Genomic DNA, 140,105 nt, shown 5'->3' with positions numbered 1-140,105 from the left:
AAGGGATCCAACCTTGGCCAGGTGCAGTGGCTCACACCTGTAATCCCAGCACTTTGGGAGGTCGAGGCAGGCAGATTACCTGAGATCGGAGTTCAAGACCAGCCTGGCCAAGCTGGTGAAACCTGGCCTCTACTAAAAATACAAAAATTAGCCGGGTGTGGTGGTGAGCCCCTGTAATTCCAGCTACTCGGAGGCTGAAGCGTGAGAATTGCTTGAACCTGGGAGGCAGAGTTTGCAGTGAGCCAATATCGCGCCACTGAACTCCAGCCTGGGTGACAGAGCGAGACTCTCTCATAAAACAAAAACCAAAAAAAAAACCCAAAGGGATCTGCCCTGACCTTCTCCCCAGATTGTTTCCTTTGGGACCACAACTGACAACCTCCTGAATGCTTATGCAACTGGAAGAAGGGCTTGGGATTCAGCAGAGAACACAGACACCGCCTTTTGCCTGACGTGGCTCGGTTTTTATCTTTCCATTTATACAATCTGCTCACAAGGAAGACATTTGACAGTTGTTTACCTTCCGCTTACTTCCCGTTAACATCATGTTGGGAACGTGACTGAGGTCTGTTGGTTCTCTAAGAAGCAAAACACCTAGTCCAGCCCCAATGGGAACAGAGGGATCTTTAGTCACAAGGCCCCTGTGTCTGTATGCAGACAGGACAGAGTTCCTTTCAGATCTGCGGGGGCCAGCATGCTGACTTAGAAAAACAGGTAAGAGGCCGGGCGCGGTGGCTCATGCCTGTAATCCCAGCACTTTGGGAGGCTGAGATGGGCAGATCACGAGGTCAGGAGATGGAGACCATCCTGGCTAACACGGTGAAACCCCATCTCTACTGAAACTACAAAAAATTAGCCAGGTGTGGTGATGGGCGCCTGTGGTCCCAGCTACATGGGAGGCTGAGGCGGGAGAATGGTGTGAACCCGGGAAGTGGAGCTTGCAGTGAGCCGAGATCGTGCCACTGCACTCCAGCCTGGGCGACAGAGCGAGACTCCGTTTCAAAAAAAAAAGAAAATCCTGGGACATATTAATAATGGTTAATTATTAAGGCTGCCTGTGTGCCAGACACAATTCTAACTGCTTTTCAGATCTTAATGCAATAACTTGTAACTGGCTTATGAAATAAACACTATTGTACTATTATTTATCCACCAGTATCAGAGAGGATGGGCTGGAGCAGTGGTTCTCAAAGTGTGATCCCTGGACCCCCCAGCATGGACTTTCCCTGGGAACTTGTTAGAAATGTGAATTCTGGACGGGCACGGTGGCTCACACCTGTAATTCCAGCACTTTGGGAGGCCGAGGTGGGCAGATCACTTGAGGTCAGGAGTTCAAGACCAGCCTGGCCAACGTGGCGACACCCCATCTCTACTAAAAATACAAAAATTAACTGGGCGTGGTGGCAGGTGCCTGTAATCCCAGCTACTCGAGAGGTTGAGGCAAGAGATTCTCTTGAACCTGGGAAGCGGAGGTGGCAGTGAGCCGAAATCATGCCATTGCACTCCAGCCTGGGTAACAAAGCAAGACTCTGTCCCTCCCACCAAAAAAGAATAAAGCCAGAAATGTGAATTCTTAGACACCAACCCAGATCTGCTGAATCAGAAACTCTTGGAGTAGGGCCCAATTTTCACAAGGCTTCTGGATGTTTCCAATGAATGCTCAAGTTTGAGAAGCACTGAGCTAGATTTGCTGTCATAACGAAAACTCTCCTCTTAGGGGCTTAACACAGCAAAGAAATAGTTCCTCATGCTTCTTGTCCACCGGGGGCGGGAAGCTCACCACAGCCAGACACCCTCTGGAAATGGTCCTAAAGGCATTTCAAAAGATGAATAAACATTTATTCAACAAATCTACTCAAATTTAATGAGAACAGTGAGAGTCTGTGGTATTGAAATTAAGACCTGCTCCCCACCCCTTGAGCTCAAAAAGATGGAAATTCCATTCCAGACTAAAGGTCCCCTCCCTCCGGCTCCCAGTAGGAAAGATTTCTTCCCAGGAGGGACAGGAAATCAGAATTTCTCACCTTGTCCCCAGCTACTGGTTGGTGAAGCACTGTTCTGGGCAAGTATGCCTGTAACCGCCCCAGGGGTTCACCTTGCCCGCTGCGTAGACAGAGCCGATTTACTGAGACAGGGGAATTACAATGGAGAAAGAGTAATTCATGCAGAGCCAGCTGTATGGGAGACTGGAGTTGTATTAATTACTCAAATCGGTCTCCGCGACCATTCAGGGAGCAGAGTTTTTAAGGACAGCCTGGTGGGTGGGGGGAAGCCAGTGAACCGGGAGTGCTGATTGGTTAGGGATGAAATCATAGAGAGTCGGAGCTGTCTTCTTGTGCTGAGTCAGTTCCTGGATGGGGGCCACAAGATTAGATGAGCCAGTTTATCCAACTAGATGGTGCCAGCTGCTCCATCAAGCGTAGGGTCTGCAAAATATCTCAAGCACTGATCTCAGGAGCAGTTTAGAGAGGGATCAGAATCTTGTAGCCTCCAGCGGCATGACTCCTAAACCATAATTTCTCATCTTGTAGCTCGTGTTAGTCCTATAAGGGCAATCTAGTCCCCAGACAAGAAGGAGGTCTGCCTTGGGAAAGGGCTGTTACTGTCTTTGTTTTAAACTGTAAACTAAGTTTCTCCCAAAGCTAGTTCAGCCTACGCCCGGGAATGAACAAGGACAGCTTGGAGGTTAGAAGCAAGATGGAGTCAATTAAGTTAGATCCCTTTCACTGTCTCAGTCATAACTTTGCAAAGGCAGTTTCATGTCCAAGAGGTGAGGCCTCCCACCTTCCACCCAGCCCCCGCTCTGCTGTGAGCATGGCACCACTGAGGCTCCTGGGGTCCTCAGCCTCTTTGTTCTGGCTCATAAGACAGAAGTCCCTTGGCTGGATGTGGTGGCTCACGCCTGTAATCTCAGCACTTTGGGAGGCCGAGGCCGGCGGATCACCTGAGGTCGGGAGTTCGAGACCAGCCGAGTCAACGTGGTGAAACCTTGTCTGCACTAAAAATACAAAAATTAGCCAGGCCTAGCGGCGGGTGCCTGTAGTCCCAGCTACTTGGGAGGCTGAGGCAGAAGAATTGCTTGAACCCAGGAGGCAGAGGTTGCAGTGAGCCAAGATTGTGCCACCGTACTCCAGCCTGGGCAACAGAGCAAGACTCCCTGTCAAAAAAATAAATAAATAAAATAAAATAAAAGACAGAGTTTCTATGGTGGGAGAAGCAAGCCAAAAAGACCTGAGGCTACTTTTCCTCCACTGAGTGCTCAGCCCCTAAAGCAGGAGTGTCATTCAGAGAGAAGCATGGGTTATCCCACCCCTAGCTATATAGCAATGGCATAGAGATTTCGCCCGGAAGGTGAGGCAGGCTGCAGCACAGAGAATTCCAAATCTCTTCCCAATAGAACTGACTTCATCGGCAACTGAATGTGGAAAGGTTGAAGCCTAAGGGTGCTCTCAAAAACAGTAGAGGTTGTGGTGAAAGATAATTGGAAAGAGATGGGTAGATTCATTAGAGATGTAGGCTAAACTTTAGGCTGGCTAGTTTTCTGGAAAGAACCAGGGAAGGAGACCACTGAGAGGTGTCCTTCTGGGATCAGAACAAATCTCAAACACTGACCTTGGGACCTACCTCTTGGAAAATGAGCCTGAATTTGATTGGATTAGTCTGATTGGGACAATTTATGCCCCAGGGGAATATTGGGAACAATAGAGCTCTATCAGGTATAGGTTTTATTTAAAAAAAAAAAAAAAAAAAAGAGAGAGAGAGACAGCGTGAAAAACACAGCAATCAACTAACAATTAGTAGAGCTTAACAAATGGGTGTGGTCAGGGAAAAAGATGGTCAAATAGAGACCTTCCCAAACCACCGTCATCTCAGGGTGTCTGTGAGCATATCCAAGGCTGCATCCCCTAAGAAGCAACATCAGAGGCCACTTGCTTAGGAGGGGAAGAGGGTGGAATAGATTATGCTAAAATAATCCATCCAGGCCAGGTGTGGTTGTTCATGCCTGTAATCCCAGCACTTTGGGAGGCTGAGGCGGAGGATCTGCTTAAGCTCAGGAGTTTGAGATCAGCCTGGGTAACACGAAGAGACCTTGTCTCTATAGAGAAAAAAAAAGGAAAGTAAAAAGGTTAGCCAGGTGTGGTGGTACATGCCTGTGGTTCCAGCTACTTGGGAGGATCACTTGAGCCAGGGAGGTTGAGGCCGATATGAGCTATGATTACACCACTGCACTCAAGCCTGAGCAACAGAGTGAGACCCTTTCTCAAAAGGAAAAAAAATCCATCAAGTCATTAAACAAATAACCAAATAACAAAGGTAACCCTGGGAAGTGGATGACCAGTACTGCGCTGCTACACCATATTATCTAAAGTGTTTAGTTTCCGACAAAAATATATGAGACATGCAAAGAAACAGGTGAATATGACCCATACACCAGGAAAAAAAGCAGGTAACAGAAACTGCCTGTGAGAGTGACCAGATGTCAGATTTAACAAAGACCTCAAAAAAGCTGTTAAAAATGTGTTAAAAGAACTGTTAGATATGAGTTCTAAATTTCTCTTCAAAGAATCAATATGTCAGTATGTTCAATTCTTTGCCTTCTACTTTTAAACTTAAATTCCTCGTAAAGCAACCTTTTCCAATTACCTGCTCCACCCTGACTCATTCTGATTACCTACTCCACCCTGAATCATTCCAATTACTTGCTCATTCTCCACCCTGACTCATTCTAATTTCCTTCTCTGCCATAACCATTTTTCCTGCTGTACCACTCACCCTGTCGCTCTCTTTAAAGTAGCCAAACGGAATTTGTTTAGTCTGTGTGGTCTAATCCTAGCCAATAAGGGAATGACACAGCAGCAGGGGCCACATGCGTCAGAGGTAAGAACCCCTTCCCCTCCCTTGTCCAAGTGTGTGCTTACCATTGCCCCATCTGTAAGGGCGCACCCTTCTATAGAAGTACATTGCCTTGCTGAGAATTAAAAAGAAAATTCTAGGCCGGGCGCAGTGGCTCATGCCTACAATCCCAGCACTTTGGGAGGCCGAGGTGGGCAGATCACAAGGTCAGGAGATGGAGACCATCCTGGCTAACACGGGGAAACCCTGTCTCTACTAAAAATACAAAGAATTAGCCAGGCGTGGTGGAGGACGCCTGTAGTCCCAGCTACTCGGGAGGCTGAGGCAGGAGAATGGCGTGAACCCAGGAGGCGGAGCTTGCAGTGAGCCAAGATCGTGCCACTGTACTCCAGCCTGGGTGACAGAGCGAGACTCCACCTCAAAAAAAAAAAAAAAAAAAAGAGAAAATTTTATATTCAAGTGCTATTTCTTTTGTGGCTCTGAAACTTTATTTATAACAAGAACTAAAGAAAACCATGATTAAAGAAGTAAGGGAAGGTATGATGACAAAGTTGCATGAAGTACAGAATATCAATAATGAGATAGAAATTATAAAAAAATGGAAATACTAGAATTGGAAATACAACAACCAAACTGAAAAATACACTAGAAGTACAGCAGTAGATTTAAACTGGCAGAAGGAACAATTAGTAAACTTGAAGAAAGATTAATAAAGATTGTGCAATCTGAAGAACAAAGATTTTTTAAAATTGTGATGAGAAATGAACAGAACCTCAGAGAAATATGTGGCATCATTGAACACAATGGGAGTACCAGAAAGAGAGGAGAGGGAGGAAGGAGCAAAACAAAATATTTAAAGAAAGGGCTGGGCACAGTGGCTCATGCCTGTAATCCCAGCACTTTGGGAAGCTGAGGTGGGTGGATCACTTGAGGTCAGGATTTTGAAACCAGCCTGGCCAACATGGTGAAACCCCGTCTCTACTAAAATATACAAAAATTAGCCGGGCATGGTGGCAGGCAAGTTAATCCTAGCTACTTGGGAGGCAGAGGCAGAAGAATCGCTTGAACCCAGGAGGCGGAGGTTGCAGTGAGCTGACATTGAGCCATTGTCCTCAAATCTGGGGGATAAGAGTGACACTTCTCTCAAAAAAAAAAAAAAAAAAAAAATTTAAAGAAAGAATGACTGAAAACCTCCAAAATTTATTGAAAAACATTAATTTACATCTTTAGGAAGTTTAACAAACTCCAAACAGGATAAAGAGATCCACAAATAGGCACATTGTAGTGAAAATATTGAAAGCCGGCCGGGCGCGGTGGCTCAAGCCTGTAATCCCAGCACTTTGGGAGGCCGAGACGGGCGGATCACGAGGTCAGGAGATCGAGACCATCCTGGCTAATATGGTGAAACCCCGTCTCTACTAAAAATACAAAAAACTAGCCGGGCGAGGTGGTGGGCGCCTGTAGTCCCAGCTACTCGGGAGGCTGAGGCAGGAGAATGGCGTAAACCCGGGAGGCGGAGCTTGCAGTGAGCTGAGATCCGGCCACTGCACGCCAGCCTGGGTGACAAAGCGAGACTCCGTCTCAAAAAAAAAAAAAGAAAATATTGAAAGCCAAAGCCAATGAGAAAATCTTGAAGACAGGAAGAGGAAAACAACTGATCACTTACAAATGACAGCTAGGCCAGGTATGGTGGCTCATGCCTATAATCTCAGCACTTTGGAGGACTTGAGGCCAGGAGTTCAAAACCAGCTTGGTCAGCATAGCAAGACTGTATATCTACAAAAGAAAAATAAAAAAATTGGCTGGGCATGGTAGCACAAGCCTGTAGTTGTAGTTACTCAAGAGGCTGAGGTGGAGGATTGCTTGAACCCAGAAGTTCAAGGCTGCAGTGAGCCATGATTATGACACTGCACTCAGGCCTGGGTGACAGAGTGAGACTCTGTCACAAACACTCTGTCACAAACAAACAAACAAAAAGAATGAAGGCCAAAAGGCACTGAGATAGATACGAAATATTCAAAATGCTCTAGGGGGAAAAAAAATCTATCAACCAAGAATCCTATATCCAGCAAGGGCTATTGTTAGAAAATCAAAGCAAAATAAAGACATTCCCAAATAAACAAAAAACTGGGATAGTTAGTTGTTAGCAAGCCTTCCTTATAAGAAATACTAAATAGGGCTGGGCACGGTGGCTCATGCCTGTAATCCCAGCACTTTGGGAGGCCAAGGAGGGCGGATCATGAAGTCAGGAGATTGAGACCATTGTGGCTAACGCAGTGAAGCCCCGTCTCTACTAAAAATACAAAAAATTAGCTGGGCGTGGTGGCAGGTGCCTGTAGTCCCAGCTACTTGGGAGTCTGAGGCAGGAGAATGGCATAAACCCGGGAGGCGGAGCTTGCAGTGAGCTGAGATCACGCCACTGCACTCCAGCCTGGGTGACAGAGTGAGACCCCATCTCAAAAAACAAAAAAACAGAAATACTAAATAAAGTTCTTCAGGCTGAAAGCAAGTGACCTCAGACAGTGAATCACATAAAAAACAAACAAACAAAAAAAACAATAAAGACAATTATATAATTATAAAAGTCAGTATAAAGTCATATTTGGCCGTGTGCAGTGGCTTATGCCTGTAATCCCAGCATTTTAGGAGGCCAAGGCAGGCAGATCACCTGGGTCAGGAGTTTGAGATCAGCCTGGTCAACATGGTGAAACACCTAGTGTCTACTCAAAATACAAAAAAATTAGCCAGGTATGGTAATATGTGCCTATGTAATCCCAACTATTTTGGAGGCTGAGGCAGGAGATTCGCTTGAACATGGGAGACGGAGGTTGCAGGGAGCCAAGACCATGCCATTGCACTCCAGCCTGGGCAACAAAACAAAAGTTCATCTCAAAATAAATAAATAAATAAAAATATATACAAATAAAGTCATATTCCTTCTTCTTTCTTCTCTTAACTGTTTTAAAAAGCAAAAGTATAAAACAATCTGTATAATACGTATTGTTTGGCCTATGACATATGGAAATGTAATGTATTTGCCAATAACAACACAAAGGAGATGAATGTGAGGAAAGCTGTATTGAGTGAAGAAAATGACTCAAGATAGTAACTTTATTATTATTATTATTATTATTTTGAGCAGAGTCCCACTCTTTCGCCTAGACTGGAGCGCAGTGACATGACCTTGGCTCACTGCAACCTCTGCCTCCCGGGTTCAAGCGATTCTGCTCCCTCAGTCTCCCCAGTAGCTGGGACTACAGGCACCCACAACCATGCCCAGCTAATTTTCATATTTTTAGTAGAGATGAGGTTTTGCCATGTTTACCAGGCTGCTCTTGAATTCCTGACCTCTAGTGATCTGCACACTTCAGCCTCCCAGAGTGCTGGGATTACAGGTGTGAGTCACCATGCCTGGCCTTAATCTGATTTTTACCTTTGCTGTTCAGTAGTAATTTAGTTAAATAAATAATTCTAAGCTCATTATTATTTTCTCTTAGCACTTTAAAGATAATTCTTCAAGATAGTCTTTTTTTTTTTTTAAATATATATATATATATTTTTTTTGAGACAAGTCTTGCTCTGTCTCCCAGGCTGGAGTCCAGTGGCACAATCTTGGCTCACTGCAACCTCTGCCTCCCGGGTTCAAGCAATTCTCTGCCTCAGTCTCCTGAGTAGCTGGGACTACAGGTGTCTGCCACCACGCCCGGCTAATTTTTTGTATTTTTAGTAGAGATGGGGTTTCACCATCTTGGCCGGGCTGGTCTTAAACTCCCGACCTCAGGTGATCCACCTGCCTCGGCCTCCCAAAGAGCTGGGATTACAGGCATGAGCCACCGTGCCTGGCCAAGTTTTTTTTTTTTTTTTTTTTTTTTTTTTGAGACGGAGTCTCGCTCTGCCGCCCAGGCTGGAGTACAGTGGCCGGATCTCAGCTCACTGCAAGCTCCGCCTCCCGGGTTCACGCCATTCTCCTGCCTCAGCCTCCCGAGTAGCTGGGACTACAGGCGCCCACCACCTCGCCCAGCTAGTTTTTTGTATTTTTTAGTAGAGACGGGGTTTCACTGTGTTAGCCAGGATGGTCTCGATCTCCTGACCTCGTGATCCACCCGTCTCGGCCTCCCAAAGTGCTGGGATTACAGGCTTGAGCCACCGCGCCCGGCCCTGGCCAAGTTTTTAAAAAAGTTTTATAGAAGGAATGAAAGGAAGTACACTTGGAAGAGGGCCAAGTGGGTGACTTGAGAGATTCAAGTGTTCCGTCCAACCCTTGACTTAGGTTTTGTTTTTAGGAGACAGGGTCTTGCTATTATGCTCTGTGGCTATTTACAGGTGCAGTCATTGTGCACTCCAGCCTCAAACTCCTGGGGTCAAGGAATCTTTCTGCCTCAGCCTCCCATGTAGCTGAGACTATAGGTGCATGCCAGTGGCTATGCATTTATTTGTAATTGACAAATAAAATTGTCTATATTTATAGTGTACAACATGATTTGAAATATACACACATTGTGAAATATCTAAATGAAGTTAATAGCAAATGCTTTGCCTCACATATCATTTTCTTGTGGTAATACTTCAAACGTATGCTCTTAGCAACTTTCAAGTATACAATACATTGTTATTAACTAAAGTCACAGCTGACTGTTGTGGCTCCTATCTGTAACCCTGGCACTGTGGAAGGCTGAGTGGGGAGGACTGCTTGAGCCCAGGAGTTCGAGACCAGCCTGGGCAACATAACGAGACTCCCATCTCTATAAAAAGTAAAAAAAAAAAAAAAAAAAGTCAGTTGTGGTAGAGTGTGACTGTAGTCTCAGCTACTTGGGAGGCTGAGGCAGAAGGATTGCTTGAGCCTGGGAGGCTGAGGCTGCCATGAGCTATGATTGCGCCACTGCACTCCAGCCTGGGCAACAGAGCGAGACTCTGTCTCAAAATAAAATAAAAATAGTTATTATGTTGAACAATATATTTCTTGAATTTATTCCTTTTGTCCACTTGAAATTTTGTATCCTTTGACCAACATCTCCCCAGTCCTTTCCCACAGCCTGTGGTAACCACCATTCTACTCTCTGTTTCTGAGGCTGCTTTTTAAAATTTCACATATAAGGGAGATCATGGCCGGGCGCGGTGGCTCATGCCTGTAATCCCAGCACTTTGGGAGGCCGAAACGGAAGAATCACGAGGTCAGGAAATCAAGACCATCCTGGCTAACACAGTGAAACCCCGTCTCTACTAAAAAATACAAAAAACTAGCCAGGCAAGGTGGCGGGTGCCTGTAGTCCCAGCTACTCGGGAGGCTGAGGCAGGAGAATGGCGTAAACCCGGGAGGCGGAGCTTGCAGTGAGCCGAGATCCGGCCACTGCACTCCAGCCTGGGCGACAGAGCGAGACTCCGTCTCAAAAAACAAAAAACAAAAAACAAAAAACAAGGGAGATCATGTGTCATGTGGTATTTACTTTTCTGTGCTTCGTTTATTTCACTTAATATAATACCCTCCAGGTTTACCCATGTAGTCACAAATGACAGGATTTCCTTTTATTCATTTTATTTATTTTTATTTATTTTTTTTGAGACAGGGCCTTGCTCTTGTTGCCCAGGCTAGAGTGCAATGGCGCGATCTTGGCTCACCGCAACCTCTGCCTCCTGGGTTCAAGCTATTCTCCTGCTTCAGCCTCCCAAGTAGCTGGGATTACAGGCATGTGCCACCATGGCTGGCTAATTTTATATTTTTAGTAGAGATGGGGTTTCTCCATGTTGGTCAGGCTGGTCTCAAATTCCCAATCTTAGGCGATCTGCCCACCTAGGCCTTCCAAAGTGCTAGGATTATAGGCATGAGCCACTGCACCTGGCCGAGAGTCTTTTGACTTCCAATGTTGCTACTGATGAATCTACTGGCAGAATGGTTGTCATTTCTTTGAAGGCAATCTTTCTTTTCTTTTCTTTTTTTTTTAAATAGAGACAGGGTCTTGCTATGTTGGCCAGGCTGGCCTCAAACACCTGACCTCAAGTTATCCTCCCACCTCAGCCTCCCAAAGTGCCGGAATTACAGGCGTGAGCCACTTCTCCTGGCCAGTCTTTTACTTTACTTTTCTTTCTCTCTGTTGCTCTCTCTCTCTCTCTTTTTTTTTTTTTTTTTTTTTTTTTTGAGACGGAGTCTTGCTCTGTTTCCAGGCTGGAGTGCAGTGACATGATCTCAGCTCACTGCAACCTCCACCTCCCGAGTTCAAGCAATTCTCCTGCCTCAGCCTCCTGAGTAGCTGGGATTACAGGTATGCCCCACCACGCCCAGCTAATTTTGTATTTTTAGTAGAGACAGGATTTCTCCATGTTGGTCAGGCTGGTCTCGAACTCCCCACCTCCAGTGATCCACCAGCCTCGGCCTCTCAAAGTGCTGTCATTACAGGTGTGAGCCACCGTGCCCGGCCTGTCTTTTCTTTCTGATTGCCTTTTAGATCTTTATGGTGTTTGGCAGTTTCATAGTGATGTGTCTAGGTGTGGATTTATTTATATTCATCATACCTAGAACCAGTACTTTTTGAAACTGAGGACTGATATTTTTCACAGAAGCTGGGACTTGGTAGACATCATCTCGTTGGATATGTCCTCTCCATCATTTGCCTCTTCTTTCTTCTATGGAACTCCGGAACTCCTTGTAGATAGATGTATGTTGGACCTTCTCATTCTATTTATGTCTTTTATTCTCTCTGCATCAGAAAGCTTTTACTGTGTAACAAATCATCCAACATTTACAAGATTAAAATAACAACTGTTTGTTTAGCTCATGATTCTGTGGATCATTGATTTGGACTAGACTCAGCTGGGTGGTTCTTCTGTTCTTGGCTGGTTGGCTGGAGTCACTTGTGCATACACAGGCAGTTGCCAGGTCAGCTGGGAGCTGGCTGGTCTAGGATGGCCTCAGTTGGAATTTTCTTTGCTTCACATAGTCTCTCATGCTCCAACGGGCTTGTCTCAATGACTCACTAAGGGTTTCAAGAGAGTAAGCAGAGTTGTGCAAAGCTTCTTGCAGCCAAGGCTCAGAAACCAACATCACTTCTGTTTTTTGTTTTTGTTTTTGTTTTTTTCCATTTTTTGAGACAGGGTCTCACTTTGTCACCCAGGCTGGAGTATAGTAACTTGAACACAGCTCACTGCAGCCTCAACCTCCTGGGTTCAAGAGGTCCTCCTGCCTCAGCATCTCCTGCTGCTGGGACCACAGGCATGTGTCGCCACATCTAGCTAATCTTTTTATTTAAATTAATTAATTAATTAATTAGACAACGTCTTGCTCTATTGCTCAGGCTGGAGTGCATTGGTGTGATCACAGCTCGCTGCAGCATCGAACCCCTGGGCTCAGGTGATTCTCCCACCTCAGCCTCTTGAGTAGCTGGGACTACAGGCACACGCCAGCATGCCCAGCTAATTTTTGTATTTTTTGTAAAGAGCGTTTTTGCCATGTTGCCCAGGCTGGTCTCAAACTCCTGGTCTCAAGTGATCCTTCTGCCTCAGCCTCCCAAAGTGCTGGGATTACAGACGTGAGACGTGCGTCATCATGCCCAGCATTACTTCTGTCACTTTCATTGGTCAAACAAGTTGCAAAGTGGTGGAGGAAAAGACTCTATTTCTAGATGTTAGAAGCATTAAAATGACATGGTGGAAAACTGAATTTTATAAAATAAGAAAGTGACATTTATTACACCTTTGTGTTGGTGGCCTATATGTGCCAGTGGTTTAGATCATAAACTCTGGGATCAGGCTGGGCATGGTGGCTCACAACTATAATCCCAGCACTTTGGGAGGCCAAGGTGGGCGGATCACCTGAGGTCAGGAGTTTGAGACCAACCTGGCCAACATGGCAAAACCCCATGTCTACTAAGTATACAAAAAATTAGCCAGGTGTGGTGGCAGGCGCCTGTAATCCCAGCTACTCAGGAGGCTGCTGAGACAGGAGAATTGCTTGAACCTGAGAATTGGAGGTTGCAGTGAGCCAAGATTGTGCCACTGCACTCCAGCCTGAGTAACACAGCAAGACTCCATCTCAAATAAATAAAATAAAATAAATAAACAAACAAACTCTGGGATCAGAGTGGAATTTTGGCCATTTTTGCATGCAATCTACCATACTCTCTGTCATGGGTACTTTTTTTTTTTTTAACTCTGTACTTCCTTGTGGAGAAATCACCTCATATCTGTCTTCTAGTTCACTAAATCTCTCTTCAGCTACAGCCAATGTGGTGTTTAACCATGCACTTGAATGTTTAATTTCAATTACTATAGTATTCATTTCTAGAAGTTCCATTTGATTTTTCTCAAATCTATTCTTTTTTCTTTTCTTTTTTTTCCCCTCGGGATGGGGTCTCACTCTGTTGCCCAGGCTGGAGTGCAGTGGTGCGATTTCAGCTCACTGCAACCTCTGCCTCCCAGGTTCAAGCGATTCTCCTGCCTCAGCCACCCAAGTAGCTGAGACTACAGGCATGTGCCATCATGCCCAGTTAATTTCTATATTTTTTGTAGAGACGGGGTTTCACCATGCTGCCCAGGCCGAGTTGAACTCCTGAGCTCAAGCAATCCTCCTGCCTTGGCCTCCCAAAGTGCTGGGATTACAAGCATGAGCCACCGTGCTCGGCCAAATCCATTCTTCTTTCATAGTGTTAGTTCTCTTGTGTTTTTGACTTCTTTGATCAGTTCATCGTCTCTATGAGATTGTTCTGGGATCTTTATTCTGCTGTTTGTGTACCTCCCGAGTTTTCATCATGCCTGTTTCCTTCTGTCCACATCAACAGGGCTTTATCAGTGGGAGCTCTACACAGATATCGTTAGTCTAGGATCAATATTTATGTTGATCTCTGAGTTTTAGGATGAAAAGGGTGGAGTTCATTTGAATCTGAAACGTGTGAGCACTGGCCCATAGTAACAAATCCATAGGAGCGATATTTTTCTTTTTTAACATGGGAGAGGTTTTTCTTTTCTTTTGTTTTGTTTGTGTGTGTGTGTGTGTGTTTGTTTTTGTTTTTTTTTAGATGGTGTCTCGTCCTGTCACCCAGGCTGGAGTGCAGTGGCGCGATCTTGGTTCACTGCAGCCTCCGCCTCCCGGGTTCAAACGATTCTCCTGTCTCAGCCTCTTGAGTAACTGGGATTATAGGCTCCTACAATCATGCCTGGCTAATTTTTGTAGTTTTAGTAGAGACGGGGTTTCACCATGTTGGCCAGGCTGGTCTCGAACTCCTGACCTCAAGTGATCCACTTGCCTCGGCCTCCCAAAGTGCTGGGATTACAGGCGTAAGTCACTGTGCCCAGCCTTTTATGGGAGAGTTTTTAAAAAAATTCCACCAAGGCCGGGCGCGGTGGCTCAAGCCTGTAATCCCAGCACTTTGGGAGGCCGAGACAGGCGGATCACAAGGTCAGGAGATCGAGACCATCCTGGCTAACACAGTGAAACCCCGTCTCTACTAAAAATACAAAAAACTTAGCCGGGCGAGGTGGCAGGCGCCTGTAGTCCCAGCTACTGGGGAGGCTGAAGCAGGAGAATGGCGTAAACCCAGGAGGCGGAGCTTGCGGTGAGCTGAGATCCGGCCACTGTACTCCAGCCTGGGTGACAGAGCGAGACTCCGTCTCAAAAAAAAAAAAAAAAAGAAAAAAAAAAAAATATTCCACCAGCTCAGGTTGAGACAGGCAAATTTCTTTCTTATCTCTCTGTGCCTAAAAATCTTCTTTCTCAAGCATTTGTTTCGCTGAGGGGATAGCTTGGACAGCCTCATTTTAGTTGGCGACACTGTTTCAATCCCTACTTTAGTTTTTGTTTGTTTGTTTGTTTGCTTGTGTGTTTTTTTGAGACAAGGTCTCGCTCTGTCACCCAGGCTGTAGTACAGTGGTGCGATCTTGGCTCACTGCAACCTCCGCCTCCTGTATTCAAGTGATTCTCCTGCCTCAGCCTCCCAAGTAGCTGGGACTGCAGGTTTGCACCACCATGCCTGGCTAATTTTTGTATTTTTAGTAGAAACAGGGTTTCACCATGTTGGCCAGGCTGGTCTCGAACTGCTGACCTCAAATGATCTGCTCGCCTCGGCCTCCCAAAGTGTTGGGATTATGAGCGTGAGCCACCGTGCTCAGCCTCTTAATTCTTTTTGAGATAGAGGTCTCATTCTATTGCCCAGGTTGGAACGCAGTTTTTTTTTTCAAAAAAAAAAAAAAAAAGTTTGAGACCAGCCTGGGTAATAGAGCAAGACCCCAACTCTGGAATTAAAAAAGAAATACAAAAAACAGTGTGGTTGGTGTTTTGTAACCAGGATGTTTACAGCAGCATGGTTTTTTTTTTTTTTTTTTTTTTTTTTTGAGACGGAGTCTCGCTCTGTAGCCCAGGCTGGAGTGCAGTGGCCGGATCTCAGCTCACTGCAAGCTCCGCCTCGCGGGTTCACGCCATTCTCCGGCCTCAGCCTCCCGAGTAGCTGGGACTACAGGCGCTGCCACCTCGCCCGGCTATTTTTTGTATTTCTTAGTAGAGACGGGGTTTCACCGTGTTAGCCAGGATGGTCTCGATCTCCTGACCTCGTGATCCGCCCATCTCGGCCTCCCAAAGTGCTGGGATTACAGGCTTGAGCCACCGCGCCCGGCCAGCAGCATAGTTTTCAAGTTATCTAATTTACTACTATACTGCTCAAACCAGGAGTCCAAATACACACACAAATTAAATATATTTTTTTGAGATGGAGTCTCGCTTTGTCACCCAGGATGGAGTGCAGTGGCACAATCATAGCTCACTGCCTCCTCCAATTCCTGGGCCCAAGGGATCCTCTTGCTTCAATCTCCTGAGTAGCTGGGACTATAGGTATGTGCCACCATGGCCATGCCCAGTTATTATTATTATTTTTTAATTAAAGAATTTTTTTTTCTTTTCCTGAGACCGAGTCTTACTCTGTTACCCAGACTGCTGTGCCGATCTCGGCTCACTGAAACCTCCTCTTCTGAGGTTCAGCGATTCTCCTGCCTCAGATTCCTGAGTAGTTGTGGTTACAGGCGTGTGCCACCACACCAGGCTCATTTTTGTATTTTTAATAGAGATAGGGTTTCACCATGTTGGCCAGGCTGGTCTCAAACTCCTGACCTCAGGTGATCTGCCCGCCTCAGCCTCCCAAAGTGCCGGCATTACAGGTGTGAGCCACCACACCCGGCAGAAGGTTACTTTTGTAGACGGGGTCTCACTATGTTGCCAGGCTGGTCTCAAACTCCTGGGCTTGAGCAGTCCTCCCATCTGGACCTCATGAAGTGCTGGGATTACCAGCACGAGTGACTGCCTGGCATATATATATATACACACACACACATATATACACACACAATATAAATATATTGTGTGATTCTAAATAATTAGAATCATACATTTCCAGGACCCACAATATGAACAGAAGCTCTGCAGAAAACAGTTTGAAAACCAGGCATCCAGCAGGGAGAATCTGGGCTTGCCGTCACCTGCTTTTTCATTCCCACCCTAGCACCCTCATGCTTCACAACTTGGGGACAAGTTAGTTGTCTTCCGTGAGCCTTCTTTTTCCCTTCTGCAGCGATAAACATACCTGACTTCCCTGGCCACAAGAGGCTTGCCTGGGAACATGCATGGAAAGCTCTGCGATGAGCCCTGTGATGTTTGAAGTGAGAACTCTCCAAACAGCCACTGTGGGTATAATCTGGAAAATTCCCTCAGGTGTAAAGACCCTCTGCCGGGCAAGTGAACAAAGGACTGACTGGTGACAGTTTCCAGACACTGTGGCAGGCTGTTTAAGCCCACAAGCAAGCATCAGTACTGTGTAGGGTCTAGGGCAGGGCACGGTGGCTCATGCCTGTAATCCCAGCACTTTAGGAGGCCAAGGCAGGAGAATTGCTTAAGGCCAGGAGTTCAAGACCAGTCTGGGCAACATAGCGAGACCCCCACCTCTAAAAAAAAAAAACAAAAAATCAAAACATTAGCTGGGCGTGGTAGCAATGCCTGCAGTCCTAGTTACTCGGGAGGCTGGGGCAGGAGGATCACCTGAGCTCAGGAGGTAGAGGTTGCAGTGAGCTATGATTGCACCACTGCACTCCAGCCTGGGTGACAGACCAAGACCCTATTTCAGAGAAAAAAATAAAAATAAAAAAGAGTAGGGTCTTTCCCAGCAGGACTGGTGTCCTGTCTCACTTCCTACCCGCTCTGGGAGGACAGCCCCAGCTGGCCACACCTGGTGACACCACTCTCTGACCGGCTCCAGGGAGGGACCCCTGGAGGAGGTGCCCACCCCCTCCCTGCTGACTCTGATTTCCAAACAACCCGTTCATTCATCCCCGGGTTGGGGTTGTGGGGGTGGTCGGAGGAGGACCCCCATCATGTCCTGCACCCCCGGGGGGGCGCAGGATGGGGAACCCCTAGCGGTGGCGGCGACCCCGAGGAGGCCCAGGTACAGGAAGAAAGAAAGACATTTCTGTCTCCCTCCTTCTCCGCCTCGGGTTTCGCCCTTCCCTTCCCGGGGACAATCCCGACCTTCACCATGAAGGCCTTTTGCAAACACACACGCACGCACATGTATTTTTGGAAGAAGGGGAAAAATTCCAAGAGAACCTCTGCTGGGTTAAAAATGAAGTGAAGATTATATTAAGAGTGAAAGGCGAGCGGGGCGGCTGGGGCGCAGACAGAGGCCCCTTTCATGCTCCCGGCCGCGCGCCGCGGGCTGCTGCCAACACAAACGCGGGCGGAACCGAACCCGCGGAGCGCCGGCCGCGCTGCCAGGCCCCATCCAGCCCGCCCCGGCTGGCGCCGCTCCGCGTTTCCGCTCTGCTGACGCGCAGGAATCGCGGGGCTGCCGGACGGGGGGCGGGGACCCCTGTGCACCCCGAGCCCCCGGGTGGGGGCCGCACCCCTGCCCGTCTCCCCTCCCTCTGCTCCTGCGCCACCCGTTTTCTTCCAGGCCCTGGCGGATCGCGGGTGCCCAGGCGCTTGGAGGCCGCCTCCTCCGGGAAGCCCACCCAGGTTCTGCTGCACTCGCACAGGCAATACCGCTGGGCCTTCCTGGCTGCCCCTGTTGGCCCCAATCCCCCCACCCCCTGCAAGGTCTGTGCCTCTCCTGCAGCCCCGCCACCAACTAGGGCGAGAGGAGCTCGCCCCCACCCAAACGTATTGGTGTGATGAAGGAAGGGCCCGTGGTTCTGCCACTCGCCCTGGACACCTAGCGCTGGCTCCCCGTGGAAGTCCCCCTGGACTGAGTAGAGGCTGGGTTGCCTAGTGGTTTGCGACCTGGGGCCTCTGACTTCTATCATGTTGGAAAAGTCATTGAACCTCACTGGTGAAACGGGCACAGTGAAGTCATTTCCCCGAAGTCTCAGGACTCTGTGTAAGGCTCCGGACAGGGGCTGTGGGGTCCTAAGGGCACCTTGGGAACTGCAGGAGCCCATCCTGCCTCCACAAGACACTCACTCCTGGCAGGGTCCCCTCTCCGGGCAGAGCCCAGATTCGCCACCATCATCCCTCTCCATCAGTGGCTCCGTGCCCCTCACAGAGGATTCATCACTCTGTTCAGAATCCCCAGGACTCCCTGGAGGAGGAGGTCCTAGCCCTGCCTCCCCAGTTCCAGGACCTCCTCACGTGGCTCCTACCTACCAGTGCAGAAGGGGCACTAACCCCGGTGGTCAATCAGGGAGCACCACCAAGCTTCTCATTGGTCCAAGGATGAGCAGCGATGCCTCAAGCTAAGCCAATCAAAGCCTTCCCTGGGATTTTCTCAGGAAGTCCGCAGTGAGATTCTGGGTCTCAGTACTGGGAAAGGGTGAGGCTGAGGCTGCCTGCTGTCTTGGGGGCCTCACCCTGCTACCAACAGGAAGCCACACACGGGGAAGCAGAAATGAGACGGAGCCAGTGAGGGCAGGGGACAAAGGTGAGATCCCAGAGAGACAGATGCTGGGACATCATCCTTGGGTACTGGATGCAACAGTGCCTGCAGACAGAGCCGCCCTCGGACAGTCCACAATAGCAGCCAATCCATTCTGTGCGTGTCTGAGCTACTTTAAGTCGGGTTTTTGACTGTTGGAATGAGAGTCCCATCTTGGCTAGGCACCATGGCACAACCAGCTGGGGAGGTGGAGGTAGGAAGATCGCTTGAGGCCAAAAGTCCCAGAGCAGCCTGGGCAACCTATCAAGACGCTGTCTTTACAAAAAGAAAAAACAAAAACAAAAACAAAACTAGCTAGATGTGGTGGTGTGTGCCTGTGGCCCCAGCAACTGGGGAGGCTAAGGTGGGAGGATCGCTTGAGCCCAGGAGGTGGAGGCTGCAGTGAACTACGATGGCACCTCTGTAGTCCAGCCTGGGTGACAGAGCAAGACCCTATCTCAAAAAAAAAAAAAAAAAAGTCCTACCGATAAGGAAACTGAGGCTTCAGTATGAAGTACTGTACCCCATGTCACGCAGGTAGTGGGGGATGCGAATGAACTTGAGCCTGTCATCTGACTCCACCCCCTGCTCTCACCTTCACTCCCCTGCTCTCCCACCTCCCCTGACGACTGACTGTTCCTAACCCGGCACTTGGGCGTCTTCACCATGCAGCGTGACTCAAATGCTTCCTTCTCCTCTCTGCTGATTCAGACCAGCTCAGTGTGTGCCACCTCCCTTAGGTGCTTTCTGCATAAGCCCCTCTCCTGCCCTGGTCCTGCACCTGCCTCAGGTGTTGACGCCTGAGCTCCCGATGCTTAGGGCTGGGTGGCTGCCACCCATCTTGTTACCCAGTGTGCAGAATTGGGTGCTGGAGGCACGAGCCTGCTCTATACCTCTTTTTTAAAGATTTTAAATTATTATTATTGTCCTCCTGAGTAGCTGCGATTGCAGACATGTGCCACCATGCCTGGCTAATTTAGTATTTTTTAGTAGAGACAGGGTTTCTCTATGTTGGTCAGGCTGCTCTCGAACTCCTGACTTCAGGTGATCTGCCCTCCTTGGCCTCCCAAAGTGCTGGGATTACAGGCGTGAGCCACTGCTCCTGGCCAATTACTATTATTTTTTGGGGCGGAGTCTCGGTCTGTTGCCTAGGCTGGAATGCAGTGGCACAGTCTCGGCTCACTTCAACCTCCGCCTCCTGGGTTCAAGCAATTCTCCCTGCCGCAGCCTCCCGAGTAGCTGGGACTACAGGAACCCACCACCACACCCAGCTAATTTTTGTATTTTTTAGTAGAGATGGGGTGTCACCATGTTGGCCAGGTTAATCTTGAACTCCTGACCTCGGTGATCCATCCAGCTTGTCCTCCCAAAGTGCTGGGATTACAGGTGTGAGCCACCACACCAGACCTCTTTTTAGATCTGCTTTTTTTTTTTTTTTTTTTTTAAACAGGATCTTGCTCTGTTGCCCAGACTGGAGTGAAGTGGCACAACTATAGCTCACAGCAGCCTTGAACTCCAGGCTCAAGTGATCCTTCCGCTTCAGCCTCTCCAGTAGCTGAAACTACAGGCACACACCACCACGCCCAGCTAATTTTTATTTTTTTTATTTTTTTGTAGAGACAGGGTTTCACTATGTTGCCCTGGCTGGTCTAAAATTCCTGGCCTCCAGTGATCCTCTTGCCTCCGCCTCCTGAAGTGCTGGGATTATAGGCTTGATGGGGTCTATAATCAAGATGGGGTCTTCTTGATTATTATTATAATAGAGATGGGGTCTTCACCATGTTGGCCGGGCTGGCCTCGAACTCCTGACCTCAGGCGGTCCACCCACCTCAGCCTCCCAAAGTACTGGGATTACAGGTGTGAGCCACCACGCCTGACCTGAAAATAGGTGTTTAAATAAAAACAGACACAAATGTTCATAGGAGCTTTATAAAAGGCAAAAAGTGGAAACACACCAAATGTTCATCAACAAATGAACAGATAAACAAAAGATGTTGAGTAGTGCCATATAATGCAACATTATTCAGCCATAAAGAGGAATGACAGGCTGGGCGTGGTGGCTCACACCTGTAATTCTAACACTTTGGGAGGCTGAGGCGAGCAGATTGTTTGAGCCCAGGAGTTTGAGAGCAGCCTGGGCAACATCGGGAGACCCTGTCTCTACAAAAAATACAAAAATTAGCCTGGCCTGGTGGCACGTGCCTGTGGTCCCAGCAACTTGGGGGGCTGAGGCAGGAAGATGGCTTGAGTATGGGAAGTCGAGGCTGGAGTCTGCTATGATTGCATCATTGCACTCCAGCCGGGGTGACAGAGCGAGACCCTCTTTTAAAAAAAAGGGGAGGCGCCGGACGTGGTGGCTTATGCCTGCAATCCCAGCACTTTGGGAGGCCAAGGCAGGTGGATCACAAGGCCAGGAGTTTGAGACCAACCTGGCCAGCATGGCAAAACCTTGTCTCTACTAAAAATACAAAAAATTAGCTGGGCGTGGTGGTGGGTGCCTGCAGTCCCAACTACTCGGGAGGCTGAGGCAGGAGAATTGCTTGAACATGGGAGGCGGAGGTTGCAGTGAGCCGAGATCATGCCACTGCGCTCCAGCCTGGATGACAGAGTGAGGCTCTGTCTCAAAAAAAAAGGAATGACAGAATGACATATGGACATGGATGAACCTGGACAGTATTGCGCTAAGTGAAAGAAGCCAGACACAAAAGTCTATGTATTTTATGATTCAATTTTTTTTTTTTTGAAACGGAGTCTGGCTCTGTCAGCCAGGCTAGAGTGCCGTGGTGCAATCTTGGCTCACTGCAATCTTGTCCTCTGGGTTCAAGCGATTCACATGCCTCAACTCCTTGTGCCCTGCCTCAAGGTAGCTGGGATTACGGGCACCCAACACCACACCCAGCTAATTTTTGTATTTTCAGTAGAGACGGGGTTTCACCATGTCGGTCATGCTGGTCTCGAACTCCTGACCTCAGGTGATCCACCTGCCTTGGCCTTCCAAAGTGGTGGGATTACAGGCATGAGAGTCTGCATCTGGCCAAATATGATTCCATTTCTATGAACTATAGAAAAGGCAAATCTTGGCCGGGCGCAGTGGCTCATGACTGTAATCCCAACACTTTGTGAGGCAGAGGAGGGAGGATCATTTGAGTTCAGAAGTTCGAGACCACCCTGGCCAACATGATAAAAACCCCATCTATGCTGGGCGCAGTGGCTCACGCCTGTAATCCCAGCATTTTGGGAGGCTGGGGCAGGCAGATCACGAGGTCAGGAGATCAAGACCATCCTGGCTAACACGGTGAAACCCCGTCTCTACTAAAAATACAAAAAAATTACCCGGGCGTGGTGGTGGGCGCCTGTAGTCCCAGCTACTTGGGGGGCTGAGGCAGGAGAATGGCTTGAACCCGGGAGGCGGAGCTTGCAGTGAACCGAGATCGCACCACTGCACTCCAGCCTGGGCGACAGAGTGAGACTCTGTATCAAAACAACAACAACAACAACAACATCAACAACAACAACAACAACAAAAACAACAGACAAATCTGGAGTCAGAAGTGGGGAGTGACTGTTGTGGGGCTCGGGTTTCTTTTTGAGGTGATGAAAATATTCTGGAAGGCCGGGCGCGGTGGCTCAAGCCTGTAATCCCAGCACTTTGGGAGGCCGAGACGGGCGGATCACGAGGTCAGGAGATCGAGACTATCCTGGCTAACACGGTGAAACCCCCGTCTCTACTAAAAATACAAAAAATTAGCCAGGCGCGGTGGCTGGCGCCTGTAGTCCCAGCTACTCGGGAGGCTGAGGCTGGAGAATGGCATGAACCCGGGAGGCGGAGCTTGCAGTGAGCCGAGATCGCGCCACTGCACTCCAGCCTGGGCGACAGAGCGAGACTCTGTCTCAAAAAAAAAAAAAAAAAAAGAAAATATTCTGGAATTAGATAGGGTGATAACTGCACTATGCTTAAAAACACATCCCCTGAATTGTATACCTTAAAAGAGTAAAATTCAGGGTATGTGGATATCTCATTTTATTTTTTTATTTGAAACAGAATCTTGCTCTGTTGACCAGGCTAGAATGCAGTGGTGCAAACATGGCTCACTGCAGCCTTAAACTCCTGGTCTCAAATGATCCTCCTGCTTTGGCCTCCCAAAGTGCCAGGATGACAGGTGTGAGCCACTGTGCCCAGCCAGCCAATATCTCAATTAAAAAAAATAGGGAAGAATATATATATATAAAATATTTAAAGATATCATCATGTAAAAATTGCTCACCCTCAGCTGGGCGCAGTGGCTCACGCCTGTAATCCTGGCATTTTGGGAGGCTGAGGCAGGAGGACTGCTTGAGGCCAAAAGTTCGAGACCAGCCTGGACAATGTAGCAAGACCTTGTCTCTCCAAAAAGTAAAATAAAATAAATTAGCCTAGTGTGGTGGTGCACATCTCTAGTCCCAGCTACTTGGAAGACTGAGGTGGGAGGATCACTTGAGCCTGGGAGTTTGAGGCTGCAGTGAGCTGTGATGGCACCACTGCACTTCGGCCTGGGCAACAGAACTAGACTCATTAAAAAAAAAAAACAGTTGGTTGGGCGCGGTGGTTCACACCTGTAATCCCAGCACTTTGTGAGGCTGAGGCGGGTGGATCACCTGAGGTGGGGAGTTCGAGACCAGCTTGAGAGAAACTCCATCTCCACTAAAAGTACAAAATAATTAGCCAGGCGTGGTGGTGCATGCCTGTATTCCAGCTACTCAGGAAGCTAAGGCAGGAGAATCGCTTAAACCCGGGAGGTGGAGGTTGCGGCGAGCTGAGATCATGCCATTGCACTCCAGCCTGGGCAACAAGAATGAAACTCCGTCTCAAAAAAAAAAAAAAAAGTCACTCACTTTCCTCGAGGCATGACTAAGAAAATGCTAACAGTGAGAAGGGCCTAGAGTGGGTGAGACACAAGGATGGATGGCAGGGCACTTGTCGAACCTCAGTTTTGAATTGTGTGAATGGATTATATTTTCAAGACATAAGTAAGTGGGTAAAAGGAATGGATCTGGCTCTGGGTGAGAGGAGGAGGCAGGCTTGGAGCACTGTCACATTTGGAAGGAGGCACGGGGCTGTGCTTGGAGGTAGAAGATGGTCATGGAGCCCGTGGGGCCAGTGTCACTGGCACAGAGGAAGAGACATGTCTGCCCCCAAGGACCCAGAGGAGGCAGTGAGGGTGGGTGAGGATTCAGGAGTAGGAGGAGGTGTGAGGGAAGGGGTCTTTGGCCCGTGGGAGGGCTTATTTCCTGCCTGGTGGCTTTTATTTTCTCTGGGCCTGGAGAGAGGTGTGGGGGTGCCTGGAAGGGAAGAGGGATCTGGGCGTCAAGGGGGAAGCTGGGAAGGGCATCCTTGCAGAATCAAAAAGGAGCCAGTGACGCAGGAAAGGGCTGCTGAGTAATTCTGAGGTTGGAAACGCACGTCGGTGACTTTCACGTCTATTACATGGAGCCGGAGTGAGGCTCCTTGTGCACCTCCATGGAACACTGTGCTATTGATGGCTGTGAGCTATCGGCTGTGTCCACACTGGAGTCGCCCATCTAGGCGCCTGCCTTATAGCCCAAATGCCAAGTGGGGTGGGGCAAGTGGACCTTCCAGTGCCCTTTGAGGAGCGGCTGCCAGGAGGCAGGGCCACGTGTGTGTGTGAAGAGGGGATGGAGGTACCTGGCCCAGGCAGAGGTGCACAGTGTCCATGAGGGCCAGGGGTGCCCCCTGTGATGGCTCCTTCTCTAAACTGGGTTGGGGGCTGGGTGCGGTGGCTCATGCCTGTAATCCCAGCAGTTTGGGAGGCCGAGGCAGGTGGATCACCTGAGGTCAGCCTGGGCAACTTGGTGAAACTGCATCTTTACTTAAAATATAAAAATTGGCCGGGCGTGGTGGCGGGCACCTGTAATCCCAGCTACTCAGGAGGCTGAGGCATGAGAATAGCTTGAACCCGGGAGGCAGAGGTTGCAGTTAGCAGAGATCCTGTCACTGAACTCCAGCCTGGGCGACAGAGCGAGATCCTGTCTCCAAAACAAAAAAATCCAACCTGGGTTGGGGACCCAAATTGGTTAGGGGATGTAGAAGAGGTAGGTGACATGGCTTAGGGTTTCAATTCTTCCAGTCAACTGTGATTTTTCTTTTTTTTAAGACAGGGTCTGGTTCTGTCACCCAGGCTGGAGTGCAATGGTGCAATCTTGGCTCACTGCAACCTCCGCCTCCCAGGTTCAAGCAATTCTCTTGCCTCAGCCTCCCGAGTAGCTGGGACTACAGGTGTGCACCACCAAGCCTGGCTGATTTTTGTATTTTTAGTAGAGACAGGGTTTCACCATGTTGGCCAGGCTGGTCTTGAACTCCTGACCTCAAGTGATCCGCCCGCCTTGGCCTCCCAAAGTACTGGGATTACAGGTGTGAGCCATCGTGCCTGGCCTCAACTGTGGTTTTTCAGTTTTCAGCAAAAACTGTGGTTTTTCTGACAATTATTCACAGCTATGTTTCAAAACCTCCCTGCATTTCTAGCCAACGGGTTGCTTTCGGAAGCCCTGGGGCTCTCCCGACACCCGCACTGTGTGTCTGGCAATGTGCAGGTTCACCTGAGGATGTCATCGAATCTGAGGGTCACAAACAGCATGAACGGAGGGAGCCCCATTGCCCCAGGTGTAGAAAAGCCACAGAGCACAACTTTGTTCACTCCATGTGTCCCCTGGCACTTCCCTGTGTTGGTGACTGTCCTCAGAACTGCAGTCTGCAGGTCTGCCTGGGGTCCTGTGGCAGGAGAGTAACCCAGCACACTCTAGGGGCTACCACCTACCTGGGTCGTGGTCAGGGAAGGCTACCTGGAGGAGGAAGTGAAGCTTCAGCTGTTTTTTTCTGTCCAGGTGTGTGTGTGCGTGTGTGTGTGTGTGTGTGTGTCAGAGTTTCGCTCTTGTTGCCTAGGCTGGAGTGCAGTGGCGTGATCTTGGCTCACTGCAACCTCCGCCTCCTGGGTTCAAGCGATTCTACTGTCTCAGCCTCCCGACTAGCTGGGATTACAGGTGCATGCCACCATGCTGGCTAATTTTTGTATTTTTAGTAGAGATGGGGTGTCATCATATTGATCAGGTTGGTCTCGAACTCCTGACCTCAGGTGATCTTCCATCCCTCAGCCTCCCAGAGTGCTGGGATTACAGGAATGAGCCACCGTGGCGGGCCTATGCATGTATTTTTAACTACCTTCTATGCGTGGTTTTTGTATAAGGAAATGAAAATGTTTCTTTGAAAACATGAGAAAGGAATATTTTAATACCAGGCAAAGAGGAGAGTTCCTGTAGTTTTATTTGGATGGGGAAAGAGTTCACTCCTGCGCTGAGGGGCCCCTTTTCCACGGCTGCTGGGTCAATGGTGCCTGGACTCCTGGGTCCTGCGCCCTGAGGTTGGTGAGCCATGGGGCCTTTGCTGTTTTAGAAAGGCACAGGGATGCAGTCCAGGCAGAGCGAGCTGCATGCGGGAAGGCATGGGGTGGGGGTGGCTGCTGTGGACATTCAGGACCCGCAGTGGTTCAGTGCGGCTGGAAGGCAGAGAGCAGCTGTTGTGGCGGGTAGCGGGATGGGCTTCTGTGCTAAATAGAGAGTTTGAACTTGGTTTCAAAGGCTTCTGGGGCGACTGAAGGACTTCCAGCCAGGGCGAGGCAGGGCTGGCAGGTGGAGAGGGGAGGCTGTGGGGACAGTGTGGCAGTAATCGATCTAGGTGAGAAGTGTTAGCATCCCATCCGGGCAGGGCAGAGAGATGGAGAGGAGGAGTGGGTATCCAAAGCCACAAAGCCCAAGGCCTCAGAGACCAGTCGGATGGGGCTGCGGGGAGGAGAGGCAGCAGGACAGTGTCTGGCTCAGGGGCTGGGCAACAGGTGGCAATAAATGACATTTTTTGTGTGTGTGTGTGAGCCAGGGTCTCGGTCTGTCACCCAGGCTGGAGTACAGTGGCATGATCATAGCTCACGGCAACCTCAACCACCCTGGCTCAAGTGATCCTCCCGTCTCAGTCTCCCGAGTACCCAGACCACAGGCACACGCCACGACCCCTGGCTAATTAATTTTTTTTTTTTTTTTTTAATAGAGACAGGGTCTTCCTATATTGCTCAGGCTGGTCTCAAACTCCTGGGCTCAAGTGATCCTCCCGCCTTGGCCTCCCAAAGGTCTGGGATTACAGGTGTGAACCACCATGCCCGGCAGATAAGTGACTCTCCCATACCTTGTGTGGAGGGTACTGAGGTCCACACTGTGTGTGTGGCGGTCTCTCGACCTGTGTAGGAAGCGTTTTGGAAAAAAACAACCCACCCAAGTTTGGCGAGCCTGTTCAGGAACAGACTGCGACTCCAGCCACCCCTGAGACTTCTCCATCTCATCGTCTACTTCAGTGTGAGAGCCCACGTGAAGGTCAGCGTCAGCGACTTCACACTCCACTGGCACTCCTCGAGCACCCACAGCGCGCCCAGCACAGAGTGACAGAAGCTCCCTTGGCACAGGCCTCACGGGCGTGTGATGCTGGGGCTGTCACCTGGCAGGAGTAAGTTCGGGGCTCTTTCTGGGATGCCATATGGCCCCTTTTCCACAAACTACCTTTTCCACAGTACTTGTTTTCCAGAGACTGGCCTCCTGGGGCTGCTCCTGTCTTTCTCCAAAAGCAGCTACCAAATCCCCAGCACCCCCAAGCTCTTTCCTTTTTCGGTGGCGATTGTCTGGGTCTGAATGGTTCTACCTGGAGGGCCTTTCTGCTTTGACCTGAGCCAGTGGGATAAGCTCAGCAGGAGCGAGGGGGAAGAGGGGCAGGACAGGGGACAATGGAGATCTGACTCAAGCCCCCTCCACTGCCACTCCCTAGCACATTTACATTTTTATTAATTCCTTCCCCCCCCCGTCCCCCAGGATGGAGTTTTGCTCTGTCACCCAGGCTAGAGAGCAGTAGTGCGATCTTGGCTCACTGCAACCTCCGCCTCCTGGATTCAAGCGATTCCCCTGCCTCAGCTTCCTGAGTAGGTGGGATTACAGGCACCCGCCACTACACCCAGCTAATTTTTGTATTTTTAGTAGAAACGGGGTTTTACCATGTTGGCCAGTCTGGTCTTGAACTCTTGACCTCGTGGCCTTCATTTTTATTTTTAACAATATTTTCTGGCTGGGCGCGGTGGCTTACACCTGTAATCCCTGCATTTTGGGAGCCTGAGGCGGGTGGATCACTTGAGGTCACAAGTTCAAGACCAGCCTGGCCAAAATGGTGAAACCCCATCTCTACCAAACACACACACACACACAAATTAGCTGGGTGTGGTGACGCATGCCTGAGGCTGAGGTGGGAGAATCGCTTGAACCCAGGAGGTGGAGGCTGCAGTGAGCTGACATCGCACCTCTGCACTCCAGCCAGGGCCATAGAATGAGACCTTGTTTCAAAACAAAAAACAAAAATATTTTTTGTTATTTAAAAAATATAGAGAGATGAGGTCTCACTCTGTGGCCCAGGCTGGTCTCAAACTCCCGGGCTCAAGCAATCCTCCCGTCTTGGCCTCCCAAAGTGCTGGGATTACAGGCGTGAGCCACCGTGCCCAGCCCCAGCTGCACTTTTAGTTTGAATGGTTGGGAGTGAAAGAATATCACATATATAAGATGAAACACTTTTCATTACAATATTTATATTATATATTGTTATTTGCTGACATTTCTGTCTCTTTCTAGAGTGTTTGCCTCCTGGATGGACACACACACACACACACACACACACACACACACACACACACTGGCTTAGCAGTCACCGTGGGTGAAGTCCCTCTGCGCCCTTATCACAGCTGAGTTGGCCAGAACTGTCAGAGTGCTCAAGGGAAGCTTCTTCACCTGCCAGGAGAGAGCACGTGCCAGAAAAGCAGCTCTGCCTCTTCCCCGCACCAGCCCAGTTCTTGAGCCCGTAAAAGAAGGGGCCTCTAGCCCCTTCTTTTCCCCGGGGGCTCAGGGTCCCCTAGGGCTCCCCTCTGCAGACAAGAGGGGCTGGCTGCCATCATTTCCAGGCTCCTGCCGCTGTGCCTGGAGGACTGCCCGTGGCCGTGCCCACCACCTTTCCTCCTCTTGGAGGGCAAGGGTGGTGTCTGTGTCAGCCCCAATGCCCTTTCCTGGGGACTGTGTCTAGCATTCGGGTGGCAGAGAGAGGCCAAGTACCCTTCTCAGCAGCTGCCCTGGCACCCAGGCTCAGGCCATGGGCAGGAGGCTGAGGTGGGTGACCAAGTTCCCTCGGGGCCACCAGGCTCGCCCAGAAAGCAAGGAGTGGGTTATGTCGCCACCTATTGCCAGATCTGCTGAGCAAACATCAGCCTGGCCTGAGCCCAAATCCTCTCTTCAAAAGAAAGACCCAGGTTCGGGGAAAAGCCTGCGTGCGGCTCCAGGCTGCAACTGGGGTCTCCCTCAGCTCTGCCTGTCCCCCAGGGCAAATCCTTCTGCCCAGGGTCTCATGACCTTCCCTCTGAAATGACCCTGGAGATTCCACTGTAGGGAGAAGTGGGGCGTGACAAGGCAGGCCCCCAGGGCGGACCCAGCCCACCGTGCCTCAAGTGAGGCCAGAAAGGCAGCCCCCGATGCTGGGATATGACAAGCAGCGGGGCTCTGGGAAGTCTCTGGACCCCTCTGAGCCAGCCTCCTCCGTCCTTGCAAAGTGCAGACACTTCAGTGGTCTCCAGTGTTGCTGGGAGAGTGAAGGGAAGCCCCCTGCAGAGGCGCTGTCACTCCTCCACCACACCATCCCACAGGCTACTGGGAGGCTGGCTTCAGGACACCCATGGCAGACATGTTTTGCAAGAACACTCAAATACAAAGATGTACATGAAGCACGTGGGCACGGCTGTCCATAGGAGAGTGTACAGGACTAGAATAATGAGGGTGTCGCAGATGGGTGTGGTGCCGTGCATGACTGAGGGGTGTTGTCAACTCCATGCTGTGCATCTGAGCTTATAAAGGGGGCACTCAACCCCCAAATCCACTTCAGGGGAAAGATTGAGAACTGTGATGCGCTGGACAAGGTCAGTTTCACCTGGCGGCCACTTTAGTGCCACGTCCTGCCCACTCGCCTGCGTGGGGGCCTCTTCCGCAGCTGGTCTATGGACCTCCAGTGTGGAATTTGGTTTCCATGTGCTTCAGGGACCATGTTTCTCCTTGGCAGACACAGGGTACACCACCATGCCACTGACCTCCTGTGCGATGGGTTAGGGGCACCCAGCTTGCCTTCCTCCTTGGTGCTCCCTGCACGTGCCTCCAGCACGAGGCCCGGGTGAGCCATAGCAGAAGGACCCCACCGCACTCCTGCGCTCCCCAGCTCCAACCCCACAGTCCACGCAGCAGGCAAGTCGCGTTCCTTCTCATTTCTAAAGTGCACTAATAATACATGGATGCGTCTCAAATTGTATAGAAGCACCCAGGAGAAAACGGGACCTCCTTCCCCTCCCCGTGCTGTGCTTGCCATAGTGACAGGGCGTTTGAGCCTGTGCCCTCTGGTGCTGTGCACACACAGGTCTCCATGCTGTTTTTTTTTTTTTTGAGACCGGGTATTGCTCTGTCACCCAGGCTGGAGTGAAGTGGTGCAATCACAGCTCACGCAGCCTCCAACTCTTGGGCTCAAGTGATCCTCCCGAGTGCTCAACCCCCTGAGTAGTGGGACCACAGGCACACACCACCGTGCCTGGCTAATTTTCTAAAATATTTTCTGTAGACACAGGGTCTCTTTATGTTGCCCAGGCTGGTCTCAAACTCCTGGCCTCAAGGGATCCTCCTGCATCATATTTTTTTTGTTGTTGTTGAGACAGAGTCTGTCTCTGTTGCCCAGGCTGGAGTGCAGTGGCGTGATCTCAGCTCACTGCAGCCTCCATTTCCCGGTTTCAAGTGATTCTCCCGCCTGGGCCTCCCGAGTAGCTGGGATTACAGGCGCCAGCCATCACGCCTGGCTAATTTTTTGTATTTTTAGCGGAGACGGGTTTTCGCCATGTTGGCCAGGCTGGTCTCGAACTCCTGACCTGGTGATCCTCCCGCCTCAGCCTCCCAAAGTGCTGGATTACGGCCTCTTGTTATTTTTTAAATGCAACATACTAACTTTATTTAACAAAGGTAACAGTTAAAGTAACAGGTAAGTCCCAGGTAAAGCACTTATCATGAGAGAAGCACTGACTGGAAGAAATGTTTGGAACACCATGCAGCTTCATCTTCCTGGGTGCTGGGGCTGCCAAAAGCTCAGCTCAGCACAGGGCTAGGGGGTCTGTACCTTCCTCAAGCGCTCACCGAATACCCCCCTTATATACATGTGTGTTAAATTTGAAAAAGATGTAATGGGGGCCGGGCGCGGTGGCTCACACCTGTAATGCCAGCAATTTGGGAGGCTGAGGCAGGTGGATCACCTGAGGTCAGGAGTTTGAGACCAACCTGGCCAATGTGGCGAAACCTCGTCTCTACTAAAAATACAAAAATTAGCTGGGCGTGGTGGCTTACACCTGTAGTCCCAGCTAGTCGGGAGGCTGAGGCAGGAGAATCACTTGAACCTGGGAGGTGGAGGTTGTAGTGAGCCAAGATCGGACCACTGCACTCCAGCCTGGGCGACAGAGTAAGACTCTGTCTCAAAAAAAAAATTGAAAAAGATGTAATGGGTAGTCCTCAGATAGACCTTACTTTGTTAATCTTTTGGAATAGGTGGTCTAAAAGGATCATGCAGTCTGGCTCATGGATCACGTCGTGAACCCAGCCTAGACTCTGTTGGATGCCAGGTGGGTTTTGGGTGCCTGTCCAGAGAGTTATCTGGGTAACGTGACATGCTGGGACTCCCAGTGCTCATCACAGGACCCGTCTGGGTAGCAGATGTGCTGTGGGCCCTCCTGCCAGGGCACAGAGAGCCAGGGGATGGTGTGAGGGCAAGGAGCACGTCTCTTTGGCCAAAGCATGGCTGCGACTGTGACCTCTTACTTTTTAAAAGCCACAGAGTCCTCCTCAGGCAGCTGTGCTGGAGTTTCTTTCACCAGTCCCTCTGAAGGCCTCACAGCGGCCTCCAATTTTACCACCTCATCAGCAATGGTGCAATGAATGAACATGCTTTTAGTCCACAAGTGTGCATGTCTTTGAAGGCAGAGTCCTACCAGCAGAAGTGCTGCGTGCAGTGCATTCTTTCATTTTTAATATTCTCAAGTTAGAAGAGTGATTTCCTGAAACACCCATCTCTTCACGGCACTTCTGTGCTGAAGCCCTTCCAAAATCCCTCTTCCAAAGAAAAGCCTAGAAAGGAGGCTGGACAGGGGGCGGGCAGTGACCAGTCAGCTCCCACCACTGCACGCCACAGGGGGCATGCCTGTGCTGTGGGACAGGAGGCTGGGCTGGGGACAGGGAGCCAGGCCACAAGAAATGAGGCAGAGGAGGTCCAGGAAGGTAACCACAGCGCCATTTAGAGATGATGGGGCCCATCTTTAGAAAGACCATTCTGGGCCGGGCGCGGTGGCGCAAGCCTGTAATCCCAGCACTTTGGGAGGCCGAGACGGGTGGATCACGAGGTCAGGAGATCGAGACCATCCTGGCTAACACGGTGAAACCCCGTCTCTACTAAAAATACAAAAAATTAGCCGGGCGTGGTGGCGGCGCCTGTAGTCCCAGCTACTCAGGAGGCTGAGGCAGGAGAATGGCGTAAACCCGGGAGGCGGAGCTTGCAGTGAGCTGAGATCCGGCCACTGCACTCCAGCCTGGGCGACAGAGCGAGACTCCGACTCAAAAAAAAAAAAAAAAAAGAAAGACCATTCTGGGGGCCAGGCGTGGTGACTCATGCTGATAATCCCAGCACTCGGGGAGGCCGAGGTGGGAGGATCGCTTGAGTCCAGGAGTTCGAGACCAGCCTGGGCAACATGGTGAAACCCCATCTCTACTAAAAATATTTTTTAAAAAATCAGTTGGGCACAGTGGTGTGCACCTGTAGTTCCAGCTACTCAGGAGGCGGAGACAGGAGAATCACTCGAACCCAGGAGGTGGAAATTGCAGTGAGCCGAGATTGCAGCACTGCACTCCAGTCTAGGCAACAGAGCGAGACTCCATCAAACACAAAGCAAGCAAGCAAACAAACTTTTAAAAAGACTGTTCTGGCTATATGGGCATGTTAGAGAAGGCTGAAAAGAGATAGCTGGGCAGGTAACAGTGCTGGTGACTGACGCAGGGCTCAGCAGCAGGCTGGGCGGAGTGTGGTGTGGGGTCTGGGCCTTCCTGAATTGGGAGGGACTAAGGGACGTCTCATGCCAGATGAAGCCAGACCATGGTCATGAGGTCTGGAGGTGCAGATGCGGGAAACATCACCAAGTTCCTCGTGACCTCTGAGAAAGCCACTCTTCCGGAGCCACCACTCCAGCAACGCGGGCTGAAGGGAGCACGGGGGGAGGGCAGGCACCTCCAGGGGAGGCCTCTTGATAGCCTGGTCCCCTGGTGGCATCACCCAGCCTCCTCCTCCACAAAGAGAGGCAGTGGAGCCTGCTCCCCCAGGACTTGGTTTCTGCTCTCTAAGCCGATTCTGTCAGGTGAGGCCCTGGAAGGCGGGGGCATGGGCCAGGGACCTCCTAGGCCAGGCAGTACACCCAGCCCTCAAGAATGACCCATGGCCTGGATGGGTCCCTTTCCCAGCCCTGGATTACATCTGAAATGCTGGATTACATCTGAAATGCTCTAAAGTGTTTTGGGGGTGGTGGGAGGCAGGCAGTGGGGAGAGTACAACCAATGGGCAGCCTTCCCAAAAGAGAAGCCAGGAAATTCCGGAGCTGGAAGCCTGGAAATACAAGGAAATTCAAGCCTGGAAATTCAAGTGTCTTGGGGAGGAGGAAGTTTCAGAGTAGCAAAGTCTGGTCCAATCGGTACAAAGAAATGCCTGCTGGATCCGATGGCCCAAGCAGGTCAGCAGCAAAATGGGACAGCAGCAGGGCAAGGAGTCGCTGGCTGAGAGTGGAGAAGCCAGTGTAGACGGCACCCTTGAGGAAGGAAGGCCCGGGAGGGTGACCAAGGTCAGGGAGGGTGATGAGAGGGGACACGGGGCCAGGAAAGGCTCCAAGGATGGTGTGGGCACTGTGGGGGAGACCTGGAGGCACAGCTGTGGGTACCCGCGGAGGCTGAGAGGTGGGGCAGAACAGGCGAGGGGAGCCTCCTGCCTCAGCCCCACGAGGGAGCGTGGGACCCTGGGACAGGCGCAGAGAGGCCTGTGTGCAGCAGGGAGCCCTGGGTTTCGGGGTGCAGGAGGGTGAGATAGCCTCAGGCCTGTGTGGGGCAGGGAGCCCTGGGTTTTGGGGTGCAGGAGGATGAGGTAGCCTCAGGCCTGTGTGGGGCAGGGAGCCCTGGGTTTCGGGGTGCAGGAGGGTGAGGTGGCCTCAGGTCTGTGTGGGGCAGGGAGCCCGGGGTGTCGGGGTACAGGAGGGTGAAGTGGCTTCAACTTTCTGTTAAGTTGCTGGCATCAGCTCCTGACACTGGGAGCGGGCTGTAGGGAACCCCAAACCTGGGGTGCAGCGTTTCACTATCAGGTGAATCAGAACCGCTGGCTCCAGAGCTTGAGCCCCAGCCCCACTGGCAAATGGCCTCCCCCACCCGTCTGCAGACTCTGGAAGCTCAGCTGAGTCCCCGCAATTCACTTATACTGGATCTTGCAAGGACAAGGAAGTGTTTTATTTATTGACAACAAAAACATTTGTAACATAATTCTCTCTTCAAAACAGAGAACCCTACAAAATACACAAAGCAATCTCTATTGGTGTCGACCCGGGGACACTCGCAGCCGGAAGTGGGGCTGGGACTGGGAGGGAAGCCAAAGACTAATTCCGTCTAAAAAAACAAGAAACTGCCTTAAAAAAGTAGCAGTGTTCTACTTGTCAGTAGCTACGCTCTCCCCTCCTGTGTTATGAACACGGAAAACAGAAAACAGCACCTGTGAAAACACATTTCAGCCGCGTCTGTCAGAGATGCGGCCACGGGGCATTCCAAGCCCTGCTCCAGGAAGGTGGCTGCCACGGTGGCACTGGGGAGCTCCCTTCCACTCCCCCAACGATGCAGAACCACAGCTCTCTCCCCTCGCTGGTAGGTGAAGAACCTGGGAATCAAACACAGCCATTAAAAACATCTCAGGACTCAGCAGCTGCCACACAAAGTCACAGTCACATGTGCTGGGGGCCAGCGGCTGAGGTCAGAGAAGGGCATGGCCGGTGACCAGACAGGAGCCAAGAGACAGACGCTGTCACGGTGTGGCCCTACTAGATGGACTCTGGGAAACTTTTTTTTTTTTTTTTGAGACAGAGTCTTACTCTGTCACCCAGCTGGAGTGCAGTGGCACAGTCTCCATTCACTGCAACCTCTTCCTCCCGTGTTCAAGTGATTCTCCTGCCTCGGCCTCCCGTAGCTGGGATTATAGGCATGCACCACCATGCCCGGCTCAATTTCTTGCATTTTTAGTAGAGATGGGATTTTGCCATGTTGGCCAGGCTGGTCTCGAACTCCTGACCTCAAGTGATCTGCCTGCCTTGGCCTCTCAAAGTGCTGGGATTATAGGCATGAGCTACCCTTTCCCTTCTCTTTCCTCCCTACCCCAACACAACCAAAGGAGCCAGCACCTAAGAGAGGGAAGAGGAGGTGGGGTGTAAAGAACAGACCCCTTTCCAGTCAGACTTCCAGAACCGCAGGCAATGGGAGAGAAGTAAGTAAGGACAGGTGGTGGCCATGTGCAGTGGCTCACACCTGTAATCCCAGCAGTTTGGGAGGCCAAGGCGGGCGGATCACTTGACATCAGTAGTTTGAGACCAGCCTGGCCAACACGATGAAACCCCATCTCTACTAAAACTACAAAAATTAGCCAGGCATGGAGGTGGGTGCCTGTAATCCCAGCTACTTGGGAGGCTAAGGCAGGGAGAATTGCTTATACCCAGGAGGCAGAAGTTGCAGTGAGCCGAGATTGTGCCACTGCACTCCTGCCTGAGTGACAGAGACTCCATCCCAAAAACAAAAAACCAAACCAAACAAAAAACCAAACCAAACAAAAAACCAAACCAAACAAAAAAACCAAACAAACATTTCTGTAACATGATAAGAAAAAAATACAGTTCAGCCAAAGCCAGCATGGTGTTTAATGGTGGAGCCAGCAGCAGCTCCATTACACTCATGAGGCACGTTTGTCGCTACTAACCCTGTTCTTGAAGCATGCACCCCCCCCCCCATCAGACAGGCTCTGAATAAGACACGAGAGGAGGGCCAGGTGTGGTGGCTCACTCCTGTAATCCCAGCGCTTTGGGAAGTAAAACTGGGGGGATCACCTGAGGTCAGGAGTTCAAAACCAACCTGGCCAACATGGCGAAACCTTGTTTCTACTAAAAATACAAAAATTAGCCGAGCATGGTGGCGGGCACCTGTAATCCAAGCTACTTAGGAGGCTGAGGCAGGGAGAATTGCTTATACCTGGGAGGCAGAGGTTGCAGTGAGCTGAGATCGCACCACTGCACTCCAGCCTCAGCGACAAGAGCGAAACTCTGTCTTGCAGTGGAGGAAACAACAACAACAAAAAATACAAGAGGAGAAGACAAAATGACCATTACCTACATATGGTATCACATGGCTGGTGCATGCAGTGAAGCTGCTGATAGAACTCACAGAACTAATGACAGAGTTATCAAAAATAACTAAAAAACGTCGGAAAGGTGTTTGATTACAGAGAAACAAATAGGCAATTTACAGAAAGGCCACCTCAGTCTGGAAACATGTGAACAGAGACCTGGTCAGGGATGTGCTAATGCTAGAAATGAGATCCTATTTGAGATACACCAACCTGGCAAATATTAAAAAGTCTGGCAATCCAAATGATGACAAAGTGACGGAATGGAACCTCTCAGACACTACCAAGGGCAAACTGGTACAGCCACTGGAGACGTCAGTTTAGCACTACCTAGTTCAGGCAAAGACACACCCATCACAACCAGTGACAGGACTTTGACTGTCACAAGAAAAGTCAGGCGTGAGGATAACTCCACGACCATGTTTCTGTCTATTTAATCTCTATCTACCTACCTACCTGGTAATCACTGTTAAAACTATTTCCATATCCTGACAGGATGGAATGCTATCCAGCCACTTCTTCTTTTTCTTTTTTTTTTTTTGAGACATGTCTCACTCTGTCGCCCAGGCTGGAGTGCAGTGGCGCGATCTCGGCTCACTGCAAGCTCCGCCTCCCGGGTTCACGTCATTCTCCTGCCTCAGCCTCCTGAGTAGTTGGGACTACAGGCACCCGCCACCATGCCCAGCTAATTTCTTTTTGTATTTTTAGTAGAGACGGGGTTTCACCGTGTTAGCCAGGATGGTCTCGATCTCCTGACCTCAAGTGATCTACACGCCTCGGCCTCCCAAAGTGCTGGGATTACAGGCTTGAGCTACCGTGCCTGGCCTGCCACTTCTTAAAAAGTAACACAAAAAGGTAGCTCTTTTTGTGTTAACTTAGAAAACACCCAAAATGTAATAAAAATATATTCTAGTACAAAATGTGTAATTCTTTTTGTGGGCAAGTTACGTATACACTCATATTCTTTTTTTTTTTTTTTTTTTGAGATGGGGTCTCACTCTGTCACCCAGGCTAGAGTGCAGTGGCATGATCTCGGTTCACTGCAAGCTCTGCCTCCTGGGTTCAAGCCACTCCACTGCCTCAGCTTCCTGAGCAACTGGGACTACAGGCACTCGCCACCACACCTGGCTAATTTTTTGTATTTTTAGTAGAGATGGGGTTTCACTGTGTTAGCCAGGATGGTCTCGATCTCCTGACCTTGTGATCTGCCTGCCTCGGCCTCCCAAAGTGCTGGGATTATAGGCATGAGCCACTGTGCCCGGCCAGCATGTGGCATTTTTGTAATTCAAAATTAAGTACTACCAAAAAATTGGAGGGTGGGTACAGGAACAGCAGAAAGATGTTCATTGTCAAGCCTGGGTAATGATACATGGGTAGTGATCATGTTATTTTTATGTTTATTTTTATTTTTTACCTTTGGAGACATTTGAAAATGTCCATAATGACAAGTTTAATAATAATCAAGTGAAAAAAGAAAGTTTCAATCTAGGGTGTGTCCCATGAAATGACTTTAGGAATAAACCCTAAAATCAATATTCTCTGGGCATGAATGCAGATGGGTGGAGATAAACTTCAAGCTCCCTTCAGACAAAGGGATCCCACGAGGTTCTGGTAGTTGAATTTTCAAATCGGAGCCAATAAAAAGTAACACTTTAGCATAAACGAGAATGCACCAACATAGGAAAGCTCAGCTTACATTTCATTTTGAAAACCCAATATATGTAGCACACAGAGGTGCAAACTCAGAAAAAAGCTGTATCCGTGGCTCAAGGAGAAACAAGCCCGGAGATTGACAAAGACAATGGCAGTCAGGCTGAGGCAGGGAACACAGACAAAGGTCCACAGCCGACTCCAGCTGAATCTATTCCTATGAACCAGGCTGCTTCCAGGGCAGGCGGGCCCCAGGCCTCGGGAAAAGGCACAGGGACCGTGAACTAGAAACCCAAGCAGCAATGCCAGTGGTGTCCACTATAATTGTACAACATAATGAGCAGTAATCAAAGAAGGGTGTGAAATGTAACAGAGAAGACAGAAGAGTGATGTAATCACGGAGGCTGCAGAGCCCAGGATGTTTCTGTCGGAAATCTGAGGACAAAGAGCTGAGGATCAAGGCTCAGCAGGTTCCGTTCCCACGGTGGCGGTGGGTGTCACATGCCAGCCCTGCCTCGCAGCCCCAGCCTCAAGCACTTCCCTGTACTCTGCAAAGAGGAACTAGAGTCAACTCAGCCATGAACATCATTGGGTGAGAAGACTCTGGAACCTTGCATGGGTCACTCAGCCCTTCAAAAACACTGATCAAAGTTATGGCTGCCTCTTCAAAATCCCAGCAGATGAACCAAGGCTGTACGTAGTAAACGTGGAGATTGAAAGACCTTCCTGAAACTACTCAACTGGTTCCCCTTCACAAAATGCATTACTCAGCCAATCTGGATATCTCCAAAAATTCCAACTTAGGGGAAAACTTTTTTAAGGAGTCCTCGTCCCTTGGGACTCTGGTGTGACACTCTGGCCAGCCCACAAGGCGGCAGTCCTCTGGCCTGCTGGGCCCTCCACCTGCCCCTTCCAGTCCCTCCAGGCAGCTGCTCAGAGCCGACCCTCGCTGCGAGGCCTCCCCGACTTGCTTCTCCCCACCCACCCTGGGGCCCTGGCTCTCTGGCGGCCACTCCATGCTGACTGCTGCACTTCCCACAGTTGCCCTCGTGGTCCTCCAGGCTAGCTCTCTGCTCCTCCCTTGGCCACATCCCTCTGCAGGGAGTGTGATTACTTCCCCACTGTCACAGCTGGCCACCTAGTCCCATGAGAATATGCATGGAGCTGAGTGGTCTGGAGCCCACCCCTTCCAGGCTGACATGGAGTGACAACGCTTGCAGGTGCCTCCCGGATTTGGGGGTGGGCCAGGCCTCACAGCGTGGCTCTGCTGCACTTCCTCCAACAACTGCAGCTCACCACCACCAGCTGCCACCGTGCTGTGATACATGGTCAAAGAAGGGTCAAAGTGCCACCTCAACTGCTACCCTTGTTTAAAAACAAGGTTTAGGGAGGCCAAGGCAGGAGGATCTAGGCCAGGAGTCTGACACCAGCCTGGCCAACATGGTAAAACCTTGTCTCTACTAAAAATAACAAAAATAACCTGGGCGTGGTGGCACGCACCTGTAATCCTAGCTACTGGGGAGGCTGAGGCAGGAGAATTGCTTGAACCTGGGAGGCAGAAGTTGCAGTAAGCCGAGGTCGTGCCACTGTGCTCCAGCCTGGGCAATAGAGTGAGACCATGTCTCAAAAAAAAAAAAAAAAAAAAAGGAAAAAAAAAAAAAAAAACCGTGATAATTACCAAAATGTAAATCAGAGAAATAAATTCAGCATATGCTGTTGGAAAAATGGCACCAATGGACTTGCTTGATGTGGGGTGTAGCAAACCTAGCATTTGTTAACAATGTAAACAATGCAGCAACCCTCAAGTGCAGTAAGCAAACAGCAGAAAGATGAGGTGAGCTGTGTCCATCCGGCCCCAGCCACCAGAAGTGAGCACGAGAAAGGAAACATTCTGAAAGACGGCTGTCAGGATGATCTCATCTGGGACGGAAAGGATTAAGCCGAGAATGCTGAGGATGCAGAGTGCTGAGTTATCTCTACATTGGCAAGATGTGTAGTCCCCTGCACATGCTGATCTGTAAGAGGGTATGAGAGATGGGAAAATGGCCCCCAAGATGTCCTTGTTCCAATTCCTGGAACCCATGAATACATTACCATACATGGCAGAAGGGATTCTGGGGTTAAATGAAGGATCTTGAGCTGGGCAATTATCTTGGTCAGCCCGGTGTAATCAGATTCTCGTTAAGAGGGAGGCAGGAGGGTCAGAAAAAGAGGAGGAGACAAAATGACAGGAAGCAGAGGGGAAAGAGGGGCTGAGAGAATGAGATTCACAGAGGGGGTGAGAGAGGGAGAGACAGAGAAATACTGGAAGATATCATGCTGCTGTCTTTGAAGATAGAGGAAGGGGCCACTAGCCAAGAAACGCAGGCAGCCTCACTAGGCCATTTCTTGGAGAAGCAAAAGGAAGTTAGCGCAGATTTGCTCACATTCATCGCCATGATACTCAGCTCACCAAAAAAATGAAGCTCTATGACCTCAGGATGCAAAACATTCTGGAGATGCCCCTCGGTCTGCCTCTTGCTGTCTTTTCTGTTTGGGCTGATGCTGACAATGACTGTTGTGGGTGCTCTCACAGGGACAGGCAGACCACATCCTTCTCACCTTGTGAATGTCTGAGCAACCTCTGAGCTAGAGAGAACTTTTGCTCATAGCTCTTTACTTCTTTTATCCATTAGATTTGAAAACACTTCTCTGGGTTCTTGAACCTCTGAGGCTCACCCCAGTTCATCTCAGCTTCACCCTGCGTCTGTGGCTGCTTGGGAGCGTAGGGGAGCATCAAAAGTATGACAGTCAGTAACAGCTACAACTGAAGGTCCTGAGAGCATGATCAGCACCCGCAGAACAGGGGTCAGCCAGCAAAGCTGACGGGGACTCATGCTCTTCCTAGAAGGTACAAGGCACTGGCTGCATGTCAATTCCGTATTGCTTAGGCTCACTTCTTTCACTCACTGCCTGTACACTTAATTATCCAGGTTGGTGTTTCAGATTATGTATGCTTGGAGGCTGGGCTTATGCACCTAATGAACCCGAGAAATTAAAAACAGACTAAGCCAATATCTGACGGTCTTAATGAAGCATAAACAACTCCACAGTGACCTTAAAGATGTGCCTGCTCCATGGCTGGGCGCGGTGGCTCATGCCTATAATCCCAGCACTCTGGGAGGCCGAGGCAGGAGGATCACGTGAGGCCAGGAGTTCGAGATCAGCCTAGTTAACATAATGAGACCCCATCTTACAAAATAAAACAAAAATCAGCAGGGCCTGCTGGCACATGCTTGTAGTCCCAGCTATGCAAGATGCTGAGGTAGGAGGACTGCCTGAGCCCAGGAGGCTTCAGCGAGCTATAACTGCACCACTGCACTCTAGCCTGGGTAACATAGGAGACCTTGTTTCTCTCTTAAAATAAAAAAGTGATTCAGCTTCACCCTACAGACAATGAAATCAAGGCCCAGAGACGTAAAATGACTTGGCTAATGTCATAGCAAGAGATAAAACTGAGGATCCAAACGTTCTGTCTTTCAGCCCCATCATGAATCATAAAGGGCACGTCCATGATTGTGGACGATCAGCGAAAGGAGCCCGTTATCTCCAGGAGTTTAACTTAGCAGCTCTCATTCATACCTCATCCGCAAAGAACACAGAATCCACAACAGTAAATCTTAGCAGGAAGCAGGGTTTAGGCCCATCTCAGCTGCCAAGAGAGGATGTGGAGAGGGAACGAAGGGCCAAAGCAACCCTTCCATGGGAAATGCCTTCCCAGGAAGGGGTATGATGAAAAGGCAGCCACCGAAGTCGAGGTATTTATAGCCACACAACAAAGGGATGACTTCAGGGACACCTCCAGAGCTGGGAGAAAAGGCATTTCACAGATACGCAGAAGATCAAGAGCCCAGGTCACACAGTTTGCCTGGAACACGGCACGGCCTTCATCTGACAACAAGAGAATGCCTTCTTGGCCCAGATGCCCTGCAGAAAATGCAACGCCATTTTGAGGAGGAAAAAAAAAAAGTAGAGGCATAGGGAAAAAATTAATTACAAAAATCACCAGGTGCAGTGACTCACACCTGTAATCCCACCACTTTGGGAGGCTGAGGCCGATGAATCACCTGAGGTTAGGAGTTCGAGACCAGCCTGGCCAATATAGTGAAACCCTGTCTCTACTAAAACTACAAAAATTAGCTGGGTGTGGTGGTGCATGCCTGTGGCGAAGGTTGCAGTGAGCTGAGGTCATGCCACTGTACTCCAGCCCGGGTGACAGAGCGAGACTCCATCAAAAAAAAAAAAAAAAAAAAAAAAAAAAAGGAAAAAAGAAAAAGAAAAAATTAATTATAAAAATATATTTAAACAAGTCTTTATTCAGGACTCAGAAGTGTCTCACTGGATGCACGAAGTAACTCTGAGAGACTCAATACTGGATAGTTCTTAATCTCTTTGGGAAGAAGGGGATCAAATAGATTCCCTGCCTAGATCCAGTCACATACTGTGAGAGATGATGATCTGCTCCTGGGGTTTCCTGGCAACTGAGCAGGGCAGCCGGGTCACAGGAAGGCTATTTTGGAACCAGGGAATCCCGGGCCCCAGAGGCCTCCTGTGGCCTTGGCGCTGGCACCGGGCTGAGGGCCCACTGCTCTGGGGCTCACTTCAGGCCACCTCTGAGCCAGGACCAAACCCCGGAATCTCAACAGACCAGAGTGTACTCTCCACAACCTGGCCTTTACTTCCACTGGGGCCTCCTGGGAGCTGCTCTGACTTTCCAGAAAACATTGTTTTTAGTCTGTTAAGATCCTCTTTCCCCAGGGCTGGCCAAGTAGTAGGGCTCAATCCTCTACAGCCCAAAGGCTTCAGCTTCTCTTCAACAGAAGAAGCAAAGGAGGGGGAATTTCCTCAACATCTGAGAGAAGGATAAAAGTGCACGGCCACCCTGGGGTCATGCGCCACCTGAATAAAGCAGCTGAATATGTTTAAGGCTTCAGGCATCATCTGGGGCTTAACATTTCAAATCCAATGAAAACGCTCAGTTATTTATATACGCAGAGGCCTCCTCAGGGAAAGGCCCTGATTCACTAAGCTTTACTCCTTCCCCAATCTGAGGCAATCATTTCTTCCTCACAAGAATGTCGGGAAAGTTAAGTGGGTTTACAGACATGAGAAAGCACTACAAACATGGGACGACGCTTCCACTCTGGGCCCACATGACGATGGACTGGACTCTTCATTCATGGCGACATGGGATTCTAGTAATATGCCAGTACCTCTTAAGCTGCACATCATCATGCTGTTAAGGAGTCTGTGGCCGGACAGCAGGGGGTGGACTGTGACATAGTCAGAAATATATATTTGGTCTCTATCCCTTTCCTGGCACACAGTTCCTAAAACCCCCAGAATCTCTGAAACGATGGGTGTTTCTTTGTATGCTAATGACTGGTAGCTGGGGATTCTTGGACAACCTCAGAAAGGGGGCTGGCTGCCAGGGAACCAAGCATGGGACTAGGGAAGGGCTGAAGCAACCTTCAATTGGCAATCACCAATGGCTAACCATTTCTGTGTCAGAAAGAAGGTTTGGAGAGCTTCCGGGCTGCAGAACACCGGTGGGTGCTGGCACATCCCTTCCCTCACATCATGCCCTGTGCGCCACCCCATCTGGCTCATCGGTATCTTTTTTTTTTGAGATGGAGTCTTGCTCTGTTGCCAGGCTGGCATGCAGTGGTGCGATCTCACTGCAATTGCAACTTCCACCTCCTGGGTTCAAGAGATTCTCCCGCCTCAAGTAGCTGGGGCTATTCTCCCAAGTAGCTGGGGCTACAGACGTGCACCACCACGCCTGGCCTTTTTTTTTTTTTTTTTTTTTTATTTTAGACACGGGGTTTCACCATGTTGGCCAGGATGGTCTCGATCTCCTGACCTCATGATCTGCCCACCCTGGCCTCCCAAAGTAAGGGATTACAGGTGGGAGCCACTGCACCTGGCCTTTTTATTTGTTTATTGAGATGGAGTTTTGCTCTTGTTACCCAGGCTGGAGTGCAATGGTGTGATCTCGGCTCACTGCAACCTCCACCTCCTGGGTTCAAGCGATTCTCCTGCCTCAGCCTCCCGAGTAACTGGGATTATAGGCATGCGCCACCACACCTGGCTAATTTTGTATTTTTAGTAGAGATGGGGTTTCTCCATGTTGGTCCAGCTGGTCTTGAACTCCTGACCTCAGGATCCACCCACCTCGGCCTCCCAAAGTGCTGGGATTACAGGCGTGAGCCACCCTGCCCGGCCACCCTTTTTTTTTTTTTTGAGACAGGGTCTCACTCTGTCACCTAGACTGGAGTACAGCGGCACAATCTAGGTTCACTGCAGCCTTGACTTTCCAGGCTCCAGCAATCCTCCTGCCTTAGCCTCCCAAGTAGCTGGGACCACTGGCACACACCACCACATCCAGGTGATTTTTGTATTTTTGGTAGAGAAGGAGTTTCATTCACCATGTTGTCCAGGCTGGTCTTGAACTCCTGACCTCAAGCGATCTGCCCACCTTGTTCTCCTGAAATGCTGGGATTACAGGTTTGAGCCATCATGTCTGGTCCATTTGTATCCTTTTAAAAGCTTCTGTAATAAACTAGTGACTATGAGTAGGTGTTTCTGAGTTCTGAGCACCATTCCAGATGACTCAACCCAAAGGAACAGGTGTGAGAACTTCTGATATATATATCCAGTTAGTAAGAAGCACAGGTGACAACCTGGAATTGTGACTGGAGTCTGAAATGGGGTCAGTCTTGTGGAACTGAGCCCTTAACCTGTGGAGTATGCACTAAGTCCAGGTCAAGTATCAGAGCTGTAATGTAGGACACTGAGCTGCTCTCAGTGTAATGTAGCTGAAATGGAGGACACTGAGCTGCTTTCAGAATTGGTTGGAAATGTCTGGTGTCAGAAGTGAAAGGTTCTGGAAGTCCTGAGTGTTGTGAATGAGAGTATAGAAGGAAATAGGCTTCCCCGCTATACAGGGAGGACGTGGGTGGAGTCATAGAAGGAAACCTTGGCTTTATGTTGGTAATTGTTAAAGCCGGAGGTTGAGCACATGGGGGAATCTTAATATTCTTCTCTTTAGTTATGTAACTTTGAGATTTTTTTCAAAGAAGGGAAGAAAAGTGTACTATTATGAAAAAGATCTGAGAAGAGCTCTTAGATTCAAAAATTTGATTGCTGAAATCGAAATGGAAGAGTTGGAAAATTAAGTACATTTCGCAAGGGAGAAAAAAAGATTTTAAGGAGACAGAATAGAAGATCCCTGAAGAAGGTCCAACTTCCAAACAATAGGTGTCCTGGAACAAGATGCCAGGGAATAAAGAGGAAGACACGATTAAAGAAATAGTACACAGGAATTTCTCAGCTCTTACAAGCTTAAGCCTCTAGAAGTAAGGGACCTATCTAAAGGACTTGAGCAACAGGAAGTGCCTGGACATGCTACTATGGAATTTTAGATGAATCAAGAATAAACAGATATGTCTGGGTACTGTGGCTCACGCTTGTAATCTCAGTACTCTGGAATGCCAAGAAGGGAGGATCACTTGAGCCCAGGAGTTCCAGACCAGCCTGGGCAACATGGTGAGACCCTGTTGCAACAAAAAATAAAAAATTAGCTGGACATGGTGGCACGTGCCTGTGGTCCCAGGTGCTCAGGAGGTTGGGGAGGGAGAATTGCTTGAGCCTGGGAGGTTGAGGCTGCAGTGAGCTATGATCGTGCCACTGCACCCCAGGCTGGGTGACAGAGCGAGACTTTGTCTCAAAAATAAAAACAAACAAAGTGGAGCACAGGAGATACTGTCTTTAGCTATATGAAGCCAAGAACATCAGTATTGAGTATATTATTTTTGTTACAATAATGTAATAGAGGATCTACAAGTAGTAACGTAAGAGAGGAAAGAGTTATATTATAGCAGGAAGTCAACAGATAAATATCCAAAACATAAATCAAGAAATGGCAAAAGAACCATAGTACTGAGCCCTGTGGAAGCCTCTCCAGAAGAAACTGAAATTCAAATCGGGGTCCCTGTGTATATGCAGCATTTGGCTCCAGCTCTATCACTTAGGAGCTCTGCAACCTTGGCAATGACATGGCATTTTCATGCCTAATCCAACTGTAAAATGGGGTCATATCTACATTATGCAGATCTTACATTAAAATATTAACACATGTAAAACATGTAGAAGAATACCTGGCATTTAAAATATGATTAATAAAAATTTTGACCAAAATTAATAAAAATACACTAAGAAAAAAGTAATAAATGCTAGGTGATACTACCTAGAAGAAAAATGTTATGATAAACCAAGAGCAAAAGAATGACAGCCACGCCTAGGCAAACTGACCATGTGGGTGCTCACCTCACCCTGCACCCCTGCTCCTGCCAGGTAACCCAAGACTCCCTCAAGTTCTGGCCGCCCCGATGGAGCTTTCCCAGTCACTCCTGGTACATGGGGACCAGCCCTGGACTCCTGGTTCTGGCCCCTGCCCACCCACCTCTGTTAGCAGATGGCTGACACATCACTAAAGCTGCCCTCCTCCACAATCAGTGACTTCGGTTAGGGCACCTTCAGACCCTCGGGCACTATGGTCATGCTCCCTCAGGTAAGCTCTGGTTTGTCATGAGAACTCTTCACATGAGAACCCTACTGTCGGTTCCAGATGGGAGGCCGCATGCTCCTGCAACCTTTCCTCTCTTGCCAGTAGGTTCACCTCCAGGCTGCCATCACCTCTCACTCAGACACCTGCCACCTGATGGACCTGCCACTTTAAATGTGTCCCCACGCTGCCCCTTCAGCCCCTCAGAGCAGCTCAGCTCTGGCTAGGTCTTCCCCTCCTCTATAATGCCCTACAGAATGCCACCCACGTTCCAAGGAGGCCCCAAATGAAGGGACGATATCAGAAGCTCTCACAACTCCCTCCCAGGGCCCCTTGGGTCCATCCCCCAGGCCTGGCTCAGCAAAGCCTCTCTCTGATCAGGGGCGCCCCCCTACAGCCCACTCTTGAACACTGTCATTTAAGGGACTTGTCTTGTTGTCCCTGTTTAGACTCCCAATCCCTGCAGGTCAGGGCTGCAGAAGTGGTACTGGACCTCTCTCTATATGCCACACAGCATCTAGAGTGCCCCCCAACAGTCAGCTCCCCACAGGGATGGCTGGAGACAGTGAGGAAGGCGGGCCACACGGGGCAGGGCAGGCATGGCTTTCCCCCATTCGGAATGCTGTTTCCTTTGGCAGCCATTCCTTGCATTTGGTGTGTTTGGGACCAGCAGGCAACAAAATCTTCACCTGCTCTTGAACAAGGCCTCTCTTGCTACTTCCTTTCCTTGGGTGGTGTTTTTGATGCTAAGTATAAGATGTCATATTTCATCTCTGCTGCATGCCTTGGGGATGGGAGCTGCTACCTCTGCCTTGAAGGTCTGCAATTGCCTGATGGTAAAAAAGGACACGAAGGTGATCTACTTTCTCCCTTCACCCACCTCTCAGGCCCTCCAGTTCTGCTCGGAGAGACCCTAACAGGGACTGCACCAGCTCCCGAGATGCCTCACAGCCCTGTGGAACACAGTGGAGCGGCCCAGGAACAGATGTTTCCCCAAGGCCATTCCCCAAAAGCAGTCAAAAGTGGCCCCTTCTACTGTGTACTCCATGGTGGGAGAACTCATGGTAGGACATTTGACTGGTAAATCTCTTATCAGGCCAGATTCTGTCTTCCTATTGTGTTGGCTTACTGGTCCTGACCTTTGGAAACCGCAGAACAAATTTTACCTGTTGTATGTTAACCATTTAAATGGTTGAATATAGCTATAGAGCTCCCTTTACAGCTCCTTTCCAGACATAGTAAAATGATCACAAGGGCCTCAGATACCAGCATGTCAGGATAGGAAGGACAAAACACAAACTCCGATTCATGGGTTCTACATATCCTCAACCAGGCCGGAGTCCTGCCCAGGATCTTTCAAACTGGAGTTATGGTTGGGGCAGGAAGAGGAGGGAGGCATGGGGTATAGAACTCTCACTCCATTAGGGAGGAGGCTGCAGAAAGGGATGCATGGGCACTCCCTAAGGAGGGAGGAAACAAAGCTGAGGGGAGACTGAATCCCTAAGGCCCTCAGAGCTGCCTGGTTGCTGCCTGCCCAAGGACTGCCAAACTCCTCCTCAACTCTGTGAGCCACTCCCAGGACCCCCTTCTGCAAATTTTTTTCTTTTTCTCTTCTGGCTGATGCTAAAGATGGGTTTCTGTCCCTGGCAATACCAAGGATCTGACAGCCAATCCCAGACCCAGCCTGAAGGATTTTCATTAGAGGCTGGTCTACTGCTTCGGTTATTTCACATTTAGTCCAACCAACATTCCTGAGCACCAATCGTGCACCAGGCTTCAGATGCTAGAAAATGCAAAGATGGAAAAGGCATGCTGTCTACTATAGTCAAAGGCTTAGAGCACATAATCAATAATTAAGAGAACACTCATTCCACCGGAAGTAATCTTATAAGTCAGTGGTATCTAACATCTAAGATGAAAAGAAAAAGTTAAAATTGTCCAGGTGCAGTGGCCCACGCCTGTAATTCCAGCACTTTGGAAGGCCAAGGCGGGAGGATCACCTGAGGTCAGGACCAGCCTGACCAATATGGTGAAACCCCGTCTCTACTAAAAATACAAAACTTAGCCAGGCGTGGTGGCGCACACCTGTAGTCCCAGCTACTCAGGAGGCTGAGGCAGAAGGATCACTTGAATCTGGGAGGCAGAGGCTGCAGTGAGCCGAGATTGCACCACTGTACTCCAGCCTGGGTGACAAGAGGGAGACCCTTCTAAAAGAAAAAAAAAATTGTCCTGGTTAGTGACAGCTAGGTTGTCAAGATGACTGGATTTTTAGCTTCTTTTAAATGACTACGCCACAAATACTACAGAAAAAAAGGGGAGCAGGGAGAGCAAGGACACAAAAGCTAAAACTTATCACAATTGTGACAGCAGTAGCAATATGACCGTGGTGGCTACTTTTTTTTTTTTTTTTTTTTTTTTTTTTTTTTTTGAGACGGAGTCTCTGCCGCCCGGGCTGGAGTGCAGTGGCCGGATCTCAGCTCACTGCAAGCTCCGCCTCACGGGTTCACGCCATTCTCCTGCCTCAGCCTCCCAAGTAGTTGGGACTACAGGCGCCCGCCACCTCGCCCGGCTAGTTTTTTGTATTTTTTTAGTAGAGACGGGGTTTCACCGTGTTAGCCACGATGGTCTCGATCTCCTGACCTCGTGATCCGCCCGTCTCGGGCTCCCAAAGTGCTGGGATTACAGGCTTGAGCCACCGCGCCCGGCCGGTGGCTACTTTCAAACACAAATACAGTCATTGCTGATAGTAAGACAAATGCTCAAGTTGGAAATATGTAGGACACCATCTAAAGATCAGCAGCCTCCAGTGCTACAGACTGAAAAGGCTGGGAGGTAAACATGATGCAGAGGAAAACTGTTGCCCAGCTGGGCTGCCCAAGCAGGGTCTGGGATGGACCCTGGCAGAGCTGGGTCTTCATTCATGATGGGACTTGTGGGGTCACAGTCCAAAATGTTTGGCAAACAGTCACTGCCCTTCATCTTTACTCGATACTAGAAGTGGCCAAACAAGGGAAGTCCTCTGGCTCACATAGCAGTTCTGAAGACCTGCAAATATGTACTCCAAAGGCCCCTGAAAGACCTGAAGGCCGGGGTTCACAGGGCCAGCATCAGTGACGAAGGCAACGTTTACCTGTGATGCTGATGGGCGCATCTGAAAGTGCAGATAGCAGTTTATGGACCTCTGTGAAAATGCTGGGGATGAATAGGCCTTTTCACTGCCTCCTCCTCTCAAGCCCCTTTTGTAGGGAGATGGAGGAAGCAACAAAGGAGAGATTTATCACCATGAACCCGTTCAGCAGCTGTTTTCTTGTTGTTCCTTGTTTAACTTCTCTCAGGAGAGAGCAGAGTTATCTGTGCAGCTAAGCAGGTGTTTCAGGCAGGTGATTTTGTTTCCATTAATTTTATTAAATAGTAGACCAGACTGGAGGGTTCAGACTGGAGGGTTATCTCATGCACTTGGGAACTCCCGCCCCGTGCCTGCAAAATTACTAGGTGTGTGCTCGAGAGGAATGTTATATGCCGCTCCCTGTTGCTTTCAGCATCTTCAAATCTCTAACTCTAGCAGAATTTAAGAGCCAAAGCCCATCCCTACCCTGCGACACCCAGATCTTGTCTGCTTTAGTAATGTGTTAGAGACACAGTCAAGTTGGAGGCTTTCGAGTTCTCAGGAGAAAGAAGATGAAGAGAAGCTTGACACGTCAAAGCCCAGCTCTATCAACCATCACATTCATGACTCTACTCATAGTCTCATGTTACAAGCAACTGCAAGAGAGTTTCACATAAAACATGGAAAAAAAAGTTTGGTTTTTTTTTTTTTTTTTTTGAAACAGTCTTGCTCTGTCGCCCAGGCTGGAGTGCAGTGGCGTGATCTCGGCTCACTGCAAGCTCTGCCTCCCGTGTTTACTCCATTCTCCTGCCTCAGCCTCACGAGTCACTGGGACTACAGGCACCCGCCACCATGCCCGGCTAATTTTTTGTATTTTTAGTAGAGATGGGGTTTCACCATGTTAGCCAGGATGATCTCGATCTCCTGACCTCATGATCTGCCCGCCTCGGCCTCCCAAAGTGCTGGGATTACAGGCGTGAGCCACCGCGCCCGGTCAACAAAGTTTTTTAAAAAAATAAATTTAGGCTGAGCACCGTGGCTCATAGCTGTAATCCCGGCTCCTCAGGCGGCTGAGGCAGAAGAATCACTTGAACCTGGGAGGTGGAGGTTGTAGTGAGCTCCACTGCACTCCAGCCTGGGCAACAGAGTGAGACTCTGCCTCAAACAAACAAACAAACAAACAAACAAACAAATAGCGCAAGGCCCCCTGAACCTATACATTTAACCCGAAGGTCTGGGCGAACTTTATTCTCACGGGGAAGGCAGGCATGCAGCACGTGCATCCTGCACTACCGTTGTGTTGTTTGCTAGAGCAAGGAACTTGTCTACCCCTCGTCCAGCCTCAGCCGCAGACAGCCACCATTCACCCTGGGCGGAGGAGAGCAGCACGCTTCTCCATCCTGAAGCCTGTGTGCCACCCCAGCCCTTTGATTACCTTCAGCTTTCTCCTGCTGTAGAACCATCGCCACAGCGCGCGAACATGCGGTGCCACATTTCTTTCTCTTTATCCACGTAGTCCCTGTAATCGCTGGAGAGGGAAATACACACTCATTAGAGAAGGTCTGTGTTTGGAGGAGGTGACATCTGGTGGCCGGAATTTTCCACTCACATCCAGAAACACTGAAAATTCATCAGGACTCAAACTGAATCGGGAAGGATGGAAGTAAGCTGGAGAAGTGGGGAGGCAGGGAAAGCTCCCACAGCTGGCCAAGGAGCCAAGCCCCTGGACAAAAAGCCCGTAATTGGAAAGGACGGCCGCCTTGAAGGGCAGGTGCCTCTGGCCATGAGGCTCCAGGCTGAGTCTCACCAAGAGACCCCACACCCTCAGCAGCCTCTAACCTCTCCTGATTTTCTCACTAAATAATGACCAGATCTGACAGGATACTTTTAAATACCAGAAAGGAAATTGCTGGCAAGTCCTAAAAGGCTTGAAATGTAACCTAAGAGATACTCACATCTGAGACACTGATGCCAAGCAAGATTTAACTAGCAATCTGGACTGAATGTTTAATATTAAGACAAGTAGAGAATTTCACCATTACAGAACATATACCTTAAAAGCCATGTACCTATTACCAAGTGATGGAGTTATGGGGGACTCCTCTTTATACATAGATATTTTCAAGGGTTTCTACAATGAACACAAAACTTCTATAATGAGAAAAAATTACATCACGAAAAGACTGGTGTGCTTAGTCATGTGGATAACAAGGAGGTCAATCTACGGGTATGAGTCAGACCCGAAAGGCCTGTTTCTGGTTGCACGAGGACCTACGAGGAGCCTTTCTGCACTTGGTTAGGAGCAGTGGTTCTTGGTGGAGCACGCAGGGAAGAGCACACCAGAAGACTCTTTTTAAGTGACATCAGGGCTGGTTGCGGTAGCTCGTGACTGTAATCCCAGCACTTTGGAAGGACGAGGTGGGGGGATCACCTGAGGTCAGGAGTTTGAGACCAGCCTGGTCAACGTGGTGAAACCCTGTCTCAACTAAAAATACAAAAAAAATTAGCCAGGCGTGGTGGTATACGCCTGTAATCCCAGCTACTTGGGAGGCTGAGACAGGAGAATCACTTGAACTCGGGAGGCGGAGGTTGCAGTGAGCCAAGATCGGGCCATTGCACTCTAGCCTGGGTCACAGAGGGACTCCATCTCATAAAAAAAAAAAAAAAAGAAAAAGTTACACCCTCCCGCCTCTATAGGGGGTGCTTATTTGCAGTAGGGGAAACAGAAAGGTGGGCGATGATGGAGATGTATAGTTTGGCAGTCTGTCCCACCTGCTTGCTGGGAACTGCTAGTGCAGCGCACTGCTAAGCACTTCAGAAACCCAGCTGCAGAGGGGGCTGCCTCCTAACACTCTGGGCAACACCGCCAGACCATCCTTTACCCAGGTGGACAGACCAGAGTCGCAACCCCACCCATCTCCTCTCTTCATGCTCCTGCAAACACAGCTCACCTAGCCAGTTTCTTCAGCTCGTTATTGATGTCGTGATTGAAGGGTTGCTCCCTCTGGGCTCGAACTAGAAAATCCCGGGCCTTTTGATACTCAGTCAGGAGAAGACAAGCCTGTTCCAAGGAGAGAACTTTAAAAGCACAGTTAGAAAAGACAGCATCTGGCTGGGTGCAGTGGCTCACGCCTGTAATTCCAGAACTTTGGGAGGACAAGGTGGGCGGATCAACTGAGGTCAGGAGTTTAAGATCAGCCTGACCAACATGGCAAAATCCCATCTCTACTAAAAATACAAAAATTAGCTGGGCATGATGGTGCACGCCTGTAATCCCAGCTACTTGAAAGGCTGAGGCAGGAAAATTGCTTGAGCCCAGGAGGTGGAGGTTGCAGCGAGCCGAATTTGCACCACTGTACTCCAGCCTAGGCGACAAGAGCAAAACTCTGTCTCAAAAAAAAAAAAAAAAAAAAAAAAGACAGCATTTATGCAGTAGCTGAGTTGAGCACTCCTATTACCTTTTTCTGTGTGTTTATTCCCAAGTCACTGGCTTCCCACTCACCTGTCCACACCTGAAGAGGGCCTTGGCATTCTTTTGGTCAATGATCAAAGCCTGCTCTCCATAGCGCAGGGCTATGGTGGGTCGGTCTAGCTTCAGGTATGTAAAGGACAGGTTCAGGAGAACAGGAAGCTTGGCGGCCTCCACCAGGTGCTGCGCTTCAGAGGGTGCTGATCGCCGGCGCAGAAGCAACAAGGCCTGTGCAGAGGCAAGGCAGACGGTTAAGAGGAGTAACAGCCTTACCTGCAAAACCCTAACCAATCCACACACAAAAACTATCAGAGCTAAAAACTGGCTGTTATAGGTTGTAAGACACAAGATCAACCTAAAAAGTCAGGTACATTTCTTTTTTCTTTTTTTTTTTTGAGACGGTGTCTTGTTCTGTCGCTGAGCTGGAGTGATCTCAGTTCACAGCAACCTCCGCCTTCCGAGTAGCTGGGACTACAGGTGCGCACCACCATGCCTAGCTAATTTTTTCATATTTTAGTAGAGATGGGGTTTCACCATTTTGGCCAGGATGGTCTTGATCTCCTGACCTTCTGATCCGCCCACCTCAGCCTCCCAAAGTGCTGGGATTACAGGTGTGAGCCACCACACCCTGCCAAAAGTCAGGTATATTTCTATGCTCTAGCAACGAACAACCCAAAAATGAAATTAAGAAAACAACTCCATTTACAATAGCTTCAAAAAGAATACCATAAGTAGCAATAAACTTAAAACAAATGATACACTTGCACACTGAAAACTACAAAATGTTGTTGAAAGAAATTAAAGATGGCCAGGCGCAGTGGCTCACGCCTATAATTCCAGCACTTTGTGAGGCCAAGGCAGGCTGATCACGAGTTCAGGAGATCGAGACCATGGTGAAACCCCGTCTCTACTAAAAATACAAAAAATTAGCTGGGTGCAGTGGTGTCGCCAAGCTGGAGTGATCTCAGTTCACTGCAACCTCCGCCTTCCGAGTATCTGGGACTACAGGTGCGCACCACCTGGCATGGTGGTGCGCACCACCTGGCATGGTGGTGCGCACCACCTGGCATGGTGGTGCGCACCACCTGGCATGGTGGTGCGCACCACCTGGCATGGTGGTGCGCACCACCTGGCATGGTGGTGCGCACCACCTGGCATGGTGGTGCGCACCACCTGGCATGGTGGTGCGCACCACCTGGCATGGTGGTGCGCACCTGTATTCCCAGCTACTTGGGAGGCTGAGGCAAGAGAATGGCGTGAACTCGGGAGGCGGAGCTTGCAGTGAGCTGAGATGGCGCCACTGCACTCCAGCCTGGGTTACAGAGTGAGACTCCATCTCAAAAAAAAAAAAAAAAAAAAAGAAATTAAAGATGATTCAAATAAAATGGAAAAACATCTCATGTTCATTAATTGGAAGACTTAATATTAAGATGGTAATATTTCCCCAACTGGTCAACATATTCATGCAACCCTACCAAAATTTCAACATCCTTTTTTGTAGACACAGACAAGTTGATTAGATAATTCATACGGTGGCCAGGTGTGGTGGCTCACGCCTTTACAATCCCAGCATTTGGAAGGCCGAGGCGGGCAGATCACCTGAGGTTGGGAGTTTGAGACCCACCTGGCCAACATGGTGAAACCCCATCTCTACTAAAAATACAAAATTATCTGGGTGTGGTGGCAGGTGCCTGTAATTCCAGCTACATGGGAGGCTGAGGCAGGAGAATCACTTGAACATGGGAGGCGGAGGTTGTGGTGAACCGAGATCATACCACTGCACTTCAGCCTAGGTGACAGTGCGAGACTCCATCTCCAAAAAAAAAAAAAAAAAAAAAAAAAAATCATATGGACATTCAAGGGACCCCGAATAGCCAAAATACTTTTGAGAAAGAACAAAGCTGGAGAACTCATATTTCCCAATTTCAAAACTTACTAAAAGAAAAAAATAAACAAAAAAACGAAACTTCCTAAAGCCACAGTAATTAAGGCAGTGTAGCACTAGCATAAGGACAGACATGTAGATCAATGAAATCGAACACAGAGTCCAGAAATAGATTTATATATCTATAGTCAACTGATTTTCTTTTTTTTTTTTGAGACAGGGTCTTGCTCTGTCGCCCAGGCTGGGGTGCAGTGGCCGGATCTCAGCTCACTGCAAGCTCCGCCTCCCGGGTTTAGACCATTCTCCTGCCTCAGCCTCCCGAGTAGCTGGGACTACAGGCGCCCGCCACCTCGCCCGGCTAGTTTTTTGTATTTTTTAGTAGAGACGGGGTTTCACCGTGTTAGCCAGGATGGTCTCGATCTCCTGACCTCGTGATCCGCCCGTCTCGGCCTCCCAAAGTGCTGGGATTACAGGCTTGAGCCACCGCGCCCGGCCAACTGATTTTCAATAAGGGTGTCCAGACCATTCAATGGGAGAAAATAACTGTCTTTTCAACAAATAGTGCTGGGACAAGAGGCTATCAACATGCAAAAGAATGTTTACCTCACACTACATGTAAAAATTAACTGAAGTGAAGCACAGCCCTAAAAGGAGAAGTTAACACTCTAAGACTCTGCACTCGATTCGGCAGCACGTATACTAAAAACTGGAAAGACAGGGAGAAGATCGGCATGGCCCCTGGGCAAAGATGACATGCAAATTCATGAAGCATTTCATATTTCTTTAAAAAAAAACTATCAGACTTTAGAAGAACACATAGGTGTAACTTTTTGTGACCCTGGATTAGAAAACGGTTTCTTAGGTAACACACCAAAAGCACAAATAACCAAAGAATTAGACTTCATCAAAATATAAAACTTCTGTGTTTCAAAGGACACTACCAAGGAAGTGAAGAGACAGCCCACAGAACATCATAGAGCATTTGCAAATCCTATATTTGTTGAGGGTCTAGTATCCAGAGCACATCAACAACATTTACTCCTCAGTATAAAGACAAATGACCCAATTTTCTGATACGCATAGACTCTGAATAGACATTTTTCCAAAGACAGACAAATAGTCATTATAAATGCATGAAAATATGTCCAATGTCATTAGTCATCAGGGAAATGGAAATCAAAACCACAGTGAGACACCACTTCACCCCCGCTAGGACGCCTCACTTTAAAAATATAAAGTAAGTATTGGTGAAGATGTGGAGAAATTGGAAGCTTCGCACATTACTGGTGGGAATGTAATGGTGCAGCTGTTGTAGGAAAGTTTGGCAGTTCCTCAAAAATCTTTGACAGTTCCCACACGATCCAGCAATGGCACTCTAGCACATACCCGAGAAAACTGAAAACATGCGTTCACATGAGAACTTGTACATAAATGCTCACTGCATCAGTCATAATAGTCACGAAGTGAAAACAACCCACGTGTCCAACTGATGAATGGACAAAGAGCAGCAGAGCCATCCAACGGAAAAGCAGCCTTACAAAAGAACGAGGGACCGGGCGCGGTGGCTCATGCCTGGAATCCCAGCACTTTGGGAGGCCAAGGTAGCGGATCATCTGAGGTCAGAAGTTCAAGACCAGCCTGGCCAACATGGTGACAACCCGTCTCTACTAAAAATACAAAAATTAGCCAGGTGTGGTGGTGGGTGCCTGTAATCCCAGCTACTTGGGAGACTGAGGCAGGAGAATCGTTTGAATCCAGGAAGTGGAGGTTGCAGTGAGCTGAGATCATGCCATTGCACTCCAGCGTGGGCGACAGAGACTCTGTCTCATAAAAAAAAAAAAACACAAAAAAGAATGAGGTTTGTACATGCTACAACATGGATGAACCTCAAAGACATGCTAAGTGAAAGACGCCAGCCACAAAATGACACATATTTGACAATTATAGTTACACAAAATATCCCGAATAGGCAAATCCATAGAAACAAAGGAGAACAGAGGCTATCTGGGGCCAAAGAATTGTGAGTTTCATTTCGGGGTGAGGAAAATGTTCCAGAATTAGATAGTGGTGATGGCTGCACAACTTTGTGAATATACTAAAAACCACTGAATTGGATACTTTAAAAGCACACATTTTATGGTATGTGAATCATATCTCAACAAAAAAATAGTAAAACAATAAAAATGGGTGAAGGCAGACCCTGCACTCCCTGGGACTCCATTTGGAAGGTGCAAGTAGAATGGAAGAATTGGAAGGCCAGGGGCGGGGGGCTCACACCTGGAATCACAGCACTTTGGGAGACCGAGGTGGGCAGATCATCTGAGGTCAGGAGTTCAAGATCAGCCCGGCCAACATGGAAACCCCGTCTCTACTAAAAATACAAAAAATGAGCTGGGCGTGGTGGCGAGTGCCTGTAATCCCAGCTACTTTGGAGGCTGAGGCAGGAGAATCGCTTAAACCCGGGATGCGGAGGTTGTAGTGAGCTGAGATGGCGCCAATACACTCCAGGCTGGGAGACAGAGCATGACTCTGTCTCAAAACAAAACAAAACCAAAAAAAAAAAACCAAAAAACAAAAAAAACAAAAACAAAAAACAGAACTGGAAAATGTGTCAGGAGATGGCAGCACAGGCAAAAAGTCATGAGCCTTCCTTGGTCTTCTCTTCCATCTCTAAACTCTGGGCATTCACCAGGCAAGTTCCCATCAACTGTCTCCACACCTACAGAATGGATTCGGGTCCTGTTCACATCACAAGCTGGAACCTCACGCCTGAACCCTGCTCTCATACCCAAATGAAATCGTGAAGCAAGTTGTCACCCGGAAACAGTTTTCTACAGGCCCGCTTACCTGCTCATTCCCATGAGTGATCAAAATTGAAAGTAACACATTCATTTATTCATTTCCCAGTTATTCCTTGGTTTAAAGTTTTTTCTCATACCAGGAAGCTTCAAGTAATTCCCTTCTTCCGTTTCCTTGATCTCTTACATATACAACTTCATCAAGTCTAACCATCCATTTTGTGGAAGTACTTTCAGAGTTTTTTCTTGTATTTGCACAATTCACAACTGCTTTAACACATTCCTGGATCCCGTTAACAGGTTTAGGCACAGCACACCCAGCACAGTGCCTAACATGAAATAGATCCTCATTAAAATGAAGTTTGTCATTTGACATGTCCTGCACACAGTGGTATGATGGTACGTGTTTAATAGCCAGCTCTCGGGGGGAGGCGGAGCCCTGCTTTGTAGCATTTGCCTATTCCTGTGCTGTAAATATTTCTACCAGAGCTAATTTCAAGCTACCAAAGTGACATTAACCAGGGCACAAAACTCCTGAAAATTTTACAATTGAAATTTTGAGTTTTCACGAGCTCCAGCACAACTACTACCTCTTCCCTGAACATGACTTTGATCAACACACTCTTCCTCAGTGGTTCCCTGCCATCCACTTCATCAAGTCCAAATCCACCCACGCATATTTGAATGTCTTCCTGAATGTGGCCGCCTCCTATGATTCCTTAGATGTAACCTATATTTCTGACTAGGAATCTACCAACTGTGGCCTGAATAGGTTCTGATCACTTCTGTACCTTAGCTCATCTTTCTTCGTGCCGAGAGTTTATGGTGGAAGGGACAAGACAGCTCTCAGGGACCTCTTTTATAAGGCCACTAACTCCATTCGTGAGCGTTTCATCCTCATGACCTCATCACCTTCCAAAGGCCCCACCTCCTAATATCACATAGATGATTAGGTTTTAACATACACATTTTGGGGAGACACAAACATTCAGACCACAGATATTGGTTAGCTGTTGGAACTGCATTTTATCTCCCTAGATTCAAATCCCTTGAAAGCAGGAACCCCAATACTTCTTGTGTGACCCAGAAAATGCTGAGCAAAAGGTGGAGACACAGTGGTGCTGACAATGTCAGTCTGCTGCTCCACAGACTGAGAAACTTTGCACTAGGAAAAGACATGCAAAACCTCTAGCTCAGCAAGGCAGGCTCCACACACATCCCTACTTGCTCCATCCCTAAGGGACTAAGACAGGTAGTACTCCAACATAAGCAAAGGACAGGAAAAGGACCAATAAACCCAAGGGGTCAGGGTGGGTGGCAGTGTGATGACTTCGCAGAGCGGTGCCAATGCAAAAGGGACTGGTCTGCCCCTCAGAACCTGGAAAGACCTGGGAACCGATGGAACCAGGAATTAGAGCTATCTGGTGGGGCTGAAAAAAGGAGGTCAGGTAAAATGTTCCCCCCACCCTCATTGCCCCTATGTGTCCAGATGGCCTCAGGAATCACGAGGTCTACTTTCTGGGAAAATGGAACCAATGAGGCCCTTGACTTGGGGGCAGGCTGGAGCAGATGGAAGGAAGGTAAGTATACTGGTAATGGGGCTATGAAAGGGAATCTCAATACCAGACAGTGAGAACCTCTGTCCTGCAGCCCTGCTCAGCTCCCAGAATGCTGGTCCCTCGGCATGTACACGGGGCAGAAAGAGGAGGACTCAATGGACCCTGAGAAAACACCTACGTACTCTGACGTGTGCAATCTCTCTTTTACCACACTGCCCCACCAAGTACCTGGAGTTCCCAATCAGCTCTGTGATGTCTCTTTTAAATCTTAGTGGTCAAAGATCACCAGCCATTTGAGGAAAGCCTCCGTGAAAGAGGGGGCCTCCTGTCTCCCAGCAGCTGCTCTCCCTTCCTTCATAGTAATAGGACTTTTTTTTTTTTGGCCAGGAATACATACAACCAGAATATAGATATTTGCTAGCCTTCTTTGCAGCTAGGCAAGGCCTGGAGAACAGGTTCTGGAAAACATAATTCAGTAGAAGTGTCATATGACAAGAACCTTCCTTAATAGAGCCGTACATGTCCCCAGCCTTTCTTTCCTTCTGCTGCTAGAACTCAGAGACCCTCATCCTGGACTACAAGGCCAGAGTCCCACCCTAGAAATGAGAACTGGGTATCTGAAAATGTCTGGAGCAGAGTCACCAACTGGCCCTGGCTTGCATGCCTCTACTCTAGCCTTTTACACAAGTGAGAAATAAACCATCTTTAGGTCATTGACAAACTTAGTGCAAAAGGACACAGTCCCCAATATGTAGAAAAACCAAACAGAAAAAGAATGAGATTACATTATAATCAACAGTCTAAATATATAAAATAATACATGCATGAAACAAGAACAGAATGCTGGGGGGCGGGGGAAGAACAAAGAGCCCTTCAATTCCTAAAATTTATTTTTTGTGGAGATGGGATCTTGCCATGGTGCCCAGACTGATCTTTAACTCCTGGCTTCAAGCCATCCTCCCAGCTGGGACTCCCAAAGTGCTGGACTTATAGGTGTGAGCCACTGTGCCTGGCCCCCCAATTTTAAATGAAAAATGCATCAGAAGAGGTGGCCAAAAGTCAAGGAAAGCTTCCAGACAATGACACAAACAGGAGAAAAGTTGGAAACTAGTTTGCGGGGGTAGGGACAGCCAGAAGCTCAGTGCAGGAGGTCTGATAATAGGAGTTCCAGAAAAAGACGGCAGAGGGAACAAGAGTAAAGTACCAAAGAAGTAACTCAAGAAAGTTTCCCAGAGTGGAGGAAAAGTTTCCTGAATGGAAAGATACACCATGGGCTCAACACAAATTTTAAAATACATACACACAGAGGCACATCACTATAAAATTTAGGAACGCCGGAACAAATGATCTTCATCTCTACAGAGGAAAAAACACAGGTCACGTAGAAAGGAACAGGAACCTAAGTGGTAATAAGATTGTGTTGTTGTTGTTAGCTTTGAGCTCAGAACTAACAAGACCTTTTTTTTTTTTTTGAGATGGAGTTTCACTCTTGTTCCCCAGGCTGGAGTGCAATTATGCTGTCTTGGCTCACCGCAACCTCCATCTCCCAGGTTCAAGCAATTCTCCTGCCTCAGCCTCCCAAGTAGCTGGGATTACAAGCACCCACCACCACACTCGGCTAATTTTTATATTTGGGTAGAGATGGGTTTTCGCCATGTTGGCCAGGCTGGTCTCAAACTCCTGACCTCAGGTGATCCACCCGCCTTGGCCTGGCATGAGGGTTTTTTAAAATGAGGTTTTTCTTAATGGCTGCTCATGGAAAGTAAGGAGAAAGACAAAAATCTGTTTTTTTGCCGGGCGCGGTGGCTCACGCCTGTAATCCCAGCACTTTGGGAGGCCGAGGCGGGTGGATCATGAGGTCAGGAGATCGAGACCATCGTGGCTAACACAGTGAAACCCCATCTCTACTAAAAATATTAAAAAATTAGCTGGCGGGCACCTGTAGTCCCAGCGACTCGGGAGGCTGAGGCAGGAGAATGGTGTGAACCCGGGAGGTGGAGGTTGCAGTGAGCCGAGATTGTGCCACTGCACTCCAACCTGGGCGACAGAGTAAGACTGTCTCAAAAAAAAAAAAAAAAAAAAAAAAAAAGTCTGTGTTTTTTAAACAAGGAAGTTTTCAGGATCTAAACTTACACTTAACTTTTAAATCATTCTTACCCTTTTATATCTCACTTTGGCATCACAGAAACGATTCTGGCGGAAAAGGTAATTGCCAAACTCCCGTTCTGTAGCTGCCACTTTAAGGACCTTCTGAAGTGGATATTGGTCTTGCTGCTCCTGAGGACCAGAGACAGGAATACTCAGCAGGGAAACCCAAAAGCCGTAACACCACAAGCAAAGTGTTAGTACACGTGAGCCCAGGAGTTCGAGACCAGCCTGGGCAACACAGTGAGAACACATCTCCATTAAAAAAAAAAAAAAAAAGTAATTGAAAGAAAGAAGTGTTACTACAGCTGTGAGCTCTTCTTTTTCAGATCATGTACTTCTGTTTACAGCCTTCTCTGTTGGAGTCACTTCTGAATCTGACAGAAGCCACACAGGTGTTATAACCGGTCCCATTTTACACACTAGAGCCAGAAGGAAGTCTACTTCTTCAGTCTTCCCCCGATGTTCTCTGAGGAAGCAGTCTCCCATGGAATTAGAAACTGATGGAGCTTGCCAAGCACAGAAGTCAGTGCTCAAAACCACTATTTGGCCACCAAGCATCGAACAGGTCTTGGTTTGCTCAGGGCCCTGGTGGTCTTTATGGTCGTGATGCTCTACCCTGGCCATCTTCAGAGTCACCCATAGAGCCTCTTTGGTCCCGGCCCCACCCCCACAGATCCTAAACCAGTACACCACAGGTGGGACCAGGCATCTGCAAGAAACTCTAATCTTGGAAGGATGAAAAAAGGGTGAGCTCCCTCACTTGGAGTGCTGACAATTTAGCAGGAGAGATACCACGTGAAGATACAAAACCTGGGAAGGACCTCTAAGGCCACAGATAGAGTCAGTGTGAGATGGCATGATAAAGACAGTGCCTGTGACTGCTGACGGGGTCAGAAGCCCTGCATCTAAGGGACAGGGTTAAGTGAAAGGCTACAAAGAGGAGGCAAGACTTAAGTGGTAAGAACAGTGGTCATACATTCCAGTTTGCCTGGGACTGTCTCAGTTTAAACCCGACGTCATGGGTAACCCCTCCAGTGAATAGCCCCTTTTACTCTCACCTGTGCTGGGCTGGACAATCAATTATCCAGTCACCCTAGTTATGAGCTACCAATGCCTGCCTTGCTGGAAATCAAACAATGATGAAAAGCAAGTGCTGTCTCACAGGGAGAACTAGGCAAAGGGTGACCGGGAAATCAGTTCAAACCACAAATCCTTAAACTCACAGCCTTACCTCGCCCCAGCGCATTTATCTACACATGAGAGCTATTACTAAGACAAACACAGACTAGGAAGCAGAGGAACTCCGCCACCACCGCCCAGGCGCCGCGGGGGGACCCTGGAGCGGACAATCAGCAGCAGGGCAGGCTATCTGGAAGAATTACCAAAAACAGCAACCCATTCGTCTCTCTGTAAAGTGCTGACATCTGTGCTCTGGAACTTACAGCCGAGAGAGCACAAAACTTGTCCGACTCAGCAGAGTCTAGGAAGTCAAGCAGCTCAATCTCGAACAGGACAGTGGTGTTTGGGGGGATTAAGGGAGGGCAGCCCAAAGTTCCATAGGCGTAGTTCGGTTTGAACAGAAACCTGGCCAGCTCTCCTCTCCGCATGCTCAGAAGACCCAGCTCCATGCCCCACAGTGTAATATCTGTAAGAAGACACAAAAAAGGTGGGTGAAGCTTGCTCAGTATCCTGCTCAATGCTATCAGTTTCTTCCCCTTCTAAGTCAGCAGTACTTTGGCCTCCATGTCTCCCTCACACAGTTCCCTCTTCCTGCAATGTCTTCCTCCTGAGCCTACGCCCAGCTTCTACCGATAGAAATTTTATTCAAACTTCCAGGCTCAGTTCAAATGCCGCCTATTCCAGGAAGCCTTCCTTGAACCTCCCAGCTAGAATTAATCATGCCTTCATTAAGCACACCCACAACACTGCTTTCACCTCCCAGGCACTCATCCGATTCTACCAAGTGAGCTGAGTGCAGGTCAGTCTCCTCCACTACATTGTGAGGTCCTTAACGGTGGAGATGTTCTAATCTTCTGAGTACATCTTCTCTTTTCACCATGTATTATGAGAAGCAAGCATTCAATCAATTTTTACTTAACGAACACAGAAACATTCCCAGTGGTTAGTTAAGTCAGAGTGCAAAGATACCTTGCCCGTTAAGCCATCTCCCAAATGCCCAGGTCTCAAGGGGAGAGAACATGGCTGTTTTACCAAAACCCAGCCTCAGCAAAGCCAACTCAAAGAATCCGCACTTTGAGCAGTCTTAATAGCCTGAGGTATGCTGCTTCATCTCGCCCCTAAACAATCCCTTCTTCTCCAGCTCCCACTCTGAATTTACCCTCTCCAAGTTTCATTAGCCGAGGAGTTTTCCTAAAGTAATTAGAATCGAAGGGTCTGTCCATGTGTTCCAGGTATCCAGAGTATTTCACTAGGATAGAAGAAAGAATGTAAAGAAAATGGACCCAAAACACCCATGCCTCTATAATATCGAATCTCATTATCACACAGAAACAACGCGATCAGATGAGCTTAAGCTGCCCGACACCCTGAGGTACAGGAAAAAATCTTCTCTCTGCATTTTGGGTGCCTGCCCTTCGGCTCAGAGGTTCAAGAGCTTCGTGGAAGCATCACGCAAAGGGGACATAGGGGTCCCTAGCTTTCCTCTTAAAAAAACTAATTCAGCCCAGAAGCAGCGGCTCACGCTTGTAATCCCTGCTACTGGGGAGGCTGAAGTGGGAGGATCACTTGGGTCCAGGAGTCTGAGACCAGCCTGGGCAACATACAGAGTCCCCCATCTCTACAAAAATATTAAAAATTAGCCGAGCATGGTGGATCACGTCTGTAAATCCCTTATTTGGGAGGCTGAGGCTGGAGAATCACTTGAGCCCAGGAGGTGGAGACTGCAGTAAGCTATGATTGCACCATGGCACTCCAGCCTGGGCAATTCAGCGAGACCCCATTTCAAAAACAAAAATCCACTTCAAACAAAGCATTTCCAACCCCATTAAATGCTTTTTGAAAATGTGGCCTCTCTTTCCCCAACAGAGAGTGCGATGACATGGATCCTGCGGACAAACCGCCCCAGGGCACACCTAGCACCGAAGCATCAGGCGCCACCAGGTCTCCAGCTCCTTCTCGGATGACATCCTTCAGCACGCCCCGGTCCCCCGAGATGTCCAACATCTTCTGACTTAACCGCTCGTACAGGGACTGGTGGAGAATGAAAGCCAGGCCTCAGAGCCTCAGACCCACCCGGCCACCCCTCGTCATCGACGCCCCGAAACGTCCGGGCCCTCACCTGGCCGGGGGCGTCGTCCCCTTCCAGGACCCCCTGGTTTAAGGCGCTTCCCCCCATGTCCTTGCTGCCCTCCCTGTGGCGTGAGCCTTCAGCCTGGTGCGCCCCGCTGCCCTCCCTAGCTGTGACTTTGGTGGGGTTCCGAAGGCCCCTTTATACCCGGCAGACCCTACCGATGGTGGCATTCCATTCTGGGGCCACGAGAAGGCACTCATCATTTCGTTCCAACTGTCGCCAACGGCCCTGGCTCTCGCGAGCTCTGGAACTACATAGGCCGCGCCGTGAGGTGCGAGGTGCGGCCGGTAATAGGAGCGCACGAAACGTGATGGGATATGTAACGCGACCACGCAGGGCACGTTGGGCACGTGCAGGGGCGTGAGGTGGTGGCATATAATGGGAGCGTGCAGTGCATGATGGGGCACGTGAGGGAGCGCGAGGCGGGGCCTGTAACCGGAGCGTGCGGGGCATGATGGGGCACGGACGTGGGGCGGTTAGGTGGGGCACGTAATTGGAGCGCGTGGGGCATGATGGGGCACCTAACTGGAGCGACAGAAAGCATGATGGGGAACTTGCAGGGGTGTGAGGCTGGGTACGTAATGGGAGCGCGCGGGGAATATTGGGGCACCTAACGAGCACGCAGAACATGATGGGGCATGGGTGCGAGGTGGGGCACACAGTGGGAGCATGTGGGGCATGATGGGACACATGGCAAGGCTGTCAGGACACAGGGGAGCACTTTTGGAACACGTGACAGGGCTGCCGCCCTTGAAGGAACCCTCGGAGTGGCTGCGTGGTGGGGCACGTGGGGCAGGTTCAGGAAAAAGGATGCAGCATGTGATTGCAGGGCAACCTGGTGAGGACATGAGAGCCATCTGCCACCAGCAGAGTTCAGAGCTCCCAGCTGTGGGTTACATCCACCTTCTTCCACTTTCCTTCTTCCATTGTGTTCTAGAGAAATTTAGGCCCAGACGAGACACTGATTGACTGATTGATTGATTGATCGACAGAGGCTGGCTCTGAGCCCAGGCTGGAGTTCAGTGATGGATCTCAGCTCACTGCAGCCCCCACCTCCTGGGCTCAAGAGATCCTTCTGCCTCAGCCTCCCCAGTAGCTGGGATTACAGATGTGCACCACCAGGCCCAGCTAATTTATTTTTTAGTTTTTAACTTGCTGGAAAGATGGTTTGTAGCTTTGTTGCCTAGGCTGGTCTTGAACTCCCGACTTCAAGCGATCCTCCCATCTTGGCCTCGCAAAGTGCTGGGGTTATAGGTGTAGGCTGTAGCCAGCTTTCAATACTGCCCCAATTGGGAGTTAAGTTTCCAACACATGAAATTAGGAGGATACATTCAAACCACAGCAGTATATTATGACCATAATATTCATTAACTGTGTAACAGGCCAGGTGTGGTGGCTCACGCCTGTAATCCCAGCACTTTGGGAGGCCAAAGCAGGTGGATCACTCGAGGTCAGGAGTTTGAGACCAGCCTGGCCCACATGATGAAACCCCATCTCTACTAAAAATACAAAAAATTAACTGGGCGTGGTGGCGGGCGCTTGTAACCCCAGCTACTTGGGAGGCTGAGGCAGGAGAATCACTTGAACCCGGGAGGTGGAGGTGGCAATGAGCGGAGATCACACCACTGTGCTCCAGCCTGGGCAACAAGAGTGAAACTGTCTCAAAAAACAAACAAAACATGTGTAGCAGAGTGTCATTGAATTTCTAAACGTTGAAAGACTTCACATTAAAAACAAAACAAAACAAAAAAAACCTCACAATTCAATATTATCGAGTGAAAGAAACCAGACACAAAAGAGTACATTCTATATGATGCTGTTTATGTGAAATTCAAAAACAGGCCACATGACAGCATGGTAATAAGGACAGTGGCTGTCCTTGTTAGGAGTTATGACTGGGAGGAGTCAGGAGGGAGCTTTCTGGAAACACTACATCTTGCTCTTGAGTGTGTGCGTACATACAGCAGGTGTTTATCAAGCTGTGTGGTTAAGATTTGCACACTTGTATATGTTATACCTTGATTTAAAAAATCTTAAAAAAGCTACCTTCAAATCTCTTTTTAAAAAAAAAAAAAAAAAAAGAGGCCAGGCTCGGTGGCTCACACCTGTAATCCCAGCATTTCGAGACGCTGAGGTGGGAGGATAAACATCAAGTGTTTATCAAGCTGTGTGGTTAAGATGTGCACACTTGTATATGTTATACCTCAATTTAAAAAATCTAAGTGGCCGGGCGCAGTGGCTCACGCCTGTAATCCCAGCACTTTGGGAGGCTGAGGTGGGCGGATCACAAGGTCAGGAGATCGAGACCATCCTGGCTAACATGGTGAAACCCTGTCTCTACTAAAAATACAAAAATTAGCTGGGTGTGGCGGCATGCACCTGTAGTCCCAGCTGCTGGGGAGGCTGAGGCAGGAGAATGGCATGAACCCAGGAGGCGGAGTTGCAGTGAGCCAAGATTGCGCCGCTGCACTCCAGCCTGGGTGACAGAGCAAGATTCCATCTCAAAAAAAAAAAAAAAAAAAAAAAAGAGGCCAGGCTTGGTGGCTCATACCTGTAATCCCAGCACTTTGGGAGGCTGAGGCGGGAGGATTGCTTGAGGCCAGGAGTTCAAAACCAGCCCAGGCAACAAAGCAAGACCCCTGTCTCTACTAAAATAAACAATAAAATTTAAAAATTAAATAGAGAGATCGAATCATCATCTGCCAGTTTGTATTAGAAAAAAAGAGAGAGAGAGGGAAGGCTGGGTGCAGTAAGGCTCATGCCTGTAATCCCAGCACTTTGGGAGGCCAAGGAGGGAGGATTGCTTGAGCCCAGAAGCTGAAAACCAGCCTGGGCAACAAAGCAAGACCCAGTACCTACAAAATTTTTTAAAAAAATTAGCTTGGCATGGTGGCATGCGCCTGCAGTCTCAGCTACTCAGGCAGCTGAGGTAGGAGGATGGCTTGAGCCTAGGAGTTGGAGGCTGCAGTGAGCTGTGACTACGCCACTGCACTCCAGCCTGGGCAACAGAGCAAGATGCTGTCTTCCCCCGCCCCGCAAGCCCCTCCCCGCAAAAAAGGAGAGTAAGAGCAAGAGTTTGAGATTCAGAAAGAACTGTTTCCCAGCACCTGTCTGCTCCTGTCCGGGTCGTGAGGTGTGGACGGTGTGCCCAGTCCCTCTGTTTCTGCCCCTCCCCCACAGTGGCCAAGGCCAGCACCTGAATGTTATCAGAGCAGGCCCAACAAAGGCTGCCTCCCCAGTCCCGTGATGTAACCCAGTTTCCACCTGATTCTGGTGACCTTGGGGACACAGGAGTGTCGCTGGGAAAGGGGAGGAGAGAAGGGGCAGAGACCAGGCAGTGGTGCAGGCGTCCAGCTGCACTCCCCACTTCTGTCTCTGTGCCTGCTGTTTCCCTGCTGGGAAGAAGAAAAGGCTGAGCAATCTCTTGATCCATCGGACGAGTGATGCTGGCTTGAGGCCATAGTGGGAGGCCCAGCGGATCGTGAGAAGCCAGGTATTCCAATGTTGGGCTCTCCCTGGGGGCTGCTGGTGCTCTTCCTGTCTCACTGACAAGCTTTAGTAGGGGAGCAGGTGGGAGATCAGGGTAGAGGCCTTGTAGGTTCCAGGCTCTCTAGAATTACCTGGGAGTGTCACCTGTAAATGTAGAGTTCTGGGTCTCACTGGAGACCCCCTGAAGCACTTTTGAAGGTGGACCTCTAGATCTATTACACCTATGCTTTCAACAGTTTCTCAAAAGTTTGGGAACTGATCTAGAAGGCGGAGAGCTTGCCTGGGTTTTGCTGCCCAGTTCTAGGTCCAGATGCCTGCTGGGGCTGGACCTTGCATTATTAGTGTCATTGCAAATGACCCTGCAGATGGCCCCTTTCATGCTTGTCTCCAAATTTGAGTAAAAAATGTAAACACACACACACACACACACACGTATCTTTAAGGGACCAGTTTTTTCATTGCAGTCTTTTGTTTTACAGCTGGGGAAACTGCGGCCCAAGGTCATGTGAGTTAGGACTGGGATCCAGGACTGAAAGTGTTTCCTCTAAAAGTCTGGTGCTCCTTAGGGTTGAGGGTGGTGGGTGAGTGCTGGACAGAGGGAGGGGAGAGCACAGGACTGAGGATGGATGCCTGTGTTTCATCCCGGGCAGTGAGTGTGGATGGCTTGGCAGGTGAGCCTGCCGGAGCTGGAGGACCGGCTTCAGTGTCCGATCTGCCTGGAGGTCTTCAAGGAGCCCCTGATGCTGCGGTGCGGCCACTCCTACTGCAAGGGCTGCCTGGTCTCCCTGTCTTGCCACCTGGACGCGGAGCTGCGCTGCCCCGTGTGCCGGCAGGCGGTGGACGGCAGCAGCTCCCCGCCGCCCAACGTCTCCCTGGCTCGGGTGATCGAAGCCCTGAGGCTCCCTGGGGACCCGGAGCCCAAGGTCTGCGTGCACCACCGGAACCCGCTCAGCCTCTTCTGCGAGAAGGACCAGGAGCTCATCTGTGGCCTCTGCGGTTTGCTGGGCTCCCACCAGCACCACCCGGTCACACCCGTCTCCACCGTCTACAGCCGCATGAAGGTGGGGAGCGACGGTGCAGCGGGGCTGGCGGGGCCCGCGGGGACCGGATCTTGTGCTCTCTGGCGCCATCACCTGGCACCAAAAGCATCCAGCTATCCTCGATTTCCCTCCAGCCCTGCCCTGGCGCATTCATTCATTCCTTAGCATTTGAGCGGCAGCTCAACCCAGGTGCCCAGGATTGAAGCCACATGCGCAGGATGGGGCTCTCCTTTTTTATTTGCCGTTCTGGTTGTTTTTCTTTTTATTCTTTCTTTCTTTCTCTCTCTCTCTCTCTCTCTCTCTCTCTCTCTCTCTCTCTCTCTCTCTCTCTCTCTCTCCCCCCCCCTCTCTCTCTCTCCCCCCCTCCCCTCTGACCCCCCTCTCTCCCCACTCTTCCTCTCTCTCTCTCTCTCTTCCCCCCCTCTCTCTCCTTTCTTTTTCTTCTTTCTTTTTGGAGACAGCGTCTCACTCTGTTGCCCAGGCTGGAGTGCAGTGGTATGATCATGGCTCACTGCAGCCTCCAACGCCTAGTCTCAAGCAATCCTCCCACCTCAGCCTCCTGAGTAGCTGGGACTACAGGTGCACACCACCATGCCCAGCTCATTTTTTTTTATGTTTTGTAGAAATGGGGTCTTGTTATGTTGCCCAGGCTGGTGTTGAACTCCTTGGCCTCCAACAATCCTGCCTGGGCCTCCCAAAGTGCTGGAATTACAGGCATGTGCCACTGCCCTAGGCTCTTTGTTTCTGGACACTCCCCTGTTTGCACTCTCTAGTGCATGAGGATGGGGACTTCATTTTGTCCCCTGGTGTATTTCAGTGCCTGGAGCCGTACCTGGCACACTGTAAATGTCCAAAATGCTGAATCAGTGAATTCCTGCCTTTGTAGGCCATCACCAAACCTAGCAGATCATTCTTTAATACCTGGCTGGGTGTTATATATATAAACCACCTGTTATAAAACACGTGGCTGGGTGGCTTATGCCTATAATAACAGCACTTTGGGAGGCCGAGGTGGGTGGATCACTTGAGTCCAGGAGTTTGAGACCAGCCTGGGCAACATAGTGAGACCCTGTCTCTACAAAAATTTCAAAATTAGCCTGGTTGGGCGGGCGCAGTGGCCACTCCTGTAATCCCAGCATAAAGCTGGAGGGAGCATGGGTGGGGGCGAGATAGGGCCAGCGAGGTAAGCTGCGGCCGGGGTCTGGAGAGGCCAGTGTGACCCTGGAAGGGATTTGTAGTTTATTCACAGGATGAGGGAGTAAGCCGGGGGCTGGAGGGTTTGAAGCTGGTGGTGATGTGCTCAGATCCCTCTGGCAGAGGGGAGCTTTGAGGGTGAGGCAGAAGGACAGCGAGAGATGAGGGTGCCAGGACCTAAGTCGGTGGGAACTGGGACAAAGGCCTGGGGCAGACCAAAGACAAATCTCGAAAAGAAAAAAACCCTGACACCTGTGTGTGGCAAGGAGGGTGAGGGACGGGGAGGTTGACTCCAGTGCTGTAATTTCCCCTTGCACAGATGAAGTGATCGCAGAGAACGATCTGTCATGGGCAGGTGGAGCAGGAGGTGCCTGGGGATGTGCAGTCGGGTTGGGGGCGTGTAGACCAGGACAGCAATGCGGCTCAGGGCAAGGGGTGTGGAGGGTCCTTCCTCCTGGTGGTCACTGAAGTCCCCTTTGATGGAGAAGACCAATCCAGGAGAGTCTACATAGTGATAAGGGAAGACATTGATGATGACCCCAAGGGGTACCAGGCTTAAAATCTGGATTGAGCGAGAGAGAGCCCTGAAAAAGGGATAGAAAGAATCCTCAGAGCGGGAACACCGGCTGAGTGTGGCCTCCCGGAAATCAGAGAGAGCACTGAAGGAGGAGATCACTTGTGTGAAATGTCTCTGAGGACTGAAAAGTGTTAGATGTAGCAGTAAGAACTGATTATCTTGATAAGAGCAGGTTTAGGGGAGTATGGAAGGTGGAAGCCAACTGCGGGTGAGGAAGCTGAGTTTATGTTTTATTAGTTGATGGGAAGGAGGGAGGGAAACAGGCTGGGAGCTTGTCTGTCCTTTGTGGTTAGGATCCAGGGGCCCAGCTTGGGTCCCTGTTTTAGATTTGGGCTTAATTTTTTTTTTTTTGGAGAGACAGGGTCTCACTATTTTGTCCAGGCTGGACTCAAACTCCTGGCCTCAAGTGATCCTTCCGCCTCGGCCTCCCAAAGTATTGGGATTCCAGGCGTGAGCCACTGCACCCAGCCAGATTTGGGTTTTGATGATCCCAAGGCTCTTCTCTGCTGCAACACAGAATGTAACTAAATTGCACTCATTTATTGCCCTCTTTTGGGTGTTCCTGTTGCCTCCTGTTTATTGAGATCTTGAGATGCTCGATTGATGGGTGCATTGATTTGCGTAACTTAGTTCCTGTCACTGGGAAGGAATGAGTCCCATCCGTCTGCCTGGGGAGGGTGGCATTGGAATGCCCTTCTGGGGCCGCTGTGAGATGTTCTGAAGCCTCATTCTCCAGAGCAAGGACGCTGTCCATTTATGCCAGCAAGTGCTTTGTTCTTTACCCAGCTCCCTTCCTGAAAGCCCCTTGCAGCTCTCCGGTGCTTGGGCATGATCCAAGCCAAAGATTCCGTACACTGCATGAGTACAAACGGATGGGGGCTGTGGTCAAGTCATGGAGTAGCTGGTGGTCCAGGAGTCCCGGTTGGCATCCCCAAAGCTAGGCCAGATTTGGGGCCAGGGCAGTCCAGGAGAAGTGCATTTATGTCAGCCTGGGGAGGTCGCAAATCCATGCTGTGTCCAAGTCCACCAGGAATGGATTCAGGTGTTTATAGGCGTGGGGATTCACCAGGTTTAACCCAGGCCTGGGTAAGCAGCACTGGCCCTAGAATTAGCCTCACCTGGCGCCGGCCTTTTGGCGATGACTCCTGATTAAGTACCCACTAATTCAGGATCTGCTGGTGACCACAGAGTCCATCTGGTGGGTCCCCTACAGGCAGCATTCAATCCAGGAAGTGCCAGCATCACATGGTGACTTCCGGTAGCTGTAACATTTAGTGACTCTCTCCATGTCACGCAGAGGGGTGACATCGAGACCCTCTTATGCCTGGGAAGTTCCTGCTGTCAATGCAGAATATTCTTAAAAAAAAAAAATTTAGAGATGGGATCTCACTATGTTGCCCAGGCTGGTCTCAAACTCCTAACCTCAAGTGATCCTCCCATCTTGGCCTCCTAAAGTGCTGGGATTACAGGCATGAGCCACTGTGCCCAGACTAGAATATGCTTGAATTATTTTATCTTATTTTATTTATCAATCTATTTTTTTGAGACAGAGTCTCACTGTGTCACCCAGGCTGGAATGCAGTGGCATGGTGTCGGCTCACTGCAACTTCCGCTTCCCAGGTTCAAGTGATTCTCGTGCCTCAGCCTCCCAAGCAGCTGGGACTACAGGTGTGCACCACCACGCCTGGCTAATTTTTGTATTTTTAATCGAAATGGGGTTTCACCATGTTGGCCAGGCTGGTCTCAAACTCCTGACCTCAAGTGAAGTCCTGTCTCAGTCTCCCAAAGTGCTGGAATTACAGGCATGAGATACTGTGCCTGGACTATTCTTTTTTTTTTTTTTTTTTTTTTTTTTTTGAGACAGAGTCTCGCTGTGTCTCCAGGCTGGAGTGCAGTGGCGTGATCTCGGCTCACTGCAAGCTCCGCCTCCCGGGTTCACGCCATTCTCCCGCCTCAGCCTCCCAAGTAGCTGAGACTACAGGCGCCCGCCACCACGCCCGGCTAGTTTTTTGTATTTTTAGTAGAGACGGGGTTTCACCATGTTAGCCAGGATAGTCTCGATCTCCTGACCTCGTGATCCACCCGCCTTGGCCTCCCAAAGTGCTGGGATTACAGGCTTGAGCCACCGCGCCCGGCCGTGCCTGGACTATTCTTGAACAATTTAACCTGTTTTGGACTCAAGGATACCTGGGTGGCTCTGGTTCCCACCCTGGTTTCCCTGGGAGTGCTTGTGGCCATTGGGATACTCCCAAGAAGGTGACCCAAGGAGCTGAGAGGAGGAGAAATCAGCTGCTCATGGGGCCATGGCCTGTTGCCTCCAGGAGAAGCTCGCAGCCCTCATCTCTGAGCTGAAGCAGGAGCAGAAGAAGGTGGATGAGCTCATCGCCAAACTGGTGAACAACCGGACCCGAATTGTCGTGAGTGCCCTTCCCTCTGCCCCCTGCCTGGGACCGGCCACCTTCACTTTCTGTTAGAGCTGAGTTCTCATTGGTCCTTTACAGAAAACCAGGCCTTCCATATAAAGTCAGAACTCAAAGCATTCCGGGGCAGGGTGGGGAAAGTGCAAATCCTCTCAGGGAATTCAACCCAGTTGTTGTCAGGACTGGCTCCAGGTTGGCTTTTGCCCTCTGTGTCCTTGAGACTGAGATAACCCAGGACTTGAGTCCCAGGGGGTAAACAGCTCAAAGCATGGGCGTGACTCCTCCGCCCCTGTGCCACCTGTGTCTGCTTGACCTTGCCAGCCTGTCATGGTGCCCTCCCAGTACCTGGGTGCACAGGCATGGAGAGGCTGCTGGTCCTGGGCCCTGGCAGATCTCCCGAAATGAGAGGCACATGGGGCCAGGAGGTGTGGAGCCCCGGCCCTGGAGGTGGCTGTGAAACAGAAACAGGAGCCGAGCAAGATCCAGGAGCACTGGGCATCCCTCATTTACCCTCCTCACCCTTGCGCAGCAGGCGGTATCAGCCCTGCCTGGTGGAGGCAGAGCTCAGGGTTCTGCAGGGAGTTCTGGCTCCCTCACAGCAAAGCCTGCTCGCCCAGGGCCTTCCTGCTTTCCTTCAGGTGTGGAACTCTGTGATAAAACAAAATCTTACATGCACATTTAATAGCTGACATAGGCAAAGTGGAGTGTGGTGGCATGCATCTGTAATCCCAGCAACTCGGAAGGCTGAGGTGGGAGGATTGCTTGAGGCTGGGAGGTCAAGGCTACAGTGAGCTATGATCATGCCGCTACACTCCAGCCTGGGCAACAGAGTGAGACCCTGTCTCAAAAAAAAAAAAAAAAAAAAAAAAAAAAATTAAAACATGCCAAAGCAGAGCCACTCCATTTGAAATGGGAGCTGGGGTCACCCTCCCCATGGCCACCTCCAGGGCTCCCCAAGCATGGGGTGAACTCCCTGCTCGGCGTCAGGCCATGCAGCCTCCCCTGGAACCCAGGTCCCAGGACCAGCCCAGTCAGGAAGGCCCTGGGGACCCTGAGGCCAGCCAGCCAGAGCCTGGCAGCTTGGCTGTGACTCTGCAGTGACCAGCCCTCCCTGTCCCAGAATGAGTCGGATGTCTTCAGCTGGGTGATCCGCCGTGAGTTCCAGGAGCTGCACCACTTGGTGGACGAGGAGAAGGCCCGCTGCCTGGAGGGGATAGGAGGTCACACCCGTGGCCTGGTGGCCTCCCTGGACATGCAGCTGGAGCAGGCCCAGGGAACCCGGGAGCGGCTGGCCCAAGCCGAGTGTGTGCTGGAAGAGTTCGGCAATGAGGGCCACCACGAGTTCATCCGGGTGAGTGGACGGGGGGTGTCCCGTCCCCATACCCGCCAGGGCCTTCCCCTTCCCAACAGTGCCCTGGCTTCGCACCTTCTAGCCTTAACCTCCCTCTCTCTTGCCTTCCAGAAGTTCCACTCCATGGCCTCCAGGTAATAACCTTGGAGAGAGCTCAGCCAGGGTCTGGTGGCTGCAGGCACAGGCATCTCAGCTCCACTGGTTCCTCCATTCGGCTTAACCAGCGCCTCCCAAGCAGTTGCCCACAGCTGACTCTATAACTGAGCCTGGGGAAAACAGAGGAAAGTCACGTCCCTACCTTCAAGGGTCTCGTAGACGAGTGGGGAGGCAGATGGTGAACTGTGGGTACCTAGAACAGCAGAAGTTCACTCAAGCTACAGAAATACTAGAGGAGGGTAGCTCATGCCTGCAATCCCAGCACTTTGGGAGGCCAAGGCAGGAGGACTCCTGGAGACCAGGAATTCGAGACTAGCCTGGTCAACATAGTAAGACCCCATCGCTACGAAAAATACAAAAATAGAAAAAATTAGCTGGGCCTGGTGGCATGCGCCTATAGTCACCATTACTCATGAGGCTGAGGCAGGAAGATTGCTTGAGCCCAAAAGTGTGATGCTGCAGTGAGTCGCGAACATCCTGCTGCATGATCCATCCTGGGTGACAGAGTGAGACCCTGTCTCAGAAAACAAAACACTAGAGGAGGAGCAGGTGTCTGGGGGGCCTGGCAGAGGGGCACAGGCCTGATGGCTGGGAAGGGTCCAGGACCCGAGTTTGCCAGGCAAGCCAAGGGAACGGTCCTGTAAAAGGGGGAGTGGTGTGCAGACTCTGGTTATGAGAAGTTCAGGGTGGCTGGGTGTAAGGCAGGATATCAGGAGGACTGGGAGCTGGGAGAGGTGGGAAATGGCCAGAAGCAACATCCAGGAGCGCTGGCCATTCCTTGCTTGCCCTCCTCACCCTTGTGCAGCAGGCAGTATCAGCCCTGCCTGAAACTTGCTCTGCAGATTGTGGGAAGAGAGTGGATCCATGTTCTAGACCCAACAAATGAACACGTGCCATTCCCAAGCCTTCCTCGCTCCCTGTTTATGGGAGACTCCTTGTTTCTCACATTTATTTTAGTCTTAGAGACAATTTGGTCAGGGGACATGGGTTTAAATGAAGGGACAGAGGCTGGGCAAGGTGGCTTATGCCTGTAATCCCAGCACTTTGGAAGGCTGAGGCAGAAGGATGACTTGAGGTCAGGAGTTCAAGACCAGCCTGGCCAACATGGTGAAACCCCATCTCTACAAAAAATACAAAAATTAGCCAGGTGTGGTGGTGCACGCCTGTAATCCCAGCTACTCGGGAGGCTAAGGCATGAGAATCGCTTGAACCCGGGAGGCGGAGGTTGCAGTGAGCTGAGATCACGCCACTGCACTCCAGCCTGGGTGACAGAGTGGGAGTCCATCTCAAAAAAAAAAAAAAAAAAAAAGGAAAGGAAAAAAAAAGTCCGGGCGTGGTGGCTCATGCCTGTAATCCTAGCACTTTGGGAGGCCGAGGTGGGTAGATTGCTTGAGCTCAGGAGCTCAAGACCAGTCTGGGCAACGTGGCAAAACCGTCTCTACCAAAAATAGAAAAAAAAAAAATTAGCTGGGCATGGTGGCGCATGCCTATAGTTCCAGTTGCTAGGTAGGCTGAGGTGGGAGGATCACTTGAACCCAGGAGGTTGAGGCTGCACTGAGTCGAAATCACGCCACTGCACTCCAGCCTGGGTGACAGAGTGACACTCTGACTCAAAAAAAAAAAAAAAAAAAGACACATTACTTGGCCCCCATAATTGGTTTCTGATTGGCAGGTCTGGTATGGGGTCTAAGAACCTGCATTTCTGACCATTTCCCAGGTGGACCATTGGCTTTCCACTGGGAACAGGTTGGACCATTTTCCAGCCAACACTGCTGGTCCCCAAACCTACACTCTTGAGAAGCACGCTATAGAGCATTTCCCCTTCTCGGAAGGAGATGGGTCCTCTCTGAAGGGCTGTGCAGAGGAGGGGACGATGGGCATTGATGAGCATTGTGACTGCAGTCCTGCGCTGTGGATCTGGCTGGGCAGACGTAGATAGGATGGAGGGATGGGGCGAGCCACATGATACATTGCTCTCTTGTACTGTGTACTGTCACCTGCAGAGCAGAGCTGCCGCAGGCGCGGACCTTGGAAGGCGCATTCAGCCCCATCTCCTTCAAGCCAGGCCTCCACCAGGCTGACATCAAGCTGACCGTATGGAAAAGGCTCTTCCAGAAAGTTCTGCCAGGTGAGGCCCTGACCCGTCCTCCTTCCTGAGGGCTGCCGCCCAGGGCAGGTAGCAGTTCATTGATTGTATCAGAGAATAAGCTACAGAGAACTCAGACGGAGGTTTGCGGAGGGTCCTGGTGAGAACATGGGACTGAGTTTCTGAACAGCTTGGGTTCATGCTCACTTCATCCCTTCCTAGCTGGTGGCTGGGCAAGTTGTGTCATTTCCGAGCCCCAGGTTCCTCATCTGTAAAGTGGGGCTATTAGCACCCACCCAGCCAGGCTGCAGAGTTTGTATGTAGACATACGTGTGTTGCAGTTTAGTGCTTCATAAATGGTATTAGGTTGGTACAAAAGTAATTGCGATTTTTGCCATTACTTTTAAAAGTAATGTACTTTTTGGCTGGGCACAGTGGCTCATACCTGTAATCCCCGCACTTTGGGAGGCTGAGGAGGGCAGATCTTCTGAGGTCGGGAGTTCGAGTCCAGCCTGGCCAACATGGTAAAACCCCGTCTCTACTAATAATACAAGAATTAGTCGGGCATGGTAGCATGTACCTGTAATCCCAGCTACTCGGGAGCCTGAGGCAGGAGAATCACTTGAACCAGAGAGGCGGAGGTTGCAGTGAGTTGAGATGGTGCCATTACACTCCAGCCTGGGCAACAAGAGCAAAACTCCATCTCAAAAAAAAAAAAAAAAGTGATGTCCTTTTAAAAAATGTCTTTCCTACTCGAAGGACAAGTGGCCTTAAAAGTAATGGCAAAAACCGCAGTTACTTTTGAACCAACCTATTAGTTCTTGCTCTCTGTCGAAAACAACTCAAACACATTTCATTCCTTTATTATTAGGATGCTGTTTTGTACATAAGGGAGATTGCTAACAGAGTGATTTCTTCCACCAAAAGCAAAAATAGGGTTTGTATAAAAGAAGGGGCTGGGCGCGGTGGCTCATGCCTGCAATCCCAGCACTTTGGGAGGCCAAGGTGGGAGGACTACTTGAGGCCAGGTGTTTGAAACCAGCCTGGGCAACATAGTGAGATGCCATCTCTACAAAAAATAATTAGTGGGGTGTGGTATCATGTGCCTGTGGGCCCAGCTCCTGAGGAGGCTGAGGCAGGAGGATCGCTTGAGCCCAGCAGTTGGGAGGCTGCAGTGAGCTATGATCACACCACTGCACTCCAGCCTGGGTGACAGAGGAGACCTCATCAGTAAGAAAGAAAAGAATGAAGAAAAAAAAAAGGAAAGGAAAGGAGGAAAGAAATTGCAGTTTGTGAACTGTGAATCCTGTTCGTACATTTAACTCAGCAGTGTACACTTTACCCAGTTTAGTGGTAGGTTCTTTAGCCTTTGTCTTTTCGAGTTTGACAATGTAAGCCACAGACTTGGGACCCAGGACACTGCCTCCCTAGTGACGGCGGATCTCATCACCTTCGTTGTCATTGGTCCTGACAGCTTCCACCAGCTTAGTCAAAGCTCCTTTGTCTTCCAAGTTCACCTGTGTGAAGGCGATAAAACTCTTCACTAAAGAACCTCTAAAACCCTCAACATCTACTACTACTCTCTACATTATCGGTGGTGCGGGTCTTCCTGCGGACTAGACGTCCCAGTCTTGCCTTCCCCTTGGTGATGCAGTCGGGGACTCCATTGTAGAACAAAGGCACAGGCAGGAAGACAGCCAGCTTGATGGGACCCAGGCTGTGTGGAGTCACCACCAGCTGAGCCTTTTTTTTTTTTTTTTTTTGAGACAGAGTCTCTCTCTGTCGCCCAGGTTGGAATGCAGTGGTGTGATCTCAGCTCACTGCAACCTCCGGCTCCCAGGTACAAGGGATTCTCCTGCCTCAGCCTCCTAAGTAGCTGGGACTACAGGCGCATGCCACCACGCCCGGCTAATTTTCGTATTTTAGTAGAGATGGAGTTTCATTATGTTGGCCAGGCTGCTTGCAAACTCCTGGCCTCAAGTGATCCGCCCACCTTGGCCTCCCAAAGTGCTGGGATTACAGGTGTGAGCCACTGTGCCTGGTCCAGCTGAGCCTTCTTGTTCTCTACCAAGGTGATGACGGTGTTAATTCCTGCTCCAAGGACAGGTGGCCTCTTAGTGGGGGACGTCCCCTTTGCCGGCAGCTTTCTTCTCAGTCAGGACCGACAGTCTCCGCTTCTTGTCTTGCTTTGCCTCTGGTCTGTACTTGTGGGCCAGCTTAAGCAGCTGGAGAGCTGTTTGGCAGTCCAGGACCCGGGTGAACTGGTTAATAGTGGGAGGCACTTTCAGCCACTTATAGAGGATGGCTGTCCGCCCCACACCCTGACTGAGCGGGCCATTGCACAAAGCGGGCGAGGTCCCTTTTGGCCTAGAAGTCCTGTCCAGGGCCAAAAGTCTTAGGCCTTTTCTCAAACAGGGGATTCACCACTTTCTTGGCCTCCTGCTTCTTCACGCCAGCAGGGGCCAGAGCCACCTTCTCCGCCTTGGCCTTCTTTCCTTGCGGCATCTTGGGCGGCAGGAAAGGGGTGGGGAGGGTGGGGAGGGTGGGGGGGCGGGGGAGCACATTTCACGTTTCTGGGGTAAACGGATCAGCTGGTAGCTAGCAAAAAGCTCAGGTGGGCTAGTTTGTCCTTGAATAGGCTGACTAGGCTAGTAAATCCAACAGCTGCAGTCGCTGTGGGTTCTCCAGAAAACCCTGAGGGCTGAGCTGTGAGCTCGTGGGACAGGTGTCTTCTGGGTCCTCCCCCAGCACCTCTGCCTCAGGCAGGCGGGCCAGAATCCCTGAGCCCAGTGTCCATTTCTTTCTCCGGCCACCTCAGCCCCCGACAGCCCACCAAGCCACTCCCTTTTATATAAACCCTGTTTTTGCCTTTGGGGGATGCAATCAGTCTGTGATTGATCTTCCTTATGTAAAACTTCATTCATTCATTCATTCATTCATTCATTCATTCATTCATTCAGGGAGCAGCCCTGTACCAGCCCCTTCTAGGTCCTGGGGATAGAGAAATGAGGAAGACACAGCCCCTCTCCTTGGGGAGCTCAGGGCCTCCGTCATCCTCTGTGGGCGGGGTCTGCTGCCCTCCACGTTGCCTCACAGGCCCTCTGTGATCTCCCTCCCAGCCCCAGAGCCTCTCAAGCTGGACCCTGCCACTGCCCACCCACTCCTGGAGCTCTCCAAGGGCAACACGGTGGTGCAGTGTGGGCTCCTGGCCCAGCGGCGCGCCAGCCAGCCTGAGCGCTTCGACTACAGCACCTGCGTCCTGGCCAGCCGCGGCTTCTCCTGCGGCCGCCACTACTGGGAGGTGGTGGTGGGCAGCAAGAGCGACTGGCGCCTGGGGGTCATCAAGGGCACAGCCAGCCGGAAGGGCAAGCTGAACAGGTCCCCCGAGCACGGTGTGTGGCTGATCGGCCTGAAGGAGGGGCGGGTGTACGAAGCCTTTGCCTGCCCCCGGGTGCCCCTGCCCGTGGCCGGCCACCCCCACCGCATTGGGCTCTACCTGCACTATGAGCAGGGCGAGCTCACCTTCTTCGACGCTGACCGCCCCGATGACCTGCGGCCGCTCTACACCTTCCAGGCCGACTTCCAGGGCAAGCTCTACCCCATCCTGGACGCCTGCTGGCACGAGAGGGGCAGCAACTCGCTGCCCATGGTGCTGTCCCCGCCCAGTGGGCCTGGCCACCTCAGCCCTGAGCAGCCCACCAAGCTGTAGGGCCACCCAGGGTCCTGCCGGCCCACAGGCCCATCCCCACAGGGCACCAGGGACTCACGGGCTTCTGTTGGGTCCCAAGGTGATATCTTCACTGTTTAGGAAGGTCTTCAGGCCTGTGTGTCCCTGGAACATGTAATGATAGGGAACAGGACCCCATTCCCTTTGCCATCAGCCAGGGGTGTATTTGTAAACGTCGGCCCCCAGGCCTTGGCAGCCACGGGACACACAGAGCTCCCCATGGTCCCTGCTAACCACGCTGTCTGCGCAGACACTTCCAGCTGAGGGCAGAAATAGTCCCATGTATACTTTTTCCTTATTACTGTGAACTTTCAACTACTATCAAGGATAATAAATTTGACATTCTTTCTTTCTCTTTCAATGATTTGCAAATATTAGTCGCTGTACATACATACTGCTTTATGCTTCAGTCTCTTTTTTTTTTTTTTTGAGATGGAGTCTCGCTCTGTCACCCAGGCTGGAGTGCAGTGGCATGATCTCTGCTCACTGCAGCCTACACCTCCCAGGTTCAAGTGATTCTCCTGCCTCAGCCTCCTGAGTAGCTGGGATTACAGGCATGCACCCCACACCCAACTAATTTTTGTATTTTTAGTAGAGATGGGGTTTCGCCGTGTTGGCCAGGCTGGTCTCGAACTCCTGACCTCAGGTAATCCACCTGTTTCAGTCTCCCAAAGTGCTGGGATTACAGGCGTGAGCCACCATGCCCAGCCTCAAGTCTTTAGTTTTAGAGACAGGATCTCGCTCTGTCACCCAGGCTGGAGAGCAGTGGTGCAATCGTAGCTCACTGCAGCCTGGGCTTGAACCTCCTGGGCTCAAGCAATCCTCCTGCCTCAGCCTCCTGAGTAGCTGGGACGACAAGTGTCTGCCACCATGCCCAGCTAATACTTAAATTTTTAGTAGAGACGGGATCTTGCTGTGTTACCCAGGCTCGTCTGGGCTTCAAGCAATCCTCCCACCTTGGCCTCCCAAAGGGCTGGGATTACAGGTGTGAGCCACTGGGCCCAGCCTCCCATACCCCTTTGACTCACCATACGACAGGCTAAGTGGGTTCTGGAAACTCCGGGGTAGCCCTGTAACCAAGATGCTGGCTCTGGCTACTGGAAGTCAGACTGGGTGCACAGACCAGTAAGAGGGCCTGAGGGAGCCTAGCGGGGGCAAACAGCAGCCCTTAGCCTCCCACAGCCCTGACTCTCCTCCTGCCTCTCCTTGGTCTCCTTCGAGGATTCAGCCTCTCCTCCTCGCCACTCATGCTGAGGGGCTCCAGGCTCCTCTTCCGGCTGTCTACACCTCCACACCCACGGCTCCAGTCATCACTTCCACAGGGATGACTCAGAAGTTCCCTCTCCAGGAGACCCGTCTCTTACATGCCACATCCACTAGAGCTCCAGCCATTCAGCAGCTCCACCTGGACGTCAAGGGCATGTCCCAAACTGCGCTCATGATCTTCCTACTCCCCCATCCCTGAGATTTATCCTGTGGCTGTGGTGTCCTGTGGCTACTGTAACAAATAACCACAAACTTGGTGACTTCAAACAATAGAAATTTAATCTCTCATGGTTTCGAAGGCCAGACATCCAAGATCACGATTATGGCAAGGCCGCGCTCCCTCTGGAGACTGTGGTGTAAAACCTGCCCCTTTCCTCTTCAGCTTCAGGTGGTGGCTGCCACGCCCTGGTGTTTCCTGGCCTGTGGCTGCATCATTCCGATCTCTGCCTCTGTCTTCATGCGGCCTTTTCTGTATATGTCAGTCCAATCTTCCTCTGCTTCTCTCTTGTTTTTGTTTTTTTTTTTTTGAGACAGAGTCTTGCTCTTGTCATCCAGGCTGGAGTGCAATGTCACGCTCTCGGCTCACTGCAACTTCCGCCTCCCAGGTTCAAGCAGTTCCCTTGCCTCAGCCCCCTGAGTAGCTGGGATTACAGGCATGCACCACCACACCCAGCAAATTTTTGTATTTTCAGTAGAGATGGGGTTTCACCATGTTGGCCAGACTGGTTGCGAACTCCTGGGCTCAAGGGATCCGCCAACCTTGGCCTCCCAAAGTGCTGGGATTGCAGGTGTGAGCCACTGCGCATGGCCTTTCTCTGCCTCTCTCTTATAGGGATACTTGTGATGCCACGTAGGGCCTGCCCAGATAAGCCAGGATAACCTTCTCTGCAAATCCTTCTCCTGATCACTCCTACAGATCTCTTCCGTAGAAGGTGACATTTCCAGGCTCTAGGAATTAGGACCTGCTCTCTCTGGGTGGCCATTGTCCACTCCACCACCCTGGGTTTCCCCATCCTACCAAAAGACACAGCATCACTGTGTCAACTGCTCAAACCAAAAACCTATGAGTTACTCTTGACCTGTCCTTTTTCCTGAGCAAGTTCTGGGGATTTAACTTAGTGGTCGCACTGCCAACTTCAACTTAACTCCACTGCTACCAACTCAGTGCAGGCTACCAGTTCTTGCTTTAGGTGACTGCCATGACCCCCATTGGTCTCTCCCTTCCTCAACTCTGCTCCCTCTATCCTATATCCCCACACTGTAGCCAGACTGATTATTTATGTATGTATGTATGTATGTATTTATTTATTTATTGGAGAAAGAATCTCGCTGTATCCCCCAGGCTGGAGTGCAGTGGCACAGTCTCAGCTTACTGCAACCTCCGCCTCCCAGGTTCAAACGATTCTCCTGCTTCAGCCTCCCGAGTAGCTGAGATTACAGGTGTCTGCCACCATGCCTGGCTAAATCTTTGTATTTTTAGTAGAGACGGGGTTTTGTCATGTTGGCCAGGCTGGTCTCAAACTCCTCACCTCAAATGATCCGCCTGCCTTGGCCTCCCAAAGTGCTAGAATTACAGGTGTGAGCTGCTGCACCTGGCCAGACTGATCTTTTAAAGAAGTGTATGTGAGCACAGCACTCCATGACTTAAAATCCTTAAGAGGACTACCATTTCTCTCAAGATAAAAGAACAAAATCCTTGTTGGGCACAGTGGCTCATGCCTGTAATCACTGCTTTGGGAAGCCAAGGTGGGAAGATCGCTTGAGGCCAGGAGTTCGAGACCATCCACAGGCAACATGGTGAGACCCCCATCTCTACAAAAGATAAAATTAGCTGGGTGTGGTGGTGCACACCTGTAGTCCCAGCTACTTGGAGGGTAAAGTGGGAGGATTGCTTGAGCCCTGGAGTTCAAGCCTGCAGTGAGCTATGATGGTGCCACTGCACTCCAGCCTGGGTGACAGAGTGAGACCTCATCAAAAACAAAAACAAAAACAAACTATTAGTGTGGCTTTAAGGCCTGGATCATACCTACATCACTTACTGTATTTGACCAAACCGGCCCATTTCAGGTACCCAAATACCCCATGTGCTTTCTTGCTTGGCTCTGGGACTAATGTGGTCACTGGTGCAGGGTGAGTGGCAGGTATTGTGAACATTGTGGACCTGGAGTTGCTAGGACCTTCTCTGCCATTGCACAGAAAAAGCCTCCCTGAGAACACAGCCATTGGAGCACACATGACAGAGGAAGATAAGACAATACACAGAGACACATAATTACGGCCAGCGTGGGGGGCTCACGCCTATAACCCCAGAACTTTGGGAGGCCGAGGCGGGCAGATCACCTAAGGCCGGGAGTTCGAGGCCAGCCTGGCCAACATGTGAAACCCCGTCTCTACTAAAAATTGAAAAATTAGCCGGGCGTGGTGGCGGGCGCCTGTAGTCCCAGTTACTCGGGAAGCTGAGGCAGGAGAATGGCGTGAGCCCGGGAGGCAGACGTTGCAGTGAGCCGAGATCACGACACTGTGTGACAGAGTGAGACTCTTTATCTCAAAAAAAATTTATACATATATACATATAATGACCAATACACATGTGAAGATATTCAACCTCAATAACTGCAGTTAAACAGCAGTAAAATCCCATTGTTTGCCCATCAGATTGGCAAAGACTGAAGAACTAGAGAAGAAATGGCCAAACGGGCTCGTAGAGTCGCACTCCCCACCCCGGCAGGTGCGCGATCACACACACTCCTTGCAGGGGGACTTCGACCGGAACTTCCGGTCCCGGAAGGTCGTGCTCTTTGACCCCGGAAGTTCGGGCGTGCGCAGAGCCCGGTGCGCTTTGCGACAGAGCCGTAAAGGCGCGCGGGAACATGGGGCTGTACGCTGTCGCGGCAGGCGTGCTGGCAGGCGTGGAGAACCGCCAGGGCTCCATCAAGGGGCTGGTGTACTCCAGCAACTTCCAGGTAGCGGGCCCGGGCGCGAGAAGTAGGGGTGTGGGGTGAGGAACCCGGGGTGGGGTGAGACGGGCCCCGGTGGGGTCGGGAGTTGGGGCCCGGCGAGGAGGGCCGGCGGAGCCCCGGTCCCAGCCTGTCTCCCTCGGCTTTACAGAACGTGAAGCAGCTGTACGCGCTGGTGTGCGAAACGCAGCGCTACTCCGCCGTGCTGGATGCCGTAATCGCCAGCGCCGGCCTCCTCCGTGCGGAGAAGAAGCTGCGGCCGCACCTGGCCAAGGTGAGCGGAGGGGCGGGGCGGGGCGGGGCGGGGCGGGGCGGGGAAGTGAACCCCGACGGTGTGCGCTTTGTCATCTGGTCTTAGCTCTGCTGCCGTGCACGGCGGGACTGGAGCAAGTCGTTCATCTGAAATGAGTATGAGCAGACCTTCCCTGGGTAGCGAATTGAGATGGGATGAAAATGCTTAAACTTAGAGTGTTTTGAAGAATTAAATAACCGAAGTACAGAGTAGTAGTGGCGGAGACTGTAAGGAAGTCGGGCGTGGCGGCGCGCACCTGTGGTCCTAGCTAGTCGGGAAGCTGAGGGGGGAGGATCACTTGAGCCCAGGAGTTCGAAGCTGCAGTGAGCTATGATCTGGCCACTGCACTTCAGCCTGGGCTACAGAGCTAGACCCCAGTTATTAAAACCCCAAACCCACGAAAGGGTAATGTCGGCAAGAAGTTGGGTGCAGAGGTCTACTGGTGAACATCTGTGGGGAAAAGGTCTAAGGCTGGGAAGCAGGATGCCAGGTTCTGATCCTGTTCTGTAGTTAATTTCTGGTGTGATCTTGGGTGAGGTACCCCACCTTTGTCTGCCAGGTTATCTGTTTAGCCATTCCAGTGCCGGGGCTCTATTAGAGTTAGTTCTAAGGCATTTATGCGTCATGCTTAGGGCTTTTTTGTTTTCGTGTTTGTTTCCTCATCCCCAGGTGCTAGTGTATGAGTTGTTGTTGGGAAAGGGCTTTCGAGGTGGTGGGGGCCGATGGAAGGCTCTATTGGGCCGGCACCAGGCGAGGCTCAAGGCTGAGTTGGCTCGGCTTAAGGTTCATCGGGGTGTGAGCCGGAATGAGGACCTGTTGGAAGTGGGATCCAGGCCTGGTCCAGGTGAGCTGGAAGGAGTTGGGGGTGGGGGAGGCGGGGAACTTTGCTTCTGTCTACTCACTGCTCATTGCGTCCTAGTCTCCCAGCTGCCTCGATTTGTGCGTGTGAATACTCTCAAGACCTGCTCCGATGATGTAGTTGATTATTTCAAGAGACAAGGTTTCTCCTATCAGGGTCGGGCTTCCAGGTGAGAGCTTAGAGCCCTGGCCGTCCTCATCTAGGGAGGTGGGGTAGTGGGAAGAGAAGTGGCTGGATAGTTGTGACTTTGCTCTCTGGGCTTTCTTCCTACCTTTCCAGCAGTTTCTCCATCTTCAAGGTTTGTCTTCCTCCCATCCCTTAAACATCAAACTCCTAGGAGTCCCATCCTACATTCTTTCTGGATCTCTACATTTTTTTCTCTAGCTTGAACTCCTGCCTGCGACCTGGTGATTCTCACCGCCCAGAGTAGACTTCCCTTCCTCCTCAGGCTCATACGAATGCACCACAGATGCCACAGCCGCTGCGTTCGCCATCTCTCCTCTCAAACTACACTTAGTGCATCCCCAGTTTAATCTAACAGATGTCACTATCTTCCACCCATTTGATCAAGCCAGAAACTGAGTCATCCTAGGTGCTTCCTTCCCCTCCCTCCAATCATTTACTCCCCCACCTTCAGCATCTTTCTCAGCTCCACTCCTTTCTCTTTTTTTAAGACTGAGTCTCACTCTGTCACCCAGGCTGGAGTGCAATGGCATGATCTTGGTTCACTGCCTCCCAGGTTCAAGCGATGCTCCTGCCTCAGCCTCCCAAGTAGCTGGGATTAGAGGCTCCCACCACCATGCCCAGCTAATTTTTGTATTTTTAGTAGAGATGAGGTTTCACCATGTTGGCCAGGCTGGTCTCAAACTCCTGAACTCAGGTGATCTGCCCGCCTCGGCCTCCCAAAGTGCTGGGATTACAGGCGTGAGCCACCGCACCTGGCCTCTACTCCTTTCTCTTCATCCCCTTGGACACTGCCTAGGTTAAGCACTCATTTCTTATTGGGATTACCACAAGAACTTCCCAGACTGGTCCCTCTGCTTCCAGACTGTCTCACTGCATTTTCCTCCTTGAGGTTGACTGTAGGAAGCTCTAAAGGCAGATCTGATGCTGTTACTCCCCTGCTAAGCCCTTTCTTTTCTGAGATGGAGTTTCGCTCTTGTTGCTCAGGCTAGAGTGCAATGGCGTGATCTCGGCTCACTGCAACCTCTACCTCCCAGGTTCAAGCAATTCTCCTGCCTCAGCCTCCTGAGTAGCTGGGATAACAGGGATGCAGCACTGTGCCCGGCTAATTTTGTATTTTTAGTAGAGACGGGGTTTCTCCATGTTGGTCAGGCTGGTCTCAAACTCCTGACTTCAGGTGATCCGCCTGCCTGGGCCTCCCAAAGTGCTGGGATTACAGGCGTGAGCCACTGAGCCCGGCCATGCTAAGCCCTTTCTTGGCTTCATTGTGCTGTCCCTCCTGCCTTCTCTCCAGGTCCATCTGCCACGGTGCTGTGTGCACCAGTGGGCCAGCAACAGTGGCTGGTTCCTGTCCCATGCCACTAGCACTGGGCTCACACCTGTCTCGTTTTGTCCTTTGGTGGCTCTGAGAAGCAGCCTCTGCCCCTCTTCCTTTCCCCCACTCTTTGTAAGATCCTTTCTTCTGCCTCTACCATGTTGCTTGGACACCAGGCTGGAATAGCAGAGAACAGCTGCTTGCGTTTGAATTCCAGCTCTATCGCTTTGATAGATTTCTGAACCGAGACATGTGGCTCTCTAGGCCCATTTCGGCATGGATCGGGTAGAGTGGGCGGTCCTCCTTTACTGAGTTACAGTGAATGGAGTTTTAACCTAAGTGCCTCACACTCCTCATCCATCAGGAATGAGCTCAGCTCTCACCTCCCTGCATCCCCTCACCCCCCCGTAAAGTAACCTTTCTCGAAGGTTATGCTTCAACAGGAATAGCTAACATTTATTAATTTGTGCCAAGTAAGTATCTTGGATATATTGGCTCATTGAATCCTCACACCTACTATTTTACAGAGATGCCAGTGGGCCTTGAGATTGAATCACTTGCCCAGGCTCCCACTGCTGGTAAACAGGAGAGGGGGCTCCTGAGCCATCAGTCTGGCTTGACAACCCATTCCCTCAACTGCGGAGGATTCCATAGGATTCCACAGCCTCTAGCTTATCACCCTGTTGATTTCTCCGTAGCTGGGGTAACATTTGTTGCATGTTGGAATGGGGCCTGGCAGGGAGAAATTCGGGAAATGATGAATGGTTCTTCCCTGGCAGCCTCGACGACTTACGAGCCCTCAAGGGGAAGCATTTTCTCCTGGACCCCTTGATGCCGGAGCTGCTGGTATTTCCCGCCCAGACAGATCTGCATGAACATCCACTGTACCGGGCCGGACACCTCATTCTGCAGGACAGGGTAAGCAAGAGGAACAGAAAAGAGAAGAATGTGTAGGTGTGGGAAGGGCCTAGCCTGGGGTCTCTGTTCAGCCGGCCCCTGTGCTCTGCCCGCCAGGCAAGCTGTCTCCCAGCCATGCTGCTGAACCCTCCGCCAGGCTCCCATGTCATTGATGCCTGTGCCGCCCCAGGCAATAAGACCAGTCACTTGGCTGCTCTTCTGAAGAACCAAGGGTGAGTGCCACGGTCAGGAGCCGGGAGGAGGGCATGGGGTTTGATTCTATGCCTTTCAGTGGGTAATGAAGGCTGAAAGGATGGCGTCCGCTTACTCTTTCCTGCTGCACCAAAGCAGTTCATGGTATTTGGCCCAAGCTAAGCTTCCCCCACTGCAGGTGTGAGATGTGGATCCCTTAGCCCTTGGGGCGGAGACCCCAGGCCAGTTACCTCTGACCCTGGGCTCTTTAAACGTAGGCCATTTCGATGTTGTATGTCCTGGCTTAACCTGCACATTCTTCGATATCGTGTGTCCTAGCTTAACCTGCACATTCTGGCTGGCTGTGACAGGCCCTTAGCTGCTCCATGCGTGCTCAGGTCACCCCTGCTTTGCCCTCTGCCCTAGGAAGATCTTTGCCTTTGACCTGGATGCCAAGCGGCTGGCATCAATGGCCACGCTGCTGGCCCGGGCTGGCATCTCCTGCTGTGAGCTGGCTGAGGAGGACTTCCTGGCGGTCTCCCCCTCAGACCCACGCTACCGTGAGGTCCACTATATCCTGCTGGATCCTTCCTGCAGTGGCTCAGGTGAGATGGGGAGAAAGCGTGGCCGACGGACTTGTAGGTCCACAGCAGCCTAGACCCAGAGTCATCATTTGTTTTGGTCTTGGTTCTGACACTTTAATGGGCTGGGGACCCTGTGGCAAAGGTTCTCTGTGAAGTGAGGATTTCAGGACTGAGGCAGCCTGTGTGACCGAGACACGCTTTTCCTTAGGTATGCCGAGCAGACAGCTGGAGGAGCCCGGGGCAGGCACACCTAGCCCGGCGCGTCTGCATGCCCTGGCGGGGTTCCAGCAGCGAGCCCTGTGCCACGCGCTCACTTTCCCTTCCCTGAAGCGGCTCATCTACTCCACGTGCTCCCTCTGCCAGGAGGAGAATGAAGACGTGGTGCGAGATGCGCTGCAGCAGAACCCTGGTGCCTTCAGGTACGGGGCGTGCGCCAGGGTCGTGGGAGGGGGGACAGGGGTGAGCTGCTCTCTTACCCAGCACTGGGGCTATTTCCCTCACAGGCTAGCTCCTGCCCTGCCTGCCTGGCCCCACCGAGGCCTGAGCACATTCCCTGGTGCCAAGCACTGCCTCCGGGCCTCCCCTGAGACCACGCTCAGCGGTGGCTTCTTCATAGCCGTAATTGAACGGGTCGAGGCGCCAAGGTGAGTGAGTGGGAGCATGCTTGGGAGATGCAGGATGGCACCGGCACATCTGACATCTACACTTCTTTAGTTCAGCCTCACAGGCCAAAGCATCAGCACCAGAATGCACACCCAGCCCAGCCCCAAAGAGAAAGAAGAGACAGCAAAAAGCTGGAGCCGGTGCTTGCACGCCGCCTTGCACATAGCAGCGGCTTCGGGTTGACTCCTTCCTGGTAGGAAAGGAAGACGCCCGTCCTCTCCGTGGAGGACCCTGGGCCCTCACCGCATGCAGCAGTTTGGGTTTTGAAAGGTTATTGGGTCCTTTCCTTGGGCTGTGTTCTTGCTGGTGAGAAAAGTGCCTGCAGAAATAAAATAAAATGCAGAACGTACTCTATGATAGATCACAGTTTTTTATTCTTAATGACATAAGCAGGAGAAAAATCTCACATTCATACTAAAAATTCCAACTAGACTCAACAGGAATGAAGTCTCTACTTGTAATGGAAAGTCCCAGCCTCCCGCTTCTGTCCAGTGCGCGTACTGTACACATCCACACTCACACTCACTCAAGGGTTCCCGGACCGGCTGTCCTGCCTGCGGAACTGAGGTAAACTAGCTCAGGTACTGACACTAGGAGGGTCTACCTTACGTAAGGTACAGGTAGAAGCTTGATTTCTAGGCCCAGGCCCGGGCCCACCCCGACCCTCCAATCCTAACAGGTATTTAGGCTTGAGGTTCACTCCCTCCTCAGCTGCACACACCGCCGGGTATGAACAAGGATCAGAGCTGTTCTGAGGGGTGGGAAGGAGCAGCCCCGCCACCGAACACTCACCCTCAGTCACAACGGGGAGGGGGCACCGGTTACATCTACATCACATTATTTATAAAATAAGAATTACATTTTATATAACGTGGCCAGAAGGAGCTCTAGTCCCCCAGGAAAGCTGCCCGGGACAGCATTTGAGCCTCCTCTTTGCACAGGCATAACTTAACTATACAGCTAATTCCTAGTCAATAGCATTTATACTTAACCACCTCAATGAACCAAGCTTGAAGGAATTTAAAAGGCAATTTAGCTTAAATACAAAAATAAATTTTTGTTAAAAAATGTTTAAATATTTTTTTCTTTTAATTTAGACACACGCATTCATACTTCTCCCAAAGAGGTTGGGCATGGCAGCAAGGCTCTTGGGCCTGGGGTATGTGGTTTCAGAAGGAAAGGAAAGGAAAGGATGGGCTGCGGAGGAGGACCCTGTTTGGGAAAAACAGGATTTTAAAAATATGGTTCATTAATTTAGGTTTTCTAACATCTGCTTTGGGTGATGTAGCCTCCAGTGAGGTCAGGTAAGTGGGACAGAAGCAGCAGAGGGAAGAAGGGTCTTTGCTTCCCCGGGGCCCCATCCTCCCGGGCTGCCAGCCCTTGAAGTCAGAACACCATTGGAAAATTCAGGAGTCGGCACTTGTAGCCGTCAAGTGGTGCTACTTTCCACATTCAATTAGCGAGGCCCCAGAAAACTTGAAACAGGAAGTCCGGCACTACCAACATGCCGCCACTCATACAACTCAATTCTTCCTCCAAACTCGATTCAAAGAGCAATACACAGAGTGTCAGACAAAGGAACACAGGACAAGGCTTGAAACATACAATCCTGGAGAGGCAGACGAGGGCCCAATGGGGCCAAAGGGTGGCTGGGCGAGGAGGCAGCTGAAGCAGCGGTGGGCATCCTGCCTGCTCCAAGAGCTTCTCCCTCCTGGAGCGAGGTATCTCACCCCTGGCTCTGCCAGGCTAACAGTCTTGAGCCACCAAGCTTTGAGGGGCCAAACTGGCAGAGGGTTGGAGATGAAACATTGATTCAGGCTTGGCAGGAAGAAAACGGCAGGAGCAGCACCCACTGGGGTCTCCAAGGCAAAGCTAGATTCAAGGGCATTTAAAAAGGAATCAATCCTGCAAGGAACCGGTGAGGGACACAGCAGCAAGAAATGGGGAAACAGAGTCCCCAGAAGGGACCAAAGGAAGAGAACCGCTTCTCACAGCTAAGCCAAGCAAGGTCAAGCCTTAGGGATAACCCATTTCCCAAATCCCATCAGGTACACACCAGCGATCCAGGCGGGCTGGACCCTGCACCCTCCAGCCACGGCGGCTCTTGGGGAAAGGTGGAAGGGGCGCCTGTCTAAGGGCGTGCTAAGCGGGAGTCAGGGCAGCGGACGCTATGTACAGGTGTTTCCTTAGTTCTCCAGCCTCCCCAGTGGAACTGTTCAAGTAGAGGTCCCGGGCTTTGGCCCTCCGCATCCTGCTTCCCCATCCCTGAGGCTTGTGCTTCCTCTAGGAGAAGGGAAAGGGCCCCAGGGCTGCCACTACCCCCTGGCGGCTGAAGCCAGAGATCCGGGGTAGGTTTACTTTATGCAACTCGAAGGGTCAAAGGCTCTTCCCAGCAGGTGCCAAGGTCCAGATTAAGGGAAGGGGTGGGGGAAACAGGGACAGGGGACAAAGGCTATTTTTTGCGGTTGTGCTGCCTTCGGGCCTGCAGTCGCTGTCGAGCCCCTGGGGTCTTGGATCCCGCACCAATGGAAAATGAAGGGGCCGCCGATCCTGGAAAGATTCAACAAGACCTCATCAGGGCAGCTGCTACCTGAGACCCCGGCCCTGGGGGCCCCAATCTCTGGAAGGCTAGGCCAGTAACAAACACAGGGTGCCTCAACAGGGCTTTCCCCGCTGCATCACAAACACTGTACGGGAGGAGCCTCCTGAAATGCAAACTCCCAGAGAGTCTCAGAGCAAGGCCCACGAATCTATTTTTGCCTGGCTTCCCATGGGACGGCAAAGTTCCGCCCTGGATGGCTCCTCTCTGATCTCTGCCATCCAACTCCCATCCCTGGGCTGTGCTGGACTCCTAACCCGAATTGTCTTTCCTGTGCTGGACCTGATCTTCACCGGGCCTCAGAGGGCCAGGAGCCTGCCACCCCACCCAAACCCTCCTCAGACAGAGGAGCAGGGCCATAGGGCAGCTTGCTGCTTACCAAACGGTCCAATGCCAACAAAGCCTTGGGCAGGTGTTGAGGATGCCCCAAAGGAGAGGCTGCTGCCTGATGTGCCCACTCCAGGCGCAGGGGTGTTCTGACCAAAGGTGGGAGTGGCGGTGCCTGGAGTGAAGAGAACAGAGAGCTGCAGAGAGCTGGCCAGTGAGCAGAGGGCGGAGGCAGGCGAGGAACCGGGCAGGAGCCTGCACTCTGCAGGGCACCTCCCACAGGGCCCTCAGCCCCATTCCTGCTCCTTGGGCACTCCTTCATCAGCAACTGAGCCAGACAACCGAGTCTTCATGCTGGGTGCCCCAGCTCAGCCTGCTCCTCCCACCTGCTAATGGCCCTGCCATGGCAGAGAAAAAGCCCTCCTGACCCGCAGCCGCCTCGTGGGCCTCTGGACCACCGCTGTAGAGGGGAGGACTCTGGGGCCCCCGCCTCCTAGTGTACCCGGGTTGGCCACCTCCTCTCTTCAGGCCTTTTCCCCCAGCCACTGTCTCCTCTCCTGTGAAGCCTGCTCTGTCCACCCCTCATCTTTTGTGATGCCCCCTGGTACCCTCCCCTCCCTGGCCTTGCCCTGACTGGCTCTGGCTGCCTGCCTGATGCCCTCTCTGGCAGCCCCTGCTCTCAGGGCTTGGCCTCCGGCCCGGGCAAGGGGAGGCTCCCTGTGCTCCCACGCTGCTTCCACACAGTTTCTCTTCCTTCCCTAAATACCGTAACTCAAGTTTAAATCATCACTTTATTCTAATCCGCCGTGTCCTTGTGTCACCTGTCAAATGCCAGGTCACTCCCCGATTCACAGAGGACCCTTGGCTCACTGGCCTCCTCCCCATCACCACTTGTGGTGACCTCGCCCTGTGAGGCTGACTGATAGTCCTCTTAGCCCCTCGACCTTGCCACCCCCATGACCTCCTCTCCCTGACCCCTGCCACCATTCCTGTGGTCACACTGTCACCCAACTGCTCTGGCTCCTAAATCTCCTGCAGGCACCACCCCTCCTGCATCTGACTTCACCTGCTCTGCACTCCTGCACCCGCTGAGCCGCACTGGGGTACTGACCCGCTGCCCCTCCTGCTTTGCTTGCTGGGGTCTCCACGGCAGGGTGGCACCAGCTGTCCACTGACCTTAGGTCTACACCCACAGTGTTGCTGGGAAACACACACACCATGCTAACTGGCCTCACTTTAACTTCACAATCACCATTTTCCAGCCCACAAACTGCTGGAAAGTGATTACACTTTTTAATATGATGTTCCTTTCCCCCACTGTCCAAAATGACTTTCAAAAGGCCCCCCCCCTTTTTTTTTTTGAGACAGAGTCTGTTGCCCAGGCTGGAGTGCAGTGGCAAGATCTTGGCTCACTGCAAGCTCCGCCTCCCGGGTTCACGCCATTCTCCTGCCTCAGCCTCCCGAGTAGCTGGGACTACAGGCGCCCGCCACCACGCCTGGCTAATTTTTTGTATTTTTAGTAGAGACAGGGTTTCACCGTGTTAGCCAGGATGGTCTCGATCTCCTGACCTTGTGATCCGCCCGCCTCGGCCTCCCAAAGTGCTAGGATTACAGGCGTGAGCCACCGCGCCCGGCCAAAAGGCCCCTTTTTTATACACTTTATCCCGACCCTCTCCCAGATTTTCTCTGCTACTTCACAAAGAAAACAGAACCCATGAGGTCTACATTCATCTTCCACACAGGAGGAACCATCACTGCATCCTTCTGCCTGATTCTGCAATGGTTTTCCTGAACACTTAAGACCCCAACACCCAGCCCTGGCCACAAACAATCCTCTTGGCCTCCTTCCACACCACTGCCTCTGCTTTTCACCCTCCTGCCACGCTTGCCTTTGCTCTGCTCTTGAACATACCAAACATATTTCTGCCTCTGGGCCTTTGCATGCACCATCCTGTGCCTGAAAAGCATGTCCACTTGTGCTGTGCCCACCCCCACCCCACCCTCACACTCAGCTTACTTTGTTTTTTGAGACAGCCTTGCTGTCACCCAGGCTGGAGTACAGTGACATGATCTTGGCTCACTGCAACCTCCACCTTCTGGGTTCAAACCATTCTTGTGCCTCAGCCTCCCGAGTAGCCAGGATTACAGGTGGGTACCACCACACCTGGCTAATTTTTTGGTATTTTTAGTAAAGACAGGGTTTCGCCAAGTTGCCCAGGCTGGTCTTGAACTGCTGGCCTCAAAAGATCCACCCTCCTTGGCCTCCCCCAAAATGTTGGGATTACAAGCATGAGCCACTACACCCAACCCTCAGCTTACAATTGTTAATTACTCAGAAGGGCCTTCTTTGACCAGCTAAATCCACAACAGCTCCTCCAGTCCTTATTACATGTTAGCAAAACATGTATCATGCCCTGTCATTTCATTTAGTTCTATACTCAATGCCTGTCTCTTTACTGCCACATCATGAGCTCCCTGAGAAGGCAGGCTGCGCAGGCACAGCTCTTCAGTGTCCGGCCTGCAGCCCAAGTCCACACCCCTCCTTACCTCCAAACACAGGTTTGCTCTCAGGCGTGCTGCCCACGTTGAAGGCAAACGGTGTACTCTGGCTGGTGGTGCCCAGGGCGTTCTGACCTAAGCCCCCTGCGAAGGGGGTGGAGGTGGCTGTGGTCCCACTCTGTCCCGCTCCGAAGCTAAAAGCCCCAGAGGTGGTGCTGGAGCCTGGGGTGGCCACGTTGATCCCAAAGCTCCCACTGCCAGCAGGGGCCGCCGAACCCCCAAATGTGAAGGGTGATGGTGTTGTGCTGCCGAACACCGAGCTGCTGCTCCCGCTGCTGGCGGTCTGCGTGGTGGCTCCAAAGCCAGAGCTGGTGGCTGCACCGAAGGAGAAGACAGCAGTGGAGCTGCCAAAAGCGGGCTGTGAGCTGGCGGGAGTGCCGAAGGCCGAAGTCGTGGCTTTCAACCCAAATGCTGAGTGCGTGGCACCACCAAAGGTAGGATGGATGGGTGTAGGCACGTGCGCAGGCACGATCTTGATCGTGGACGCAGGTGCAGGTGTGGGTGCAGCAGCTGGGGCTGGGGCTGCGGAGTTTCCAAAAGTGAAAGAGCTGCCAAAGCTGGGGGCAAGGGCCGGCTTGGCGGGCCCCGGCGGCTGCCCCTCAGCGGCCCCAAATGCAGGCTGGGGGTTGGCTCCTGGATATGATGGGAGTGGGGACTTGGCGCTTGAGCCAAAGGGAATGTTGAATGTGGGGGTGCTCGTGTTACTGAACGTCAGAGTGGGCTGGCTGCTGGTGGCCGGGGCGGAAGTGGTAAGGGTGCTGCCGAAAGCACTAAAGCCGGAAGCGCTGCTGCTGGTGGCCGTTGGCACGGCAGTGGGCAGGGACTGGCTAAAGGTGGTGACTGTGGTGGTTGTGGGCAGGGCAGGAGGTTTGCCAAACTGGAATATGGAGCCCATGGCCGGGGTGAAGCTGGCAGCAGAGGCCTGGGGCGCCCCGAAGAGGAAAGGCTGTGAGGTGGCAGTGGCGGTGCTGGTCGTGGTGCTCACACTGCTGCTGCTCACACTGTTTACGCCAAAGCCAAATGCAGGCTTCACAGCAGAGTCTGCGGATGGACTGGCGGTGGTGACGGGAGCCACGGCAGAGGTGGCGGTGGCCAGGCCAGTGAAGAGCGGGGCAGTTGTGGTGGGAGCAGTGGTGGGAATAGTTGTCTGCTTGAAGAAGGGAGCAGACAAGGGCAAAGATGCAGGTGGCCCCATGCTGCTAAAGACAGGCTGGAAGGTTGGGGCTGTGGTGCTGGTGGTTGTGGGGAGGGAGGAGCTGGAGGGCGCTGTGGCTGTGACTGAAGGGCCAGGCGGTGTGGGGCCTTCCTTCTCACTCTTGGGTGGGGCCATGAAAATGGGCTTGAACATGGGAGATGCTGAAGACGCGGCAGGGGCGGGAGGGCTGGAAGGTGAGGTGCTCTGTGTTCCAAACAGGAAGCTTTGCTTGGGGGCGGGGGACGGGGCAGATGTGGCTTGGGGTTTGGCAGCTGTCTCTCCCTGAAGGGTTGGAGGTGACTTGGTGTCAGTGGCTGGTACTGTGGATGGAGCAGGGATCAGCCCCAGCAAAGTGGTCGGGGGTTTGGAGTCTAAGGAGGGGCTGGGGAGGGGCCCTGGCAGCCCTGACTGTGGTAAGCCCAGAGCGGGCAGGAGGCTGGGCGTCTTTGGAGGCGAGGGGGCCTCAGTGGTTGCTGCTCCAGCAGATTCTGGAAGAAGAATAGAAAATGTGAATTTGGAATAAATACTTCGAAGGTGATGGTATTCAGTATTTCAGTATCCTCCCCACGCCTACCACAGAGCCTGGGATCCAAGAGTCAGTCAAAAAACTCAGCTAAGTCTACACTACAGGCCTGTACAGTAAATCAAGGACGTGTTCATTATTTCTACCACACAGATCATCAGACAGAAGAGGATAAAATGGGGCCTAAATGGGGGCCTAATGTGTAGAGACTAAGACAATCCAATTGTCTGAACTCTGAAGTTCACGTACGAATCTAGATATACTTTATTTTTCGCCTACTAAGCTCACCTGCCAGGCGCTAAGAGCATGCAACTGTGAATGGGGAAGTCTCTGCCCTTGAGCAGGGAGGTGGAGTGTGATTCCCAGGTCACCGTCTGATAAAGAGTGTGAGTGCACAGGGCCATGAAGGCCTGGGCTGGGAACACCAGCAGCCCTCCAAGTGCTGGAGGAAAAGGAAGCAGTGCTGTTCTGGACTGGTGGTTCTGATAGGCAAGGATATCCTGACCACATCACCCACATTCACACTTCAGAGGCGCTACACCAGGAAGATCGTTCTCATCTGACAGATGAAGAAGCAGAGGCTCAGGGCAGCTATGAGCCAGGCTTCAGATCCTAAGTGTCGCAGCACCCCTTCCCTAACACTCCCTGATGCAGGCTCCGGCGCGTTAAACGTGGGCCCACTCCGGTGTGCTGAGTCAGGGTGCGTTTGGTCTGCAGAGCAATCTCCAGTGACTGACAGGCATGACGCCCTTACTCTAACCCAAGCAGGGGATGCTAATCAGAAGGCTGGATCCAAGGGCCCCACTCCAGCTCACCTGGGCAGGGTGGCAGGTTCGGGGGACTCTGCATCTTCTTCAAGCTCTCTAACAGTGGGTTGGTGCTTGGGCCTGGGAGGGAGGTGGGTGGGGAGGCAGTTGCAGCAGCAGGCAGGGTAAAGGTAAACGAAGGCTGAGTGGTAGGTGGGGTCTCAGTGACAGAGTTCGAGGCAGCGTCTAAGAAAGAAAGAAAGAAAGAAAGAAAGAAAGAAAGGTGAAGCAGTCCTGGCTTGTCTGGGACTTCTTTCCAGATGCCTGTTGGAGAGCAGGGTCTCAGCACAGCTCACGGAGGACTGCCTGCCCTCAACTGCAATGGTCACTGCTATTCCATGAAGACCAACACGGATTTCTCAGGTGAGAAAGAGCACAAGAAAACATGGAACCCTACTTGGGATTCTCCCAGAGAAACCATTTTTTCAAACACCAAAATAAAACCAAAGAAAACAAGACACCTGACACCTCTCGAGTGTGCAACGATCTGTGCTCCTTACCGCTCTTGTCCTCCAAGGCCTTGTTGAACCACTGTAATGAAGCCTTCTTCTCTAAGTCTAGGTCCTCGGCAGTGATCGAATAGCCAAGCTGGGGAGGTGGAGGCTACCAAAGAGAAAAAGAAGAAGTCAGGCCAATCAGAAAAAAAGGGAAGGCTGGGCATGGTGGCTCACGTCTGTAATCTCAGCCCTTTGGGAGGCCGAGCCAGCTGGATCACTTGAGGTCAGGAGTTTGAGGTCGACCTGGCCAACATAGTGAAACCCCATCTCTACTAAAAATACAAAAAATCAGCCAGGCGTGGTAGCGTGCGCCTGTAATCCCAGCTACTTGGGAGGCTGAGGCAGGAGAACTGCTTGAACCCAGGAGGCAGAGGTAACAGCCAAAATAGAGCCACTGCACTCCAGCCTGGGTGACAGAGTGATGCTGTCTCAAAAAACAAAAACACAGAAACAAATTAGAAAAAACTAGAAGAAACTTGTCCTTAGTGTTCCTAAGACTTAGGAAAGCTAAGCCAGGAGGGCAGGAGTAGATGGACAAGACCATACCAAGGTCAGCTGTTCCCCTCGCCGAGAAGGCAGCAGCTGAATTTTCCGCTTACGCTGCCCAGAGTTGCCAGGTGTAGACTGAGAATTCGAGTTTTGTTTCTTCCTTGGGGTTGTATCTGCAACTAAAGAAAGAAATCAAGACTCGTTTGCTTCCTTCCGTCTTCCAGAAATGGATGGTTTTGTCTACCCACTTCATATTTAACACTGAGTTTTCACTGGGTATCTCTGAAAAGATTCGATCTTCTTTGGTTTGGTTGCTTGGATGGTGTTTGCAAGATTAAGGCGTGCACACAAACCGCTTACTGCGCCGTCATTACCAAGATTACCCAGGGGTGACTCAAACTGAGCTTACCTCCATCCAGTCGTTAATACCCATCTGTAACCTTTCTCTCTCATCAGACTATAAACTTCTGAAGGAGAAGAAATCTCTCTTTGTATCTAGCATGCCTTAGACATAGTAATGCTCAAGACATTTTCCCAATAGGTATTAATCTCTATATCCTCCACAAACACCTCCACCATCAGCAGCAGCAGCCCCTCCTCCTGGCTCAGCAACCTACCCTTTTCTCCCTGGGACTCCTTGTCCGCCGCCAATGGAGTTGAGGAACTGGAATGATGACATAGCTCCTCTTCTCTGTCGGGAGAAAAGGAACAGTTTAGTCTAGAAAGACTTCTAGGCTGAAGTATTAAATAATTTCTCACACCCTCCTAACTACCAAGTGGCCAATGTCTAAAACAACTATAATTTAAGATCTCAGCATGCCAGGATAAAAAAAGTCAAAAGGAAATTCCAACAGAATGAAGGGAGGCTATTCACAGAGGCCATGGAGACAGCTTTTGTCTTAAAACAAGCACAAAACAATAATCTTCAAACCTTACTTACAACCTACCAAGTTCCTGGGAGTTCTAGACACACATGTGATCCCTGAGGGAGTGGCGTTCCAGCCAACTGCAAGCACCTAGGGGGTCAGCTAGAGTCAAGAACCTGAAGGCAACTGCCCACTGACTTGACTCTGCTCTCCACTCTGCATGGCCTCTGTGCTTGCACCCGATCCCTCATGCTGGAGTGGGAGGCGACAGTCAGAGGCCACTGGAGTCAGTATCCAAGACTGTAGGGATGACAGTGGTTCAGGTGGGTGCTGCGTTGTCCCTCTCAGGGACTTAGTTTCTTTGATTCTCCAAGTCACAGCCGCACAAAGCCTAAGAGCCCGGTTCATTTCCCACCTTTCCTCACCCCCATCTGTCCACGCAGCAAATGAAAACTGCAGGAGAATGCCGAGTACCTTATTTTCTTTGCTGGCCTCTCTGGTGTCTGGGAGCGGGATGAGGCTGGGCTAGAGAAGGGTGATGAACTGGGGCCACTTCTCTTCCAGAGCTAAAAATCAAGAGGGACATGACTGAGCCTGCTGATAACTTAGCATCTGACCTTCAACATGACAAAGTCTCTTTTTAAGTAACTAAAAAAATATTTTTTGTGGTTAAATGGTTAGTCATGCCTGTAATCCCAGCACATTGGGAGGCCAAGGTGGATCGCTTGAGTCCAGGAGTTTGAGACCAGCCTGGGTAACATAGCGAGACTCTTGTCTCTACAAAAAATCGAAAAATCAGTTGGCTGTGGTGGTTTGCATCTGTGGTCCCAACTACTCAGGAGGCTGCAGTGAGCTGAGATTGCCCCACTGCACTGCAGCCTGGGTGACAGAGCGAAACCCTGTCTCAAAAAGAAAAAAAGAAAAAAAGAAAAAAATTTGTTTGTGAAGAAAGAGCCCTGAAAAGAAAGTCAACTGCCAGTATTAATTATGAAAGCCCAAAAAAAAGAAGTCTATAAAAGTAATGGAATGTGAATAAAGGTAGAAGGGATGGACGCACTTTTTGCATGTATTAAGTGGAACGTTAGACTCAGTAATGAAGAGTCAGGACACATTCAAACCTATGCTAGACTCTCTATGGCAAGGATAGAAGTAAATTAAAGATAATCCAGTAAACTAATTTAGTCCTGCTTTCATTAAATTTTCGATTTTAATTTACTAACTTCATCTTAAAAATATGCCGTCATAGCGTTTATGACTTTTGCAACAACTAGCATTTATCATTATGTGGTGATTACCCATACATACATCTTCTACCAAGCGAGTTCTTGACAGCAAAGATGGTGTTTCCATCTCTGCATCCTCCACAGACCAGCAGCAAAGTAGCTGGCACATAGCGGACACGGCAAATAGTCTCCGAAGTGCTGAGCCTAATTACAAAGCCACGAAACTGTCACCTCAGACCGTCTTTCCTGCTTGAAAAGCTGCTAGTGATTTCTTACCCAGTACCAGCTACGTCACATAAGTACAAACAGGAAGCCAACAATGCTTAATAAGAGTTCAAAAGGGAAAAGAGAAAGCTTCAGACAAGTGGTAAACAGTGGAACAGTTCGGTGAGGTTACCATCAGAAAGCCGGGCCTGGGAGGAGCTTGAGAAAACTGCTCACCGCAATAACAGTTGAAGTTATGCTCAAACAGCAAGAAAGGCTAGAGCACATGGTTTAAAAAACATGGGATTACAGGCATATAAAAAAGCAGAATACAAAAATTCACCAAAGTGATCCAAGGATTGAATATATAAGCAGCATTTTCAATCACTTCAGATCCCTGACACTAGCTTGCTGGTTCTCACATGACTGCTCATCAGTCACCTGTGGAACTTTTTTTTTTTTTTTTGAGATGGAGTCTTGGTCTGTCGCCAGGCTGGAGTGCAGTGGCACGATCTCAGCTCACTGTAACCTCCACCCCCTGGTTCAAGAGATTCTCCCGCCTCAGCCTCCCGAATAGCTGGGATTACAGGAGCACGCCATCACACCCGGCTAATTTTTGTACTTTCAGTAGAGACGGGGTTTCACCATGTTGGCCAGGATGGTCTTGATCTCTTGATCTCATGATCTGCCCACCTTGGCCTCCCAACGCACTGGGATTACAGGTGTAAGCCACCACGCCTAGCCACCCGTGGAACTTTGAAAGCACACAGATGGCCAAGTGCGGTGGCTCACGCCTGTAATCCTAGTACTCTGGGAGACTGAGGCAGGAGAACTGCTTGAGCCCAGGGGTTTCAGACCAGCCTGAGCAACATAGAAAGACCATATCTGTAGTTAAAGCAATAAAATTAAAACAAAAACATAAATGTTGCATTTTTCTTCACAATGTGCTCCAGACACTGAGGGATACACATCACTGAGTGAGCAAGGGTCAGAAATGCCAAAGGGGCTGGATGACGTGGCTCACACCTGTAATCCCAGCACTTCGGGAGGCTGAGGCAGGAGGATCACCTGAGGTCAGGAGTTCGAGACCAGCGTGGCAACATGGTGAAACCTTATCTCTACTAGAAATACAAAAATTAGCCAGGTATGGTGGTGCACGCCTATAATGCCAACACTTTGGGAGGCCAAGGTGAGAGGGTCACTTGAGCCCAAGAGTTTTGAGACCAGCCTAGGTAACATAGTGAGGTCTAATCTCTACCAAGAGAAAAAAAAAAACAGAAATGCCAAAGGAGACTGTAATGATTAGCTAGGATTGGAAGACGACTGGACAACTAGTTTAACAATTAGGGGAAAAAAGTATTACTCCTCTACTTCATTGACTGTACATACACACTCATTTCAGATATAACAAGACAAGGATGTTTATTATCATGTCTATTCAACTTATCAAGTCCTAGCCAAGTGCAATAAGACATAAACAGAATAAGATTGCAGAGGAAGAGAAAAACTCATTATCATACACATAAGTGTATGATACACATTATACACACATAAGTGTATATACTAAAATCCTAAAGAAAATACAGATTTAGCAAACTTTCTGAATACAAAATCAGTTGTATTTCTACACATCAGCACAGTCAATCACATTTTGAAGGCACTATTTATAACAGCGTCAAAACCATATACCTAGGGCCAGGCGCCGTGGCTCACGCCTGTAATTCCAACACTCTGGGAGGCCAAGGCAGGACGATCACTTGAGGTCAGGAGTTTGACACTGGCCTGGCCAACAAGGTGAAACCCTGTCTCTATTAAAACTACAAAAAATAGCCAGGTGTGGTGATGCGTGCCTATAATCTCAGCTACTTGGCAGGCTGAGGCATGAGAATAACTTGAACCCAGGAGGTGGAGGCTGCAGTGAGCCGAGATTGTGCCACTGCACTCCAGCCTGGGAGACAGAGTGAGACTCCATCTCAAAAAACAAAACAAAAACCAGATACCTAGAAATAAATCTAATAAAAGAGAAGTAAAACCTCTACAGAGAATTAGAGATGATGTAAATAAATGAAGAAGGAGGGACATGGTGGCTCACGCCTACAATCCCAGCACTCAGGGAGGCAAAGGTGGGAAGATTGCTTGAGCTCAGGAGTTTGAGACCAGCCTAGGCAACATAGTGCAACCGTGTCTCTACTGTAAGTTTTTAAAAATTAGCTAGGTGTGGTGATGCATGCCTGTGCTCCCAGCTACTCAAGAGGCTGAGGCAGGAGGATGGCTTGAGCCTGGGAGCTCGAGGCAGTAGTGAGCTATGATCATGCCACTGCACTCCAGCCTGGGTCACAGAGCAAGAACGACATTCATGTTCATAGATTAGAAGTAAACAAGGTCAGTATTACAACAATGTTAATTCCATTCAAAGTAATAAGTAGATGAAAGGCAATCCCAATCAGTATCTCAGAACTCTTTTTTTTGTGTGTGTGAAAATTGACAAGTTGATCTGAAAATTGTATGAAAAAGCAAAAGGCCAAGATACAAGACAGTCCTGAAGAGAAACGAGAAAGGGGGATGATTGACTCTATCAAGACTCAAAATATAAGGGTAGGGGTAAAACAAAGACTGGCACAAGGGGAGCTAAAAAAATAGACCAATGGAACAAAACAAGAGTCTAGAAATGGACCCACATATATACAGACACTTAGATTAGACAAAGACGGTGCTGCAGAGAAATAAGGATGGTCCTTTCAATAAATGTTGCTGAGATAAATGGGTATTTCTACAGTTTAAAAACAAAACAAAACAAAACAAACAAAAAAAAACCTAATTTTGATCCCAACCTCACACCATACACAAAAATGAAGTTCAGGTGTATTATGGATTTACATATAAAAGTAATAATAAAATAATAAAGCTTTTAGAAGAGAGCATAGGAGAAAATTATCATGACCTTAGGTTAGGTAGGCAAAGATTTCCTGAATACTACACAAAATATGCTAACCACAAGGAAGCAGAATGGCAAGAGCAGGACACTTTTTGGTTGCAACACATACATGACAGAGAGCTTGTATCTAGAATATAAAGAGTGTATTCAAATCTCTAAAAGACAACAGAAAAGAGCCAAGCAGTTTGAACAGGCATCTCACAAAAGAGGCTATACAAATAGCTAACAAACAGTTGGTACTTCTACATTAGCAATCAGGGAAATGCAAATTAAAACCACAATGAAATATTACTTCACACTTACCAGAATGGCTAAAGAGACTGGCAATACCAAGTATTGATGAGGATGTGGAAAAACATAAAAATCTCATATACGGCTGGTAAGAATATAAACTGGGCTGGGCGTGGTGGCTCACGCCTGTAATCCCAGCACTTTGGGAGGCCAAGGCGGGTGGATCACCTGAGGCTGGGAGCTTGAGACCAGACTGACCAACATGGAGAAACCCCATCTCCACTAAAAATACAAAATTAGCTGGGCGTGGTGGCGCATGCCTATAATCCCAGCTACTCGCAAGGCTGAAGGCAGGAGAATCACTTGAACCCAGGAGGTGGAGGTTGCCATGAGCCGAAATCGTGCCATTGCACTCCAGCCTGGGCAACAAGAGTGAAACTCCATCTCAAAAATAAAATAAAATAAAATAAAATAAAAATAAACCGAAACACTCCCTTTAATACATTGCTTAGAGGCTGGGCACAGTGGCTCACACCTGTAATCCCAGCATTTCGGGAGGCTAAGGCAGGCAGATCACTTAAGGCCAGGAGTTTGAGACCAGCCTGACCAACATGATAAAACCCCATCTCTATTAAAAATTTAAAAATGTAGCTGGGCGTGGTGGCGCACACCTGTAATCTCAGTTACTTGGGAGGCTGAGGCATGAGAATCACTTGAACCCAAGAGGCAGATGTTGCAGTGAGTGCCAATATGGTGCCACTGCACTCCAGCCTGGGTGACAGAGTGAAACTCAAAAAAAAAAAAAAAAGAAAAGAAAGAAAGAAAGAAATGGCTGGGCATGGTGGCTCATGCCTGTAATTTCAGCACTTTGGGAGGCTGAGGCGGGTGGATCACCTGAGGTTAGGAGTTCAAGAACAGACTGACCAATATGGTGAAACCTTGTCTCTAACTAAAAATACAAAAATTTGCTGGGTGTGGTGGCATGTGCCTGTAGTCCCAGCTACTAGGGAAGCTGAGGCAGGAGAATCACTTGAACCCAGAAGGTGGAGGCTGCAGTGAGCCGAGACTGCACCACTGTACTCCAACCTGGGTGACAGAGCAAGACTCCATCTCAAAACAAAACAAAACAAAACAAAAAACACACAAAAAAAACAATGGTTAGCAGTATCTACTGAAACTGAACATACACATACTTTATTGTACTAAAAGACTTAGACAATTGTTTATAGCAGTATTTATGTATAATAATCCCAAACTGGAAACCCAAATGTCCAATGGCAGAATGGATAAATTAACTGTGGTTATATGCACAGTGTGGAACAGTATATATCAATGACAATGAATTACCCACCAGTACGTGCAAGAATATGGACAAATCTCACAAGTAAAATGTTAAGTCAAACACCAAAGAATGCACGCTTTATTTGCACTCATATAAAATTCAAAAACAGGGTACACTATAAAAGGTGCTAACAGGAAGGAAAGAAGGAGCAGTGATGGGGAGTGGGCAGGAGGGAGGTTTCTGGGTGATGAAAATGTTTTATTACTTGACCTGGGTGGTGGTTACAATTTGTGTTTTTCTGTGTATTATACTCTAGTAAAAAAGGCCATCTAAAGAGTGAGGCAAATTACACGACACAAAATGCTATGCAAGATGTAATGGATAAAAGAGAAAAGAAGATGCTTTTTAAAAAGCAAATACGCGGCCGGGTGCGGTGGCTCAAGCCTGTAATAATCCCAGCACTTTGGGAGGCCGAGACGGGCGGATCACGAGTTCAGGAGATTGAGACCATCCTGGCTAACACGGTGAAACCCCGTCTCTACTAAAATACAAAAAAAATTAGCCGGGCGAGGTGGCGGGCGCCTGTACTCCCAGCTACTTGGGAGGCTGAGGCAGGAGAATGGCGTGAACCCGGGAGGCGGGGCTTGCAGTGAGCTGAGATCCGGCCACTGCACTCCAGCCTGGGCAACAGAGCCAGACTCTGTCTCAAAAAAAAAAAAAAAAAAAAGCAAATACGCTATGACTCTGTTATGTAGAACAGTCAAAAAATTCTGGGTATTATCTGTGTTTGCACACGGTAAGAATGTTAACAATGGGTACCTACTGGATGGAGACTCAGATTGCTGGGAGAGGAATTTTACTTTTTTACTTAAAAAAGCCAAAACCAGGAAAGGTAATACTTGCACATTACAGATTCCAACAATAAGAATGTACAGCAGGCCAGGCGCAGTGGCTCACATCTGTAATCCCTGCACTTTGGGAGGCCAAGGCAGGCGGAATCACGAGGTCAGGAGTTCGAGACCAGCATGGCCAACATGGTGAAACCCTGTCTCTACTAAAAATACAAAAAATTAGCTGGGCTTGGTGGCAGGAGCCTGTAATCCCAACTACTTGGGAGGCTGAGGCAGGGGAATTGCTTGAACCTAGGAGGCAGAGGTTGCAGTGAGCTGAGATCACACCACTGCACTCCAGCCTGGGCGACAGTGTGAGACTCCATCTCAAAAAAAAAAAAAAAAAAGTACAGTAAAAAGTAAATTTCCTTTTTATCTCAATAACGATTACCAGTTTCTAATATATCCTGTAAGAATTATCTTATGCATATTAAAAGATTTTTAAAAGCCCGAATAATAGAGGATACTATACAGTTCTGAGCCTTGTTTTTATGTAATTTCTTTTTGAGATCATTCTCATGAGTACTTATTCAGTTGCCTTATTCTTTTTCATAGTTACATAGTATATTTCAACTTACAGAAACACTGTAAGTTATTCAACCAGCTCCCTGAAAAGATAACATGTACATTGTTTCCAAAGCTGCTGTTATTAAAACAATGTTACATTAAATCCTTGTATCCATTTCCCAGTATGTGTGTAAGATAAATTCCTAAAGGTAAAGCTGCTTGATCAAAGGGTATGTGTATCTCTTATCTGGACAATTCCTGCCACACAACTTGTCCTCTAGAAAGCTGTACCAACTGACCCTCCCACCAGCAAAGCGTGAGGAGCCTGTTTCTTCTAGCACTGCACTTCTATGGTTTCTACTTTACGTTCAAAACTTTGCTTCCTTTGGAATAGGTTTCTCTACTACAGGAAAAACTCTCGAATGTGAGATTTGACTGTTAGCCCTTCAGAAAAATGGGTAAAGGATATGAACTAAGATTCATGGAAACAGAACTGAAAATAATCATTCAATATATGAACAGATGATCAAACTACTCATAAGGGACAAAAATTAGATACTTTTTTTGAGATGGAGTCTCACTCTGTCATCCAGGCTGGAGGGCAGTGGCACGAGCTCGGCTCACTTGACCTCCACCTTCCGGGGTCAAGTGGTTCTCCTGCTTCAGACTTCCAAGTAGCTGAGATTACAGGACACACCACCACGCCTGGCTAAATTTTTTGTATTTTTAGTAGTGATGGGGTTTTGCCATGTTGGTCAGGCTGGTCTCAAACTCCTGATTTCAGGTGATCCACCTGCCTCGGCCTCCCAAAGTGCTGGGATTACAGGTGTGAGCCACCGTGCTCGGCTACCTTTTTTTTTTTTTTTTTTTTTTGAGACAGAGTCTCACTCTGTCGCCCAGGCTGAAGTGCAGTGCTGCTATCTCTGCAACCTCTGCCTCCTAGGTTCCTGATATTCTCCTTCCTCAGCCTTCTGAGTAGTTGTGATTCCAGGCATGCGCCACCATGCCCAGCTAATTTTTATATTTTTAGTAGAGACACGATTTCACCATGTTGGCCAGGATGGTCTCGAACTCCTGACCTCAGGTGATCTGCCTTCCTCGGCCTCTCAAAGTGCTGGGATTACAGGCATGAACCTCCACGCCTGTCCTAGATACTATTTTTTACCTGTCAAATTGGTAAAAGCCCAGAGCTACAATAACCAAATCTGCTGGTGAGGCCATGGAGAAACAGTCCCTTCTCATACAACACTGAGGGGAATGCTGAGTGGTACACGCTCTGTAGGGGGATTTACCAATATCCAGCAAATTTACATGCGCATTTAACCTTAAACTTGGGAATTTGACTTCTAGGAATTTTCCAGAGGCAAAATTGCTAAAGGTGAAATGACATATGAACAAATGTATTCCTTGCAGCATTATCTGTGATAGCAGAAGACTGAAACAACCCAACCTTTGTCAACAAAGGACTAGAGTGCCTATCTAGTTGTAAGACAAAAGATGAGTTTCTGTGCACTGCTATGGAATGACCTCAACTGTATATTATGTGAAAAAGCAAGGCTCAAGTATGTATATACTGTCTACTACCTTAAATGTTAGAAAGCGGCGGTTTTCAGATACACTGATATGTGTATCGTTTAAAAAAGAACAACGAAGGATAATGAAAAAATAATAAAAATGGAGAGGAAGGAAAAATGCAGAGTGGAAAGGGATGGAAATTGAATTTTTTTTTTTTTTGAGACGGAGTCTCACGCTGTTGCCCAGGCTGGAGTGCAGTGGCGCGATCTCGGCTCACTGCAAGCTCCGCCTCCCGGGTTCCCGCCATTCTCCTGCCTCAGCCTCCTGAGTAGCTGGGACTACAGGCGCCCGCCACCACGCCCGGCTAATTTTTTGTATTTTTAGTAGAGACGGGGTTTCACTGTGGTCTCGATCTCCTGACCTTGTGATCCGCCCGCCTCGGCCTCCCAAAGTGCTGGGATTACAGGCTTGAGCCACCGCGCCCGGCCGGAAATTGAATTTTTGAGTTTATCTTATTTTAGTGTATGTTTTTTTGAAACAAGTATTTTACATAATTTAAAACAGAACTATTTCAAAAAGGAAAACATAGAAATCCCTGTAACTTTCAAACATACTGAACAAATGAACCTCACTGTATATAAAGTTGGTGTACCAAAGAACAATTAACATTACTTTAAAACACGATATATTGATTCCATGTCCCTAGGATTCACAGAGGGATATAAAGACAAAATGAATCACAAACAATTCTTTTTTTTTTTTTTTTTTTTTTTTTTTTGAGACGGAGTCTCGGTCTGTCGCCCAGGCTGGAGTGCAGTGGCCGGATCTCAGCTCACTGCAAGCTCCGCCTCCCGGGTTCACGCCATTCTCCTGCCTCAGCCTCCCGAGTAGCTGGGACTACAGGCGCCCGCCGCCTCGCCCGGCTAGTTTTTTGTATTTTTTAGTAGAGACGGGGTTTCACTGGGTTATCCAGGATGGTCTCGATCTCCTGACCTCGTGATCCGCCGGTCTCGGCCTCCCAAAGTGCTGGGATTACAGGCTTGAGCCACCGCGCCCGGCCCACAAACAATTCTTAAACTGACTACAGCAGTCTTAATAATGACAGTGTTAATAATGACACTGATACCGTTATTTGGAAATTGCATGGGCCAGGTGTGGTGGCTCACACCTGTAATCTCAGCACTTTGGGAGGCCAAGGCAGGTGGATCACCTGAGGTCACGAGTTCGAGACCAGCCTGGCCAACATGGTGAAACATCATCTCTACTAAAAATACAAAAATTGTTGTCCGGGCATGGTGATGGTGCCTGTAGTCTCAGCTACTTGGGAGGCAGAGGCAGGAGAATCGCTTGAACTCAGGAAGCGGAGATTGCAGTGAGCCCAGATTGTACCACTGCACTCCAACCTGGGTGACAGAATAAGACTCCGTCTCAAAAAAAAAAAAAAAAAATTGCGTGTACTAGGATCAAAGTAACTATAAACCGACATTTTCAGTGTAATACATAAAAATATAAAACCAATTACATAGAAAATCCTGCCATCATAAATATGAATTTGGAATATTATGAGTTAATTCTTTACATTCCTCTTTCTAGAGGATCTATCTTCTCTCTCCTAAACCTTAAGACTGTAGTCTCTACAGTTCTACATGGAAGAAACCAAAACTTTTTGAAGAAACAGCCAACTTCAGTATAGGCTAAAAAAGGACTTTGGGAAGGTGGGCAAAAAGCAATGAAGCTATCTGTCAAAGATGGCTGGGGTCAAAACGAAGGACATAGGAGCCAGTTTGGCTTCCACAGGCCAAAGCTGGAGAAGTTTGCATATCAAAAATAATAACTAGATATTACATAATATTAAGGCTAATAATTTAAGAGGGATAATGATATTACGGTTATTAATGTTCATTTATATGACTGTCAGAGCCTTCTGGGCTGATGAACTCGTCTCAAAATTTTCCTCCTCTCAAAAACATTTCTCCGTACATGCTTTACATCTTTTTGTCTGGCTGCTGCATACTGGGTACCCACTTATTAACAACCACTGTAATAGGTGCTTTTTAAATATTACCCTCAATCATTGCAACAGCACTTCAGAGATAAGAAAAAGAGATGTTATGTGATTTGTCTGCCCCAGACCTTATAGCTACTAGATGTCAGAGCCAAGCATTTTTTTTTTCCTTTTCTTTGAGACACAGTCTTGCTCTGTTGCACAGGCTAGTCTTGAACTCCTGGGCTCAAGAGGTTCTCCCACCTTGACCTCCCAAAGTTATGGGATTACAGGCACGAGCCACCCCACCCAGCCTCAGAGGCAAGATTAGAACCTAAGTCTGTGCAGCAGCAAAGCCTGCTCTGTTCCCTATACTGTGCGATAATCCCTTTTCCAAAAAATCATGACCACTTCTTTAAAAACCCTGCACTCAATTCTAAATGCCTACAGGATAAATCTCTTTTATGACCCAATACCACTTGGACTCAGTGTACCTTTCGAATCACCTTCCGTCCATTTATCTACATCATAGCTCTGTCTTGAATCAGCTCGCACACATGCACTGCTTTACATTCCAGGCTTTCTACTCCATTCCACTGGCCTATATTGATCACTCAATGATCTGTATTTTTTTTTTTTTGAGACGGAGTCTCGCTTTGTCACCCAGGCTGGAGGGCAGTGGCGCGATCTCGCCTCACTGCAAACTCCACCTCCCGGGTTCATGCCATTCTCCTGCCTCAGCTTCCCGAGTAGCTGGGACTACAGGCGCCTCCCACCGCGCCCAGCTAATTTTTTGTACTTTTAGTAGAGACGGGGTTTCACCATGTTAGCCAGGATGATCTCTATCTCCTGACCTTGTGATCCGCCTGCCTCGGCCTCCCAAAGTGCTGGGATTATAGGCGTGAGCCACTGCACCCGGCCTTTATCTGTATTTTCTATTAGCTTAGAGACAATTCTAATGTCTGACAGATAGAAGGTGATTAGCAAACCTTTGTTAATCAATTACTTTATTTAAAAAAATTTCTTTAAAAATTACTTTGTACAGACAAGGTCTCACTATATTGCCCAGGCTGGTTTTGAACTCCTGGGCTCAAGCAATCCTCCCGCTTTGGCCTTCCAAAGTGCTGGGATGACAGGGCTAAGCTACCACATCGGGAATGCTGGGAATTCATGTCCCCTACATTACAAGAGCTGTACTTGTACCTGTGAGATGCCTCGAGTGGAGCTGTAGGAACTGGTAATGGCATTGCGGCTGGAGCTAGGGATGCCACTTGTGTAAGCGCTTGTCAAGGAGCTCATAGAAGAGCTTCGGGATCTCTTATTCAAGTGGTCATCTGAGCTCTGAGAATTGAGGCCTCTCTTCAGAGACCCAGGCCTGATAAAAAGGAAGAAGACAGATGCTTTATTGAAGGCAACATTCTTTTATGGTTTCATCCATGGTCATAACATCTTTCTTAATAAACATGAAGGGAAGAGAATAATGCTTTTAATTTTTACTGTTAACAATCTGGCCAAATCTATCTGACAAAGTCAGTAAGAAAAGCCAAATATTTAAAACTTAAATGTATGATTCCATGTATAGAATATTCTGGAAAATGCATACCTATCTACAGTGACAGAAGGCAGATCAGTGGATGCCTGGGGACAGGGGTGGAATTGAAGTGAGGGATTACAGGCATGTGGGAACTTTTGGAGGTGATGGATGTTCATTATCTTACTGGTGGGATGGTTCCACAGGTGAATGCGTGTCAAAATGTCACATGCTTTAAACAAGTAGTTTATTGTATGTCAATTATACCTCAACAAAGCTGTTTAAAAAAATCAGAATTAAGAGGAACCCATCATTTTTCTAAACCTCCAACTGAAACAGAAATCTCCTATGCATCTTTCCTGTAGGACAGATATCCAACCTGTTACAATATAGACAACTCTCTCCTAGAGTGACCCACGTCAACCATGAACGAGTTTACTCTCACAGTGGATTATGATGTATTTCCTCTAACTTTCACCCACGGATCCTATTTGAAGTCAAACAGAGCAAGTTATTTTGCTTCTTTCAAGGGACAGTCCTTTGGTTTTTAGGGCCCATTATCCTTCCGTCACTTATTTCCTTATTCCCCCCGAGATTTTTCTGCTCTGGGCTAACACGTCCATAACTCCAAAACCCCATCATCCACCACCCCCACTTTGGGCTGTTGAAAATCTCCTTAACATTTTCGTTGCTTCACTGGGAATGAATTTCCGTTTGTGTACATCCTCCCTTACAGTGCAGTACACTGATCTGACCACAGTGCTCCACGGACAGTGAGCAGAACTACAGAAGGCAGGAATACCATCTACCTGCCTCATTCTAGTCTTTCTTCTAAGAGCACAGACCAGGAGCACATTAGTTTTCCTGGTGGCCACATCACACTGCTGACTCAGATGAGGCATCTAAGTTATCCTGTCTTTCCGCACATACTTTTGAGCCACTTTCCTTTCCATCCAATTCTTCCTCCAATTTGTTTTTAAACTGATATGTAGAAATTTAACATTTAATTTCATACTGTTTTATCCACTGCACAAACTTTGCAATCCTTCTATGTGCTTGGTTATTAAATATATTTATAAAACCTCTTAGTCTCAGCATATTTCATCCATATTAATGCAAGAACATTAAAAGGAATTAGACAGAAGGCAGTTAATTGTGGAAAGTTACTCAAAGTGTTCCTAATTTCAAAGATGTAAACCTGAACTAATTAAGCAATGCAAAAAACAAACAGGAAAATCCATAGGGCAACAGCTCTGATCATGCCTTTTTTCCAAACAGTGGTATTTCATCCAGACAGACTCGTACGTACTTAGGCACAAAAGAAGCGGGGACTCCATTGGCCACCAGGGGCTCAAATGCTGAATGTCCACTGCCACTGCTATCATGGCGCCTGTGACAAATCAAAAAAGTCTCAATGAAATGACATGACTTTTTTTTGTCCCTTTAAAGTGTATTCTCACATTTCTGGGGCCTTATACTACTTCTATGGAGCACAGAGCCCACGCCAGACCAGTAAACGGTTGTTTAAAATCCCTAAGTTTCTGAAAGGTAAATTTTTTCTTTCCCCAGACAGAGTTTCACTCTTGTTGCCTAGGCTGGAGTGCAATAGCACAATCTGGCTCAGTGCGACAAACCTCTGCCTCCTGGGTTCAAGCAATTCTCTTGCCTCAGCCTCCAGAGTAGCTGGGACTATAGGTATGCACCACCACACCTGGCTAATTTCTTAATTTTTTGTAGAGGCGAGGTTTCACTATGTTGCCCTGACTGGTCTTGAGCTCCTGGGCTCCAGCGATCCTCCCATCTTGGCCTCTCAAAGAGTCAGGAGTACAGGTGTGTACTATCACACCCAGTCTTATAAAATGGTGTTTCCCTCAAGAGTCCCATGAGAGCAGAGATTTGTCTTGTCTACTGCTCTATCCATATCATTTGGAGTAGGGTCTCATACACAGTGGGTGCTCAATAAATGCTCAGCCACTTCAACTTCCTTTCTTTCTATACTTAGAAAACTATTTATCCCATTTTCATTAGGTTATTCTATAAACCACGAAAGGAATTTTTTTTCCTTTTTTTTTGGAGTCTCACTCTGTCACCCCGGCTGGAGTGCAGCGGCATAGTCTCGGCTCACTGCAACCTCCGCCTCCTTGGTTCACGCAATTCTCCTGTCTCAGCCTCCCGAGTGGCTGGGACTACAGGCGCCTGCCACCACGTCCCACTAATTTTTGTATTTTTAGTAGAGACGGGGTTTCACCATGTTGGCCAGGCTGGTCTCGAACTCCTGACCTCAGCTGATCCACCTGCCTCGACCTCTCAAGGTGCTGGGATTACAGGCGTGAGCCTCCTTGCCCCACCAGGAAATTTGTTTTAATCTCATTACTGTTAAATCTACCAAACTCTAGTTTTCATTTTTCTTTCACAAGCATTTCCTTCAGCAAAATTAAGACACTGGAACTGGTGGTTACCCAAATAACTGAACACCATAAAATTCCAATGGGAAGACTTAGAGCCTTTTATCTTGAAAATAAACTTTAACACATTTCTACAAAAGCACGAGGCGAACTAACATGGCTAATAGCTGTCAGCTTATCTCTACTACTCACGGAAAAGGTAAATTGTAACATCGATCTAACCTGTGCCTTGAAATGAACAGCATTAAAACGCTTGTTATTAGGTTCTTCCATGAAAGCCAAAGAAGGGGGCCTACAAAGGCTCACAAACTGGAGGTGGCCTCTGTATCTTTATGGGAATGTCTACATCTCATCCCATAGGAGTCCAACCGGGAAACCCGCTTACTACTCTCCTGAGTCTGTTACCTTCTTTTATTTTCCTGGCCATCAAGGAATATTTGGTCTTCTTCCTCCACTGTCCTTTTCTTCTTCTTCTCTTTGAGGGCACTCAGTACAGTCTCCTTTGCACATGGGTCTGGGGCATTACTTGATGGTGAGGACAGTGTTGAGCTGATTATCTGCTCTGGTCTATAATGAAAGACAAGATTCTAGCTGTAAGATATTTTAATTCTCACGCCATATAGCACAGATTTCAGAAACGGGAAATCAGAAGCTAACCAACAGATCAAAGTATAATTTATACACTCACAGCAGTTCCCCTTAGCAAGTAAAGCTACTTTTTCATCAAGGGCAAAAAGCGAAAAACAAAATTACTCGAATTTGGTATTTCTTATTCAAATAAGCAGCTTTGTCTTTTCTTTTTTGCGTTGTAGTCATGTTGTCATAGGAACAACTGGAGAAGAATAAAGTGGACACGAAAAGGGAGAGTATTCTTCCAACGATAATACTCACATCGCAGAACGCGAAAATCTTCTGTCGGGAGGGGCGATTCTCACAGTAACTGGGCTACACACCATCCTGGAGTTGCGAGGGGACAGCACAGCCTTCTTGTGATAACCATTCCAACACACTGTGGGAAGTACCCCCAGACAGGAATATTGGGCCTGATGGATCGGATAGCGTCTTCGAGGTGTTATTACAAACCGATTTGGTAAAGTCCCACAATCCCTGCAGAGAATGTGAGACAAATCATGGAACCAAAGCATAAAAGAATGTCAAAAATTTAAACGGCTAAAAATCCACCAGTTCAGACATTTTCCAAAGAACTTAAGTGTCTTCCAAAGCAACACAGAACACGGTGTTTTTATGGCAACTTTCCCCTATTCCATCTAAGGGCAGAGAGTGACAGCTGCTTAACAGCTGTCTCAACAATGGATTTCAACAATTTGAGAGGGAAAAATCTAAATGTAGACTACATCTAGACTGCACTAAAATTCAGGAAGTTTTTAAAACTGAAAAGAAGGGAATCGTTTTGGCAACACATCTCATTCCAACAGTTAGACGAGGCCAGGAGACGGCTGGCACACACCAAGGTGTTAAGGAGGGCAAAACCACACACAATCCCCTTTGGACTAGATGAAAAAGCAAATCGGATTTAAAAGTCAAGTCCTCGATTTCAAGCCAGCCGAACCACAGGATGCTCTGGGAAAATCAGCGCATCTTACCGTGGGGAAGGCCTCCCGGAGGGTCGGAGAAGAGGAGTGGGGAGAGAGGGGTAAACGTGGTGAACGCGATGCGGCTGCGGGGAGCGCGGCGCCGGGCGGGCGAGTGGGCGGCGGCCAGGCCTATCCCGCAGGTCCTGGCCCTCCGGAGCGGAGGCGGGCTGCGGCGGCCCGGGCTTGCCCAGGTAACTGCCCATGAGTAGCAGTTCGGCAGGGTCAGGTCCTTCGAGCAGGGTCCGCGGCTCTAGGAGGTTTCCGTTGGCTGTCGACTTGGCCGGAGGCGAAGCGAACAGTGTTCGCCGATGTCGCGCGTTCCGAACGAAGGAGGACAAGGGGCGCGAACCTCGGGGCTCGCGGCTCAGTCCCCACCAGGCCGCGGTAGCCCCCACGGCCAGCCAGGCCAGCGCAGCCGCAGCCGGCACGAGGTACAGTAGGAGGCCGACCAGCGACAGGCCGAGGAGCGCGGCCCCGGCTTGCCCGCCGCGGCCCCGGCCCCGGCCGTCCCTGACACTCGCTATGGACCGCCGCCGCTCGCCTGCTCCAGCCGCCGCAGCCGCCGGAGACATCGCGGCTCCGCGCCGCGGAGGAGACTTAAATATCCCAGCGTGCACCGCGCCGCGCGTCGCGTCATCGCGCGCCCTCTACGTCATGCGCGCGCGACTCCGGGAGACGCTACCGCCAGGCAGCGCCGGAGACCCAACTGGTTTGGAAAATGCCGCCTGCCTTCAACGCCTGTTTCTGACTCTTGAGGTTTCCCGTGTGGCTCCCAGCGCAACACCCATCCGGAGGCGATCCCGTGGAAGGATCGCGTCCAAAATAAAAGGGCCTGAGACCTATGCTTATGTAATTCCTAATCCGTGATCTTTTCTGGGGGCTGAACTCTCCTCCACCACAGCCTGTTATCAGGTACTTTTCACAAATGCTACTGGGGACTGCGAGTTTTTTTTTCCTCCCTCCATTTCTGCGTTACAAGTTGATAATGTGGGACGATTACTTACCATATTTCACATCATGGCCCAGATATTGGGTGGATTTTGAGGCTCTGTGATCGATTTATACCTATACTAAAGTTATCGGTCTGAGAAAGATTAGTGGTTGCCTAGGGCTAGGGAGTGGGTTTGGGGGTGGGGAATAGAAAGTGACTGCTCATGGTTATAGGCTTTTTCGTAGCAGCATAAACATAGTTTAAAATTAGATTGTGGGCCGGGCGCGGTGGCTCACGCCTGTAATCCCAGCACTTTGGGAGGCCGAGGCGGGTGGATCACGAGGTCAGGAGATCGAGACCATCCTGGCTAACACGGTGAAACCCCGTCTGTACTAAAAAATAGAAAAAATTAGCCGGGCGTGGTGGCGGGCGCCTGTAGTCCCAGCTACTCGGGAGGGTGAGGCAGGAGAACGGCGTGGACCCGGGAGGCGGAGCTTGCAGTGAGCCGAGATCTCGCCACTGCACTCCAGCCTGGTCGACAGAGCAAGACTCCGTCTCAAAAAAAAAAAAAAAAAAAAAAAAATTAGATTGTGGTGGCGGTTGCACCACCCTATGATTTGCATGGTATGTGAATTATATCTTAAAGCTGTTTAAAAAGTCTGGTGGTCTGCCAATAGACTTTGGTGTAGTTCAGTTTCCTCAGCCATTCATTCATTGATTTATTCACTCCATTGTTTATATACATTAAAGAGTTTAGGGGGGAAAATATAGGATCTCTGATCTTTAGAAGCTATTTAGTAAGGAAGATGTGTAAGTAAAAGATTGCAATTCAATACCTATGCTAAAATTAGATTGTGGGCCGGGCGCAGTGGCTCATGCCTGTAATCCCAGCACTTTGGAAGGCCGAGGTGGGCGGATCATCTGAGGTCAGGAGTTTGAGACCAGCCTGACCAATATGGTGAAACTCCGTCTCTACTAAAAATACAAAAATTCGCCGGGCACGGTGGTGAAGTCCCAGTAGTCCCTGTGCCTGTAGTCCCAGCTACTCGGGAGGCTGAGACAGGAGAACTGCTTGAACCCAGGAGGTGGAGGTTGCAGTGAGCCGATATCGCGCCACTGCACACTTCAGCCTGGGCGACAGAGCAAGACTCCGTCTCAAAAAAAAAAAAAAAAAAAAATTAAAGTTATGATAAAGGGGAAGGTAGGCAGGGAAGTGCTCCTGGAGCTGAGAGGTCTGGCAGGTTCAAGGCAGATGAAGGAGCATTGTGCAGAAGTCCAGAGATGAAATTGTTCATTATCGCTGGAGATTAGGGTGTTTGGGAGGTTAGAAAAATTGGAAAGGTATAGATGCCTTTGGGGCAACTCAGAGAGATGAGAAGAAAGTGCAGTCTGGGTTCTAGATCCTCCCCAACCCAGTCCCAAAGCAATTCTGCTTCTATTTAATATACTGCGATTTCACATAGACTTAATTTGGAAAAAAAAGGGGTGGGGCGGGTGGAGGGGGGGAGCTGTGCTGCTTAAGAAAAAAATCTCAGTATCAGTAGACTAGTAGGACAAAAACCAAGCTGCCCTGGGTTGAATAGTGACTGGAAGGTGAAGAAATGGAGGCAGTGACTGCAGACTCCCTACTCAAGAAACTTGGGTAATAGGGGAAGAAGAAACATAGTATCTAGGTCAGTAGGGGATCTTTAAATTATTGTATATGGCTGGAGTTAAGTGGAGAAGCTACACAGAAAAGCCATCAGGCTACAGATGTCCTGAAACCAAGCAAGATTATTGAGAATTAATGTAAATAGAGAGGTCCGTAGCCTGAGCCCTTGGGGCACTCCTGTGTTTAGAGGTCAAGAGATGAATACACAAAGGGCACAAATCATTTAGGAAAATATAGATAAATATGACTACATTAAAAGTTAGCACTTCTAGGCCGGGCATGGTGGCTTACACATAATCTAGCACATTTGTAGGCCGAGGCGGGCGGATTGCTTTGAGCTCAGGAGTTCAACACCAGCCTAGGCAACATGGTAGAACCCAGTCTCTGATTAAAAAAAAAAAAAAAAAAAAATTGCCTGGTGCGGTGCCACATGCCTGTAGTACCAACTACTCAGGAGGCTGAGGCTGGAGAATCGCTTGAACCCAGAAGGCAGAGGTTGCAGTGAGCCGAGATTGCACCACTGCACTCCAGCCTGGGCAACTGAGTGAGACTCCGTCCCCTCCAAAAAAGTTAACACTTCTATATGAAAAAAGGCAAGATATGCATCTAAAAGACAAGTCAAGACTGGGAAAAACAACTCTAATACATATAATCAAAAGATGATTAGTAAGTAGAATTTATAAAGAACTCCAAAGAATCAATAACAAAAAGATGACCCAATTTTTAAAAAGGACAATTGATATAAAAAAGCTATGGAATGGGAAACACAAATACCTAATAATATATATGTGCATATGTGTACACTAGTAATCTAGGAAAAACTAAAATAATGGATTTTGCACTCATTTACACACTAGAAAAATTAATTGAACAAGATCAAGTATTGGCATGGATGTGGATCAAACAGAACTCATGCCCTTGTGGATATATGAAACAGTACAATTTGGAAAGCAATTGGCAATATCTAGTAAAAAATAAGGGTGAAGAAGTATGTATCCTATAAACCTGCAATCCCATTCTGGGTAGTCACTGAAGCATTATTTGTATCACAGACAATTTGAACACACTTCATGGGTAATGTTTATCAATACAAGGATGGGCAAACTGATATAATTCATATAATAAAATACTATAAAGCAGCTGAAAATTAATCCTTCCAGCTATAGGTTAGTCCTCCCACCATGAACAGCTGTAGACATGGACAAAATGCATTGATTAATAAAGCTGTTTAAAAAAAAATCTAGTAGTCTGCTGATCCAGACTTTGGTTTAACTCATGCTGTTGTGGATATATAAAATAGTACAACTTGGCAACTACTTTCAGGCAGAGGACAACAGGAAGCAAAAGACTGATCCCTAGGAGAAAGGAAATTTGTGGGATGAGCCCCAAAGTCATCTGGTTTCTCTGCCTGGGGATAATTTCCCAACTGCAGTGCAGAGAGCTGGAGTCTGAGCAGAGTAGGGAGATCCTACTGGGCTGAGGAGACAGATATCAGGCTGAGACAGCTGAAATGGCAGAGAAATGGGGCAGAAAAAAGAAAGGAGGGCACTATGCAAAGAGGAGTTCTAGAAATCTATGCATGACACAAACCCATGGCTGAAGGCTGGAGTGATGGGTAATTTCATATGTCAACTTGAAGGGACCATGGTGTGCACAGATACTTGGTTAAACATTTATTTATGAGTGTGTCTGTAAAGGCATTTCTGGATGAGGTAGTCATTTATTTATTTATTTACTGATTTTTATTTTTTGAGATGGTGTGTCACTCTCGTTGCCCAGGTTGGAGTGCAGTGGCGCTATCTTGGCTCACTGCAACCTCCGCCTCCCAGGTTCAAGCGATTCTCCTGCCTCAGCCTCAGCAGAGTAGCTGGGATTACAGGCATCCACCACCACACCCAACTACTTTTTTGTATTTTTAGTAGAGACTGGGTTTCACCATGTTGGCCAAAACTGCTGACCTCAGGTGATCTTCCCGCCTCGGCCTCTCAAAGTGCTGGGATTACACACATGAGCCACTGTGCCCAGCCTCTTTATTTTTTTATAGAGATGGGGGTCGCCACAAGTCAGACTAGAAAAACTCACAATTTATAGGGCTGTGCGTGGAGTACTTAAGCACCCCAGGAATGGGAAAGAATTAGTCTTAGATTGAGCATCGCTCTGGACCCACCTAATGAATCATAAAAACAAGACCTGAAAGGATCCAACTTTCCAGTGATCTTAAATACATCCCAAAACAAAGCTCAAGAAATTGTACATACGATTAAAAATTGGCTGGGCGCGGTGGCTCACGCCTGTAATCCCAGCACTTTGGGAGGCTGAGGCGGGTGGATCATAAGGTTTGGAGATCGAGACCATCCTGGCTAACACGGTGAAACCCCATCTCTACTAAAAATACAAAAAATTAGTTGGGCGCGGTGGCGGGCACCTGTAGTCCCAGCTACTTGGCAGGCTGAGGCAGGAGAATGACGTGAACCCGGGAGGTGGAGCTTGCGGTGAGCCAAGATCGTGCCACTGCACTTCAGCCTGGGCGACAGAGTGAGATTCCAACTCAAAAAAAAAAAAAATGACCATTACTCAACAAGTTAAAATTTCCAGTCTGGCATCCTGACATCCTATTACTAGGCATATAAATAAGCAAAAAACACAGCCCATAATAAGAAAAACCAATCAATCCTTATTTTGATCCAAACTAACCCCAAACTGACACATATTAAAATAAGCAGAGAAAGACACTAACATTAATTTTAACTATATCTGTTATGTTTACAAAGTTGAGACATGGAAAAATATTAGAAGAAATAATGGTCAAAATTTTCCAAACATAATGAAAAATATAAACCCATAGACCTGAAGTTCAACGTCAAGTACAAGAAATACAAAGAAAACTGTAACAAGTCACACAATCAAATTGCACAAAACCAATGATATAGATCAAATCCTGAAGGCAGCTGGGACAAAAGGACATGTTATTTACATAGGAACAAAGATAAGAATGATATCAAATTTCTTGTCAGAAATACTTCGAGTGAGAAGACAGCAGTGCAACTTGATCTTTAAAGTGCTGAAGGAAAAAACTGAAAATCTAGAATTTTATACCTGATGAAAATATATTTTTAACAAAGTGAAATAAAGATATTTCAGACACATAAAAGCTGGAAGACACTTTGAGAGGCTGAGGCGGGCAGATCGCTCGAGCCCCAGAGTTCGGGACCAGCCTGGGCAACATCGTGAGACCCTGGCTCTAAAAAAAAAATGCAAAAATTAGCCTAGCATAGTGGCACATGCCTGGAGTCTCAGTTACTCGAGAGGCTGAGCTGGGAGGTTTGCTTGAGCCTGGGAAGTCGAGGTTCCAGTGGGTCATAATTGTGTCACTGCACTCCAGCCTGGGTGACAAAGCAAGACTCTCTCTCAAACAAATAAAAAGCTGAAAGAATTCATCACCAACAAACACTAAAAGAAATGTTAAAGGATGTCCTTCAGGCAGAAGAAAAATACCAGATGGAAGTCTGGATCTACACAAAGGAATGACAGGCATTGAAAATGGTAACTATATGGGTAAAGATAGGTGCCTGTTTTTCCTTCTTATTTAAATCTCTTTAAAATACAATTGAGGAGTTATATCAGCAAAAGGGCAGAGTAGAGAGCTCTAAGCTCCCATCACCCAACAGAAACATTAAAAAAAAAAAAAAAAAAAGGCTGGGTGTGGTGGCTCATGCCTGTAATCCCAGCACTTTGGGAGGCCAAGGCGGGTGGATCACCTGAGGTCAGGAGTTCGAGACCAGACTGACCAACATGGTGAAACCCTGTCTCTACTAAAATAAAAAATTAGACAAGTGTGGTGGCGCACGCCTGTAATCCCAGCTACTTGGGAGGCTGAGGCAGCAGAATTGCTTGAACCGGGGAGGCAGAGGTTGCAGTGAGCCAAGATGGCGCCATTGCACTCCAGCCTGGGCAACAAGAGCAAAACTCCGTCTCAAAAAACAAAACAAAAGCAGTAATTGTTAGAAACAACTTTGTCAGTACGCTGAAAAACAGCCAAAGCTTTACAACAACCAAATGAAAGCTAAATCAAGAAAAAGGCAACTTAAAAAGGAAAGGTAGAAAACCTTTGTGGCAATGTTTTTTAAGAGACAGTATCTTGCTCTGTTGACCAGGCTGGAGTGCAGTGGCATGATCATGGCTCACTACACCCTTAAACTCCTGGGCTCCAGTGATTCTCTCACCTCAGCCTTCCAAGCAGCTGGGACTGCAGGCTTGAGCCACCACACCTGGCTTTTACGGGTGTCTTGAAGACAGAAGGCTGCATTCCCAGTGTGGGACCTCTTGGCATTCCACAGGGACAGGGCAGACCTTACCTCGAATTACTGGTAAATCTGCTATCACACGTCTGAGGGCTACCTGAGGGAATGATGTAGACGCCTGTCTATTTGCTGGTTAGAACTCATTGACGCTAGAAAAATGGTGAGCATTGCTCACAAACATTGCAAGGCAAACAATCTACCTAGGACTGGGGCAAAACCTGACAGTTGAGACACACAACACTCCACTGTTCTCTCTCTCTCTCTTTTTTTTTTTTTTTTTTTTTTTTTTTGAGACAGTCTCACTTTGTTACCCAGGCTGGAGTGTGATGGCGACATCTCAGCTCACTGCAACCTCCACCTCCCAGGTTCAAGGGAGTGTCCTGCCTCAGTCCCCCAGTAGCTGGGATTACAGGTGCCCGCCGCCAAGCCCGGCTAATTTTTGTATTTTTAGTAGAGATGGGGTTTCACCATGTTGGCCAGGATGGTCTTGAACTCTTGACCTCAAGTGATCCACCCACCTCAGCCTCCCAAAGTGCTGGGATTACAGGTGTGAGCCACTGTGCCCGGCCTCCACTGTTTTTTTTTTTTTATGTGGCCATTCTTGCATTGCTACAACACTCTGTTACGCACTTGATTGTGTTCCCTAAATGCATATGTTGAACCTTTATCCCACATGACCTCCCTGGAGATAAGGCCTCTAAAGAGGTAATTAAGGTTAAATGAGGTCAGAAGGGTGGGACCCTAAGCCAGTATGACTGGTGTCCTTAAAGAACAGGAAGAAATGCCAAGGATGGCTGGGCGTGGTGGCCTCACGCCTGTAATCCCAGTACTTTGGGAGGCTGAGGCAGGCAGATCACCTGAAGTCAGGAGTTTGAGACCAGCTTGGCCAACATGGCAAAACCCTGTCTCTATTAAAAATACAAAAATCAAGGCTGGGCGCGGTGGCTCAAGCCTGTAATCCCAGCACTTTGGGAGGCCGAGACGGGCGGATCACGAGGTCAGGAGATTGAGACCATCCTGGCTAACATGGTGAAACCCCGTCTCTACTAAAAAGTACAAAAAACTAGCCAGGCGAGGTGGTGGGCGCCTGTAGTCCCAGCTACTCGGGAGGCTGAGGCAGGAGAATGGCGTAAACCCGGGAGGCGGAGCTTGCAGTGAGCTGAGATCCAGCCACTGCACTCCAGCCTGAGCAACAGAGCAAGACTCCGTCTCAAAAAAAAAAAAAAAAAAAAAATTAGCAGGGCGTGGTGGCGGGTGCCTGTAATCCCAGCTACTAGGGAGGCTGAGGCAGGAGAATCGCTTGAACCCGGGAGGTAGAGGTTGCAGTGAGCCGAGATTATGCCACTGCACTCCAGCCTGGAGACAGAGCGAGGCTCCATCTCAAAAAAAACACAAAAGAAACAAGCAGAAATGCCAGGGACGTGCAGAGAAAAGGTCACATGAGGACACAGCAAGAAGGCAACTATCTGGAAGCCAACGAGAGAAGACTCTGGGGAAGTCAGCCCTGCTGGCACCTTGATCTTTGACTTCTGGCCTCTAGAACTGTGAGAAAATAACTTCCAGCTGTTGAAGCTACACGGTCTGTGGCATTTCATTATGGTAGCCCTAGAAAACTAATAGAGACTTCCTAAATCTGAGAAGGAACGCTGGAGAGAATTCCTTTGGGAAAGCAGGGCAGTCGCAAGCACTCAGGTGTTACAGGGGCTTTGCCCAGCGCAGGATGCTTGCTCAGAAACACCTGACAAAGATCCTACGCTTTCACCTTGGCCTGATCACGAGGGTCAGTGCAGGCCTAGCTAAGTGCTGAAGAAAAGCTGTGGTGCAAAGGCAAGCTTCAAAGACTGGGAGAGGTGTTTTCTTCCATTTTTAGCTCCTAGTATTCAAGGAAATCTGTATCAAAATGTGAGCTGAACACAAGCTAAAAGAATCAGAGACTTCAGTAACCACACATGAAAATGATAAATTTTTGCAAAAATAGTTCAGAAGTCACTAAACGTATGTACTACTACATAAACGTATGTATGACTAAAAACACACACACTCACAAACACAAGCAAATGCAATGAGAAGAATCATCTAAATGCCAGAGTTACTACCTTACAATATTCAAATGTCCATGTTTCAATGACAGGCACAAATCATGCCAAGACAAAGGAACGTATTCAAAGTAACAAAATAAATTGATGGAAATCAGCCCTTAGGAAGCCCAGACATTGGACTTAGCAGAAAAAGACTTTTCAAAAACTCTCATAAATCATGAAGGACCTCTTCAAGGAGAACTGCAAACCACTGCTCAAGGAAGTAAGAGAGTACACAAACAAATGGAAACACATTCCATGCTCATGGATAGGAAGAATCAATATTGTGAAAATGGCTATAGTACCCAAAGTAATTTACAGAGTCAATGCTATTTCCAACAAGCTACCACTGACTTTCTTCGCAGAATTAGAAAAACTACTTTAAATTTCATATGGAACCAAAAATGAGCCTGTATAGCTAAGACAATACTAAGCAAAAAGAACAAAGCTGGAGGCATCATGCTACCTGACTTCAAACTATACTACAAGGCTACAGTAACTAAAACAGCATGGTACTGGTACCAAAACAGATATATAGACAAATGGAACATAACAGAGACCTCAGAAATAACACATCTACGACAAACCTGACAAAGACAAGCAATGGGGAAAGGATTCTCTATTTAATGGTGATGGGAAGACTGGCTAGTCATATGCAGAAAACTGAAACTGGACTCCTTCCTTACACCTTATAAAAAATTAACTCAAGATGGATTAAAGACTTAAATGTAAAATCCAAAACCATAAAAATCCCAGAAGAAAACCTAGGCAATACCATTCAGGACACAGGCATGGGCAAAGACTTCATGACTAAAACACCAAAAGCAATTGCAACAAAAGCCAAAATTGACAAATGGGATCTAATTAAACTAAAGAGCTTCTGTATGGCAAAACAAACTAGCATCAGAGTGAACAGGCAGCCTACAGAATGGGAGAAAATTTTTGCAATCTACCCATCTGACAAAGGTCAGATCCAGAATCTTTTTTTTCTTTTTTTTTTTTTTGAGATGGAGTCTTGCTCTGTCGCCCAGGCTGGAGTGCAGGGGCATGATCTCGGCTCACTGCAAGCTCCGCCTCCCGGGTTCACACCATTCTCCTGCCTCAGCCTCCTGAGTAGCTGGGACTACAGGCGCCCGCCACCACGCCTGGCTGATTTTTTTTGTATTTTTAGTAGAGATGGGGTTTCACCATGTTAGCCAGGATGGTCTCGATCTCCTGACCTCGTGATCTGCCCACCTCAGCCTCCCAAAGTGCTGGGAGTACAGGTGTGAGCTACCGTGCCTGGCCAGATCCAGAATCTTGTAGATTCTTGTAGATCCAGAAACAAGGAACTTAAACAAATTTACAAGGAAAAAACAACCCCATCAAAAAATGGGCAAAGGGCCAGGCACGGTGGCTCACGCTTGTAATCCCAGCACTTTGGGAGGCCAAGGTGGGTGGCTCACCTGAGCTCAGGAGTTTGAGACTAAAAATACAAAAATTACTAAATTACTCTACTAAAAATACAAAAATTAGCCTGGCATGGTGGTGGGCACCTATAATCCCAGCTACTTGGGAGGCTCAGGCAGGAGAATCTCTTGAACTCAGGAGGTGGAGGTTGCAGTGGCCCTGGATCACGCCACTGCACTCCAGCCTGGGCAACAGAGTAAGACTCTGTCTCAAAAAACAAACAAAAAGGCTGGGCACACCGTCTCTACTAAAAATACAAAAAATTTAGCCGGGTGTAGTGGTGCACACCTGTAATCCCAGCTACTAGGGAGGATGAGGCAGAAGAATCGCTTGAACCTGGGAGGTGGGAGGTGGAGGAGGAGCTGAGATTGTGCCACTGTACTCCAGCCTAGGTGAGTGAGACTCGTCTCAAAGACAAAAAGCAGTGCATGTTGGCTAGTTTGTTAATCAATATTGGTTAGTTATTAGTTCCAAATAGATGCCAGGTAATATGGTAGGCACTGATGACATACTCATGACGCAAAGCTGGTCCCAGTGCTAGAATGATCTTTGTTCCTGAGATCCAGGTTGCTGCAGGGTATAGCATGGTGGGAGTTCCTTGGGCTACTGCCACTAGAGGGCAGCCGAAGCTCATCTGTAATGGCACAGTAATGGTTAACCCCAACAATCTAACATTGCCAGGGAAGAACTGTCCTGAAGGGCAAAGTACCAAGCTACCTAAAGTTTGTATTGATTCTCTCAAGATTGTTGCTAACAAAATTGTAAAATTGGTCAAGTTTGTGTTTGGAACCCCTAGCCTCTCATTTCTTCACCCTCTTTTTTACAGGTACCACCTGCAAGTAAAAAATGTGGCAGAAACAGTGAGTTGCATCTCTCACCAATAGGTGGGTCAGCGTGGGGAGGGAGAGGAGATTGCTGGAGAGGAATGGATCAAGCTGGGAAGCACAGAACTGCAGGCCAGAGACAACTATGGAAGCAGAAACAGGTGTGTGCTTCCAGTAACATAGGCACCAACTGTGTGACACTCACATGAGAAGGAGAAACACACACCTTCTACTCATAAACTCACTATTGACGGTGCACCTACTACCACCACCTACTTTGTGCAACACAGGAAACACTAATCAACACTAAAGACAGTGTCAGGCAAGGCATGGTGGCTCACGCCTGTGCTCCCAGCACTTTGGGAGGCTGAGGTGGGAGAATCGCTTGAGGCCAGGAGTACAAGACCATCCTCAGCAATACAGCGAGACCCTATCTCTACAAAAAGTTAAAAAAAAAAAAAAGACAGAGGCCAGGTGTGGTGACTCACGCCTATAATCCCAGCACTTTGGGAGGCTGAGGCAGGCAGATCACCTGAGGTCAGGAGTTCGAGACCAGCCTAACCAACATGAAGAAACCCCATCTCTACTAAAAATACAAAATTAGCCGGGTGTGGTGGCGCATGCCTGTAATCCCAGCTACTCGGGAGGCTAAGGCAGGAGAATCGCTTGAACCCGGGAGGCAGAAGTTGTGGTGAGCCGAGATCACAACATGGCACTCCAGCCTGGGCAAGAAGAGCAAAACCCTGACTCAAAAAAAAAAAAGACAAAAAACAAAAACAAAAACACAAAAACAAACCAGTCTCATTCCTTAATGAGTATAAAGAAGTAAAGTCTGTTTCAGTTACTAATTGCACAAGAAATCCATCCAAAACATAGTGGTATAAAATAATCATTATCAGGGATTCTGTGATTCCAACAGGCCTGGCTCGTCTCTGGTCCACGACATGTGGGGCCTCAGCTAGGAAGACGTGGAGACTGAGTGTGATCAATGGGAGGGGATTGGAATCATTTAGAGGCATCTTCATTCACAAAACCAGGAGCTGATACTGGCTGGCAGCCAGGACTTCGACTGACCTGTGGGCTGGAACCTGTCCACATGGCCCCTCCTTGCATTCTCCCCATTTGGGCTGGTTTGGCTTCATCACAGTCTGGCAGCTTACTTCTAGGGGCAAGCATTCCACAACACAGCACAAGGGCATGGCATTTTTATAGTGCAGCCTGGCAACCTCATAGCGTCGCTTCTGACCTACTTTATTTATTCGTCAGGGCAATCACAAAGATGTGCATAGGCTCAAGGAAAAGAGATATACCCCTGACCACGCAGTGGAAGAAGTGACAAGGTCATGTTACGAGAGGAGTGTGTGGGATGGGAGATAGGGCTGTGGCCACCTGCAGAAAATAGCATCTGCCATAGGCTGTCATGGTAGCGCAGGATGGGGATTTAGCCTAGCTGAGGAGTCAGTCAGCAAAGGCCTCGGCTGAGGATGTGAGGGGCTAAAAGGAGACTGAGGAAGAGTTTCAGGGAGAGGAATCAATGAGACTGGAGTCCAGAGAGAGGCTGGTGAGTTGAATGGTTTGCCTCAGTGTGATGACAACACAGAGGGCAAGGAGACTGGACTGGTGCAGGAGGAGAGGAAGGTGCCATGTGCTCTGGGTCGCGCCTTCTGTGTCGGCCCCCCTTAGAAGAGGAGCAGCTTCCAGTCAGCAGTGTCCCAGGAACACAGAGGCTGGAGAGAACAATGGCAGCCAATCCCCGCTCACAAACTGGTGACAGTGGGGAAAAGCTGCATGGTCTAGATCCACCCTGCTCCCTGGCCCCAGTATAGAAGATCAAATGCAATCTCTCCAATCTTATGCAGATAAATTAAAGGAAGACTGGAAAGAAGAACTAATCCATGGCTCCATCTGCCCATGACTATTCTCTGCTGACGCCAGAGGATAAAGAGACGGCACACGACATGTCCCAATGCAGTGGAGGTGGGGAGACCCTGCAAGTCCACAGGAAAAGAGTGAGGTTGCTGCCACCTGGGCATCTGCTATTCTCTGCTCTTCTGCCTCATCCTCAATTCAGACCATGATGGAGCTGATTTTCCCCCATTTTATACCTTGGATTGAATGTGTCTCGAGCTGCTGGTCTTGTCTCCAGTCACATCCAAGAGGTTTGTCTTTCAAATAAATGCTGTGTATCAGTGTGCAGTGTATATAATTAATACATGATATCAGACTAAATTATAGATAAGACAAGAGATGAAATCAGAGAGTTAAGTAGAGACCCAATGATGAAGAGCCTTGTAAATCAGGGAGAGTCTGGATCACGTGCTTCTCCAGACGCAATTTCAACAAGGCTGTAGGCATGTGCCACTGATGATGCGGACACTGAATTACCTGCCGTGCTGGTCTGTGGTTCTCAAGTTTTGCTCATTCTGCTTCTGTGGGAAATGCCTTGACTCACCTTAGGAAAACCCACTTAGATCTTTTTTTTTGAAACGGAGTCTCGCTCTGTCGCCAGGCTGGAGTACAGTGGCATGATCTCAGCTCACTGCAACCTTTGCCTCCCGGGTTCAAGAGATTCCCCTGCCTCAGCCTCCCAAGTAGCTGGGATTACAGGCACACACCACCATGCGCAGCTAATTTTGTGGGTGTGTTTTAGTAGAGATGGGGTTTCACCATGTTGGCCAGGTTGGTCTCAATCTCCTGACTTTGTGATCTGCCTGCCTCGGCCTCCTAAACTGCTGGGATTAAAGGTGTGAGCCACCGTGCCCGGCTGGAAAACCCACTTATCTTTTAAGATTCAGCCCAACTGTCACCACCTCTGGGAACCTGTGGCCACTCTCCCTTTGGGGTCCCCGCTCTACCGTGTCTCTTTTCATTACATTCCTATCAGTTTATTGCACTGTACTGCATATCTGTTTCTCCCCACTCTGGCCTGTGGGCTCTTTGAAGACATGGGCTGTATCTTGCCTGTGTTTTGATCCCTCACATAGGATATGGTGCATGGTGAGCACTCACTAAATTTTGTGCAGAGTACTGCATGAATAAAAACTTCATCCAGGCTGGGCGCAGTGGCTCACGCCTGTACTCCCAGCACTTTGGGAGGCCAAAGAGGGAGGACTGCTTGAGCCCAAGAGTTCAAGACTAGCCTGGGCAACATAGCAGAGATCTCGTCTGTACTAAAACAACAACAACAACTAGCTGGGCATGGTGGTATGAACCTGTAGTCCCAGCTACTCAGAAGGCTGAGGCAGGAGGATCCCTGGAACCCAGGAAGTCAACGCTGCAGTGAGCTATGATCGCTCCACTGCACTCCAGCCTGGGTGACAGAGTGCGACCCTGTCCCTTAAAAAAAAGTAAGTTCATTTATAAACAGAAGTGAACAGGAATCTGACTCTTGTACTTTGGTGGGAGTTCGGGTTATCTTTTACCTGAGGCTGAGGCTATGCCAAAACTGAGGGCTATAACAACCAGCACCATGTACCACGTGCTGCTTCTGTGCCATAGAGTCTCCTACATGCTTGACACACATTCGTCTATTTCATCCTCCCAATAATCCTACTCCATGTCCAGCAAGGAGTGAAAAGGCTGTGGCAGGTCACATGGAGAAGAGGGCCCCCGTGAACAGACGAAATGAGGAAGAAGATCGGGAGAGGTCGCATGAGCTACAGTGCAAAGGCACAGTGGCTGCGGTGCAGGCTCTTTAGCAAGGTGCTTTGGGCTGGAGATGGGGTTAGGTTTTTACTGCCTGTTGCGAGATAGCGCCAGGAGACACAATCAACATGCAAATGGGTAGCATGTTTCATCACACAGAAGCAAAAAGTATTGCTCCCAAAATGAGAAGTTACGCCCTAAAAGTTATCAAGACAACAATTTTCAGTGCCAAATGTTGTTTCCAGTTCCAGAGGAGATAGAGTAAGCACACCCATTATATTTCTCTTCCAATTACAACTAAAACTCCTGTTCAAAATACATGAAGCAGCTGGGCATGTTGGCTCATGCCTGTAATCCCAGCACTATGGGATGCCAAGGCAGGCGGATCACCTGAGGTCAGGAGTTTGAGACCAGCCTGGCCAACATGGTGAAAACCCATCTCTACTAATAATACAAACATGAGCTGGGCATGGTGGTGCGTACCTGTAATCCCAGCTACTCGGGAGGCTGAGGCAGGAGAACTGCTTGAACCAGGAGGTGGAGACTGCAGTGAGCTAAGATCTCACCATTGCACTCCAACCTGGGCAACAGAGCCAGACTATCTCAATTAAAAATAAATAAATAGGCCGGGCGCGGTGGCTCACACCGTAATCCCAGCACTTTGGGAGGCTGAGATGGGTGGATCGCGAGATCAGAAGATCGAGACCATCCTGGCTAACACAGTGAAACCCCGTTTCTACTAAAAATACAAAAAATTAGCCAAGTGTGTTGGTGGGCGCCTGTAGTCCCAGCTACTCGGGAGGCTGAGGCAGGAGAATGGTGTGAACCCGGGAGGTGGAGCTTGCAGTGAGCCAAGATTGCGTCACTGCACTGCAGCCTGGATGACAGAGCAAGACTCCATCTCAAAAATAAATAAACAAATAAAATAATAAATAAATAAATAAATGAAGCAATGATCCAATCAATCAAACAAACAAATTCTGGAAAGGTGGAGAAGAGGGCTGACCTAGTGGTGAGTTCCCGGGGGTTTGACAGTTTGTTGTTTAGCCTCCTCTATACCCTGTCTTACGTTAAAGCAGTGTCCAGGAAATCCCAGTGCCCCCTCCAGCCCCCACCCCCCACAAAAGGAGCCTCATCTTTTGAGCCAAATGACAGGGAAGAGGGCAGCCCTGTGGGACAGTGCCCTTTTGACTACACACACCCTACTCTAGGAAAACAGTCTGAAAAAAGCTGTACCTTCCCCTGTCGTAGATACTGTAGAGACTGTGGGACAAAGACCTGTTGACCCTTCCCACCTGGGGCCAACACAAGCAGAGGTGGCATCTCTCCGTTATCCATCGAGCACTGGAAAGACAATGTGGAAGGGCCCTGTTGACTATCCACAACCTGCACAAGATTGAGTCACCGTAACAAGGTGGCACCCCATCCTCTCTCAGATACAGTGAGGAGCTAGAAGAAAGGATTCTTCAACCCATTTCCCGCTCCCTGTCCCACCTGCCACAGAATACGCCTCTCTGATCCTAAATAACATTGTATACATTTCAGTTACATAGGATTAAAGACAAGTTCTGTTTAATAATAACTCCAAGAACAGTTTATATATATATTTTTTCTTTTAGAACAGGAGTGAAAATTTATTAAAAAGTTTTAAAGCAGTAAAGAAAGGAAGGAAAGGAAGGAAAGTACACTAGGAGGAAGGCCAAACCCAGTTTTCATATTGTATTTTTGCATTGAAAATCAGTCAGATTTCCTTCAGCCTCAAAAGTGTGTTTATGTAAATGAAATGAGCGCTAGCAGCAAGCTGCACTTTTTTTTTTTCCTAAATGAGAAACAGGTTAAATATGTGTAGGAAGTCCTGGCCATGCCCTCCAAGTGCCCATGTGTGAAAACAACCAGGATCAACACAGCAAAAGCTTTGAGAGCTCAACAGCAATGTGGAATACTCTGAGGTTTCAAATTGGCTTCCAGAGCTGGGTGCGGTGGCTCATGCCTGTAATCCCCACACCGTGGGAGGCCAAGATGGGAGGAACACTTGAGCCCAGGAGTTCAAGATCAGCCTGGGCAACAGAGTGAGACCTTGTCTCTACTAAATATAAAAAATTAGGCCGGGCGCGGTGGCTCAAGCCTGTAATCCCAGCACTTTGGGAGGCTGAGACGGGCGGATCACGAGGTCGGGAGATCGAGACCATCCTGGCTAACATGGTGAAACCCCGTCTCTACTAAAAAAAATACAAAAAAAAAAAACTAGCCGGGCGAGGTGGCGGGCGCCTGTAGTCCCAGCTACTGGGGAGGCTGAGGCAGGAGAATGGCGTAAACCCAGGAGGCGGAGCTTGCAGTGAGCTGAGATCCGGCCACTGCACTCCAGCCTGGGCGGCAGAGCGAGACTCTGTCTCAAAAAAAAAAAAAAAAAAAAAAATTAGCTGGGCGTGGTAGTGTATACCTCTGGTCCCAGCTACTCAGGAGGCTGAGAAAGAGGAGTGATTGAGTCTGGGAGGTTACAGCTGCAGTGAGCTATGACTGGGCCATTGCACTCCAGCCAGGGCAACAGAGCAAGACCCTCTCTCCAAACAACAACAAAAAAACAAATTGGCCTCTGGGTTGCACACAGGTGGGGGAGGCCAGAAGAGCTCTGCAAAAACTTAGAAAACTAAATTGATCTGAGAACCAGAGCCCTGCTGGCCACAGAAAGTGCATCCTAAATCTAAACAGGTTGAGTATCAGAATATTTAAACAGGAACTACAGCCTCATAACATAACACTCAAAGTGTCCAGAATAAAATTAAAACTTACTCCTCATACTAAGAACCAGAAAAATCTGAACCCAGAAAAATTACTCCTCATACTAAAAACCAGAAAGAATTGAATGAGGAAAGACAACAGACAGTAACACTAAGATGACAAACATGTTGGAATGATTGCCTAAGGATTTTCGGTGAGCTATTTTATAAATGGCCCAAGAAGTAATTGTGAACACTCTCGAAACACACTGAAAAATATAAAGTCTCATTGAAGATATATGGAAGAACTACATTGTAATTTCAGAACTAGAAATTACAATAACTAAGTAAAAAACTCAATGGGTGAACTCAATAGCAGAATGGAGATACAAAAGAGAAACAAATTAGTGACCTTGATGATACAGCAGCAGAAATGATCCAATCTGTATCATGACAGTCTTGCCATAAGAAAAAAAAAGTATGTAGAAATAATCCCATTTGACCCACAGAAAGAAAACAAATAGAAAAAAAAAAAAAAGAACAATGGGAAAACAGCAAAAGCTCTAACATTCATGTCACTGAATTCCCAGAAGGAGAGGAAAAAGCAGTGCACAAAAAATATCTGAAGAGGCCGGGCGCGGTGGCTCATGCCTGTAATCCCAGCACTTGGGGAGGCTAAGGCAAGAGGATCACTTGAGATCAGGAGTTCCAGACCAGCCTGGGCAACATGGTGAAACCCCATCTCTACTAAAAATATAAAAATTAGCCAGGCGTGGTGGTGCATGCCTGCAATCCCAGCTACTCGGGAGGCTGAGGCGGGAAATCACTTGAACCAGGGAGGTGGAGGTTGCAGTGAGCAGAGATCACACCAGTGTACTCCAGCCTGGGCGACAGAGTAAGATTCTGTGTCAAAAAGAAAAAGAAAGAAATGAAGAAAAATCCAGAGAGATTTTTTTTTCAGAAGAAAAAGTATAAAAATTAAAAGAAATTTTAAAAAGCAGTAAGAGGGTAAATATCTGGGTGATCTGGGTGAATATAATCTCTTGAGTTTAAAAATTATATTTGATGGGTGAAAGCAAAATCAACATTATCTCACGTGGTTCTCAATGTATGTAGAGGTGATATTCAAGACACATACAATACCGTAAAGCAGGGCAGAGGGGCCTAGAAAACGGTAGAGTTTCTACATTCCACTTGAACTGGTAGCCAACAATCATAAGTATGTATAATATAATCTCTACAGCCACTTATAAAATCCTATATAAAAATATAGACTAAATGGCATACTAAGATTTAGCATGGCATATGAAGTTAAATGGCATACTAAGAAATGTCCAAGTACCCCATAAAAAGGCAAGAAAAGGGAAACAGGTATAAAAAAAAACCCAGAGAGAACAAGTAGAAAATAGATAATAAAAACCCATCTAAAATTAAATATAAATCTTCTAAACATAGCAATCAAAAAGACAGGTTGTTGGAATCTGTTTTTTAAAAAATGACTCATGGCCAAGTGTGGTAGCTTATGCCTATAATCCCAGCACTTTAGGGGGCCGAGGCAGGGGGAATCACTTGAGCTCAGGAGTTTGAGACCAGCCTGGGCATGATAGCGAGACCCCATCTCTACAAAAAGCAAAAAAAGATTAGCCAGGCATGGGGGCACATACCTATAGTCCCATCTACTCGGGAGGCTGAGGTGAGAGAATCACCGAAGCCCAGGTCAAGGCTGGAGTGAGCCGTGATCACACCACTGCACTCCGGCCAACAGAGTAAGACTCTGTCTCAATAAATAAATAAATAATAAATAAATAAACAAATAAATATCAATCGTCACATAAGATGGCAGAGTAGGAAGCTGTAGCATAGAGGTCAGTCCCTTCACTGAAGCAACCACTGAGCTAGAAAGAGTGACTGGCATCAGCTCTTTCAGAACTCTGAAACGTGACCAGAAACTCCTAACCACCAGAGACATACTTAAACAATGAAAGGAGAGGTTGCTGATCTTCACGAGTGAGTGGCATGTGCCAAGCAGCCAATACTCCCCCATTCCTGAGCCTGAGTTCCTGAAGCAGCTGGCTGATGCCAGGGCGAGCGGCGGAACTCTGTCTTCCAAACCGTGGGTTCTGCACTTTGGTGGATCCGATGGGTCTCTGAGGACCAGCACGGATGTTTGCCTTGGTTTATTTGGCCCTCTCAGCAATAGTGGCTTCCCCAGGGACATCCTTCAGAAGATTTAAAAAGACAAAATCCTCCTCTGCTCCACGCCATTTAAAGCCACCTATTTAAGGAAATTGATGTTAGGTGGCTGGCTGACTGCAGAGACAATGAAACAGAAATTTCAGTGACCAAACACAAGGAAGAAACACTTTGCAAAAATAGTTTGGAAAAGTAACAAGAGAGCTCCAGACCTCAACAAGCAAAACCCAGCAATCCCAGGTGACTGAGAGAATCACATGTTGAGGGTCATTACATTGTAACACTTAAAATGCAACGTTCTCAACAAAAAACTATAAAATATACAAAGAAACAGGAAATAGGGAAGCATAGACCATTCACAGGAAAAAAACAGCAAAGAAAATCAGCAAACAATACAATAACTGAACATCATCATCAACCAATGGAACCTAACTGACATTTACAGGAGACTTCACACAACAACAGCAGGTACACATTCTTTGCCCACGGAAGATTCAGCAAGATTTACCAGAACCTGGGTCATAAAACAAATATTTTTTTGAGATGGAATTTCGCTCTGTCTCCCAGGCTGGAGTGCAGAGGCACAATCTTGGCTTACTGCAACCTCCGCCTCCTGGGTTCAAGCAATTTTCCTGCTTCAGCTTCCCAAGTAGCTGGGACTACAGGCATGCACCACCACGCCTGGCTAATTTTTGTGTTTTTGAGACGGGGTTTTGCCATGTTGGCCAGGCTGGTCTCAAACTCCTGACCTCAGGTGATCTGCCCACCTCAGCCCCTCAAAGTGATGGGATTACAAGTGTGAGCCACTGTGCCCGGCCAAAACAAATCTTAAGAAATGTAAAATAACTGAAATCATACCAAATATGTTCTGTGACCGTAATAGAATTAAACTAAATCAGTTTTAAAAAGAAACCAGAAAATCTCTGAACACACGGAAATTAAATACACTTCTAAATAATTCATGGGTCAAAGAGTAAGTCGCAAGGGAAATTGGAAAACATACTAAATTATGTAAAAGTGAAAATATAACATGTTGACTGATATCAGCAAAAATGGCATAGTAGGTAGCTCCAAGTCCCCATCCCCCCACAGAAACATTGATAAACCAAGCAAAACGGTCTGAATCAACTTCATGAGAACTGCAGAAAAATAATCAAAGGTTTACAGTAGCCAAGTCATGTGGTGTGGCTCTTTGTCCCCACGCAAATCTCATCTTGAATTGTAATCCCCAGGGGTCAAGGAGGGATCTGGTGGGAGGTGATTGGATCATGGGGGCGGTTCACCTCATGCTGTTCTCGTGATAGTGAGGGAGTTCTCACGAGATCTGATGGTTTTTAAGTGGTAGTTGCCCCTGTACGCTCTTCTCTCTGCTGCCACCCAGTGAAGAGGGTGCTTGCTTCTCCTGCGCTTTCCACCATTATTGTAACTCTCCTGACCCCTCCCTAGCCAAGCGGAACTGTGAGTCAATTAAACCTCCTTTCTTTATAAATTACCCAGGCTCAGGCAGTTCTTTCCAGCGGTATGAAAACTAATACTCCAAATGAACACTGAATCAAGAAAAAAGCAACTTCAAAATGGTAGGAACACTGGCTTTTATTTACTTGCCCTTGCCCCACAACCTTCCATGGGAGCCTTGAAGATGGCAGCCCACATTCCCAGTGTGGTTTCTGGGATTGAAGGCAGCAGAGCAGACCTTATTCTCAAAGCTTTGTGTTTTCCTGTTCTCACCTGCCCGAGGGCTGCCAAAAGGACTGATACAGGGCAGCTGCCTTTGTTTCACCTAACCCAGAACTCATGCAGGGCGGAAAAGTGGCTACACAGAGGGTATTGCTTGAAAACACTGTAAATCAAATGCATACCCCGCTGATGCCTGGCAAAAGATTACAGCTGAGGCAAACCATAGGTGTGCTGACCCCATGGGAGAAGCAGCTGTGGAGAGTTTCTGTGGGAAATTCGGGTACTGAAAAGTGCGCATGTGTACTATGGAATTTCAATAGCCATGCACATGCTGAGTGCAGAGTGCATTCTCAGAATAGAACTGAGAAAAGATGCTGAGCTTTCATCTGTGGCTCCTCTCCATCCTCCCTGCAGGCAGGGAGTAAAGCCTAGGGCAAAGCTGTACACAGACTGGGCCAGGTGCAGTGGCTCACGCCTGTAATCCCAGCACTTTGGGAGGTCGAGGCGGGTGGATCACTTGAGGTCAAGAGTTTGAGACCAGCCTGGCCAACATGGTGAAGCCCTGTCTCTACTAAAAGATACAAAAAATTAGCTGGGCATGGTGGCGGGTGCCTGTAGTCCCAGCCACTTGGGAGGCTGAGGCAGAAGAATGGCATAAACCCGGGAAGTGGAGCTTGCAGTGAGCCAAGATTGCGCCACTGCACTCCAGCCTGGGCGACACAGCCAGACTCTGTCTCAAAAAAAAAAAAAATTTAAGAAAAAATTTAATATAAAGTGGGCAGAATAAATCCTGTGGTGGTGACCGGGTGAGTGATCTTGAGAGAAATCATGATCTGGAATACATTTCCCATGATCTGACATTTCCCATGGCAGCTAACATTTTTCCACTTTATTCAAATACACATTTATTCGTCAAATATTTGCTGGGTACCACTCTGTGCTATGTATTGGGGATACAGTCATTTGCATCACAAAGTCCCTGCTCAGTGTAATAAGCACTCATTGAGCTCTTATGTGTGAGAAACTGTGCTAGGGGGTATCAAAAACACACAAAATAGGCCAGGCATGGTGGCTCACCCCGGTAATCTCAACACTTTGGGAGGCCAAGGTGGGCAGATCACCTGGGGTCAGGAGTTCGAGGCCAGCCTGACCAACATAATGAAACTCCATCTCTACTAAAACTACAAAAAAAATTAGCCAGGTGTGGTGGTGGGTGCCTATAATCCCCAGCTACGCCGGGGCTGAGGTAGAAGAATTGCTTGAACCTAGGAGGTGGAGGTTGCAGTGAGCTGAGATGGCGCAACTGCACCCTAACCTGGGCAACAGAGCAAGACTGTCTTAAAAAAGAAAAGAAAAGGGCCGGGCGCGGTGGCTCAAGCACTTTGGGAGGCCGAGATGGGCAGATCACGAGGTCAGGAGATTGAGACCATCCTGGCTAACACGGTGAAACCCCGTCTCTACTAAAAAATACAAAAAAAAAAAAAAAAAAAAAAAAACCTAGCCAGGCGAGGTGGCGGGCGCCTGTAGTCCCAGCTACTCGGGAGGCTGAGGCAGGAGAATGGCGTAAACCCGGGAGGCGGAGCTTGCAGTGAGCTGAGATCCGGCCACTGCACTCCAGTCTGGGCGACAGAGCGAGACTCCATCTCAAAAAAAAAAAAAAGAAAAAGAAAAAGAAACACAGAAACACACAAAATAAAACAGAGCCTCTTCTCTCAAAGAACTCACCTTCGCCAGTCGGAGACAAACTATACAAAGCCTTCCCAGGTATCGCATCCCATTTCTTAAGTCCAAATTCTGTTTCCACATTGAAGACTCCAGCTTTTTTTTTTTTTTTTTTTTCTTTGAGACGGAGTCTCGCTCTGTCGCCCAGGCTGGAGTGCAGTGGTGCAATCTCGGCTCACTGCAAGCTCCGCCTCCCGGGTTCACACCATTCTCCTGCCTCAGCCTACTGAGTAGCTGAGACTACAGGCGCCCGCCACCATGCCCGGCTAATTTTGTTTTTGTATTTTTAGTAGAGACGGGGTTTCACCGTGTTCGCCAGGATGGGCTCGATCTCCTGACCTTGTGATATGCCCGCCTTGGCCTCCCAAAGTGCTGGGATTACAGGCGTGAGCCACCGCACCCTTTTTTTTTTTTTTTTTTTTTTTGAGACTCCTTGTTGCCCAGGCTGGAGCAGAATGGTGCAATCTCGGCTCACTGCAACCTCTACTTCCCGGGTTCAAGTGATTCTCCTGCCTCAGCTTCCCGAGTACCTGGGATTATAGGCGCCCGCCACCACACCTGGCTAATTTTTTGTATTTTTAGTAGAGACGGGGTTTCTCCATGTTGGCCAGGCTGGTCTCAAACTCCTGACCTCAGGCGATCTGCCCGC

At 49.1% G+C, this 140,105-nt stretch overlaps 4 protein-coding genes, 3 long non-coding RNA genes and 1 other non-coding gene across 19 annotated transcripts; 5 read left to right on the top strand and 3 right to left on the bottom strand.

Moving 5' to 3' along the window:
• Positions 1-1,814: 1,814 nt before the first annotated feature.
• On the bottom strand, positions 1,815-6,656 carry LOC144339769 (uncharacterized). The gene is made up of 2 exons (XR_013415144.1): positions 6,521-6,656; positions 1,815-4,096 (listed from the first exon to the last, which is right to left on the bottom strand). It is a non-coding gene; the product is annotated as an uncharacterized LOC144339769 (long non-coding RNA).
• A 27,719-nt stretch (positions 6,657-34,375) lies between these two features.
• FKBP6 (FKBP prolyl isomerase family member 6 (inactive)) lies at positions 34,376-65,202 on the bottom strand. Of its 5 annotated transcripts, none has more exons than XM_015133315.3 (9): positions 65,016-65,202; positions 64,640-64,757; positions 63,886-63,975; positions 62,990-63,192; positions 61,557-61,676; positions 53,191-53,385; positions 52,640-52,749; positions 51,124-51,216; positions 34,376-34,818 (listed from the first exon to the last, which is right to left on the bottom strand). In XM_015133315.3, the coding sequence occupies exons 1-8, from the start codon at positions 65,058-65,060 to the stop codon at positions 51,126-51,128; spliced, it is 972 nt and encodes a 323-aa protein (XP_014988801.2). In that variant the 5' UTR covers positions 65,061-65,202; the 3' UTR covers positions 34,376-34,818; positions 51,124-51,125. The 5 variants fall into 5 exon arrangements, with proteins under 5 accessions (XP_014988801.2, XP_014988799.2, XP_028701511.1 ...); XM_015133313.3 differs by having other exon boundaries at positions 64,846-65,169; XM_028845678.2 differs by lacking the exon at positions 61,557-61,676 and having other exon boundaries at positions 65,016-65,201.
• On the top strand, positions 55,718-55,825 carry LOC114677182 (U6 spliceosomal RNA). Its single transcript, XR_003728486.1, has one exon. It is a non-coding gene; the product is annotated as a U6 spliceosomal RNA (small nuclear RNA).
• A 111-nt stretch (positions 65,203-65,313) lies between the features above and the next one.
• Positions 65,314-81,258, top strand: TRIM50 (tripartite motif containing 50). Of its 4 annotated transcripts, none has more exons than XM_001110857.5 (8): positions 65,314-65,431; positions 67,898-68,350; positions 68,997-69,407; positions 73,479-73,574; positions 74,698-74,928; positions 75,040-75,062; positions 77,088-77,212; positions 80,290-81,258. In XM_001110857.5, the coding sequence occupies exons 3-8, from the start codon at positions 69,006-69,008 to the stop codon at positions 80,877-80,879; spliced, it is 1,467 nt and encodes a 488-aa protein (XP_001110857.1). In that variant the 5' UTR covers positions 65,314-65,431; positions 67,898-68,350; positions 68,997-69,005; the 3' UTR covers positions 80,880-81,258. The 4 variants fall into 4 exon arrangements, with proteins under 4 accessions (XP_001110857.1, XP_077852644.1, XP_028701505.1 ...); XM_077996518.1 differs by having other exon boundaries at positions 65,405-65,431; positions 68,038-68,350; XM_077996519.1 differs by lacking the exon at positions 65,314-65,431 and adding an exon at positions 68,826-68,851 and having other exon boundaries at positions 68,164-68,350.
• A 3,751-nt stretch (positions 81,259-85,009) lies between these two features.
• On the top strand, positions 85,010-90,454 carry NSUN5 (NOP2/Sun RNA methyltransferase 5). Of its 3 annotated transcripts, none has more exons than XM_001110343.5 (10): positions 85,010-85,126; positions 85,272-85,394; positions 86,082-86,256; positions 86,332-86,440; positions 88,549-88,687; positions 88,784-88,899; positions 89,285-89,463; positions 89,651-89,861; positions 89,946-90,086; positions 90,162-90,454. In XM_001110343.5, the coding sequence occupies exons 1-10, from the start codon at positions 85,034-85,036 to the stop codon at positions 90,286-90,288; spliced, it is 1,413 nt and encodes a 470-aa protein (XP_001110343.2). In that variant the 5' UTR covers positions 85,010-85,033; the 3' UTR covers positions 90,289-90,454. The 3 variants fall into 3 exon arrangements, with proteins under 3 accessions (XP_001110343.2, XP_014988798.1, XP_077852651.1); XM_015133312.3 differs by having other exon boundaries at positions 90,157-90,454; XM_077996525.1 differs by having other exon boundaries at positions 86,196-86,256; positions 89,946-90,213.
• An 8-nt stretch (positions 90,455-90,462) lies between these two features.
• POM121C (POM121 transmembrane nucleoporin C) lies at positions 90,463-117,036 on the bottom strand. Of its 3 annotated transcripts, XM_001110260.5 has the most exons (13): positions 116,278-117,036; positions 115,565-115,780; positions 115,079-115,240; positions 113,578-113,658; positions 111,941-112,112; positions 100,441-100,532; positions 99,718-99,791; positions 99,158-99,279; positions 98,615-98,717; positions 98,124-98,300; positions 95,579-97,273; positions 93,084-93,206; positions 90,463-92,655 (listed from the first exon to the last, which is right to left on the bottom strand). In XM_001110260.5, the coding sequence occupies exons 1-13, from the start codon at positions 116,838-116,840 to the stop codon at positions 92,558-92,560; spliced, it is 3,678 nt and encodes a 1,225-aa protein (XP_001110260.3). In that variant the 5' UTR covers positions 116,841-117,036; the 3' UTR covers positions 90,463-92,557. The 3 variants fall into 3 exon arrangements, with proteins under 3 accessions (XP_001110260.3, XP_028701502.2, XP_077852556.1); XM_028845669.2 differs by lacking the exon at positions 98,124-98,300; XM_077996430.1 differs by lacking the exons at positions 99,158-99,279; positions 99,718-99,791; positions 100,441-100,532.
• Positions 103,634-105,026, top strand: LOC144339781 (uncharacterized). Its single transcript, XR_013415156.1, has 2 exons — positions 103,634-104,778; positions 104,914-105,026. It is a non-coding gene; the product is annotated as an uncharacterized LOC144339781 (long non-coding RNA).
• On the top strand, positions 116,946-129,694 carry LOC106997355 (uncharacterized). Its single transcript, XR_001443511.3, has 3 exons — positions 116,946-117,180; positions 127,505-127,663; positions 129,362-129,694. It is a non-coding gene; the product is annotated as an uncharacterized LOC106997355 (long non-coding RNA).
• The last annotated feature ends 10,411 nt before the right edge of the window (positions 129,695-140,105 follow it).

The sequence above is a fragment of the Macaca mulatta genome, chromosome 3 (genome assembly GCF_049350105.2).
Source record: "Macaca mulatta isolate MMU2019108-1 chromosome 3, T2T-MMU8v2.0, whole genome shotgun sequence".
NCBI classification, from domain to species: Eukaryota; Metazoa; Chordata; class Mammalia; order Primates; family Cercopithecidae; genus Macaca; species Macaca mulatta.
This window is presented reverse-complemented; position numbering and strand designations above follow the sequence as displayed.

Excerpts from the sequence above, each read along its gene's own strand:
- FKBP6 (XM_015133313.3), bottom strand. The coding sequence starts at position 64,902 with ATGGGGGGAAGCGCCTTAAACCAGGGGGTCCTGGAAGGGGACGACGCC. Across the intron at positions 61,677-62,989 it reads AGTTTTGTGCTCTCTCGGCT|GAGCAGCAAGACCAATATCC; the intron begins GTAAGTTCCAGA and ends TCTGGTCCTCAG. Across the intron at positions 53,386-61,556 it reads CCAAAGTGAGATATAAAAGG|GCCTTGTTGCTTCTGCGCCG; the intron begins GTAAGAATGATT and ends GCCTCTGCACAG.
- TRIM50 (XM_001110857.5), top strand. The coding sequence starts at position 69,006 with ATGGCTTGGCAGGTGAGCCTGCCGGAGCTGGAGGACCGGCTTCAGTGT. Across the intron at positions 73,575-74,697 it reads ACAACCGGACCCGAATTGTC|AATGAGTCGGATGTCTTCAG; the intron begins GTGAGTGCCCTT and ends TCCCTGTCCCAG. Across the intron at positions 75,063-77,087 it reads TTCCACTCCATGGCCTCCAG|AGCAGAGCTGCCGCAGGCGC; the intron begins GTAATAACCTTG and ends TGTCACCTGCAG.
- NSUN5 (XM_001110343.5), top strand. The coding sequence starts at position 85,034 with ATGGGGCTGTACGCTGTCGCGGCAGGCGTGCTGGCAGGCGTGGAGAAC. Across the intron at positions 85,395-86,081 it reads TGCGGCCGCACCTGGCCAAG|GTGCTAGTGTATGAGTTGTT; the intron begins GTGAGCGGAGGG and ends CCTCATCCCCAG. Across the intron at positions 90,087-90,161 it reads GAACGGGTCGAGGCGCCAAG|CCTCACAGGCCAAAGCATCA; the intron begins GTGAGTGAGTGG and ends TCTTTAGTTCAG.
- POM121C (XM_001110260.5), bottom strand. The coding sequence starts at position 116,840 with ATGTCTCCGGCGGCTGCGGCGGCTGGAGCAGGCGAGCGGCGGCGGTCC. Across the intron at positions 99,280-99,717 it reads GGAGTCCCAGGGAGAAAAGG|TTGCAGATACAACCCCAAGG; the intron begins GTAGGTTGCTGA and ends TTCTTTCTTTAG. Across the intron at positions 98,301-98,614 it reads GGCCTTGGAGGACAAGAGCG|ACGCTGCCTCGAACTCTGTC; the intron begins GTAAGGAGCACA and ends TTTCTTTCTTAG.